The sequence below is a fragment of the Culex pipiens genome, chromosome 1 (assembly GCF_016801865.2).
Source record: "Culex pipiens pallens isolate TS chromosome 1, TS_CPP_V2, whole genome shotgun sequence".
Taxonomy (NCBI): Eukaryota; Metazoa; Arthropoda; class Insecta; order Diptera; family Culicidae; genus Culex; species Culex pipiens.
Window position 1 is genome coordinate 3,869,857 of NC_068937.1, and position 123,486 is coordinate 3,993,342.

The 123,486-nt window shown below is 35.9% G+C and overlaps 9 protein-coding genes across 12 annotated transcripts; 2 read left to right on the top strand and 7 right to left on the bottom strand.

Annotated features, from left to right (window-relative positions):
* The first annotated feature begins 10,886 nt into the window (after positions 1-10,886).
* On the top strand, positions 10,887-82,969 carry LOC120432310 (uncharacterized). 3 transcript variants are annotated; one of them, XM_052706774.1, is made up of 2 exons: positions 10,887-10,909; positions 82,135-82,969. In XM_052706774.1, exon 2 carries the CDS (start codon positions 82,142-82,144, stop codon positions 82,409-82,411), a length of 270 nt encoding a protein of 89 aa, XP_052562734.1. In that variant the 5' UTR covers positions 10,887-10,909; positions 82,135-82,141; the 3' UTR covers positions 82,412-82,969. The 3 variants fall into 3 exon arrangements, with proteins under 3 accessions (XP_052562734.1, XP_039453428.1, XP_052562733.1); XM_039597494.2 differs by lacking the exon at positions 10,887-10,909 and adding an exon at positions 76,736-76,854; XM_052706773.1 differs by lacking the exon at positions 10,887-10,909 and adding an exon at positions 81,672-81,818.
* LOC120432273 (pancreatic triacylglycerol lipase-like) lies at positions 13,855-16,077 on the bottom strand. Its single transcript, XM_039597455.2, has 3 exons — positions 15,569-16,077; positions 15,215-15,480; positions 13,855-15,142 (listed from the first exon to the last, which is right to left on the bottom strand). Exons 1-3 carry the CDS (start codon positions 15,699-15,701, stop codon positions 13,919-13,921), a joined length of 1,623 nt encoding a protein of 540 aa, XP_039453389.1. The 5' UTR covers positions 15,702-16,077; the 3' UTR covers positions 13,855-13,918.
* On the bottom strand, positions 16,163-17,709 carry LOC120432289 (uncharacterized). The gene is made up of 3 exons (XM_039597476.2): positions 17,509-17,709; positions 16,711-17,443; positions 16,163-16,622 (listed from the first exon to the last, which is right to left on the bottom strand). The coding sequence occupies exons 2-3, from the start codon at positions 17,060-17,062 to the stop codon at positions 16,606-16,608; spliced, it is 369 nt and encodes a 122-aa protein (XP_039453410.1). The 5' UTR covers positions 17,063-17,443; positions 17,509-17,709; the 3' UTR covers positions 16,163-16,605.
* On the bottom strand, positions 18,087-20,198 carry LOC120432259 (pancreatic lipase-related protein 2). The gene is made up of 2 exons (XM_039597440.2): positions 19,360-20,198; positions 18,087-19,290 (listed from the first exon to the last, which is right to left on the bottom strand). The coding sequence occupies exons 1-2, from the start codon at positions 19,906-19,908 to the stop codon at positions 18,214-18,216; spliced, it is 1,626 nt and encodes a 541-aa protein (XP_039453374.1). The 5' UTR covers positions 19,909-20,198; the 3' UTR covers positions 18,087-18,213.
* Positions 27,343-65,725, bottom strand: LOC120432241 (glutamate receptor-interacting protein 2). The gene is made up of 9 exons (XM_039597415.2): positions 65,215-65,725; positions 60,079-60,819; positions 43,502-43,627; positions 42,551-42,748; positions 42,292-42,482; positions 41,768-42,233; positions 30,204-31,011; positions 29,158-30,145; positions 27,343-28,027 (listed from the first exon to the last, which is right to left on the bottom strand). The coding sequence occupies exons 2-9, from the start codon at positions 60,383-60,385 to the stop codon at positions 27,920-27,922; spliced, it is 3,192 nt and encodes a 1,063-aa protein (XP_039453349.1). The 5' UTR covers positions 60,386-60,819; positions 65,215-65,725; the 3' UTR covers positions 27,343-27,919.
* On the bottom strand, positions 76,856-82,049 carry LOC120432212 (inhibitor of growth protein 3). Of its 2 annotated transcripts, none has more exons than XM_039597372.2 (4): positions 81,812-82,049; positions 77,670-78,731; positions 77,110-77,429; positions 76,856-77,042 (listed from the first exon to the last, which is right to left on the bottom strand). In XM_039597372.2, exons 1-4 carry the CDS (start codon positions 81,837-81,839, stop codon positions 76,926-76,928), a joined length of 1,527 nt encoding a protein of 508 aa, XP_039453306.1. In that variant the 5' UTR covers positions 81,840-82,049; the 3' UTR covers positions 76,856-76,925. The 2 variants fall into 2 exon arrangements, with proteins under 2 accessions (XP_039453306.1, XP_039453305.1); XM_039597371.2 differs by having other exon boundaries at positions 77,110-77,546; positions 81,812-82,048.
* A 2,077-nt stretch (positions 82,970-85,046) lies between the features above and the next one.
* Positions 85,047-91,774, bottom strand: LOC120432309 (centrosomal protein of 162 kDa). Its single transcript, XM_052709260.1, has 5 exons — positions 90,974-91,774; positions 88,690-89,677; positions 87,715-88,625; positions 87,037-87,210; positions 85,047-86,149 (listed from the first exon to the last, which is right to left on the bottom strand). The coding sequence occupies exons 1-5, from the start codon at positions 91,592-91,594 to the stop codon at positions 85,934-85,936; spliced, it is 2,910 nt and encodes a 969-aa protein (XP_052565220.1). The 5' UTR covers positions 91,595-91,774; the 3' UTR covers positions 85,047-85,933.
* Positions 91,775-96,206: 4,432 nt separating this feature from the next.
* Positions 96,207-108,798, top strand: LOC120432213 (carboxypeptidase B-like). The gene is made up of 3 exons (XM_039597373.2): positions 96,207-96,716; positions 100,980-101,171; positions 107,838-108,798. The coding sequence occupies exons 1-3, from the start codon at positions 96,425-96,427 to the stop codon at positions 108,749-108,751; spliced, it is 1,398 nt and encodes a 465-aa protein (XP_039453307.1). The 5' UTR covers positions 96,207-96,424; the 3' UTR covers positions 108,752-108,798.
* Positions 108,799-118,749: 9,951 nt separating this feature from the next.
* Positions 118,750-120,153, bottom strand: LOC120432301 (nucleoporin Nup43). The gene is made up of 2 exons (XM_039597488.2): positions 119,306-120,153; positions 118,750-119,245 (listed from the first exon to the last, which is right to left on the bottom strand). Exons 1-2 carry the CDS (start codon positions 120,029-120,031, stop codon positions 118,829-118,831), a joined length of 1,143 nt encoding a protein of 380 aa, XP_039453422.1. The 5' UTR covers positions 120,032-120,153; the 3' UTR covers positions 118,750-118,828.
* Positions 120,154-123,486: the final 3,333 nt, after the last annotated feature.

The following is a 123,486-nucleotide window of genomic DNA, read 5'->3' on the forward strand; positions in this document are numbered from 1 at the left end:
CCATTCGAGGTCGAGTTCTACACAGAACGGAATTGTTAATAAAAATGTCACATTTTTCAGCCGCTAATTGGATTGAGCATAACTCGAGGGTTCCAACGGGGTGATGGTGGACATTCCGGTTAGCCCCCTTACCCTCGATCTGCACGATCGTCGCCGATGGAACGGGTTATTACTGGTGATGATCGCGATCGTTTTCGAGAAGGACCAAACGATGATGACAATCGCGTTTGCGCGATTCGATTATGATTCCAAGCAAGAACAAAAAAAAATATGTACAGGAATTTCTGCGGACACCTCTTTTTTTTCTCTCCGTGCAATCAGCGAAGTGATCACGGAATTTCAAACGAATGCACCTTCGGAATCGTCGCAAATTTTTAATTAATTCATTAGGCGAACGGAAATGCACTGTGGGAAATCTTGACAGAAGGAAAGCCATTATGGCAGTTTGACATTTCAGTGTTGCCAGCGCCGCGCTGAAGGCGCTGAAAAATGAGTGCAAACACAAAACGTAACATAATTACGGGCCTAAATTAGTCCCAGCAAACATAACCCCAAAAGGCGCACAGCGCACTTGTCGCTCACGGCTTGCTTCGGTTCGGTCTTCCCGAAATTTCTCGTGGTCCAGTTGAACGAACACGAACCTTCTTCTCGCAACACATGTTGGTTTACCTCCTCCGACGACGAGGGGCACACAAGGTGCAGCCTGATTTTGCATGTCCCGGGCCGGGCCGAAACCGGTATTTAACATTTCAACGCCTTATTTGGTTTCTTTTTCTTGCGTAAATAAATCAAGCAATTATCTTTTCCCGACGAGGTTCTCTCCAGATTCTGTGCTCCGTGTGGTGGCTCCAGAGGATTTGACATGAGAAGGGTGCGCTTGTTGTTGTTGTTTTTTTTTATTGACGCGATCACGAATGTATTATTACCGTTTCATGTTGTGGGGTTTTTATTAGGATTTTCGGGGCCCTAAATTCCCTCCGTGTAAGCTTTCATTCACGCCTTGTGTGCGCCACGCCGGGTTTCTTCGAGGTTAGGATCGCGCTCGCTTGTTTGACTGACCCCCAAAGTGACTAATTGTAGGGTCCGGGTGATGGGTGTTAGCGAGCCAACCCTTTAAACCGATTTCGGTTTGATTTGTGACGGATCACGCTGACTGGGTTTTGCTTTTGTTTTATGGCGAGTTTGACAGGTGGGCGCGTCGCGCGTTTATGGGGCGATTTATTGTTTACCTTTGCGCAAGCGGAAGCTACTTGGATTGGGGTTTCGAGCTTTTTTCTTCGATTTCGACTCAACAACCGGTTCGTGCCCACACGAGAGTCCTGAAATCGCCATAACATCGTCAGCTTTACGGTCCCGGACGTCCCGGTGTGACGTCGTGCCGGTTTCGATGCCCCGGTAAAATTTATATGGGAACAGCCAGCCGGTTCGCGTAATTACTATGTTAATTGTCAATTTATTCCCGGGCATAAAAATTGATTATAAATAACAACTTTCAATAAAACGACCCATCCCCAAAAACAACAAGCCCAAGTTGGCGACGACGACGACGTTGTCATTGCCGTGGCAACCTGTTGCTTTGACAGACCCTCGTGGAACGAGGGGTCCCCCCAAAAAAAACACTGAAACGTTAATTTCAATCAAACCTAATAAATTCAACCCGCAGCAGGGAGGTGGATCGTGACGTGGCCAAGGGTTCCTCGACGGAACGGGGAGGGGGTTCTATGCACCGTGAAGCCTCACACAGCGCCACGAACGACCAAGGTGAAAATAATTTTAGAATGCACCGGGGGCTTGCCTGGACGGAATTTGCATATTTTTTGCATATTAATTTCAGGACATCGTGGTCGAGGTGATGGTCGAGGTGATGGTCGTGGCTTGTGCCGTTCAGTTGGAAATGGTCAGGTTCTGAGTTCGATTCGGTAATTTTATGGCAACGTCATAAACACCGTTTTCGTCTGGGTTTAAACGTCAAACGAAGTTTGCCATAAAATCCCACATTGAAAAATGTCTAGCTGTCAAACCAAAATTTGCTCCTCATGAGAAACTCAACTTCCAAAAAGCCTACTACATGCAAATTTATCCAAAAAAAAAAACTGCATCACGCCACGTTTCTATCGGAAGAGGTTATTTTTTTTGGGCCCCAGGTTTGATTTATGGCGATCGTCTGAGCGTGACTGTTATCATCGCAGGCTGTCGTCAGGTTCGATTAAATGATGGACATTTTTCATTTTTATCCTGCTGGATGACGACGACGACGTTGTTGCAAGTGCAAGATCGTCGTAGTTGTCGAGTTTGAGGATATTTTTTTGATTTATGCGAAGAGTAAATTGAACTTGCGTGGTTTTTGTATGACAGAGAAATTTTCCAAAAAATGGGAAGCGTTAAAAAGGTCAAAACAGGCTGCTATAAACGTTGCTATAAAATTTTTAAATTGAATTTCGTGCGGTTTGAAATTCGTGCTACAAAGTAGATACTTTAAAATCGATAAAAACACGCTCGCGAAGAATTTCAATCGACCAAATTAGTGCAAATATAAAACAAAACACCACAGTAATCGTATGCAAACAGCGTACGACCATTGTTTGTACAAATTACCCGTCCTCACACTCCAAAGCAAACGAGATAATAACCGGCCATCCAGACATATCGTCCAACCGCGGACCTGTGGTTGCATAAATAAATAAATGAATTACTGGCGCACCGTTTTAGGGAGCCCCCCTTGTTCAAAAGAAGAAAAAACAAAGCAACCCAAGAGAAACAGCCAAAATTACGTGCCGTGTGCTGCCTTCGCCTTCTTGGCCGTTGTCATGGCATCCTGCGCGCAGGACGATCTCCATGGTTGCGGCCATTCGCTGTCGTCGCTTCCCGAAGGGGGAAGCGAACTTCTTGCGCGCTCTCTCTCTCTCTCGGGGAAAAATTGATAGGACCACCCCTTTAATGAACCTCTAATTATAGTCCCCGTTCGGCACTCCGAGACTGGCACCCCCGGACTGACGTGTGTGGACTCCGCGTCGTGGGCCTTGGTCAACTGTGGTCGACGCGGAAAAGTACCGTGATTTTCGGCGGGGAAATTTATCGCCTATTGGGGAGTAATTTTCGATTGGATTCCAGGTTTGGCCACGCGGGGTCACTGCGCTGCGTGATGCACCTTTGTTTTTTTAGGTTAGGTTTGGAAAATTTGGTTTTGTTGTCAAAAAATGACGTTTTTGACACTTGACAGAAAAGCGAAAAGTTCTTCGGAATCCTAATCAAATTCTAAGATTGACCACCCCCTCGGTTTGACAGCTAACCGAAGCCATTATAGCGTAGCTGTCAAAGTGCTATAAAACTCGATTCTGACCAAATTCCACCGTCCTAAAGCAACCACCAGCGTTGCGTACCCATAAATCGTGGCCTGCTTGGAGCAGAAAACTATTTGAGAAAAGTAGGCTACCCCGTGAATCTCCAGAATCCCGCGTCCGCAATGATTTATCGGCGGACAAATTCAGGGGCGGATCAGGCCACGCTCGAACCACCTTGCCACAAGTGGGATCTCCTCGACGGCCCTGGGTGATTGTTTTCGCGCAACCGTTTTCCTCCTCCTCCTACTCCTCCTTGTTTTGTAATGAATTTAAGGCGCTGAAAAGAGTCAATATCGATCGTATCATCACCGTCATAATCACTGTTATTTTAGCGCAACGGAACGCGGACGATCCGTGGACCACCGTGGTCGTCGTCGATTCCACACCGGGGAGAGAGAGAGAAGGAAAATATACGACCCTGGAGGCGCGTGATGATAGTTGGGGAAGAGATATTTTTAGGGAACGATTTATGGCACAACGTAATGGGCGCAGGAGGGATTGTGACGGGCGCAAAAGTCGTGGTAGGCAATGACGCGCTTTCGGGTTGATAAGGATGGTGGGAAAACTCGTCGGCGTGACCTCTGGAGGTTGGCCCAGCAAGCCGTTGCGCGAGCTGTCAGTGGTGCCATAATGGAGGGTGCTATAAAAATTATAATTTTCGTTTTGGCATTGCTAAGTCGAAGTCCACACTTTTTGAGAATACAGAGTCGTAATTAGTGTCTAGCATATTTCCATCACGTCCATCACATGAAAGTATTTTCAAAATATGATTCTTAAACAGTTATCAACACTCTTATGAATATTTTTGTTGAGTTTTAGAGTTTCATGAGCATTTTTTTTTTAATGTATTCTTTATTTTTTTATTTTTCTATGATTTTTTGAATTTTTGAAAAGTCGCAAAATTTCTTAAATTTCAAGAATATCTATTTTTTTTTCATATATGTGTTCAATTGCGTTATTTCTATTATTTTTTCTTGATTTTTCCATTTTTTTTTCTTTTTTGTTTTATTGCTCAAATATATTTTTCACTTTCTTGTGCTTTCTGGATTTCGAGAATTTCTTTCATTATTTAAATTAAAAAATTTCATAAGTTTTGGTTTTTATTTAAATTTCTTGAAACTTTGCTTTTAAATTTTTTTTAAAAATTTGCATCATTATTGTATTGTTTAAATTGCGGCAATTTCTTGACATTTTTTTAATAATTTGAATTTTTGTTTTTTAATTTGTTCAATTTCTTTTTTAAAAAAATTACTTGATTTTTGACTTTCTAGTATTTCCTGGATTCTTTTTTTTAATTCATGAAATTTCTTGAATCTCAGCTTTTTTATGATTTTAAAATTTCTCAACATTCTTTTATTGCCTGATTTTCTTCAAATTCTTGAATTTTCTTTTATTATGCAAATTTCTTACATTTCTTAAATTTCTTGAATTTCGTGAATTTCTTGAATTTCTTGAATTTCTTGAATTTCTTAAATTTCTTAAATTTCTTGAATTTCTTAAATTTCTTGAATTTCTTGAATTTCTTGAATTTCTTGAATTTCTTGAATTTCTTGAATTTCTTGAATTTCTTGAATTTCTTGAATTTATTGAATTTTTGAATTTATTGAATTTCTTGGATTTCTAAAATTTCTTGAATTTCTTGAATTTCTTGAATTTCTTGAATTTCTTGAATTTCTTGAATTTCTTGAATTTCTTGAATTTCTTGAATTTCTTGAATTTCTTGAATTTCTTGAATTTCTTGAATTTCTTGAATTTCTTTAATTTCTTGAATTTCTTGAATTTCTTGAATTTCTTGAATTTCTTGAATTTCTTGAATTTTTTGAATTTTTGAATTTATTGAATTTCTTGGATTTCTAAAATTTCTTGATTTTCTTGAATTTCTTGAATTTCTTGAATTTCTTGAATTTCTTGAATTTCTTGAATTTCTTGAATTACTTGAATTTCTTGAATTTCTTGAATTTCTTGAACTTCTTGAATTTCTTGAATTTCTTAAATTTCTTGAATTTCTTAAAATTTCTTGAATTTCTTGAATTTCTGAAATTTCTGAAATTTCTTGAACTTCTTGAATTTCTTGAGCTTTTTGAATTTCTTAAATTTCTTGAACTTTCTGAATTTCTTGAATTTCTGGTTCTGAAATCTTGGATATCTTGAATTTCTTGAATTTCTTAATTATTTTGCATTTCTAAATTTTCCAACAAATCTAAAATTTCTTGAGTTTCAGGGATTTCTTAAATTTTGTGAGTTTTCCGAATTTCACAATTGTTACAGTTTCTTGAATTTATTTTTTAGGGTTCCTAAAGTTTTTATAATTTCTTAAATCCTTCAAATGTTTAGTTTCGTAAATTTCTTGAATTTCTTTATCTTCCTTTTTTCAATAATAATGTTTTCTTCTTTTTTCTTCAAAAATATGAATTTCTAAAATCTCTTGAATTCCTTCCTTCCTTTCTCGAATTTCTCAATTTTCTTTACTTAAAAAACATTAAAATTGCAAAAATGGTTTAACAGTTTTCCCTGTATCTTTTTTTTTTAATATTTCAATCACTCAATTTTTTAAAATTCATATATATCCTTCATTCTTGAATTTTTATCATCTCTGGTTTTTTTATGTTCTCAAATTCCCTACTTTGCGGAGTTTTTATTATTTTTTGAATATTTTTAGATTTTATAAATTTTTTGAACTTGTTGGTTTTATTTTATTTTATGATTATGATGTTTTTTTTTTTTTGAATTTTATGAATTTCTAAAATCTTTTGAGTTTAATTGCATAAATTTCTTGAATCTCTTGAATTTTTTAAATTTATGAATTTCTGAGGTTTCGTAAATTTTTCAAATCTCTTGAGTTTATTGTATATTTTTGAATTGCATATAACATTTGCATTGAATTTATTAAATTTCTATTCTTGAATTTTTAATTCTTGAATTTCTAAAATTTCTCGAGTTAATTAAATTTTCTAATTCCTTGATGTTTTTGGATGTTTTAGATCTCTTGATTTTTTTTTTGTATTTCTTAAATTTTTTATTGTTTTTACTTTTTTGAATTTTCTGTATTTCTTAAGTTCCTCGATTTTTTTCAAATACATAAATTTCTTGAATTAATTTTCTCGAATATCTAATATTTATTAAATTTCTGTAGAAATATTGTTTTGAATTTCTTTAGTTTAGAATTAAGTTTAACTGATTTTTCTTAATTTCATGATTTTTTTGATTTTCTTAATTTTTTTAATTTGTGTAAATTTTTCTAAGTTCTCTTGATTTTTGGTTAATTTTGACTTCTTTCAACTTTCTCTAATTTTTTTCTTCAAATTTCTTTAATTTTTGTAGGTTAAGGTTAGTTGAGTTGAGGTCTACTCAAAAGTCTTTGAGTAATTGGGTCAAGGATTAAACATAAAGAACAAAAACGTGGTCTTCAGAAAATTGCAAAATTTAGTCCAATTTCGAGTTTTGTCCAAAAACCTCAAAGCGGTTGCTCGAGCTGTCACTTATGCCATAATTGTGGATGCTATAAAACATTAACCTAATCTCCAAATGGTATTGACTTTAAATTATAATGCTAAACTAAAAGTTAAGTTTTTTAAATGGTTTATCCAAAGGTCTTTAGAAATTGGTAGATTATTAGTATCTTATTTCTTTAATGTTTATTTCTGCAGTCTTTCAATAAATTTATATCAAATTAATTATACAATTACCTCAATTAATTGCCCCAATTCCTTCGGCAATCGGACCAAGCAAAAAAAAGTGACCTTCCAAAGGCGCACTGCACTTTCGGGAATAAAAAGGCACGCCAGACAGACTGCACCGTTTATCGTTTATTTGCATAATTAATCACCCTATTGCTGGGCGCGTTCTCTGAATGTCTTGGCCGAAACCGGACCAATGCGCCACACCACCACTTTCGGTCGGCCGGAATAAATTGCTGATAAAAAGAGGAGGTGACTTGGCGGTCGCATGTTATCAGCGAATAAACGAATTGCAACGCGGAGAACAACCAAAATGCATTTGTTACGGCTGGAGAAATATATCAACTTGGGGTTTTTTTTTCGGAAAGAGAGAAGAAAAAAATATGTGCCAAATTGGGTAAACTCTAGTCTGGGCTTTGGCCCCGCAAAAGCTTTTACTTAATCGCATTAATTATACTATAAGTAATAAATTTTAGCTGGCAAGTTGCGAGTCTTTTGTTTTGAGTGGCCAGACGGAACCACAATCAGCTGCATTTGGGAGTTGGCTGAACCCGATAGTGCGGTGCAGAATGCACGGTGGGTCAAAAATGGTCAAAATTTCAAGAGAAGAATCTCGAAAAAGTTCATAGAAGCAATGTTGACAGCTAAATTTGCATTTTAAAATATTTCAATATTTTTATAGCAACTGTTCATCTTGCTATAAAAATGTTATTTTTACCTTAATTCGCCCACGGTTTCAAATTAAAGATCCTCGCAAAACCGCAATTGACGCGATAGTGTGCCTGAAATGGTCGTTCCATGTTCGGAACCCAGGTTATCTAAATCACCCGGGAATTATTCATTCGAAAGGATCTCCCCCCAGCTACGGAGCTCACTTAGATAGAGTGAGGAAAATTAATTAATCTTCCTTTCCGTTCCATTTGCCTTAATTCTCCGTCTTTCTGCTTAAGTTTGACCGATCAAGCTGGATGCACTTTTTTGCGCCACTCTCGAGGTTTCGTTCAACTCGCCGCACAGTAGTGCCCTCTGTCGGAACTTCTCTATCGATTAATCATCGCTCGTTAAGGTACCCGCGTTTTTTGTGGATTTTCAAGTTTTGCATTAGGGTAAGGGGTCCTAAATTTGACCCACCAATATTTTCAATCAATTTGTCAAGTTTAAATCACAAGTTTTAAAATTTCGCCGCCATTATGGCACCGAACCAGCAACTGTCAAATTGTGCCATAAAAAGGTCCAACCACCCTACTCCGCGAGAGAGTGACGTCCGTCGAAGCTTTCGGAGGTTCCTTGGGGCGCAGCCCAAAGGTAACGCCTCGCCACGGGTGGCCAATTTTGGGTTCTTTCCCCCTCCGGAAAAAAGAAAACACACCTGTCCTGTCCTCACCCTAAAACTTGATCGCGTCGTCGTCGTCGAAACATATCAATTTGGAAGCAATTAGCATGAGATGGTGGTTTTGCTCTGGGGAAGCGAAATATGGATGATCCCATTTAATTTTAAAGAAAGAGGCGCCACCGGAACAGGTCAAGAATGGTTCACTGTTGACAGGGTGAAAAACGAACTAGTTATAGAGTCATTACCCTAATTGTGATGGGAGCGAAGCGATCGAGCCGTTCGACGCAGGTGTGCTTGAGCTTAATTTTTGAAAAATGATTCACGTGTTGAATGCGATCTGAGTAGGCCAGGTGGGATTTTTAGATTTTTGGATTTTTGGATTTTTAGATTTTTAGATTTTTAGATTTTTTGATTTTTAGATTTTTAGATTTTTAGATTTTTAGATTTTTAGATTTTCAGATTTTTAGATTTTTAGATTTTTAGATTTTTAGATTTTTAGATTTTTAGATTTTTAGATTTTTAGATTTTTAGATTTCTAGATTTTTAGATTTTTAGATTTTTAGATTTTTAGATTTTTAGATTTTAGATTTTTAGATTTTTAGATTTTTAGATTTTTAGATTTTTAGATTTTTAGATTTTTAGATTTTTAGATTTTTAAATTTTTAGATTTTTAGATTTTTAGATTTTTAGATTTTTAGATTTTTAGATTTTCAGATTATTAGATTTTTAGATTTTTAGATTTTTGGATTTTCAGATTTTTAGATTTTCAGATTTTTAGATTTTTAGATTTTTAGATTTTTAGATTTTTAGATTTTTAGATTTTTAGATTTTTAGATTTTTAGATTTTTAGATTTTTAGATTTTTAGATTTTTAGATTTTTAGATTTTTAGATTTTTAGATTTTTAGATTTTTAGATTTTTAGATTTTTAGATTTTTAGATTTTTAGATTTTTAGATTTTTAGATTTTTAGATTTTTAGATTTTTAGATTTTTAGATTTTTAGATTTTTAGATTTTTAGATTTTTAGATTTTTTGATTTTTAGATTTTTAGATTTTTAGATTTTTAGATTTTTAGATTTTTAGATTTTTAGATTTTTTGATTTTTAGATTTTTAGATTTTTTGATTTTTTTGAGGAAATTCTGAATTTTTTTAAATGTTTTGTCAAGTTTTCAAGCACTTTTTTTAGATTTTTAGATTAGCTATGCTTTTCCTATAGCAAAATGCTATACTAGATATCAATGTGTAACTGTTAGTTGACATGCAATCATACAATTTTATTTCACCTTCGTTAACTTTATAGCTTATTTCCTATTCAAAACATTAGTTTTCTCACATTTCATCATATTTTTCGCACAAACAGTTTTAATTTTGTAATCAAATAAAAACACACAAACGCTGCTACAACAAGGTCATGCCGGGCAAAAATGCAAATGCGTATTCTAATTAAAGTTTAAATTACGATTATAAACATGTAAATATCATCAGTTTCGCAAGCATTGCCTGTTGGTAATGTGATGTCTTTGGAGGCATAGTTTGATAAGTTTTGCTGGCTGGCCACAACCAACTGTGCGACTTTCCTCCTACCCTAAGGTAGCTGGCGTTTTGTTGACATTTCTTGGACATTTCAACTTTTTCATACAATATTTCTAAATTATTTTTTTAATTAATAATACATGTTTCAAATTTAAAAAAAAAAGTATAATTAAAAGCCTATAAATAGCTGTCTACCCTATTTTCAACCACTAAAGGCAGTTTTTAAGGTGCAACCACAGCGAGGTAACGTGAGAACCCCCCCCCCCCCCCTCGCCTGAGTGTAGGATAACTTTTTACGACCCGTGACGATGCCTAAAACAAAAACAAGAGTACTTTTCTGCTCCACATGAACACGGCAAACCACGACCCGCGAAGGATCCAAGATTGAAATGACCACACGTTAAAAAAATAAAATTTATATCAAATATAAATATCATGGGGGAAGGGGAGAGAACAGTGAGGGGAATCGCAGCAGCTTCCAGCTGTGAAGGCACCGTGCGTCCAGATCTGGTTTTTGGTGCTTCGACGATTGCAGAAAGATTGGAGCCCCGTGTGATCGGATGGTGATGATTACGACTAGAACAGTTAAACTAGACTAGGGGTTTGGTTTCATCTGGGTTTTTTTTTGTTGTTGTGGAAAAGGGGGCCAAAATAGTTTCACCGTGATTAATAGGACGGCATTCCTGGTGGGGTTGGACTAAACGAGAGTTTGTTTAAGTTATGGTAATCGATGAAAATTAGGCGAATCGTGTTAATTTCACAAATTAGATACACAGAAAGATAATTCTTTGGATCCTATGGTCACATAAGTTGTCATATACAGAACCATGTTTCAACTGGAGAGGATTTTAAAATTTTGAATAGATAGAAAACAAAATAACTTTGTTTTCCTCGCTCAAAAAAAAAAGTTCTTTCAAAACAAACATTACAATTTTGACATTTTTTCACATTACTTTCAGCCCACTGTGGAAATGTTGCACGCGACGCGATACTGTCACAAGGGTGAAATGTTTCACAGAAAAACGGTAAGCTTAATCTATTCGCCACCAGAGTGAGCACGTTGTTGATTGGAACATTTCAAAAAGGGATTCCCTTTCCACAGAAACATTTCAAGCTTGTCTCTTTAGAGTGACTTTGAAAATTGGTTGATGATTTTGTCAATTTTGTCAATTTTGTGAATGTTGTCAATTTTGTCAATTTTGTCAATTTTGTCAATTTTGTCAATTTTGTCAATTTTGTCAATCGAGGCTTTTAAGCGAAGATGGCGTTCGAATGGTGAACGCCCGAAATGTCAAAATCACGCAGTGGTACCAACATTACGGAACAAGTGTGCCATGGCATGACAGCCATATTTTTTTCTAATGTTGGTGCTACTGCGCGATTTTGACATTTCGGGCGTTCACCATTCGAGCGCCATCTTCGCTTAAAAACCTGGATTGTGACAATTTTGACAATTTTGACAATTTTGTCAATTTTGTCAATTTTGTCAATTTTGTCAATTTTGTCAATTTTGTCAATTTTGTCAATTTTGTCAATTTTGTCAATTTTGTCAATTTTGTCAATTTTGTCAATTTTGTCAATTGTGACAATTTTGACAATTTTGACAATTTTGTCAATTTTGTCAATTTTGTCAATTTTGTCAATTTTGTCAATTTTGTCTTTTTTTTTAGTATTTTAGTATTTTAGTAGTATTTTCAATTTTGTCAATTTTGTTAATTTTGTCAATTTGGCAATTTTGTCAATTTTGTCTTTTTTTTAGTATTTTAGTATTTTAGTATTTTAGTATTTTAGTATTTTAGTATTTTAGTATTTTAGTATTTTAGTATTTTAGTATTTTAGTATTTTAGTATTTTAGTATTTTAGTATTTTAGTATTTTAGTATTTTAGTATTTTAGTATTTTAGTATTTTAGTATTTTAGTATTTTAGTATTTTAGTATTTTAGTATTTTAGTATTTTAGTATTTTAGTATTTTAGTATTTTAGTATTTTAGTATTTTAGTATTTTAGTATTTTAGTATTTTAGTATTTTAGTATTTTAGTATTTTAGTATTTTAGTATTTTAGTATTTTAGTATTTTAGTATTTTAGTATTTCAGTATTTTAGTATTTTAGTATTTGAGTATTTTAGTATTTTAGTATTTTAGTATTTTAGTATTTGAGTATTTTAGTATTTTAGTATTTTAGTATTTTAGTATTTTAGTATTTTAGTATTTTAGTATTTTAGTATTTTAGTATTTTAGTATTTTAGTATTTTAGTATTTTAGTATTTTAGTATTTTAGTATTTTAGTATTTTAGTATTTTAGTATTTTAGTATTTTAGTATTTTAGTATTTTAGTATTTTAGTATTTTAGTATTTTAGTATTTTAGTATTTTAGTATTTTAGTATTTTAGTATTTTAGTATTTTAGTATTTTAGTATTTTAGTATTTTAGTATTTTAGTATTTTAGTATTTTAGTATTTTAGTATTTTAGTATTTTAGTATTTTAGTATTTTAGTTTTTCAGTATTTTAGTATTTTAGTATTTTAGTATTTTAGTATTTTAGTATTTTAGTATTTTAGTATTTTAGTATTTTAGTATTTTAGTATTTTAGTATTTTAGTATTTTAGTATTTTAGTATTTTAGTATTTTAGTATTTTAGTATTTTAGTATTTTAGTATTTTAGTATTTTAGTATTTTAGTATTTTAGTATTTTAGTATTTTAGTATTTTAGTATTTTAGTATTTTAGTATTTTAGTATTTTAGTATTTTAGTATTTTAGTATTTTAGTATTTTAGTATTTTAGTATTTTAGTATTTTAGTATTTTAGTATTTTAGTTTTTTTGGTATTTTAGTATTTTAGTATTTTAGTATTTCAGTATTTTAGTATTTTAGTATTTTAGTATTTTAGTATTTTAGTATTTTAGTATTTTAGTATTTTAGTATTTTAGTATTTTAGTATTTTAGTATTTTAGTATTTTAGTATTTTAGTATTTTAGTATTTTAGTATTTTAGTATTTTAGTATTTTAGTATTTTAGTATTTTAGTATTTTAGTATTTTAGTTTTTTTGGTATTTTAGTATTTTAGTATTTTAGTATTTTAGTATTTTAGTATTTTAGTATTTTAGTATTTTAGTATTTTAGTATTTTAGTATTTTAGTATTTTAGTATTTTAGTATTTTAGTATTTTAGTATTTTAGTATTTTAGTATTTTAGTATTTTAGTATTTTAGTTTTTTTGGTATTTTAGTATTTTAGTATTTTAGTATTTCAGTATTTTAGTATTTTAGTATTTTAGTATTTTAGTATTTTAGTATTTTAGTATTTTAGTATTTTAGTATTTTAGTATTTTAGTATTTTAGTATTTTAGTATTTTAGTATTTTAGTATTTTAGTATTTTAGTATTTTAGTATTTTAGTATTTTAGTATTTTAGTATCTTAGTATTTTAGTATTTTAGTATTTTAGTATTTTAGTATTTTAGTATTTTAGTATTTTAGTATTTTAGTATTTTAGTATTTTAGTATTTTAGTATTTTAGTATTTTAGTATTTTAGTATTTTAGTATTTTAGTATTTTAGTATTTTAGTATTTTTTTTTTTTAGTATTTTAGTATTTTAGTATTTTAGTATTTTAGTATTTTAGTATTTTAGTATTTTAGTATTTTAGTATTTTAGTATTTTAGTTTTTTTGGTATTTTAGTATTTTAGTATTTTAGTATTTTAGTATTTTAGTATTTTAGTATTTTAGTATTTTAGTATTTTAGTATTTTAGTATTTTAGTATTTTAGTATTTTAGTATTTTAGTATTTTAGTTTTTTTGGTATTTTAATATTTTAGTATTTTAGTATTTTAGTATTTTAGTATTTTAGTATTTTAGTATTTTAGTATTTTAGTATTTTAGTATTTTAGTATTTAGTTTACTATAATTGTGGGAATTATGAATTTTGTATTTTGTGTACCCTTGTGTTATTTACAAACAAAATCTTTTTATAACATTTAATATTGAATAAAAGTTTATTGTAACAAATTACTTAAAGCAATAACATGTTCATGAATTGTCTAGTTACTGCAATAATCCGCCCGGAACTCGTTGTCTCTGTCGGCCTGCACGGCCGCCTGCTGCAGCGGACAAAACACCTGCCGCGATCGGTGCTCCAGCGTCTGGACCACGATGTAGGCCACGTACACCCTCGGAGCGGCCAACAGTCGCCACGTCAGCGGATTCAACGGGTTCGTCTTGTACTCCCAACTGACGAGCGCCTTCCGCGGCAGTCCCACGTCCTTGCCGGCCATCACGGCCGAGTAGTTCTTGCCGGGCTCGAAGTACAGCGGATCCTTGGAGAACTCCATGCGCTGGGTTCGGTTGCGGACCTCGCCGTAGAACTCTAGGGACATCTTGCCGATTTCGCCGCCGTGCATGAGGCTTTCTTCGCTGTCCGAGAGGACGAGGGTCACCTTGAAGTGGGTCCGACAGAAGGGCACTCCGTCGCCGGTGATCATGTATGCCCGGATCGGTCTGGGTTCGACCATGACGCCGTTCTCGATCAAGCGGCGGTAGCTCTTCCAGGCGTTCGGACCAAAGTCTACGCAGTAGTGTCCGTCGACGTCACACTCGAAGCAATCTCCAGCGAGGAACTTTTCGTACGATTCACAGCCGATCCCTACGAATGGGCAGCGCTGCGCGATCGCGTCGGTGTAGAGTTGGTGACAACGCAGGTGGTTACAGCCGAAGAACTCCTGGAATCCCCAGAAGAAGGAATCGTCGTTCTTCTGGATGAACTTTTCCATGGCGTCACCGCAACCGGCTTGATTGCTACCTCCGTTGGGGTAGAAGTCAACGTGACCGATCGACTGGTACATTCCGAGACCTCCGGGTCGTGGCCAGCGCTGAACCCAGGGCGTTGCGTCGGTGTGGATGATGTCGACGAACTTGGCATCGGAGGTATCGAGCCGGACGATGGGATCGGTGTCGGAGAACATGGGCTCCGCCGGGTCCATCCCGGTGATGCGGCCCAACTTGAGTCCAAAGTCCCGCTGCAGGTAGTACCCGACGTAACCGCACGTGTGCGCTCCGAGGGAATGACCGAGGAGGTGGACCTTATCCAAGTTACGCATCCCGAGCTCTTGGTACAGCATGTGGATGACGTGAGCGCAAATGGCTCCGACCAAGCGGATGTCCGCGACGCACTGGGTGTAGGGAGGGGTGGAGGCCCTTCGCCAGTCGATGATCACCACCGTTGATTTGGGATCGTGCTCCAGGAAGGTGTCCACGAAGCCTTTGATCTGAAATTGTTCGGGATTGTGATTTGTAATTCTCCTACTCGCCACAAGTGGCGCCACCGTCGTAACGCTTACCCATGGTCGATCGCCGGACTCGATGTACCCGTGGGTCACAAAGTAGATCGCTTCGTCAGCCCGAATCCCCAGGTTCTTCACGTCGTCCGGATCGTTGATGTCGATGAACCGCGGGTGCTCCCGCACCGGCTTGTTGAACACTGGGAACCTCACGTCGACCTGGGCCGGCGATCGCGGATGGTACGCCAGCGGTCGCTTCTCGTCCACCCACGGGTACGTCAGCGGGAAGCATCCGTAGACGCCGTAACAGCGGGTGTTTTCCTCAGCTGGTTGAAAGCAACACAAAAACAGAAACACACGATTAGGTCAAGGACTTTGGCTGTAGATTTGTCGTCAGCGATAGCGCGATCGTACTCAACGTTACGTTGCCGGCGCCGTCACTCGAAGACACGTTGTGGATCGCGTTGTACAGGCTGTTGTTCCACTGGTGATTCGCCATCAGGAGCATTGTTTGCAGCAGGAACCCGGTGCTGTTGGAAACCTCCATCGTGTTATCAACTGCAACGCGATCGTCCGACGTGAAACGCACGATCCTTTGTTGATCGCGTCCTCAAGATATGTATCCGGTTTTCAGAAGCACTAATTTCACCACACTTTTCGGTAGCGTCGACCGACCTCAAATTTTGCGAAAGGGGAACATCCGGTTCAACCCAAAATTACAATCTTTCAAGAACGCCCGCTTTAATTGCTCTTGTTAACGGGTCGACGCGCGGTCGGAGACTGTCGGCGCGAGCAAAGTGAGCGATTCGCTCTGCTCCCATCCGTCGTAATGTTATCAATTAAATAATGTTTTGCAAGCGAATCATAATTATTGGTGCTGGAAAGTACCGCGAAGTCGCGGAGTACTCGTGCTTGTGATTTACGAGCACACGAAGCCATACAAAGTCACACAAAACCCCACACAGCAAAAAATGCGATGGTAAAATCGCATCAAAAAGCATGCACATCACCTTTGTGAAAGAAACCACTTAAAATTACATTTATGAATGTAACCTAAAAATCGTGTAATATTACACAAAACCCATTTTGTCGCCTGAGATAGATATCGAATTGGTTATTTTCAATTAGAAATGTCAAATTAAACATAAACAGAACGATTTTTTTTTATTCGATTTATTGCACGACGAATAATATATGTAATAAAAGCATTTCAATCAACTTTTCAATGAGTTTCCGGAATTTCTTCGTAATGAGGTCGTTCTTCACCCTTAAACAAACCTTTAAACTTTCGCCAAACGGCCAGCGTCATATTAATGTTGGCAATTTTTCCAGCAGCATCCACGATGCGATTCCTCCTCGCGGCCAACTTTCGTGTTAAATCGATTGTTCCGCGGCTGGGGAATGTCTAGGTCTGAACTCCGCTGCCAGCTCAAAAACCCGGCGTTGTTCCGTCAAGATCGCATCAATTCTGTGAAGGAAAAGGAAAATTAGATGTCCAGCTGCGGATGAATGGTCCCGATGTGACAAGGTACGTTTCCTCCTAGAGGACAACTTACCTCTCGAATCGATTGATACGTGGCCGAGGTACGAATGATGGCCCGGGACAAGGTGTTTTCCTCTTCGCGCGCAACTTTCTGTTCTGCGCCCGAGGTTCTGGTGACTGTGTGCCCAGGTGTGGACAAGGTGCGATTCCTCTTCGCGGCTAACTTTCATCCGAATGGGTTGTTCCGCTGCCGAGAAATGTCCAAGCCTGATTTCCGCAGCCAGCTCGAACACCCGGAATTCTCGTGAAGATCGAATCGGAAAGTTTGATCTCCAGCTGCGGATGATTGTGACCGGTCCGGTAATGGCAAGGTTCACTTCCTCCTCGAGGTCAACTAAACTCTCGAATTGAATTCCAGCGGCCATGGTACAAATGATCGTGAACGACCCGGGTGCATTTCCTTTTCGCGTCCAATCGGTTGTTCCTCGACCGAGGTGCGGATGATTGTGACCGGTGCGAGATGCGTTTCCTTCTCGATTTTATGTCGACCGATACGCCTTATAACAAGACAATTATGTAGCCGGTTGAATGAGTGGAAACAGATCCGGGAATGACCGCGGGTCTAACAGATGGTGCTGGATTCTACCTGTCAGCTCTCTAATGCCGCACACTTCCCAAAGATGAACTCATCGCTAGATTCGGAATCCGGAATTATTCTTTTTCCGAAACACCACCTCGTTGGATCAGTTCTGGACCGTCGTTATAAAGCCACCAATTACCCGGAGATTTCCGGAAGGTTGCATGGCCTGGAAGGAGTTTTAAAGTTTGAGTTTTTTTCAAACTGGAGAGGCAGAACGGAAAAAACACTCACCTGCACATCCCTTGCGTTTCAGACAGATTTTCATATAAAATTTGTAAAAAAAATCTTCTGCACTTTTTTTTATTAGCGCGATTAGGTAACTGTTTGAAAATTTTGACAGCTAGATTCCAGCTGCTGATGCAAACAACACGCGTATGCGATATTAATTAAAAATGTGTAAAATATTACACATTTTGGGTGTAAAAGGTGATAGGCAACTTTCTGAAGCTCAGTACTACTAAACTGTGTAATATCACAAAAAAATAACTACACGACCCATCTTTACATGCCAGCGTTTTACCACTTTTTTTGCTGTGCACACACGATCATACCGTAAAAAAAACAAGGTCACACGCAAGGTTCTGACTCAACAACACCTCTTCGAGGAGGTTCAACCAGCTTCAACCAGCGATCTCCGCGAGGATCAACTCGCATTGACGTCACGATCGCGCCTTATCACCGCGGACAACAACAACAACAACCCAAGCGCGATCATGACGAAACCAGAACCCTGCTGCGATCTCGTCTGCGAGGCCTCGTGCAAAATGGACTTTGGAAGAGACATTAAATTGATAGCGCGCAACCGCAAGTACACGTTACATTACATTTATTTCTTACAAGCTAGAGTTCTCGAAGCTTTTGCGTTCTCGAACGGATTAGGTTAAGTGAGTACTGATGGGGTTGCATTGATACGGCCTAAGCGCGGACTGAGGATCCTCAATTGAGCACGGTGTCCAGGGGTTGCGGGTAGTACCGGCAGTTGTCCTGGGTGAAAATACTGTCCACGTTGTTCGTGACGGGGATGTTGTAGCTGGGGCAGAGCCGGATCTTGGTTCGGTACTCGAGCGATTGGAGCACGATGTACTCGATGTAGACCCGCGGGGAGGTCAGGATTCGCCAGGTCAGTGGGTTCAGGAAGCTGGTGTTGTACTCCCAGCTGACGGAGAGTTTGCGCGGTTTGCCGACGCTGGTTCCGGCTAGGACGCGGGTGTAGTTCTGGCCCGGTTCGTACAGTTCGGCCTCGTCAGTGAAGGCCATCTGCTCCGACAGGACGCCCTTGCTTCCGTGGACGGCCAGGTGGAACCGGCCGATCTCACCGCCGTGCATCATGCTCTCGTCCGTGTCGGACACCTTGATCGTGACCTTGTAGTGCGTACGGCAGAAGGGTTCCGCTGGTCCGGTTATGAAGAACGCCTGGATCGCCGGACTTCCGATGATCTGCTTGGCCTGACTCAACGCCCGGAAGCTGTCGTGACTTCGGTGACCAAAGTTGAAGCACAGATGACCGTCGCGATCGCAGTCGAAGCACTCCCCGGCCATGAACTTCTCGTAACTCTCGCAGGCGATCGCCGTGAACGGGCACTTGCTCTGGATGCTCTCGATGAAGAAGTCCACCGATCGTACGTGGCTACAGCTGAAGAACTGGTACATGCTCGACACGAACGATCCGTCCTTGCGCTTCCAGAAGCTTTGATCGCAGCCGGGCTGGTTGAACCCACCGTTCGGGTAAAAGTCCAAGTGTCCGATCGGCTCGTACAGCCCGAGTCCGATCTTCGGGACGAACGGCGTCGCATCGCTGTGGACCACATCCACGTACTTGGCGTCGGTCGTGTCCAGCCGCACGATCGGGTTGGTCTCCGTGAAGGCCAACTCCGCGGGGTCCATCCCGGTGATGCGACCCAGCTTCAGGCCAAAGTCCTTCTGCAGGTAGTAGCCGGTGTAGCCGGACAAGTGGGCGCCCAACGAGTGACCGATCATGTGCACGCGATCGAGGTTCTTGAGACCGAGTTCTTCCTAAAAATCGAAAAAAAGAGAAAGTTGTTATCACCGTGACTTGGCACTTTCCCAACTCAGTCCACTCACATAGATCATATGCAACGCATTGGCCGCGATCGCCCCCACCAGCCGGATGTTCGCGCTAGCCTGGTTGTACGGCGGACTGGAGCCGCCACCCCAGTCGATCACGATGCAACTCGCCGTTCCCTCCTCGTCGCGATCCAGCAGCTCGTTGATCATCCGCTCGATCCACTTGGCCTTGCCCGACTGCAGGAAGCCGTGCGTGATCACGTAGATCCGACCCGCCGGGTTGATGCCCACCTCCCCCAGGTAGTCCGGATCGTCCAGGTCGATAAACTTGGGGTGGACGCGCGTCTTCCGGTTGAACACCGGAAACCGCACGTTGATCTTGGACGGCTTCTCCGGGTACAGCGCGATCGGTCGCCGCTCGTCCGTCCAGGGCGGCGTGATCGGGAAGCAGCCGTAAACGCCGTAACAGACCACGTTGTTCGGGTCGGCGCGGTACTCCTCGTTCGCGGCGGCCGGATTCAACGTGACCAGGCTGTCATTTTCCTTGTAACTGGCCAGGTACATCAACGTGGGGAACAGCAGTCCCGTTCCGTTTGAAATGTGCATCTTTTAGTTGTACAATTCACATTTAACGTGCAAACGCGATCTATTTTCGTACTCTGCGTGCGCTAGATTAGTTCCCAAACCGCAGTTTGCACTAATTATTTCAAAAGGTCGCAACTCAAGTCACTGATAACACGCGATCGCGTCGTCTCTTGGCTTCACTTCCTCGTGCTGTGGACGGTGGCCAAATTTTGTTCTTCTTTTTTCCCCTTCTCTTTAAAAGCTTGAACTAAGTCACTTTTTCTTCTTTTAATTTGTAAATTCGGAAGAGGAGGAGGTTGTTCACGCTGCGATCGTTGATGAATGACTGACTGATCGGGGGATGAAAGTGGCCACTTTTTAACGGTGCAGACCGCGTGCGCTAAGAATCTTTTGGGAGAGAGAATAACAATTTACGCTCTCTCTCGAATTATGCTTGATTCATGAACGTGTGCACTGTTTCGATGGAGTCGCGTGGTGTTTGGTCGATGTTGCAGTTCATTTCAGAGGAGGAATGTTGTGATTGTTGTTGCCTCGAGGTTGTAATTCAATGCACGTTTTTTCCCCTAGTTGAAGATTCCTGTTGTTCCTGGAGAGGAAATTTGCTAAGAAAGCCGATTGCGTAGTGTTTTGAAACATTGCAGTTGTTGTTTAATTTATATTGGTGTTTTGTTCCACTTAAATTTCAATTCATCGGATTTTTTTTTTATTATTTTTCAAGGAATTATATTTCAGTAAGGACCGGAACCGGTCACTAGAACACTAATTACGATTATTTTGACATGTCGCTTGACATGTTTAACAACCATAGAAAATACCTTTTTTGGAACTGGAATTTAAGAATAGCCTGTACAGGCCACTGACCATAAGGCCGAAAATTAATGATACATAACGAACGATAACCCATTTTAAAATTCTTTCAAAAATTTACCAAACCAATAAACATCATGTTAAAATTTCAATAAATTTTCAAATAACATAAAAATAAAAAAAATCGCAAAGTTTCATAGCATAAAAAATAAAAAAAATCACAAATACTTTTTTCGAAAATACTAAATTTTTGATAATTTGCAACAACGACCAACAAATCGAAGTTTTGTATGCTTTTTTTCTTTAATTTGAGTTTTTTTTGTATAAATTAAAAGTTGTAATTTATGTTGTATTTTTTCGAAAATATCCAATGGGTACCAAAAGAAGCGGAATTTTGTATGTTTTTTCACTTTTAGGCCGTTACAAATATTTTTTTAAAGTTTATGTCGCCCCCTTCCCTTCAAAATCGGTTCGAAAAATCAGGGGGCAATTGATCGGATCTTTTTAAAAAAATTCTAAGGAATCAGTTTTTCAGTAAAAACCGGAACCGGTCACTAGAACACGAATTACCATTTTTTTACATATCATTGACATGTTTGACAACCATAGAAAATAACTTTTTTTGGTACCAGAATTCCAGATTAGCCGGTACAGACCACTGACCAGAAGTCTGAAAAATAATGAACCCAAATTCTTTCTAAAATTTACCAAACCAATCAATATCATGTTAAATTTTCAATGAATTTTCAAAGAATATTAAAATAAAAAAATCGCTAAGTTTCATATTAAGAATATAAAAATAAAAATATCAATCGAATCGAAATTTTGTATGCTTTTTCTCTTTAATTTAAGTTTTTTTTATAAATTACAACTTTTTTACAAAATACTGTATGTTTTCGAAAATATTCAATGGGTATTAAAAAAAAGCGGAATTTGTATGTTTCTTTTTTCACTTTTATTAGAGTTTTTGTTTAAAAAAAAAACTATTTTAGTTACAAAAGATTGTATTTTTCGAAAATACTAAAAAAAATATAATTTGGAATATGGGTATCAAACGAATTGAAATTTTGTGTGCTTTATCACTTCGATTTGATTTTTTTTTCCTTAAATACATTTTTTTCGAAAATACAAAAATTTTCAAAATTTGCAATATCTACAAAAGATAAGAAATTTTGTTTGCCTTCTCTTTTATTTGAGTTTATTTTTTGGGAAATACATTTTTTTACAAAAAAAAACATTATTTTTTCTAAAATATCCAATTCAAAAAAATGCAATATGGGTACACTAAAACCCCCGATTACGCTCAGGCGTTACGCTTTTAGTTAGGTTGATTTCTCGAAAACAGTGTAATGTTTCTACAATCTTTTGAAATCAATTTGTAAATCTGCACAAGACGTATAAATTGCTTTAAAAAAATTTCAAAAATGTTGCGTCGTTTCAGAGAAATCGATGAAATACAAAGCGTAACGCCTGAGCGTAATCGGGGGTTTTAGTGTACCAAAAGGAGCGTGATTTTATATACTTTTTCACTTTTATTAGAGCTTTTGGTCGTAAAATACTTTTTGTTTTTAAAAATACCGTATTTTTCTAAAATACTAAAAACTTTATAATTTGCTAATATGACAAACGAATCTAAATGTTGTATGCTTTTTTCACTTTTATTTGAGTTTTTTTTTTGTAAAATACTAAAGTTTTAGCATAACACAGTATTTTTTAAAAACATCCAATTTAAAAAAATGCATTATGGACACCAAAAAAAGCGGAATGCTTTTTCACTTTTGTTAGAGTTTATTTTTGCAAAAAAAAACTATTTTTTTACAAAATACCATTTTTTTTTTTGAAAATACTAAAATATTCATAATTTGCAATATGGGTATCAAAGAAACGATATTTTCTACGCTTTCTCACTTTTATTTGATTTGTTATTTGTAAAATACTAAAGTTTTAACGGAATACTCTATTTTTCTAAAATACTTAAATTTTCATAATTTGCAATATGAATACCACACGAAGCGAAATTTTGTATGCTTTTCCACTTGTATTTGTGATGTTGTTTTTATAAAATACTTATTTTTTTTAAAAAAAACTGTATTTTTTTTCGAAAATATCCAATTCAAAAAAAAATATTGTACCAAACGTTGTTGAATTTTCACTTTTATTGAGTTTTTTTTGTAAAATACTATTTTTTTCAAAATCCTTATCAAATGAAGCCAAATTTTGTATGCTTTTTCACCTTTATTTGAATTGTATTAATGAAATACTATTTTTTCACAAAATACTGTATAAAAATCTACTCATTTTTTCATGATTTGCAATAATTCGAGTATTTTTGAGAAAAACGGTATTTATGAAAAACTATAAAAATACGGTATTTTGTTAAAAGATTATTGCCGATAGAATTATCGACCATTATCACTATCGTTAGACGCTAATATCATCGACGATAACTCTATCGAATAACCTTCGGGTAATTCTCCGCCAACTCACACAGCAGTTGCCCCGACTCCTCTTCGATTTGCGTGAAACTTAGTCCTAAGGGGTAACTTTTGTCCCTGGTCACGAATCCGAGGTCCGTTTTTTGATATCTCGTTACGGAGGGGCGGTACGACCCCTTCCATTTTTGAACATGCGAAAAAAGAGGTGTTTTTCAATAATTTGCAGCCTGAAACAGTGATGAGATAGAAATTTGGTGTCAAAGGGACTTTTATGTAAAATTTGACGCCCGATTTGATGGCTTACTTAGAATTCCGAAAAAAAGTATTTTGCATCGAAAAAAACGTATTTTTCATCGAAAAAACACTAAAAAAGTTTTAAAAATTCTCCCATTTTCCATTACTTGACTTTAAATTTTTTTGGAACATGTCATTTTATTGGAAATTTAATGTACTTTTCGAATCTACATTGACCCAGAAGGGTCAAGGGTCACTTTGCAGGGTTAATTTTTAGAGTGTAACAATGTTCTACAAAGTTGTAGAGCAGACAATTAACGATACGAGTTATCGCGATTTTACGAAAAAAAGTCCCCTCCGTCACGAGATATCAAAAAACGGACCTCGGGTTCGTGACCAAGGACAAAAGTTACCGTTTAGGACAGAGTTTTACGCAAATCGAAGAGGGGTCGGGGCAACTTTTCTCGATTTCGTGTGAGTTGGTAGAGAATTACCCCTTGATATTTTCTTTCAATGCAGGACACTCATTTTACCCTTTCAGACCGGAAAAATAAGTTAATATTGAAAAAATCATTCTTATTCTTACGAAAATTATAGGCTAGTTTTGGAAATGTTGTTTTCTGGATCTCATCAGGCATGAAAGGGATAAAGCATTTTAACATGTTGCTTGATATTTGCGACCGTTTTAAAAAAAGAACCAAAACCAAATGCTCAATTTTTGTTTTTTTTTTCGAACTAGGGAAAAATAATGAAACCAACCTATCGCCGTTATCGGAATGGTCAGTTTTCGATTTTTCCTTTCTTAAAATTTTGGGTTTTGGGTATAAATTTTTAGTAGCAAATTGTTAAGATTGAGAAATTGCTTATTTTTTTTAAATAAAATATACTGTCAGTTGTTATGTGAAAAACTATTCTAGAAAAAGAACAAATTTGCTTGTTATCAACAATCCTTCTATTTTTGTCTTCACTTCTCTCATTGCGAAGGAGCATCCAAAGATCACCTCCACAATCCGCGTAATCTGTTTACTCCAGTTTGTTACGTCGTCGTCGTCACCCGGCCGGTTGCATCCGTTTCAGCGACGACCAGGATCTCCGCCTTCGACGCCGCGGACAAAGTTCATGTTGCTGTTGTTTCAGCGCGTAATTGTGTTTTGCAGCGATTTAATGGGCGCCCCCTTCTCGCCGCGGGGTCAATGCGAGAGATTTGTTGGCACGTTTTTCCATACAAGTTATAGGTACTGCCTTTGCATTGAAACAATTTCTTCTTTTTGAACTTTGGTACCAAGTAGCCGCAAGTGAGCGAGCAGCAACAAAAAAGTGTATTAGTTTATTATTAGCTTTCATTTCCAGGGGCAAACCGAACACACCTCCAAATGACGTCAATCGTCCTCATCGCTTTGCGGGCTGGAGAGGAGAATCGGGTTGATAATCGCGATGTGTGGAATTGTTATTGGTCTTTGCACTGAAGAAGAGAGTTCAAATTAACCTTGAACTCTTTAAGGCGGTATTAGAATACGAGAAGCTAAACAAAAAATTCTAAAATCGACAAAATTGAGAAAAATGACAAAAATGACAAAAATGACAGTGTCAAAATTGTCAAAAATGACAAAGTGTCAAAATTGTCAAAAATGACAAAGTTTCAAAATTGTCAAAATTGTCAAAATTGTCAAAATTGTCAAAATTGTCAAAATTGTCAAAATTGTCAAAATTGTCAAAATTGTCAAAATTGTCAAAATTGTCAAAATTGTCAAAATTGTCAAAATTGTCAAAATTGTCAAAATTGTCAAAATTGTCAAAATTGTCAAAATTGTCAAAATTGTCAAAATTGTCAAAATTGTCAAAATTGTCAAAATTGTCAAAATTGTCAAAATTGTCAAAATTGTCAAAATTGTCAAAATTGTCAAAATTGACAAAATTGTCAAAATTGTCAAGATTGTCAAAATTGTCAAAATTGACAAAATTGTCAAAATTGTCAAGATTGTCAAAATTGTCAAAATTGACAAAATTGACAAAATTGACAAAATTGACAAAATTGACAAAATTGACAAAATTGACAAAATTGACAAAATTGACAAAATTGACAAAATTGACAAAAATGACAAAAATGACAAAGTGTCAAAATTGTCAAAAATGACAAAGTGTCAAAATTGTCAAAATTGTCAAAATTTTTAAAATTGTCAAAATTGTCAAAATTGTCAAAATTGTCAAAATTGTCAAAATTGTCAAAATTGTCAAAATTGTCAAAATTGTCAAAATTGTCAAAATTGTCAAAATTGTCAAAATTGTCAAAATTGTCAAAATTGTCAAAATTGTCAAAATTGTCAAAATTGTCAAAATTGTCAAAATTGTCAAAATTGTCAAAATTGTCAAAATTGTCAAAATTGTCAAAATTGTCAAAATTGTCAAAATTGTCAAAATTGTCAAAATTGTCAAAATTGTCAAAATTGTCAAAATTGTCAAAATTGTCAAAATTGTCAAAATTGTCAAAATTGTCAAAATTGTCAAAATTGTCAAAATTGTCAAAATTGTCAAAATTGTCAAGATTGTCAAAATTGTCAAAATTGACAAAATTGTCAAAATTGTCAAAATTGTCAAAATTGTCAAAATTGTCAAAATTGTCAAAATTGTCAAAATTGTCAAAATTGACAAAATTGTCAAAATTGTCAAAATTGTCAAAATTGTCAAAATTGACAAAATTGTCAAAATTGTCAAAATTGTCAAAATTGTCAAAATTGACAAAATTGACAAAATTGACAAAATTGACAAAATTGACAAAATTGACAAAATTGTCAAAATTGACAAAATTGACAAAATTGACAAAATTGACAAAAATGACAAAAATGACAAAGTGTCAAAATTGTCAAAAATGACAAAGTGTCAAAATTGTCAAAATTGTCAAAATTTTTAAAATTGTCAAAATTGTCAAAATTGTCAAAATTGTCAAAATTGTCAAAATTGTCAAAATTGTCAAAATTGTCAAAATTGTCAAAATTGTCAAAATTGTCAAAATTGTCAAAATTGTCAAAATTGTCAAAATTGTCAAAATTGTCAAAATTGTCAAAATTGTCAAAATTGTCAAAATTGTCAAAATTGTCAAAATTGTCAAAATTGTCAAAATTGTCAAAATTGTCAAAATTGACAAAATTGTCAAAATTGTCAAGATTGTCAAAATTGTCAAAATTGACAAAATTGTCAAAATTGTCAAGATTGTCAAAATTGTCAAAATTGACAAAATTGACAAAATTGACAAAATTGACAAAATTGACAAAATTGACAAAATTGTCAAAATTGACAAAATTGACAAAATTGACAAAATTGACAAAAATGACAAAAATGACAAAGTGTCAAAATTGTCAAAAATGACAAAGTGTCAAAATTGTCAAAATTGTCAAAATTTTTAAAATTGTCAAAATTGTCAAAATTGTCAAAATTGTCAAAATTGTCAAAATTGTCAAAATTGTCAAAATTGTCAAAATTGTCAAAATTGTCAAAATTGTCAAAATTGTCAAAATTGTCAAAATTGTCAAAATTGTCAAAATTGTCAAAATTGTCAAAATTGTCAAAATTGTCAAAATTGTCAAAATTGTCAAAATTGTCAAAATTGTCAAAATTGTCAAAATTGTCAAAATTGTCAAAATTGTCAAAATTGTCAAAATTGTCAAAATTGTCAAAATTGTCAAAATTGTCAAAATTGTCAAAATTGTCAAAATTGTCAAAATTGTCAAAATTGTCAAAATTGTCAAAATTGTCAAAATTGACAAAATTGACAAAATTGACAAAATTGACAAAATTGACAAAATTGACAAAATTGACAAAATTGACAAAATTGACAAAATTGACAAAATTGACAAAACTGACAAAATCGACAAAATCGACAAAATTGTGTCAAAATTATCTAATTGTCAAAAATTTCAAAAATTTCAAAAGTTGCAAAATACAAAATTGCAAAAATAATCAGGGTGAAAAATTAATAAGTCAGTTTAGTTTTTTTGCTTAACTCTTATATATTTGTGTGTATTTTCTAAACTGTAAATGGCAATCCTTATTTGCTACAATATGGCGTGACAAAACGTGGATTCGAAATTCTTTGGTTTGCTTTTCTCGGAAGGAAACTTTGGCTAACTTTATTCTTCTGCTTCTTCTTATTGTCCTAGCAGTTTTCAGTAATGTATTTGGTGTATAGAGAGTATAATAGTAATAATATTGTAAAAGTTTGGTATAAGATGTGTGATTTCGCTTTTTCGCTTTCTTTGGCGTTAACATGAATAAGAGTGAGAGATAGTCTAAACTTTAACGATACGATATGAGTAATAAATACGCGCGCGGAGAGTTGTGTGATTCAAAATGTGGTAAAAGTGTGGAAAATTTCAAATTTAGAAAAGGTTAGAAAGTGGTTACAACGACAAAAGGCAATAGGGCGAGCTCGTCAGCTTGGCTTCGATTGGTTTTCTTTCCGTTTCGGTCGGATTTGGACGATCTTCCGCTGGAAATGGCACTTTTAACTTGGTGTGTCTGGTCCCCCCGAGAGTGTAGTAGTACTCCGGCCGGGGCGAGGATCATTTCGACAGGGGCCGCTGGATGACGAGGTCAATCTTGTCGCCGGCTGCCGCAATCAGCGGAACCGTGAGGCAGCAATCAAAGTCCTGGGTCTTGATACCGTTGACCTGGAATAAAGGAGAAAAGGAAAGGAGAAATGGTAATTTTTATCATTTTTATCATTTTTATTAATTTCTGTAACTTCTGTCTTTTTTTTTGTCTTTTTTGTCTTTTTTTGTCTTTTTTGTCTTTTTTGTCTCTTTTGTCTTTTTTGTCTTTTTTGTCTTTTTTGTCTTTTTTGTCTTTTTTGTCTTTTTTTTGTCTTTTTTGTCTTTTTTGTCTTGTTTGTCTTTTTTGTCTTTTTTGTCTTTTTTGTCTTTTTTGTCTTTTTTGTCTTTTTTGTCTTTTTTGTCTTTTTTGTCTTTTTTGTCTTTTTTGTCTTTTTTGTCTTTTGTCAATCACGGAGAAAAGTTGAGTCGGGTTTAGCCCAAGGCCAACTGCGCAAAAGATTGAGTCGGGTTTAGCCCAAGGCCAATCACGGAGAAAAGTTGAGTCGGGTTTAGCCCAAGGCCAACTGCGCAATAGATTGAGTCGAGTTTCAGCTCAAGGTCAATCACGGAGAAAAGTTGAGTCGGGTTTAGCCCAAGGCCAACTGCGCAAAAGATTGAGTCGGGCTTAGCCCAAGGCCAATCACGGAGAAAATTTGAAACGGGTTTAGCCCAAGGCCAACATCGCTAAAAAGTTCATAATAAGGAAAATATTTTGACAATTTTGACAATTTTGACAATTTTGTCAATTTTGTCAATTTGGTCAATTATGTCAATTTTGTCAATTTTGTCAATTTTGTCAATTTTGTCAATTTTGTCAATTTTGTCAATTTTGTCAATTTTGTCAATTTTGTCAATTTTGTCAATTTTGTCAATTTTGTCAATTTTGTCAATTTTGTCAATTTTGTCAATTTTGTCAATTTTGTCAATATTGTCAATTTTGTCAATTTTGTCAATTTTGTCAATTTTGTCAATTTTGTCAATTTTGTCAATTTTGTCAATTTTGTCAATTTTGTCAATTTTGACAATTTTGTCAATTTTGACAATTTTGACAATTTTGACAATTTTGACAATTTTGACAATTTTGACAATTTTGACAATTTTGACAATTTTGACAATTTTGACAATTTTGACAATTTTGACAATTTTGACAATTTTGACAAGTTTTACAATTTTATTTTTTTTCAATTTTGATTTTTTGTCCAACCCACCTGCACGATCCGATCGAACGGCCTCAGCATCCCGACCATGTCCGCCGGTCCCCCCGTCCGGATCCGGTTGATGTACACGCCCCGCTCGTACAGCCCGTCCGACACCGAGAAGCCGTAGTCGTCGTACACGCGATCCTTGAACAGCGTCACGTGCAACGTCCGGCACGGCGCCCCCGGCGAACTCTGGCCGCTCTGGTTCGAGTTGGTCGAGTGGGCGTCCGTGATGGACGGACTTCGGGGTCGGTTCCGCTGCACCTTGGCGTACACGGCTTGCGGCTGGGGTTGTTCGCTGCCGGGTCGCGCTGAAGAGGAGATGCACTCCGTTCGGGAGATTTGCAGGTCGACGACGTTCTCGAACTTGTGCAGGAGCTTGGTGGCCGTGGTGAGTGGGACTCCGCAGATGTTTTCGCCGTTGATGGCGAGGAGGCAGTCGCCGACTTTTAGTTGGCCGTTGGTGTGGGCGATGCCGCCCTCGGTGAGCGCGCTGATCTTGATGGGTTTCTGCAGGTCGTCGCTTCCGGCGAGGGTGATTCCGAGGGGGCCGCCGTTCGGTTCGAGGCGGACGTTGAAGATGATTTGCTGGATTTGGGGTTGGTCGGGGTTGGTTGGATCTTGTGAGACTCCTCCTCCGCCGGCTACGCCGCCGGAGTTTCCGCTGGGAAGGCCGACGTAGTTGGTGCTGTTGATGTTCATCGATGCCATCTTGTAGTGGACGATGTCGTCGAAGCGGTCCTCGCCGAGGTCGCCGGTGGCATCTCCGGAGAGCAGTTGTGCCGGTGGATGGGGAAGGTTCTCGGTGCTGGAGGAAGTTTGATGGTGCATGGCTTTGAGCGTTCCGGTGCTCTGGGTCATGGGGTTTGGACCGGGCAGGATGTCGTACGCATTTGGGCGATTCCAAACGGGTCGTCGCAGGTTCTGCTGCATGTGATCCTCGATCTGGAAGTAATCCACGTTGTTGTTGGACTTCAGCGACGGTGATTCGTTGTATCTGGAAGAAGAGTTGGCTCTTAATATCTGAGTCTTCTAGAAATCGAAGAACATCTCACCTGTTGCCGTAGATGTAGGCGTTGTCCTCAGTACTCCCATAGAGCATGTTCGTCTTCTGCTGTGCGTCAAACAAAAAGTCCGGCAACGAGTTCCGCTTCACGGTCAACGTTATGAACTCGTTCTTGCTCTCCTTCAACAGCAGATCCAGATTGTAGTGCTGCACCGGATGATTGTCCACCGCCAACAAAACGTCCCCGGCCCTCAACGACCCCGTCCGATGTGCGGCACTGCCCGGCTTAACCTCCGAGATCACAAACGACCCATGGTTATTCCCATTAACCGTAATCCCCAGCCCACACCGGTTCTGCCGAACCAGCTTGATGTTGAACACCCCGCTCGACGGAATCACGCTGTCCGCCATGTCAAACTCCAGCTCCAACTCCACCCAATTCGTCGCCTGCGGCTGATTGTGATAATGGTTCGCGGCCGTTTTCACCCCAAAATCCCCCAACAACTGCCGGATCGTGTTCGCGTCCAAGTTGTACATCTTATTGACGCCCAAAATCCGGTCCCCCTTCTGCAGACACCCGGACCGCTCCGCCACCGAATCCGGCACCACCTGCGCGATAATGAACCCCCGCCCGCAGGGCGTCTTCGGCCCCAAACAGATCCCGGAACCCTGCGAGCAGTCCAGAACCAGCTGGATCGTTTCCGCTTTGCAGAGACCCACGTTTGGATGCAAGCCACCATTTTCGGCAGGTTGCGGAAGCGAACTCTTTCGCACCAGGCGACGGTTCTTGGCCGCGGACAGGTTCTTCCGCGAGTCGACCGTGTTGAAGCCGTACTTAGGTGAGGAGCAGGAGATTCCTGAAAAAAAAAGAAGAAGCGGAAAAGAAGTCATAAAGCTTGACGAATCATCGACTTGTCGCTCAACGGGAAGATGGGCCCTTTCATCTCTGTCTTGGGACGGGGAGATCGTTCGTCAGTTTTGTAAGGTGTAGGGTGAGGATTCTTAAAATAGACAACGTCTCGTGTCACGGCTTTATGAGCTGAGCACTCTTGGCGTGGTTGCCGTGAAGAATTACCTTGGCTGCGGAAAACGCACACCGGTGTAAAAGAGGGAAGATCTGAGGTTTTAATTAAAGGTTTGTTTAGGTGTTTTGATTTCTCAATTTTCAAAACTCATATCGGTATAGCAAATCTTGATCAGAAAGAATTTGGTCTTATTCCCTTTTTCGAATTTAATTCAGATTATTCGTAATACGGTCCAGACTCGATTTTATGAAGTTTTCGACAAAATAACACTTCACAACCCTTGTCGTTATTTAGTTCGCTAAGTTCAAAAATAGGTATGACTCCAAGTGAATCCAAGATGGCGGTCAATATGGTGGTGGTAAAAATTTATTTAATATTGAAAATATCAATTTGGTAATGCAGCAAGCAATCATTTAAACAAATTAGACTAATTTGAACCAAAATATATTACCAAACAAATATTTCAATTATCAGCCTTTCAATACCAAATATGAGCTAAGAGACATTAGCCCAATCATATTGCTCATAACTTAACAGTTTATTTATTTCAGTGTAGTTGGATGGATAGTAAATCAGCTCACCTAAATAAACAAACTAATTAAATTGAAATGTTTTTAAAAGCAATTGTATGGGAAATTGGACGAGCTTTTTGTTAAAAAAAATTCCAGACTGAAACATCCAGTCTCTCATAAAGAAATATCCAAAAATCACAAAAAAATATTTCGAGATTTAGTTGTATCTTTAAGGTCCAAAGGATTGGTCTTGAGACAATAGTAAATATGGAGACTTTTATGTAAAATTGAGTGGAGAGTCGATTCCCGCACTATTTTATTTTTTTGAAAATTTTAATAAATGATTTTCGATTTTTTTTAAAAGCGTCCTGCTTTTTTTGCAACGACAAAAAATCCCACAATTTTCTTTTTTTTGAATTTGGTGAAAAATTAGTTTTTCTCAGTGTCATCTAACTAGCTCTCATTTTTCAACTTACGATATCTGAGAATTAATGTCGTCCCGCCCGTGTGGATCAATCGGACCGCGCACTGGACTCACAATCCAGAGGTCGCCGGTTCGAATCCCGCGGCGGGCGCTCCAAAATTCTTTGTGTAAATATGGGTATTCGGCGCCGTCGCTCCGTGCCATACTTTCATACACTTAGGAGCCCAGGGCGGCGAAGTCCTTGTAGATAAAAGGAAGACACTAGTGGTTGGTACTAGCAATGGTGGCCGACAGCTATAATGTCAACTTCGTTTTCGTTTATATCTGAGAATTTATTGTTATTGGTAGTTGTAGGAAATTTTCACAGCTTTTCAAAAATATGTTTTTTTTTCCTTTGTGAAGTATTTTTGAATTGACAAAAACCTAAATATTTCACCTTTATATGCTTATAAATTCAAAATGGTGGAAGAATGAGCACCGCTCAAGCAGCAACCCGAACGAGACAAGGTGCTCTTTCTCGTTCTCTTGTTTTCGTCTCTCTCTCTCTTCTTGTGTTTGCTGCGTGGTGACAGAAGTCATTTGAACGTGATCTTTGCATAGATGATCGGAATCTCGATAGAATGTCAAGCGCATTTAAATGCATTTTAGCCTAGGTCAGTTGTTTTGCAATGATTAGGCTGGTACAAATAATTTTAAAAGTTTTTGTCCCCCCCCCCTTCAAAATTGGCCCGAAAAATCAGGGGGCAAAAAAAATATTTTTACTATAAACTTCAAAATTGTTAGCACATCAGTGCAGCCAACGACAAAGAGTCCCTAAGACGATTTATATCAGTGTTGATTTTTGACAGTACACACATTACACACATTACACACACTAATGTACATAGCCTAATAAAATCATTCGAAAGTAGTTTTCTCCGACGACGGACGTGTTTCTTTATTTCGTCCGACTGCGCATATACCTCCAACAGGTTATGGGCCTGTGCTAGATAGAGATCGGGGAACAAAAAGAAATTTTAACGCCATTTTAAAATTTCACCGCGTGTCGCGAATTCGCAAGAGCAAGTTTGATCGCGAAAGTTCGAATCTTTTTTCGTTTGAAATGGAGTCTAATCGATTTGGTCTTCAAAAGTTGAACAATGACAATTTTTCCAGTTGGAAGTTCAAGGTTGAACTTCTTCTCGTTCGAGAGGACATGTGGGGATGTGTCGATCCCGGTACGAAGCCGAATGCGGTGGACGAGGCCAGCTGGAAAGCATTGGATGCGAAGTGCCGGGCTACCATCGGCCTATTGCTCGAGGACAACCAGCTCGGGTTGATTCGAGGAGCCGCTACTTCGAAGGACACGTGGGCGGCGCTGAAAGATCATCACCATAAAGCGACTCTAACCTCAAAAGTGTCGCTGCTGAAGCAGATCTGTGAAAAGCGGTTCGCGGATGGTGAGAACATGGCGGAGCACCTTTTCGTGATGGAGGAATTGTTCGAGAGGCTCACAAACGCGGGTCAGCCACTGGTGGAAAATCTCCAGGTCGCGATGATCTTGAGAAGCCTGCCGAGGAGTTTTGACACGCTGACTACGGCTCTGGAGAGCCGTACTGATGCCGATCTTACTATGGAACTTGTGAAAAGGAAGTTGCTGGACGAAGCTACTAAGCAGACGGGACTTGCCGGAAACGATTCGGCGCTGAGGGTCGGTGCTCTCGGTGGCAGTAGCAACATGAAGCCGTTGGTCTGTTATCGGTGCAAAATGGAGGGCCACAAGCAGTTCGAGTGTCCGCAGCGCGGTAGCCACGCGGACGGCGAAACAATGGCGTGGAGAACAAAGGAAGACGCCATTTCGTTCGCTTTTGTTGCCGATGACTGCAAGAACGCTGACGTCACCAAGCCGTGGGTCGTGGACTCGGGCGCTACAAAGCACACAGTTGCAGATCGAAGCTTTTTTAGCGAACTGAGAAGTAGTGATGTGAAGAGCGTTCAACTGGCCGACGGAAAATTTGTGAAAGTGGAAGGCCAAGGGTGTGGCACGATTGTTTGCTGTGACGAAAATGGACTAACAACCGAAATGAACATAAGTGTCGCGCTCTACACCCCTGGTCTTGCCATGAATTTGTTGTCAGTGTCGGCGTTAGTGCAGAAGAACGCCAAGGTTGTTTTTGATGCTGTTGGCTGCCGGATTCTACGAGGAAGAGCGACGGTCGCGACAGCAGTTCTGAAGCGGGGGTTGTACCAACTGAAGCAACGAGAAGAGACCGTGTTCGCGGCATGCGGGCGTTTTTACTCGCGGGATGCTGCCAAGAAGAAAGTGGCCGTTGCTCGGGACGTGCGTTTTGTCGAATGTGCGTCAGCTGAGGTCGGCCATCATGAAGGTGATGCGGAGCCAGTCGAGGTAACCAGCCAGGAGGAGGTAGTGGTTTTCAATTCGGTACTGCACAATCAAGTACCGAGACCTGATGAACCAGCGCTGGAACAGGACAGAGCACCGGAAGCAGAGCCCGAGTGTTCAAAAGATGGCGACGGACCAGCTGAGCATGACGCGGAAGAAGAGGACGCATCCTTCCGTTCCGCACAGTTCGATGAAGGTCGATTCGGTGATCTCGTCGACGTGACCGTTACGCAGCCACAATCGCACCAAGCAGCAGTGATGAAGGAGGAGGTTTTGCCGGAAGAAACCCAGAGTTGGACACCCGGTGGTAAGTGGAAGTACGATTGCGACGATGCGAAGCTCTTGAAGGGACCGCCGGATTCTGGTGTTGTGAAACAAAAGGAGGAGGCCGTAAAACCGACGAACATGTTGTGCCGTTCGTTGGTGCCCGGTTTGTTGTACATCACGGTCGATACCCGGCCGGACTTCTGCATCGGGACAGCGTTACTGTACAAGAACGAGTTGAACCCCATCGATCACGACAGGATGAAGGCTAAACGCACAAACAGGAACTTCCGTCTGAACCTCGGTGACGGAGATGGAGTACTCAAGCGCTATCTCGAGGCGAGCTGGATCAGTAGCGAAGGTGAACATAAAACGAACACTAAGAAGAGCAGCAAAATTGGCGATGAAATAGTGAGCTGGACTGAAACCGAGAAAAGCTGTGTTGCCGTTTCATCACCCGTGGAGTTCTTCGCTGGATTTCAAGTACTGCTGTTGCCGAAGGAACTTCCCGACAATCGTGCATCTGCTATCCTGGGAAGCTGGAGCGGCATCGTGGTTTTCGCGATGTGATGAAGACTTTCTTTGCGTTGAGGAGGAGTGTTAGCACATCAGTGCAGCCAACGACAAAGAGTCCCTAAGACGATTTATATCAGTGTTGATTTTTGACAGTACACACATTACACACATTACACACACTAATGTACATAGCCTAATAAAATCATTCGAAAGTAGTTTTCTCCGACGACGGACGTGTTTCTTTATTTCGTCCGACTGCGCATATACCTCCAACAAAAATTTCAATGAAAATTCAAGTGCAACCAGCTGAAATCAAATTCAAATATATTCTCCTGCGTTTAAAAGCATTTTTAGCATGTTTGGGTTTATTAAAAAATCTTAAGATTTTTTGAAAATTTTCGATGCAAAATCTTTTTCTTTCGATACAATTTTTGTTTTTGTCAGATCTTAGATTTTTTGAAAACTAATGATTGCAAAACAACTGAACTAGTGTAAAATGCATTTTAAAACGCTTTTTTCATTTAAATGTGAAGACTATGGCTTGTTATTTGAATTTTTATATTTTTTTATTTTTTGCCCCCCCTTGACCTCGGCCAGGGCCGAGGGACAAAAACTTTTTTTAATATTTGCACCGGCCTTAATTAGTTTTTCAGATGAACAAAATAATTAAGTCATATTTTACGTTGTTGCTAATTTCAATAATTTATTCTATTTATTCTGAAGCATAGATGGATTTCAGTGTTTTCGAACAAACAACAAATTCAACAGTTCGAGGAATAAAATAATGAATCCATGCGCCACTTACTTAATCCTAGAACCAAAAATAGCCAAACCCAAGTCATCATCCTTCATGTCAAAGATCTTCCTCGCCACAGACTAAACAAATTATAGAGTCCAAGTGGACCGCGTAGCGGCGCGAACCCTGAATGAAATTCGCTCATGTGTGATTCATCAACGGTGTACGGGACGTGGTCCTATTTCCCTTCCCCCCCAGGTTCCCCTATACTTCCTTCCTGTTTCTGTTTCACGTTTTTTCCCTCCGTGCTCCTTCTTGTCTTGAGATCGTATTTATTACTTACGTCGCGAAATATGACTTAAATCACGGTTGGCTAAGCATTTTCTATATTTCAACCTCCTCCTCGCTCATCTTCGTCTTCTTTCTCTAAATTTGCCTCCAGATCTAATTCAAAACACATTTCGACGAAGAGAAGACGACGATGCTGATGCTGCTGGAAGGCAGCAGCAAGGCAATTCGTCATGTGTGACACATTTCGTCGGTCCTGTCACGATTGTCACGATCGTCGTTTTTTTCTACTTTCTAGATTTGTGACGCACATTTCGTCATTTTGGAAAGCCAAGGTGATGCAGAGTAAGGTAGAAATAATTTTTAAAATTTTCTCAACCAATTTCTAACCTATTTCAACCCTCTTGGCTTCGTTTCAATCAGCGCAATTTTTTCAGTGCTCATTTTCTCAAAACTAAAAAGCGCTTGAAACATGATCCACTTAAAAAAAACTCCTAGGACTGGAAGAGCCAGGGGTAAGACGACGACGACGACGACGACGATCAGTGAAATTAGGGGAGACATATCCAGCACGCGTCCAAATTAATTAGTTCTAAAATACGTCATCCGGCCGGGCTGGGCTTGTTGCTTGTTGGAGTAGAAGTGCACTGCAATGCGAGGAGGTCGTTTTGAGATTTTTTTCGCAATTAATTAGTTGCATAATGTCGAAAAATTGTATTTTTCATCGATTTCGTCCTCGAAAATAGTCGTTAAATTGCATAATATGGTGTTTCAGTCTGGTAAACTTTTTTTTAAATTGCCAAAACACAGATTTGACACAAACTATTTCGATTACAAAAGGTAATGCAGGGTTTAATGTGTCCAAATTATTTTAGTACACAGTTTCGTCAATTTTCGTGATTGCGATCCACTTTTTTGACACGAAAACTGTCGAACCCGAAATCAAAACAAGATTTTTTGAGAATATTAGGTATGGCGGAGTTTTTAGTTGTCAAAATATTGAAAATATGACCATTTTTTGTGGAATTTCAGAATTTTTTTTCCTGTGGTTTTTTTTTTTAATTATAATGCAACTCTTTTTTATACACTTTTGCATACTAAACAACCCTACAGAGTAGACATCCACTAAAGTTTTCCTGGAAAATGGTAAAATTCCTATTTTCGTTCTAATTATTTTCAACAGCTAAAAACCCCGCCATACCTTATATCATCAAAAGACGTTGAATTTGACCTCTGTTTTGACAGCATTTGTGTCGAAAAAAATGGTCGTAATCTGGGATGGGATAAACAAAGAGAAAAAAACCTATTGTCAAACTAAACCACTTTCAACATGGCCGCTTCTGTCAACCTTAACCAGTCCTTTCTTATGAGGAGAAAATGAGAAGTATTGTAATTTGAGTTGAAAAAAAAATAAAACAATTTTAAATCAATTTCACAAATAATTGTAAATAGCATTGACCGATTCTTAGCGAAGCTACACCAAAATGTCACTTTTTTCAATTTTCAATGTGATTTTTTATATGAAAAAAATCATTTTAATTATGATCTAATAATTGCAATGTGCTTTAAATGCGTTTTCTTATCTGAAATGCCAAAAATATTGACCAAATAAGGTCTGCAAGTCATTGAATGGGAGAGGAGTTTTTTCATAAATCTGCTCCTTTCGTTGTCCCGTCACGAAAAGAAATGGCTGGCAAAAACTCAAATCTCAACCAAATCTTTCAGTTCAAGGAGCAAAAGATTCGTTTTTCAATTTGTGATAATGTGTAGAAGAGCAAACGTTTTAAAAAATCAATCCGGCAAAACTGTGTCGATTTTTTTTGTGTGCCTTTTAAAATTCCAGTTTTACGATGTCTTCCCGTCACGCTACATTTTCATTTCAGGAGAAGCACAGGTATAATATTGTTCATTATGCATGTCATTTCTATGTTGGAAAATCAATTATCTTTTCAAATATGTAATAACATTGGGGAGTTTCTTCTTTAATTGTGCCACTACAGCCAAAACGTTGAAAAAAACTTGGGAATTTTTTGAAAAGGAGCCGAAGAATCGGTCATTAATAGATTGATTAAAATATTTTCAATTAAAAGGCATTTATTTCTATCGTACACCGAATGTCGACTTATTAACATTTTCATTTTAAAAAACAATAGATTTCATGAACTGACGATTCTTTTATCCATTTAAAACTATTGTTATTTTTTTTTTTCGCGTTACATAGAAATTTCATCTAGATTGAACAGTATTAAACCTGTGCGTCCCGTTAAATCAAAATGTTGCGTGAAGAAACAACATCGTAGAACTGGATTTAAAAAGATTTATTAAGTTTTTGTGCATAACGGGACAACGACAGGAGCAGATTTATAGATAAAAAAAACTTCCCCTCCCATTTAATGACTTGCAGGCTTTTTAGAATTTGTTTTAGATTGAAGTAAGAAAACGCATTTAAATCATATTGCATTTTTCAAATCCAAATTAAAATTAAATATCTTTAATATAAAAAAACACATTAAAAATTGAAGAAGTGAACATTTTTTGTCTCGTCGTGATCGTATCGTATCATTTACCTCGAGCGTGACCTCGATTCATCTTTGATTTACCAACCATTTCTAGTGATTTGTATCCGGCAGCTCCTTATAAACGGATCCACCGTAAAACGATGGAACATAAACTCAGGATTCTCCACTCACGTCTAACCGCAAATTTTAACAGCCAAATTTAAAAAAAAAATCTGCGAGGAAAAACTAAACAACATTTCAACCAAAGAAAAAGTCATCCGCATGCTTGAGCAGTGAGTTGAAAAACATCATCAAGAAAATTTGAATTGTCAAGCTATCGGAATCACAGATTGCTTGATATTTGTATTCGAACACGAATTTTCTTGCAAAAAACCAGCAGAAGAATACAAACGTAAACATTCAAGAAAAAGACTCTATCCAGCCGTCCCGTCCCAGGTCGTAATCACGGAAATTGTTGAGCTTGGAAATTGTTGATTATTACGATTATTACGAAACGCAAAAAAATGATTTTAGTGCTCCCTTCCACTCCCTTTCGTTACAAAATTTCCATACAAATTTTAAATTTTTTGTACTTTTTTTTTGTAAAATACTTACATTTTCACCAAACACCGTGTTTTTTTTTAAGTACTCAAATAATTAAATTTTCTCATTTTACCTAAGCAAGAGTTTTTGTTCATTTTTGCCTTATTTTTTAGTAAAACTTTCATAAAATACTCTAACTTTTTCGAAAATACTCAAATTTTCACTTCGCAATATGAGTGTCGAACGAAGCGAAATTTTGAATGCATTTTCACCTTATTGGGGTTTCTTTGTAAAATACTAAAATGTAAAAAGATACAGTTTTTTTTTTGGCGAAAATACTCACATTGTCCTGATACGCAATATGAGCATTAAACGAAGCAATAATTTGAACGCATTTTCAATTTCAAGTGTGTTTTTTTGGTGAAATACTATAATTTTCACAAAATACCGTATTTGAAAAAAATACTCAAAATTTTATTTTTATTAATTTGAACGCATTTTCAATATCAAGTACTTTATTTCTTGTAAAAATACTAAAATTTTCACAAATTACCGTATTTGAAAAAAAAAACTTATTTTTTATAATTCGCAATATTGGTAGCGTCATAGTGTGAATGTGCTTACAAAATTTCACTTCGGTTAAACCATATTGCTAATTATTAAAACATTATTATTTTTGAAAAATATATATTTATTAGCACAACATCCGAGTTTTTTTTGTAAATTCCTAAATTTTTCACAAAATACCGTATTTTTTCGAAAATACTCAAATTTTCATTTATGGCTTTTCACTTTACTAGAGTTTTTTTTGTAAAATTCAAATTTTAACAAAATAATTGGTAAAGTGAAAATGCATATAAAATGTCGCTTCTTTTGATACCACCCATATTGCAGAATATGAAAATTTATGTATTTTCGAAAAAATACGTTTTTTTCCGGAAATTTATGTATATAACAAAAAAAATCCAATAAAGTGATTATGTATTTTTGAAGAAAAAAAAATCGTTTTTTAATTTAAATATTTTACAAAAAAATACTCCAATAATGCATAAAAAATCTGATCCCTCCAATAACAAATATTTCTTAATTAAATCATGATGAATAACTTTTTTAAAGAACTAAAACTACTTACTTTTGACATTTTCAAACGTTGCGCTGATTTTTAAATTTCAAAATAACTTTTTTCAATAAGAGCAGAAATTTTTTTTTTGTTTTTAAACCTTTTTCAGCAACCAAAGGCTGTATGAACAAGGTTTAACAATGCAAAAAGTTGCAAATTTTCTAAGCTCTACGAAATTTCAAAAAAGTTATCTAAAAATGGATAGAACTTGAAAACAATGGACTTAATCAAAATATAACTGAAGTACATTATGATTGCAAACTTAATTTTTCATTCAAAATTAAGTGCTTTTTTATTTTTTTAAAGCACCATTCAAAATAAATCACAATTTAGGTAGTAAAACAGGTTTTGTTCATTCAAAAAAATATTAAATCTGTGTTTAAACTTTTTTTTGGTGCAGTCCTCATCCATACCTACAACTTTGCCGAAGACACCAAAACGATCAAAACATTCCTTCTAAAGATACAGATTTTTTAATTTTCGCATGCCATTTTTTTTCTCTATTTCGAAGGTTATTTTTGCATTGTTTTTCCTTCTGTATCCAATTCATTCTCCTTAGTACCAGTAAACTCTCTCCCTATTTTGAACAAATCAGCTGTTGAAAAGTAGTCCATATCTCAGCTCAGGATAACAACTGCACCAATGTAATTGTAAAAGCAACCTTATAAAATGAAATGAAATGAAACGCATGCCATTTTTGTATGAGACAGCTACCAAATTTGGAAAATGATTAAGATGAATTGGTGACTAAAAAAAAGTTCCAGGACGATTAAAAAACTACAAAACATAAAATTAAGCAAAGTCATTTTTGTTAGCAAGATCGGATTTGCTAATTCAAATTAGAGAATTCGCTATGAATAGAGAAAGTGTAGGGCTCAATGTCGAGTCGAGTGTAGAGCGAATTGTAGTTCAGGATGAAGAGCCAAATATCAAGTCGATTTAAGTTTAACGTCAAAAAAAAATATATTGTCGAGATGGTTGTAGAGTTTAGTGTAGAGAAAGTGAAGAGCCCGATATAGAGCTCAACATCGAGTCAAATGTAGAGCTAATTTAGGTCTGGATGTAGAGCTCATTGTCGAGCCGATTATTTAGTTGAGTCCAGAGCCAATTGTTTTTTCTGTGTAGAGAAAGTGTAGAGTTAGATGTAGAGCCCAACATCGAGGCAAATGTAGAGCCAATTACCAATCAAAATGTAGTCGATTGTAGAGTCGATCATGATGCTATTTTGTTGAGTGTAGAGTAAAGTCGATCAAAGTGCGTGTAGAGTTTTACAATAAACTGAGTGTAGAAAAATGAGAACCAACCTCTTCGCCGCACCAGCGTGTGCGCCGGCAGAATCTGCAGCTGCGTATACCCCTTGGTGCACGTCTCGTCCAGCAGGGCGGTGACCTCCTCCGGCGAGTACGCACTGTTCTCCACGATCGTTTCGTCCACCGACAGGATCTGATCGCCGATGGACAGCGCGCCGCACCGGTCCGCTATGCTCGCCGGAAGAATGCTGGCAATGTAGATGCCGGCCGGCTGCACCTCGTCGACCAGCTTGTGGTGGTAGATGTCGCCGCCGTTGATGGCGCTCGAGTAGTTGCTCAGGATGAGGCCCAACTTTTCGTTCATCGGCCGCTCGATCTCCAGCAGCAGCGGGCCCATGCTGAACTCGACGCTCTGCATTACCGACACGTCGTACTCGATCGTCAGGTTCGTGAAGCCGGACATGTGACCGGTTTTGAGGATGTGCTGCGCTTCCGAGAGGGTCTTGGCGACCAGGGAGATCTGGAAGAGTCAATATTTATCAAATTTTGAGATGGTTTTGCAAATCTGAGAAACCTACATTATCGACTCGCAGCACGCGATCGCCGGGCTTGATCTGACCGGTTTTGAACACCGGACCGTGCATTCGGACGTTGGTCACGACCAGCGGGTACTCGCCTCCACCCCGCAACGTCAACCCCAGGCAGCCGTTTTCCCGTTCAACCGTGATCTGGGCGAGCTTTGTCGTGACGCACAAGCTGTTCTGGGAAACTGTAAACAAAACCGAACTGTCAAAACTGTCGCCATAATGGTGGACGCTATAAAGAAATCGGCCTTACTGTACTCCGGGAAGGTGTACTCGATCTCCATGACGGCGGGTCCGTCTCCGTGGGCAAGAATGCTAAACAGGTGCTGGTTCGTGAGTCCTACGGTGGAGATGCCGTCAATCTGGTGGATACGGTCGCCCGGGGCCAGGAAATCCGCCGCCGGTCCGTTGATGGACTCCACCACCGGTGGATACGACAGGTCGTTACGTTCTGCGGTGAAAAAGCGGGATTTGCATTTAATCTTGCTATAAATCAGACTTTATGGCATCTGACAGTTCTACTTTATCGACTATTTTGACGTTTACAAACGTTGCGCGTTTTTATGGCACTAATTAACTCCTTTCTTGGGCGTCAACAAAACGAAGACTTATGGTATTTTTTTACGAGTCTGGGTAATCCGTAAACGACGCATCTCTTAGATAACCCCTAGCCAAACGTAAGAACCTACTTGTGACAGTTCGCGGTTTGTAGGAGCCCGGGAAGAATAAAAACTGCACACAAACCCCGTTTTAATTGGATTAATCCGATTTTCGTCTCTTTTATTGCGCCAAAAAGGAGGAGTACGCGCGGCTCTTAATTCAAATTAATAGCGTCGTTAAAATAAATAAAATAACACTGAAGAGGAGAGGAGCAGCAAAAAAGTGGCTCGCACAGACAGAGTCGGACACGCATGTGTAAACCCGCCCGCCCGACAAAAGTCCGCTCAGGGGTTCATTCATCACCCAGTGAGATTGTTGCGAGCGCGCGGAGGTGTTTCAAAACTCTCAAAATTTATGTTCGCCTGCACACGTGTGCGACGTCAAAAAAATCGGCGCCATTTTTTCAAAAGAGTTGCCCACTTAAAGTTTTAGTGCCATAAAAGTGTTGAGAAATTGGGATTTCAAGGTTCAATCTAGTTACCATGCGCCATTATGGCGCGCGTTTGACAGCTCAAGGGCGCGTGCCATAAAAATGGCTACTCACCTGCCAGAACGATGCCCAGCGACTGGCCCTGGTCGCGGCTGATCGAGATGGTCGCGTAGGTGGTCCCGCGGTCCGCCGCCAGCCCGGAGTCCTCCGACTGGGCCGGACTCATGGCCCGGTCGATTGCTGTAAAGAAAAGAGAGAGAGGGAAAAATTGGTTACAAGACCACCTCATTAGTGTTCGAATCCGTTCCAAAACACTCAACGGGAAATGTTGTGGAAAAAAATTTGGGGTAAACGGTCACAATTTACACGAATTTTTAAACCCTTAAAATCATCCAAGTAGGTGGTAGCAATTCACCCGCAGATGGCTTTGCTTTTTTTTTAAACAGCTGCATCCCAGCAGGCAGAGGATTAGCTGTCATGGCGACGCGCGTGTCAACCGGCACGTTCCGTCAATCCAGTCCAGGCGTCGTCACGCGCAGCTGGAAAATGGTGGAAAAACGAACGTGTCGGAATGTTGATTGGAAAGCTGCCGCCGTCGCCGTAAAATGTTGTGTTTTACACGATAAATTTCGGGTGCCATAAAAAGCAAACGTATCGGTTCCAGTTTGTTTTGAACGGTCGCCATAATGGGGGCCACCTGTCAAATTTGCAAACAAGCTGTCAATCATACCACAGACAAGCAGAGATTCGCGTGGCACCTTAACGGTGAAGAACAAAACATAATGTTTTCGGGTGATGTTGGAAATGAAAACAACATCATCGACAGCCCCGCAGCGAAAACAAAAGAGCAAGAAGAAGCTACGCGAGCTGTCAGACTCAATTTGTTTTCGAATATTTCTCTCCGTGTTGGGATGGACGACACACAACACTTTCCCTGGTCGAAAGGAAAACACTTTACATAGTTGGAAAAGCAAAGTAGGCGACGCGCGACGTGAGGTCTCTGCAAATGTGTGTGCGCGTTTTTGTTTTGTTTTGGTTGTTGTAAATTCCTGACGTTTGCTACTGGGAGCGCGCGATCAAAGGAGGCGCCATGCGCCGCTAATGGTTGAAAAAACATGAAATCGGAGTAGATAAATGGGCTAATTTGGGAATTTGCTGTTTTTGCTACGATTTTGAACGGGTTTGTATCTTCAGTTAAAGTAATTCGAACAATAGAAATCAAGCAAAACGTTATAAAAGGGCGAAGGACGCTACGTAAACAAACAATTCTTCCTGCATGCTTCCGAATGTCAACATGAACTGACTTGAGCAAGATTGTACAGTGAAATACGTTAAAATTTGTCACTGTACCGATCCACAAAGTAAACAAACATTGTTCTCGCGATGCACTTTTGTTGACAGTCAACTCAATTAAGGGCACACTTGTTAAGGGGAAGTTAACATCTCAGCGCAACCGTAAACATTTGACGTTTCAATTGAGCCGTGAATATTTACACTAGCTTTGTTTGTTTTTCTATTAGTAGAGTTCCAGAACAGTCTCCAGGCAAGAATAAACATCTTTATGGACTATTCTTCGTCATAATCCCTGTCCCTTCCAATTGTGAACCGAGCTTAATAGTGTCATTAACCCCAACATAACCTCGAATTTCCCGAAAATATGATTCCATCTGCAGGCACGACGCATTTTCCGACGCATCACTCGAGATATCTCTAATCTCATAAACCTCTCCAAGAGTCGATCTGAAGCCTGAAGCGTGTTGACGTACGTTTCAATAGCACGAGCATGAATTTTCATTTCCATAATTAGAATTTTCCCCTCCCTCCGCATCGCAGCTCGGAAAACTTGCCGATTTTCCTCGTTTTTTTGTTTTAATCTTTATTTATCTCCGTTTTTCCAGTGCTTCCTCCTCCGACCGAAGACTCGGTTCTGGAACATAAAACTCGTGTGGAAAACCGCCTCTCAGATCTAACCTCACACACAAACACAAGCATTAAAACGGAAAACAAATAAAAAAAAAGTTGTCGTCCGGAAAAACGCAGTAGCCGGGGAGAAGAAACATTTGTCTCCCATTAAATCACTTAACGGTGGAGGGCCGCAATAAAAGAGGAAAATATTACTCATCCTTCGCCCGTCTCCGACGGGGTGGCAACTATTGTAAAGCCAAAAAAAAAGAAAAGAACGCTTGTCTGTGGTGTGTAAACAAAACGCACCGAGCAGCCTGTGACAGTGGTGCTCAAAAATCAATTGTTTACGCTGAGATCAACGCAGCATTGTAGCAGCGTCGCTGCCTCGGCAATCGGAGCGCTTGCGCTCGAAACTTGTCGCTGACAAGCATTTTTTTAATTTCACAGCTTTACCACCCCTGACAAAAACGAAAAAAAATCTATCAAGTGTGCACTGAAAAGCATAAGCAAGACTGTGGAAATGAAAATAATAACAACATTAGAGACAATAACCCTGTCAGCTGCAGTCGGAGCTCATCGGAGACGGATGGCAGTGACAAAGCCGGGCAATAAACGGGTGGATTGCCAGTTGAGATCTGGTGCTGGCAATATAATTTGTTTTTTGTTTTGGTTGGAGCACTCCTTTTAAGTTAAAAATGCCTTTTTTGCATAAAGAGCAAATTCAAACAAAAATTCTTAAAATTCTTGAAATTCTTAAAATTCTTAAAATTCTTAAAATTCTTAAAATTCTTAAAATTCTTAAAATTCTTAAAATTCTTAAAATTCTTAAAATTCTTAAAATTCTTAAAATTCTTAAAATTCTTAAAATTCTTAAAATTCTTAAAATTCTTAAAATTCTTAAAATTCTTAAAATTCTTAAAATTCTTAAAATTCTTAAAATTCTCAAAAATTCTTAAAATTCTTAAAATTCTTAAAATTCTTAAAATTCTTAAAATTCTTAAAATTCTTAAAATTCTTAAAATTCTTAAAGTTCTTAAAATTCTTAAAAAAAATTAATCTTTTGTTTGGCGATTTTCGAGCACGTGGTTGCATGCTTTTGACAGCTGTCAGACGTTCGAATCAGCAAATTTTAGAGTATGAATTTTCTAGAACCATTCTTCGCAAGTTAGGCACTGCGCCTACTCCGTTTTGTTTCGTTTAACAGACCTTGACAGCGAAACGCTTCCGTTTCAACTTTGACAATCGAAGCGGTTGTTTATTTTGAAAATTTGCTACACTCCGCCACACAGCCTACTGTGTGCAATTTCGCCAGCAGAAACAAAATATCAAATTTCCTTTCATTCTCGCACTCGAAAACTCGCTGCCAGATGCCAGACTTTTCCCGCAGTGAATCTTGTTCAAGGCTGTCGGAGAACTAAATAATTTATAACTCATCACCGATTTGTTTTGGTTGGTTTTTTGTTTGTTGAGGAGTTTTCCATTTGGGTTTGAGCATAAATTTTAGTGACGCATGTGCTCGGCCGAAATGACGTATATTCTGTCTAATTAGCACGTTTTCTCCAACGCGCGAGGGGCGTGTCAAATGTCAAACGACAGTGTTGCCAGCACAATAAATAATAATTGTTTATCGAGCCAATTAAGAAGACTCCACTTGGCACTTGAGAAGCGCTAAATCGAACTACAATCATCAAAACTGCACTGTCATCGATCCTGATGGATCGAAAACATAGCTTTCCATGTAAAATTACGTGGTTTTTCAAGCAACAGCTGACACGTTTCATAGCGTCTCGCGATGTAAACAGTAGTACTCTCGCGATGCGTCACGTTAATTGACTGCACACGCACTTACTTGTTGTGCTGTTGACGGGAGCTGTTTGGACATCAATCATTTGCGCGCACTGTGTTTTTGTTTTTGTTCTCACTCCTGTTTTGTTACGTCAAGCGCGTAAAATTCGCACTTTTTAAATTAACTCGAGATTTGTGCGATATTATTCCGAGAAAAGTGCCTTTTCTAAGAAATTTTCGCGTTCAAACGGCGTCGCGCCCAGCTTGCCATGCACTTTTCCAATTAATTTTCCCGCCTACTTCGGACGGCACAAAATAAAAACAAACCCGCGCGAAACGTCATCCTGCGCGTCCGCGCAGCGTTAAGGGATAAGTCACGCTCGTTGCGTTTAGTGAGCGTGTAATTTAAGGCGAAAGGAGCTCGCGCGCGGGGTTTTTGAAAACTAAAATTACCGCATCTTGGTTGCAGCGTGAGGGTTTTTTTTTCTCTCTCGGACGAGTCGTGTCACTCACATTTGAGGTGGGGCACACTGACTTTTGGTGAGTTGCCCGCGGGTTAGTACCGTGTGACGAGTAAAGGTGGCGCGTCGATGATTTCCATCAACAAAGAACAGTAGGTTATGGTGCAACAATCTTTAAATTCTTTAAAATATTAAAATTGTTAAAAAAAAATCATTACTCATGCATTTTTTAAACTCTTAATTTAAATAAAAAAAAACTTTTTAATTTTTCTTAAAATCATTAAAATTTTAAAATTCTTAAAAGTTCAAAAAAAATCTTAAAATTTTCAAATTTATTATTTTTTGAAATTCATAAATATCTTTTTTTTTAATTCTTAATTTCTTTAAAATTAATAAATGTTTTAAAATTCATAAATTTCTTAAAATTCATTGATTTCTTAAAATTCATAAATTTCTTATAATTCATAAATTTCTTAAAATTCATAAATTTCTTAAAAAATCATAAATTTCTTAAAATTCAAAAATTTCTTATAATTCTTATTTTTTTTCAATTTATATATTTTTGAAAGCTCTATTTTTTTAAAATTATTATAATTAAAAAAAATAAATTCAATAATGACTTTACATTCTCAAAATTCTTTTAAAAATTAAAATCCTCAAAATTCGTAAATTTAATACAATTTATAAATGTCTTGAAATTATTGAAATTCATAAATTCTTAAAATTCTTAACATTCATAAATTTCTTAAATTTTCTATTTTCTAAAATTATTATAATTTTTGAATTTTTAAATTCATTAATTTCTTAACATTCTCAAAATTCTTAAGAATTTTTAAATTCTCAAAATTCATAAATTTTTTAAAATTCTTAAAATTCATAAATGTCTTAAAATTATTTAAATTCATTAATTCTTAAAATTCTTAATATTCCTAAAATTAAATTTTTTAAACTCTTAATTTAAATTTAAAAAAACTTTTTAAATTTATTAAAATCATTAAAAAAAATAAAATTCTTAAAATTAAAAAAAAATCTTAAAATTTTCAAAATTATATTTTTTTTAAATTCTTCAAATTTTTTAAGTTCATAAATTTTTTAAATTTTTAAAAAAAATTAATTTCTTCAAAATTAAAAAATGTTTTAAAATTCATAAATTTCTTAAAATTCATAAATTTCTTAAAATTCATAAATTTCTTAAAATTTATTGATTTCTTAAAATTTATAAACTGCTTAAAATTCATAAATTTCTTAAAATTCATAAATTTCTTAAAATTTATAAAATTCCTAAAATTCATAAATTTCTTAAAATTTATATTTTTTTTAAATTCATAAATTTCTTAAAATTCATAAATTTCTTAAGATTCATAAATTTCTTATGATTCATAAATTTCTTAAAATTCATAAATTTCTTAAAAATCTTAAATTTTTTTCAATTAATGATTTTTTAAAAGTTCAAAAAACATGTTTTTGTCAATTCAATCGGAATTCTGAAACGGAATTCAATTCGAATCGTTTACGGATTCCGTTTCAAACGCAACAACCGGTATATTTTTTTCAAAACTCTTAAGATGGTATTTTAAAAATGAGTCGAGTTCAAAATTGTTAAAAAATTGCAAATATTAAAGTTATTGAAAGACAATTGAGCTTAAGTCGGATTCGGAAGCGTCAAAACCCAAAGTAGGAGTCGAACTTCAGAACCGCTCACTATTCGTGACCCCTCGGTCCTCGGCCAAGTAAACAAACCGCCTTGGCCCCTTCGGCGACTGTCACGTCCGTCGCGTCGTGAGTGTGAAGCGAATTATGTCACATTACGGGCGGCTAATAAACCCCCAGAGCCCAAGAGAATCAAAGAGCAAGTGAGACATAAATCTGTTCACACTTTAATCTAATTAAAACTATTATTCTGCGTGGCAGCAGCAGACTGGCGGCGGCAGCACTTTGAGAGCTTGGAATTGGTCACAGTCGTAAGGGGCCGCCAAATGGCGGCGGCGGCCGCTAGTTGACAGCAATAACAACAACAAAGTTGGCTATGACGGAGCGCGCAACGGGCGCGCGCTCAGGAAATTGGATGCAACTTCTTTAGAAAACTAATTTCCCCAATTAATGGAATCGTTTTATTGCGTGTGACACTTCTTTTTAAGATCCAAGCAGGCCGAGATTCAGGTCGTCTGATCTAGCCGTGCGTGCGAGGTTTTTTGAAATCGGAGCCATCTTGGATCGGCAGCATCCGTCATCATATTCTGACAGAGAGCATGTTGCAAGAACCATCAACTCAGAACGACACTGCTGCTAGGATGCATCGCTCGACGGCGACGAGTAGCGCGAAACAATTTACTGGCAACGGTTGAGATGCCGCAAATGGGCTGTGCATCAAAGACCGGCAGGATTTCGGCTGCCAAACGCGCGCGCCGCTTACTTTGTTCTATTTGATACGGCCGCGGTCGACGTCGGCGTCGCCGACTTGGACCACCACGGTGGGTTCGCTCCGGTCTGGAGCCACCACCGCACCGCAGCTGTCAAAATCTAATTCGAGAAAAGTAGCGGTAGGCGTTGCCATAATGGCCGCCATAAAAGTTTGACAGCTGCTGATGCATTGTTTACGACGCGTGTTCACGTCAAAAACGGCAATCCACCACTTTCTACGATGAATAATTACCAGAGGTTCAGTAAGTCTCGTTGCGCGCTCGAAAGGGTTTATCTCTGATCCGAGAATTAGTGTTTTTATCGCGTGGGCAATTAGTTACGCGGAATGCAGCGCGGTGACAGCAGTGCTGCCAGCTTTTCCCGATTTGGCCGTTGAGTCACTCTCGTTCGCCGTAACAAACGCCTGATTCATCGACACCTTCGGGAAAGCAGCATCCATTAGTGGTGTGAGTAATCCAAGTTGGCCCTGCTGGGAAACGCATTAAAATCAAAGATGGCACCCGTGGAGTACGCCTGCTGCTGTGCCGGACTGAAAATCTTGATTGTGAGCACACTTTTCGGCGCGACAAAGCAGGCCATTGTTGTAATACGCTGCTTGACAGTTTGAGTTTTTCGAGCGTCTGCTTTATAGCAGAGACGTCGTCGTCGCCATTATGGCTGAGCCTTTGCCAGTGGTTACTGTGTTTACTTCCCTATCTTTTGGAATCAATTGAAGGAAGGGGAGGTTAAAGGGTTGCCAAAACGACCGGCGGGGAAAAAGCGGCGCCTACTATGTCTTCTGGTGGCGACCGAAGAGAAGCGCCAATGCGTACATGGAAATTTGCCAAATATGGAAAGTATAAAATGCGAGGCCACGATGGGATTTCCGTCCGTATGTTCTATCTGGTTTCCCTCTATCTGGGAAGAATAAATTGTGGCAGCAAGTTCGGTGGCCTCACGTCAGCTGACAGTTGATAAAGTTGTGTTTATTGTCGTGAGACTCCTTCGGAGGGGCGTGTTACATTTGGAGAAAGAAATTAAATTGCTCGATTTTATTGCAATCAGATGAAGAACTATGGGGAAGAAAGTTTTATTTACAGTGCAATTACTGACTGAGATGGGTTTGTTGATTGATATACGACTGTCAACATATCTCATGTTTTTGTTTTGTTTTCATCTAAAACGAAAACCGTAGCCTCACCTCTAACATTGCTCCTTTGATCTGTCAAACAAAGCGAACAACGATGAAGGTAAGCACCTGTCAAATGCAGAACCAAAGCCCGTTTCCAAGCAACTAAATCTCTGTTTCAAAATCCCAGAACGCATTAAACCAAAATGACAGTTCAACGGAATGCTGGAGCTCCCCGTTTCCCAAATCAAAGCAACCGAAGCCATTAATTCAAAAACCCTTTAGGGCGGACCATAAATCAATGCCTACTTATGTCAAACCAAAGATTATAAAGCACGCAAAGAAAAACAATCGTCCAAAAGTGGAAAACAAATCCCTGTGAAAGATACCGGAATTGAGACGTGAAAAAATTCCAGAACGGAAATCTCCAAACGAAGAAAAAAAAGAGTTGTGCCGCTGCATAATGACATGAGGAAAAACAAAAAAAGGGAGGAGGGGGGGGGAGCCCTCATTAGCGTAGGAAAAACTTAACGTCACGAACCGAAAGAACCGGTTCTTGAGACGATTGTCGTAAAAATGGCGGCGGTGGCGGCGTTGTGTGAGTATGATTTATGGTAATTTGGGGCGAATTTTCTCGGAAGCGCAATGTGGCGGAAGAATGCAGGTCAGGAATGTCGGGATCGGAATGACGCGCCATTATAGATAAGTGCAATTACCGCGGGTGATTTTCCGAATAAATTGGGGCTATTAAAGCGTCGGTTTGAATTTTTGCCGGTTGTAAATTGGTTCGTGATTTATGGCGCGATTGTAAAACCATTAGGCGAAGGTCGCCTTCGGCGACCATTATGGCGGTTGCTATAAAAGCAATCACGCAAACGTCAAACGACAAGGACTGCTTTGACCCCACTCTCGACGGCTGAATGGGTTCGCTTGTGAATGAAGTCAATCGTAAAAAATAAAAGCAGAAGCGCACCCACATCAATTGCCACCGAACCGACGGGTAATCCCGCTTCAAGTGCTGCTGCTTCCAACGCACATAAAGATAAAATTTGTAAGATAAGTGAAAATTTGTTACAACAGACGCGACGAGGGGGCGCGCGTTCGCGCGTTCAAATAAATAATTCAATTAAACCAGGCAGATCCATTCCCTCCTCTCCCCTCTGAACTGGCTTAAGTAAAGTGAGTTCTCGATATTGATCAGAAAGTAAACGGAGAACAAACAAAAAACAAACGAACGCGCCATAATGGCGCTGCTATAAAAACGGAGACGGACTGTCACTTTGCAGACACTGAAACAAAAATGCACGCACGTTTTTTTTGTCAATTTTGTCAATTTGTTATTTTTGTCAATTTTGTCAATTTTGTCAATTTTGTCAATTTTGTCAATTTTGTCAATTTTGTCAATTTTGTCAATTTTGTCAATTTTGTCAATTTTGTCAATTTTGTCAATTTTGTTAAATTTGTCAATTTTGTCAATTTTGTCAATTTTGTCAATTTTGTCAATTTTGCCATTTTTGTCATTTTTGTCATTTTTGTCATTTTTGTCATTTTTGTCATTTTTGTCATTTTTGTCATTTTTGTCATTTTTGTCATTTTTGTCATTTTTGTCATTTTTGTCATTTTTGTCATTTTTGTCATTTTTGTCATTTTTGTCATTTTTGTCATTTTTGTCATTTTTGTCATTTTTGTCATTTTTGTCATTTTTGTCATTTTTGTCATTTTTGTCATTTTTGTCATTTTTGTCATTTTTGTCATTTTTGTCATTTTTGTCATTTTTGTCATTTTTGTCATTTTTGTCATTTTTGTCATTTTTGTCATTTTTGTCATTTTTGTCATTTTTGTCATTTTTGTCATTTTTGTCATTTTTGTCATTTTTGTCATTTTTGTCATTTTTGTCATTTTTGTCATTTTTGTCATTTTTGTCATTTTTGTCATTTTTGTCATTTTTGTCATTTTTGTCATTTTTGTCATTTTTGTCATTTTTGTCATTTTTGTCATTTTTGTCATTTTTGTCATTTTGTCATTTTTGTCATTTTTGTCATTTTTGTTATTTTTGTCATTTTTGTCATTTTTGTCATTTTTGTCATTTTTGTCATTTTTGTCATTTTTGTCATTTTTGTCATTTTTGTCATTTTTGTCATTTTTGTCATTTTTGTCATTTTTGTCATTTTTGTCATTTTTGTCATTTTTGTCATTTTTGTCATTTTTGTCATTTTTGTGTTTTTACATTCAAGTTTTCATAAATAATTTTAACGACTTAATGAAAATTATTCACGATTTCACGATCCAATGAGTGTTATTTATTATTTCATGAATATTATTCATGATTTAATTAGTACGATTTCATGAATATTATTTATGACATCATGAATATTATTCGTGATATCATAAATATCATTCATCATTTTATGAATATTATTAGCGATTTTATGAATAATATTCACAATGTAATGAATAATATTCACGATTTCATGAATATTATTCACGATTTTATAAATATTTTTCACGATTTAATGAGTATTATTCACAATTTAATGAGTATTATTCACAATTTCACGAATATTATTCATAATTTCATGAATATTATTCACAATTTCATGAATATTATTCACAATTACATGAATATTATTCACAATTTCATGAATATTATCCACAATTTCATGAATATTATTCACGATTTCATGAATATTATTGGAGATATCATGAATATGATTCGTGATTTTCATAAATATTATTCACAGGAATATCATTCACGATTTCATAAATATTATTCACGATTTATTGAGTATTATTCACAATTTCATGAATATTATTCAAAATTTGATGAATATTATTCACGATTTTATGATTATTATTCACGATTTCATGAATATTATTCGTGATATCATTCATGATTCATGACTTTCATGAATATTATTTCCATGAATATGATTCACGATTTCATGAATATGTTTCACGATTAAATTAGTGTTATTCATGGCGATTACATGACTATTATTCATGATTTAATGAGTATTATTCACGATTTCATGAATCCTATTCATGATTCAATGAGTAATATTCACGACTTCATGAATATAATTCATGATTTCATGAATTTTATTCACGATTTTATGAATGATTTCATGATTTTCATGAATATTATTCATTATTTCATAAATTGTGGTTTAAAATCGCGATTTCTGCGTTTTATGGTACAATATTCACGATTTCCAAAATTCTCTTTCTCCGTGTTTAATGTTCACGCCTGAACAACGATTGATCACGGCAATTGCAACTATTTCGTGGCGCGTGGGAGGAAGACAAATTGAGAGTTTTTTTCTAACCATCTGGCTGGTACCTTCGAAAAGTCAAACTTCAAAATGTCGCACATTTGCTCTTACGAGAAGGAATCCTTTGGCCTCATTAGCAAATAGCGCTCGCGCTCACGGTGAAAACTATTTTCCGCCGACAAATTGGCGCGAAACGCTTGCATACAATTTGTCACTCGGGGTCCCAAACTAACCCCTTGGCCGGTGGATTCGCTAATTAACGTCACTTTTGGCGTGAGTAATGTCACAGACTCTGGCAAAACGTCTTCATTTGTCGGGTTGATGGGTTCCCAGTTTCTTCTTCCTTCTCTAACCTATCAGATGAGTGTGTCTGGGGTGGCCTCGAAGGCTTGTGTTCTGATGATGGAAAATAAGCGATAAATTTAATCGAATTAAATCGAGACCGACGGCAGCAGTAAATGAACAGCTGACGAGGAAACTTCACACTTGCCTCTTAAATGTGCACCATTCATGCGATGTGGTTCAAGAAAGAGAGAGAGAGAGAGCAAGTCTCGTTACTTTATAGATTATCGCCATAAGTTACGGGAAGTGCAGTGGCCCTCGATTCGATACAGTGTGGCAATCTGGAGGGTAGAGTGGGAAATTGTCGGTGGAAATTTGACGAAACTTTGGAAATCGGAAAATTGGCAACCCTGCTTAACTTTGAGCTGTCAAAAACAGTGTTGCTAGGTTAACTTCTTCAATATTAAGATTTTTGAAAATACAAAAAAGTTGATTTGGCAACTCTGACAGAAATCTGTCAAAAAACTGCAGTGTTGCCAGTACTATCACTAATTTCAAAACTGTTTCAAAATCAACTTTCAATCAACGATCCGCGAAAGCGCGCCTTAACGACATGACAATGGGCTGGGTAAGCTAATTCAATTACTTCTCAGAGTGCGTTATGACTTCCCTAATGTTTCCGCGCACCTCAACCCAAGAATTCTTCATTTTCCGGTTCGATGAGCATTCGTGTGACGTTTGGAGATTTGGAGCGCCCGAAAAATCCGCTCAACCGTGGAAAAATCGCGGAGTGGATGACCTTAACAAAATGTAAAAAAAAAACCTCAGTCACTTACTTCTCTGAGTGCTCGTCGTACACAAATTAGCCTGGCTTTGTTGGAAATTGTGGCGTCATCGTGAAGGAAGCTTTTATTGCACCGTTGGGCGTGAGTATTACAAGCTGAGAAAGGGGCAGGGAGAGTCATTTTTCCCCGGTTTGAAAAAATGTCGTGTAACTGTTTGTCCATTTTTATGACGAAAATATGCTCCGTCATGCGCTGGGAAAAAAGGGTGTGAGAGCTTTTAGTAGGGTGCGAAAATGCAAAATTTGCCACAGTTTTAGCAAAAGAGGAGGGACTGAGATTTTCATCCAGACTATAAAGTTACTAGAAAGTTTTTTGGCAACCCTGTCTAGAGAACGTGAGAAATGAGAGAAAACGATAGTAATTTGGAGGAAAGAGAGTTACTCCTTTGCTCAATATCTGAATATAGGTGATATTTTTTTAATTTTCGTTTTGCAAAACTAACATGAAAATTACACAAACAAAAACATGTCATTTGAGCATTTTTTTCCTTTTTTTTTATTTTGCACTGAAAACAAAAATAATGCAGTTAAAAAATGCTCTTGAATTGCAACATTTTTTTTAATATGGAGCAATTCCAGCTCAAATCAGGAATTTTTCTGATACTTTTGTACCCGACCCTCTCCAATTTCAATGAAACTTTTTAGACATGTTATCCCAGGCCTATATAAGCCATTTTTGTGTATATGGAGCCAATAGTACTCGAAAATAACATTTGAGAAGGGCGTAAGGTATTTGAATATTGTTGTATTTTGCAATTTAAAAATTACTGTATCTCGAAGCCATTGCGTCGTATCCAAAAGTGGTCAAAGACAAACTTGAAGGAAATTGGACGGGCTTTCTGAAAAAAATACACTGAAACAAAAATACACGCCACTTCTATGAGATTTTTTGATTTTCAGGTCTAAAACTTAAATTTAAAGGTGTTGTCACGATTTTTTTTCGTTCAAAATTTTTGAGGAAATAGCCTTAGATGTCACCAAAAGACTGACGAAAAATGCAGGATGGTATGTCTCTCCTAAAAAAATACAAAAATCATTTACTAAAACTGTTTTTTTGAAAAGTGGTCTAAACGTCAATATTTTTGAAAACCGGCAGTGGGAATCGATTCTTCAGACAATTTTACATAAAAGTCTCTATATTGACCATTGTCCTATGTCCAATCATTGGGAAGATACAGCGGTTTTAAAAATAAAAATGATGAAAAAATGGGTTTTTGGTGGTTTTTGGCAATTTCTATACGACAGACTTGGTTTTTCAGTCTCGTTAATATTTTTACCGGAAAGCTCGTCCAATTTCCCATAAGTTTGCCTTCGACAGCATTTCAATAGGATGTAAGGGTTTGCAGTTATAAGCTTAATTACATTGTTAATAACTGAAAAGAGAATATTTTTTTCAGTGTGGTAGAAACCTGGATAGTAAATTAGCTTACGTAAATATCAAAACGAGTCAAATCAAAAAGCTGTCAAAGGCAAACTTATGGGAAATTGGACGAGCTTTCCGGTAAAAATATTAACGAGACTGAAAAACCAAGTCTGTCATATAGAAATTGCCAAAAACCACCAAAAACCCATTTTTTCATCATTTTTATTTTTAAAACCGCTGTATCTTCCCAAGGATTGGACATAGGACAATGGTCAATATAGAGACTTTTATGTAAAATTGTCTGGAGAATCGATTCCCACTGCCGGTTTTCAAAAATATTGACGTTTAGACCACTTTTCAAAAAAACAATTTTAGTAAATGATTTTTGTATTTTTTTAGGAGAGACATACCATCCTGCATTTTTCGTCAGTCTTTTGGTGACATCTTAGGCTATTTCCTCAAAAATTTTGAACGAAAAAAAATCGTGACAACACCTTTAAATTTAAGTTTTAGACCTAAAAATCAAAAAATCTCATAGAAGTGGCGTGTATTTTTGTTTCAGTGTATTTTTTTCAGAAAGCCCGTCCAATTTCCTTCAAGTTTGTCTTTGACCACTTTTTGATACGACGCAATTGCTTCGAGATACAGTAAATTTTAAATTGCAAAATACAAAAATATTTAAATACTTTACGCCCTTCTCAAATGTTATTTTCGAGTACTATTGGCTCCATATACACAAAAATGGCTTATATAGGCCTAGGATAACATGTCTAAAAAGTTTCATTGAAATCGGAGAGGGTCGGGTACAAAAGTACCAGAAAAATTCCTGATTTGAGCTGGAATTGCTCTATGCTGATGAAAAGAGTTTTAGCATGCCCAACATTAAAAGTTATGCGCGACATTTTAAACTCATTTCGCTTACTTTTCTTATTCACTGCTTGTAATTTTTTTTTTTAACTTAACAGATATCTCATCAAATTACACTATTTATTTATAATATTTTGTATTTCTGTCTTTTAGATTTTTTAGGAATTTAAATTTTAGTATTTTTCATTTTCTTTATTTTATTTTTTTGTGTATTTTAACATTCGCTTTTGAACATTGTTTTTAGAGCTGCTGGTTGCTAAGATACAGCTTCTTTAAGCTTTTTTTTTTGGAAAATGAGTTTGCCTCAGTGTTATCTAATTTTCTCAAATTTTTCAACTCGCGACATCTCGGAAATATCGGGTGAATTTCCAATGTTAAAAATTGAAATGTTGTAAAATTATCTGTAAAAAAAAGATGTTGAAATTTTTAATCTAGAATAACAATTGATAATGTCAAAACAAGTGTTTTAAGGTCTTTTAAAATGTTACTCTTGATCTAAAATTACGCAATTATTTTTAAAGAAATTCCACCTTCATTTCACAAAAGTTGCATTGTTTTACATTGAAAATTGAACCAATATTTCAGAGCAATCGCGAGTTGAAAAATAATGACTAATTAGATGACACTGAGAAAAAACTAATTTTGCACAAAATTTAAACTTCAAAAGGCCGTTAAAGGACCATCCATAAACCACGTGGACACTTTAGGGGGGGAGGGGGGTATGGCGATTGTCCACAACCCATACAAAAAAGTTTGTTGTCCACGAGGGGGGGGGGGGGGGGTAACAGACTCCCAAAAAACTGTCCACGTGGTTTATGGATGGTCCCTAAAAGGGAAAATATTCTCCACAATTCAATAATATTTTTAGCACAGGTGATTTTCCTTCTTAAAAAAAATAAATTGCAAATCTGATTTTATATCTTAAAAATTATTATTGAAGGTTTTGTTTGAGAATATTTTTAATTTATTTCCAGAAAAAATATTTTTTTTCAAAAATTTATAAATCCGGTACATTCTGGTTACCGAAGTTTCGATTATCCGAGAGTTTCAGATAATCGAATCATTACCAAAAAAATATATTTTTTTTAATTTTACTTTTAACCTCAAATTCGAGTTATGCGACCCCATTTTAGTCAAATTTGCCTTTTAGATAAAAAAAAAATGCATTTTTTCTATATTTCAGCCCGGCTACTTTGGCCGCCATCCATCCACCCACAATTCTAAATCATTTTAAAGTAGTTTATGGGTCATACTTGAGCTCGACAATCAAAAATTGGACAACGAAAAAAACAATTTCGTGATTCGTTTATCCGAAGTGAAATTTTTCCAAGGCCTTCGGATAATCGAGTCTGGACTGTACCAAATTTTGCACCATTCTAAACTCTAGCGCAAGAGATGCTCGTTAAGTCCTTGATAAATCGTCAAACCTTTTGTTTTCAAAAAATATTTCAGTCGGAAATAAATTACTTCGGATAATCGAAGTTTTTGTTATCTTATTTTTAGTCGTGGAGCTCAAATATGACCCCAAAAATGCTCTAAATTGATCTTAGAATTTGTAAGCCAAAATGGCGCCTAATATGAATTATGGAAAAATGAATTCATCTTACAAGCAACGTTGAAATTTGAATAATATTATTTTCAAAACGAAATTTTGCATGGATTTTCGCAGTGTTAGTTTTTTTTTTAGAAAAAAAAATAAAATTATTTCAAAATAATGGTTTTTTAACTATTTTTTTTTTCATTTTTAAACATCATGATTGGGTATCAAATCAAATAAAAATTCTGAACATTTCACACCAAAAATTCTAAACTTCTGAAATTAAATTTGAAATATTGCGTCTTGCACCCAACTATCAAATTATGAAAATTTAAGTACAGTCCAGACTCGATTATTCAAAGTCCTCAGGAATTTTTTTTGTTTGTCTTGTTTTTAATCCTTCAGCTCAAATATGACTCCAAAAAGCTACAAAAGGTTTTTTTGGAAATTGTAAATTCAAGATGGCGGCCAAAATGATGGTTATGAGATTATGAGAAAGTGTAATTTTATAATTAGGCAATCAACCATTCGAAATTTACTAAAATATAGTCGCAAAACAAGAATTTGATGTAAAAAAAGAAATAAAAAAAAAACTTTGAATAATCGAACTTTGGATATTCGTCACTCCGGATAATCGAGTCTGGACTGTACAACAAAAAATGTATTTGTTTTGTTTTCCAAATTGATCGGAAAGAATGTATAAATAAAAGTTTCACATGTTAATTTGGCTTGAAGTTTTAAAAATCCATTTAATCACCTAATTCCAAGTTATTTCCATGAACTCCTCAAAATTCCAAGCAAACCATCTTCCAATCTGTGACCCAATCCCGCGCACCAAAAACTCACCCGACATCATGCTCCCGGTCGCTCCCGGCGGTGCTGCCGATTGCTGCTGCAGCCCTGCTCCGGCCGACGGCGTCCCCGCGGCCGTTGTCACCGCGCCACCATTATTCGCCACCGCCGACGGGTTGATGAACGACGTCTCGACGCTATTATCCTCGAAGCTGTTGTTGCTGCTGCTGCTGTGGCCATTGAAGTTGCAGTTTTTGGACAGTGTGCCACCTCCCTTGCCACCACCACCACCACCACTTCCGGGTACACAGCTGCTTCCACTTCCACCGGAAGAAGATTTCTTCGATTTCCAAAGCTTCATGACTGCTGGCTGCTTTTTTTCCTCCTTCGTTTAGTTTTGTTGTTGTTTTTGCTGGCCTGCTGCGACGCCAAGAAAAATGACTTTTCACAGGTTTTTTATTTTTTGTTATTGTTGTGCAACGTGGCGCCGTCACGCTGTCGCCACTGTGTTACACCAGCGGAATCAATCTGTCAACTTGTTACAACTCAGCACGCGCAAATTTGCGAATAAAACGACCGACAGCTCGCGAGCGAGCGCGCTCCCGAGCACACCTCTCAGCACCACAAATCACTTTTGTTATTGTTTTGACGCGACGCCACCTACACGCTATTGCTGCGCCTTGCGCTCAAGCTGTCAGAAAAGTCGCGCGCGCCTCCTTCGATGCCGCCATGTTGCCAGCCGCCATTACTGTGCGTGCGTAAACCGCGCGACCGCTGAATGAAAAAGCGCGATTTCTGCGAAAGAAACAAAAAAAAACAACAGTAAATAAATTGACCACTGACCGAAACACTTGTACCCTCGCAAGTTCGTCCCATTCAGTGTTTAGAGAGCCGGAAAAGTAAAATAAATAAATATTCACAACAAACTGATTTTTTTTTCTTTCGCTTCGCCCTGCCCAAAAACACCCATAATTTTCCACAAGCGCCGAAAATCTATTTTTAAGACCCTTCGCGGCTTCAATCTTCGAGAAAATCTCGTTTTTTTCCGTCACATCACACTTCTTCCCACTATCGCGCGCCGTTGAAGTTCAGAAACTTTGCTGCTCTTCTTCTTTTTTAAAATTCGGTCGCATGCGATTTCATAACACATCTTGGACGTTCGTTGTAGTCTTGTTATTCTTTTTTATTTGGACATTAATTAACTCCCCGATTGGCCATTTTCGCGGCCATCCGCCGCCGCCTACTGCTCCTCCTCCTTCTTCAGTGTGAGTTTTTCATTCAAGCGAAACATTGTATAGTTTGGACCGCGCGAGAAGGAAAAACTGTCATCTTCTTCTTGGACTTTTTTCCCCCAAGGCAAGAGGAAATGGACACGATTCGGACGCCGGAGCCGGGATTGATGTTTCCGTTTTGTTCGGAGGAAGAAGGCAAAAAAAGTGCGTAATTAAGCCTCGGAGATGGATAGCAAATAGATTTCTTCTAGGTGCTTTCTGTTGTTGGAAACAGTCGGAAATAGATTTTTTTTTTCGGTGGTTCTGGATGACCAGGCGATTCCATCAAAATCGCTAAGTAGGCTACAAGCTACCATGTGTCTCCATGGCAACTTAAAATTTATTCATATTACAATAAAACGAAAATAATGTGCTATTTGTGAACAAGAAAATGTTATTTCCAAGAAGGCGGTCAATATGGCGATTTTGAAGTATAAAAAATATATTATTGTAGAGTAACAAGCAATTGGTCTCTCGAATTTGACTGATATGGTATACGCAGCAGACATGCATCGGCACTAAAAGCTCTTCTGAGCGGCACTCAGCTTGTTCTAGATGGCATTTGTGTTTGAAGTAATGTTACGCTTGCTACCCGTTGCAAACGACTTCTTTTTAATATGAAAAATGTGAAGAAAACATTGGTTTATTGAAAAAAAAATACGATTTTCGTTTAGTTATATTTTCATGTGTCTTTCTTATCCAAAAACTCAATTTAATAATCACTCCAGGTCATCGGGAGCTTTAAAGATTAACGTAATTCGTGTAATATGCCCAACAAGTTCTTATGAAAGAGGAGTTGAAGCGGATGCATGTCTGGGTCGCAGTACCTCATTTTAGTCAAATTGAGTGGTTGGTTGCCTGTTTTATTACCAAATATAACTTCTGAATATTCGTCAGAGCCATTTTGGCCGCCATCTTGGGTTTAAAATGTTTAAATTAAATTACAGCATATTAAGGATGAAATTTAAGCTCAACTACCCAAGACATTATCCCCTTCGGATAATCGAGTTTAGTATGGATTTGAAGCATTTTTTTTTAATTAGGTTTTTGATGTTTCAGAATTTGAATGTTAAAAACTTTAGAAAATACCTTTTTTTAAAACGATTTTTTTTAAATTCTAGCTAGAGACTTCCAAAATTAAAAAGAAAATTAGGATGATAAGAATATAAATAATTTATAATCTAAAAATTTCTAAATTTAATTATTTTCAGAAATTTTAATTGGTTTTGTTTATTTTAATTTATTTTGTTTTTTTTTTTATTTTAATTTTCCTTAATGTTCTATGAAGAATGTTTGAATCAAAAAAATTAAAAGCTTTAATATTTCAGAACGCTTTTTTTTATTTTGAAGATTTCACCATTTTTTATAATTGAAAGAATTCAAATAAATTAGAAAATATGAAGAATTATAGAGCCTTAGAATTTCAGTTTAATTAAATCTAAGAAGTTCTTTTAATTTAGATTATTGTATTTTAAAAAAAATCAGCTTTCAAGAGTTATGAATTTTAAAAAAGTACTTTATGAGCAGTGAGAATTTTTAAATAGAAATCTTGAATTAATAAAATTGGTTTTGAAACTTTGTAACTCATCAACTTTTAGAATTCAAAGATGTTTTCGAATATTATTTTGGTTTTTAATGATTTTAGAAATAAAAAAAATCAAAATTAAATATTATTACCTTACAGTTTTTAAAACCTCAAAACGTTGATTTTTTTAATTAAATTTTCCATTTTTTAATTTTTATAGGTTTTGGATTTTGAGGTTTGAAGATTTTAGAATTAAAAAAAATCATGGATTGGCCAATGCAAATGTTATTTCAAGTTTGTGTCTCTCACTCTATTGTAAAATTTTGAAATTTTATGTAAAAAAAAACCTGGAAACTTCTTGCAATAGGACCTTTATAACGCTTAGTTATACATTATTAATCCAAAATGCTAGTTACTTCTTTTTTTCAAATATTGATTTTTAGAACTACAAGTCGGAAAAAGACCTAACACAATAGAAAAAAAATATTTTTATAACTATTTGTTGATTTTTTGCGAATTTGTGACCGTAGCATAACTTTAATCATGTATAAAGCAGTTTGTGATACTTTTTGCTTAAATTAAGGCTTGAAATTTAGGGTTATACGCGCGCCACTAAGTAACTTTTTAACTATTTTTTGAAAAAAGATCATGATACCAAACATGTTCCAAGGATTAAGATAGACAATCAATATTTGAACAAAATTAAAGTTTTTGTATTCTCCCAGGCGATTTAGTGTCAAAAAAGGAAGTCGCTTACTTTTTAAAAAGGTCCTATGTACATAGGAAACCCATGGCGCATTGGTTGTTTTGAAAAAGTAATATAGAAGTTGGTACACGATTTTTTTTCAATAATTTTCAATCCACCCTTCCATTTTGGATAAAGTCTTGAAGACTGTAAAAAGAATAATTCGAGCAAAACAATGTAGATGGACCAAAGCCGAAGTGTAAACAAACAGTCTGTCCTGCCTACGTCTGTGGCTGTTAACATTAGAAACGAGCAGGACAGACTGTCTGCCTGTGTGGATCAATCGGACCGCGCACTGGACTCACAATCCAGAGGTCGCCGGTTCGAATCCCGGGGCGGACGCAAAAAATTCTAAGTGTAAATATAGGTATTCGGTGCCCTCTCCCCGTGCCCATACCTTCACACTTAGGAGACCCGGGAGGCGGAGTCTTGTCGCAAAAAGAACGATACACGCCTGTGGATCCGTTGACGAAACCGCAAGGTTTAAGAGGGCCACATTATAAGGTGTTACGTCGATTCCGTTTTTAGGACAGACTCTTTGTGTACACTTCGGCTTTGGCCCATTTGCAATGTTTCGCTTGATTTTTTTTTGGAAGAACACCCGTAACGTTAAGTATACTTAGACAACTTTTTTTTAAATATAAAAGATTTAAGATTTGACAACCCTATCAAAAGTTATAAGCACTTACGTGGTATTTTTAATGTTTTTTTAGCCGCATCTAAGATATTTTGATGAAAATTATGCCCGGTTACATCAAGAGACTCATCGTTGATTAGGTAATAGAAAGATCTGCCCGATGAGGCAAAAAGATGTAAAATCTAACAACCCTATCAAAAGTTGTGAGCACTTAAGCAGTAATGCATTTTTTTTAAAGCTAGATCTCAAATTCTCAGATAAAAAATGATGGTTGAACCCCCATCATGTGACCTGTCGTTGAATGGGTTTTCGGAAGACTTTGTTACTCTTCTGGGTCCTCCAAAGTGTTCTGAAATACAGATATTGGAGTCTATCTTCGTAACAACAAAATTCTACCGAGTTTTCGATCATGGTTCATATTTAGTGATGTCCCTCGGACCCCTTTGGCAATACTTTGAGCTCTTTGCACCACTTTTAGAATATTCTGTGATACATCTCAAAAGTGATCCAAAGAGTTCGAAGTGTAGATAAAGGGTTGCGAAGACATCACTGAAGATAAATTACCTTTTAAATTATATGCAACTTTGCCATAGCCACAAATTCGTTCGAAAAATGTATTCTCAATATACAGTGAAACCGCTTTTTACGCGGTGTGTTACGTTTTTCTAATTTGTAGATTCCTCTGGAACTACACAAAGCAATTTGTAGGCTTTGTTCAGATCTATAAAACACTTTCTGAAGTTCGCAAAAAATGTGTATGGTTTAAGAGAAATCTTCGAAACAAAAAGCATAACGCCACCTCGTAAAAAGAGGTTTCCCTGTACCGATTTAGCATTTTGGTATGGAAGATTACCTTTAAATACAAGCTTCGAAATGAATTACATTGTTAGCCTTTATTTAATTGCCATAAATATTTATCGTTCGTAAAAATCAACTCAATTCAATAAATTTGATCAAACTACCTCCGATTTGTATGAAAGTCTTTTAAAAGTTAACTTATTTGCCATCTTACCCGGTCCTTCCCAACTAAGCAACCCGTCGTGACACTCCGTGTCACATTCACCGACCAGCAAATCACACACAAACACCCAAACCCTCGTGGTGTATTTTCCTTCTAAAATGCTGTGATGCTTCTGATTGATTCACTGTCTCACGATCACGACAATTTCCCAACAATTCACATTTAATGGCCAGTTTCGCAAAACATTCACTTTTTTTTCTTCACCGCTTGGTTCCCTCGAAATCTCCCGCGAACCTTCAGGCAAAACGATAAGCAATAACCGTTTAAATTCCACTTGCATAAAAAGAAATTACGGATTTTCGCTTTTTTCCGCAAAAGAAAATCCGATCGTAGAGTGCTCTGCTTTTCCTCTTCCTTCAACACACGGCGCGAAATCACACAAACACTCACGAAACGTCGCACGCACGCACGATCACAAACACCGCACCAGACTACCGCACGACCGACGACGACCGACGCCAACTGCGATCAGCTCCGTTCGAGTGCCGAAAATTGTCTGTCGCGACCAGTGTTACCACATGCTCGTCTGTATCAGAGGGTCCAAAAATCTGTCTTATCTGCACCAAGCATGGCGAATATCTGTACCATTATCTGTACGGTATTTTTTTTTGTAAAAAACTTTTTTTTAACATGCATTTTGAACAATCTTATGACAACACTAAATGCTGATATGCAGCTCGGAAGGAACGCAAAACTCCATATAAAAACACCCAAGAAACGGCCAAGGAAAGACGTTCCTTCGCGCGATGTTTGTTTGCAAAATGTTCTAGTGAAAAAACTTAAATATTCAGAATTTGTTTATTTTATTGCAACTGAAAGTTATAAATGTATTTATAATTTTGTAATCGATATTATAATATTGAAAATTCCGAATTGCCTTATGATGCCGAATCTCAAAAAGCAGAATCTTGAAATTAAAAGGAAGGATTTTGTATTTTGCTTGAAAAGAAGTAAACCAAAGGGAAAATCCATAAACACACAGTTTTAAAAATTTCAATATTAAAAATAAAAAAATCTAAGATTAAAAAAATAAAAAGAAATAAGTATACAAAAAAAATTAAAAATAACAAATTCAAAGCTTAAAAATTCTTAAAATTAAAAATTAATAAAATTAAAATAATATAATTTAATAATTCATATATTCAAAATCCTTCAAATAATAAAATAAAATCTAAATAAAATCTAGAATTTAAAATCATACCCAGATTGAAAATTTAAAAAGATCAAAGAATTTAGGAAATTAAGAATTTAAGAATTTCAGAATTTAAGAATTTAAGAATTTAAGAATTTAACAATTTAAGAATTTAAGAATTTAAGAATTTAAGAATTTAAGAATTTAAGAATTTAAGAATTTAAGAATTTAAGAATTTAAGAATTTAAGAATTTAAGAATTTAAGAATTTAAGAATTTAAGAATTTAAGAATTTAAGAATTTAAGAATTTAAGAATTTAAGAATTTAAGAATTTAAGAATTTAAGAATTTAAGAATTTAAGAATTTAAGAATTTAAGAATTTAAGAATTTAAGAATTTAAGAATTTAAGAATTTAAGAATTTAAGAATTTAAAAATTTAAGAATTTAAGAATTTAAGAATTTAAGAATTTAAGAATTTAAGAATTTAAGAATTTAAGAATTTAAGAATTTAAGAATTTAAGAATTTAAGAATTTAAGAATTTAAGAATTTAAGAATTTAAGAATTTAAGAATTTAAGAATTTAAGAATTTAAGAATTTAAGAATTTAAGAATTTAAGAATTTAAGAATTTAAGAATTTAAGAATTTAAGAATTTAAGAATTTAAGAATTTAAGAATTTAAGAATTTAAGAATTTAAGAATTTAAGAATTTAAGAATTTAAGAATTTAAGAATTTAAGAATTTAAGAGTTTAAGAATTTAAGAATTTAAGAATTTAAGAATTTAAGAATTTAAGAATTTAAGAATTTAAGAATTTAAGAATTTAAGAATTTAAGAATTTAAGGATTTAAGAATTTAAGAATTTAAGAATTTAAAAATTTAAGAATTTAAGAATTTAAGAATTTAAGAATTTAAGAATTTAAGAATTTAAGAATTTAAGAATTTAAGAATTTATGAATTTAAGAATTTAAGAATTTAAGAATTTAAGAATTTAAGAATTTAAGAATTTAAGAATTTAAGAATTTAAGAATTTAAGAATTTAAGAATTTAAGAATTTAAGAATTTAAGAATTTAAGAATTTCAGAATTTCAGAATTTCAGAATTAAGGAATTTAAGAAGTTAGGAATTTCAGAATTTCAGAATTTCAGAATTTAGGAATTTAATAATTTAAGTTAGGGGACCATCCATAAACCACGTGGACACTTTAGGGGGGGGGGGGGTATGGGGATTGTCCACGATCCATACAAAAATGTTTTTTTTTGTATGGACAATTGTCCACGAAGGGGGGGGGGGGATAACAGATTCCCAAAAAAGTGTCCACGTGGTTTATGGATGGTCCCTAGACTGTAATCCATATTCATACAGACTGCAGTCCCGATTGACCCAGTTGACGGTACAAAACATAATTTATAGAAAACATTCAATAAAATTTACTTTGACCAGATTCCATTTATTAAAAAGTTTAATGTGACATAATGGCGTTACCTTTCAAGAAACAAATAATAATGTTTTGAAAAACGAGGATTATTTTTTTTAATATTCAGGCAACTACAAGGCGTTAATATAATTTAAAAATATATTCAAATTAATAAAAAAAAAATACAATAAACTTTATGACTCATTATTTTCTGTATGATTCAGTACAACTTTTATTGAATTTTTGAAGTATTTTATAACTTTATTAGAACGAAATGCTATAAATTATTTTTATTAGGTCCTTGTCAGTACAGAAACCTGGTTAGCAATGAGTCTGCTATTGTAAATGCAGTTTTCTTAAACCTAAGAAAAACCTAAAACTACAGAGGATCTTGTGTGTAAATGTTAGTGGGAGGGAGCCAATTACCCGCGGCGTACTGAGGGTTAGTATTATGAGAGACTCCTAGTTCAAAATATTAATAAATAAATAATATGACCGGCTCCGTGGCTTAATGGTTACGGATTCTGCCTCATAAGCAGAAGGTTCAGGGATCAAATCCCGGCCGGTACCTTTGAAATTTGGAATCAGGAATTTGAACTTTAAATATGAACAAAAACGAAAATGAATCAGGTGGGATTCGAACTCGCACCTCTGGATTGGTGGTCTGGGACGCTAAGCAGTCGGCCATCAGAAGGTTTACACTCTAGCAGTGAATTTATACGTAGTGTTGAAACATGTTATCTTCTCATATTAAATGCGCGTTGATCCCTGATTTGCCTGACGGGATTGGAAGTCTAAATATAGATCGAGTTTCCTTCAGATGCTTGCTTCTATGTTTAGGCGGGGCCGAACAATGCCCAGCGATCTCGGAATTGGACCGCAAGGAGCTCTGTCATTCTGAAACGGGTCGCTGAAAGCAGCGCGAGAGCTATCACCACCTAATACCCGGGACTGAGATAAGTTGTATCAGCATTCGGCATATACAAAGCCTGATACAAACTATACTTTCCCATAATATCGCTACCGGTTAGCGGGTATTGGATTGGATCACACACTCACACACACACTCCTAGTTCAAAATATTCTAGCATAAATGGATCTAAGATCGTTAAAAAATATAAGCATGATCCATTTCTAAACGTTTCAAAAGTTAAACTAGATTTATTCAATGAAAAGTTCTTAAATGTTGAGATAGTTGCAATAACTTAACTATTCAATAATATCATTTTGAGTAAGAATCTGTTTTATCTGAAAATCTGTACAAATCAGTACGGTGACCCAAATATCTGTCATCTGTACGTACAGATTCTGTACTCAGATCTTTGCTGAAAATCTGTACCATGACAGATAAATCTGTACATGTGGCAACGCTGGTCGCGACGAGGGAGTTTGAGCCTGTGCGCGCTCTCGGCGATTTTCCGCGGCTGCTTATTGGAAAATCGCTTTGGATATGCAGTGAGAGAGAGAGAGCGAGAGCGAACGAAAGAGAGATAGAGAGGAGGAGGAAAATGAGAGCATTTTTTGGCAAGCATTCCGATACACACAGAGACGGAGAGTCTGTCTGGCTGGCTGGCTGGCTGGCTAACTATCAAAGTAAGCGTTTTGTCTGTTCTTGGTGTGCGGAAAAAACACTCGTGGTGTGCTGCGATGGGGAAACGTGGAAAATGGGAAAACTTGGTGTGTTTCCGATAGGGGTGCCTATGAGTGAAGGGATGCTCATTTTTGATTTATTTATTTATTTTTTGCCAAACATGTCATGCCAAACAAAAGTAGTTTCTTTTTTAAATTTTAGATTTTTTTTATCTCAATTTATCAATATAAACTATCAAAAAATTAGTCTACAATCTTTATCTCTCCTTCTCCCTCCCCTTCTGGGAGAGTGGCGAGAAAAACTAATAATAATAACACAACAGCAAAAAATACAGAGTAGGCTGGGTGGTGGTTGGGTGGAAAAATGAAAAACGTAAAAGGAACGGCTGTTCGAAATAGTAAATAGTGGTGGAGCTCTCCACAGGGTACGGTGTGGTCGAAAATGAATTTTAAAGAAAAAAAACTTATGTTTTAATTAATTGAACATTTTTTAGTTATTAAAAACAATTATGACAATATTTTGAAATGTTTTTAAATTGGTAATATTTTCTTCCTCAATCAATAGAAAAAACATATCCTTGGTAAAAGAAAGGGTAGGGGAAATTCTCGTATGTTTGGCAGGTTAAGCACTCGCTCCTAACTCCATCCAATTTACTGATTTTCACTATTTAAACAACTAATTTTGCAAAACTTTTGATAGAAACTTGCTTGCTCACTTCTTATTGAGCTATCTATCACTCGATTTCAGTTGAAAACGCTTTTAATTAGCTTTAATTGAATGTCAAAGTTCTGACCTGCCAACATTAGAGGCACGCTGGAATTAGATGCTGTTCCCCTAAGTCTCTATAAATTTCAAGTTTTTATAAAAAAATGCTCTAAAAATAAAAGTTAAAAAGAGTTCATTTTGGTAAATCTCTATGAATTTCACAGTCTAAAAAGTTACCCTTCTTTATAGAATTTTTAGTTTTGAAAAAGATATATTTTTTATGATTTCAAATTTCAAACATGGCAAAAACTAAAAACTAAAAACTAAAAACTAAAAACTAAAAACTAAAAACTAAAAACTAAAAACTAAAAACTAAAAACTAAAAACTAAAAACTAAAAACTAAAAACTAAAAACTAAAAACTAAAAACTAAAAACTAAAAACTAAAAACTAAAAACTAAAAACTAATAATTATAATTAATTTAAAAAATATAATTATATTCCATTTAAATCAGGAAAACTTCTGTAAAAAATTGAATTAAATTTTCAAGACATATTTTTAAAAATTTCAACAACTTTTTATATTTAAAAAAATCTTAGCAATTTCACAAAAGAAGATATGTTAAAAATCAGACTTTTTGTCTTAAAACTATTAGAATAACTACTCATGTTTGATAGAAAACTTAAAAAAAATGTGAGAAAAAACGAGACAAAATTCAGTTTCTTTTTTAACATTTTCACCACGAAAAAAATATTTATTTGCACTAGAGGTGGGCAAAAAAAGAGCGAGCCGCTTAAAGAGCCGGTTTACTGAAAAGAGCAACTGAATCGTGGCTCACACAAAAAGAACCGCGTTTTTTTTAAACTTCGGTCTTTTGAAAGAACCGGCTGAGGATGGCATGATTTTTGTTATAAATATAATTTATTTAATTTCCAAAAAAATAGTATCAAATTTATTTTAGAGAATTGAAAATTCAATTTCAAATATTTTAATGCTTATTAAAATTATTCCCAAAATTAAACGATTTTTTGTACATAAAGTATTACCGGAATACAAATTTGAGCATTTCAAATTGCCTAATGTGTAAAATATTACCAAAAATCTACTGAATAGTTTAGAGATTTTGGAAAAAAATAAATAAATCCTTTTGTCCGATTAAACTTTAGCGTTTATAGAACAAAATATCAGCATAAGTTCAATTCTTGCAGAAGTAAAAGCAATTTTAATATAAATAGCAATTTTTCCAACATCCTAGATTTAAGTTTGGATGCCATTCAATTACTCGAATGTTTAGGTTCGAGTAGAAATCTTGACATAGAGACCACCAAGACCTATGGTTTTTCAAGGGCATCTTCTCGTTTTCAGTTTTAAATTTTTTATCAAATAATTTGTAAAAGTCCAATGTGAAATAACTTCACACGATTCTTTAAAAAAAAAAACCGTTTTATCTAAATTTTTAAAAAGAGCGAAAGATCCGTTCAAAAGAGCATCTCTTTTTTATGAGCGAACGAAAATGGACGGCTCTTAAAAAGAGCGGTTTGGCCCACCTCTAATTTGCACTGTTTTAGTTTTTGTTATTCAATAAAAAAATGTTTTATGATTTTTTAAACCTTTTAGCGCACCGTTGCTCTCCTCAAAAATTGCAGTTTAAGACCGAAAAAAACAAGAAAAGAAGACACCAACGCCGCACCAACTGTCACGATACTATATTATGAAGCCATCCAGTTTATACGGACTTGCTTTTTAGTTTGGACATTATTGCTTCTACTGCTGTAGAGACAGTGCTTTTAGCTAGGGTAATTGTTGCTATGTTGGAAAAAAAAATAATTTCATAAAATTTCTTTTAGATTTTTTTTGTTAAAAAAATAAAATGAAATTTCATAAAAATTATTACAAAAATTTCAAACGATCAAAAAAAACATGCCAACCACTTAGTCTCCTCCTCAACCCCTTCCAAAAACAAACAATGCAAACCTCTGAGTCTTAGTTGGCACCCAGAGAGGAGTCGAACCGATCCAGTAGTCGCTGAGGAAAAAGAAATAAACGCACTTTTTTGAGTCACCACACCACAGCCCATTGTTTTGGACGATTTCAGTCACGCGCGCACGGGAAGAAAATGAGGAAAATCCAATCACGGCTTGCTGCGACTCCTCACCGTGTCAAGCACGGTGAGTGATGGTGAGGAAATTTCTGGGGGGTCGGTTGTGAACTACGTAGTTGGTTCAAATTTTGTAACTTTTCTCTATTTGTTACTATTTTTATTTATATTTGTAGAAAATTTATGAAAAAATACGTAATTTTTGTTTGTTTTCCGATTCTTCTCATTCTGTACGATATTCCTAATGGAGTGGCTAAACAATTCAAACTCAAAGACGGTAAGATAGGGTGCATTCAGACAGAAATGATGGGCACGTGTGTGTTCCCACTGAATGCTAATGGTTTCGAATAAATCAAAGTTCCGTCACAAAGAAAAGTTTAACTTTTACTAACCTTCGTCAACATGTTATATTATGCCGCACTCTCAAACACTCCACTATCGTTTTGCTTCGTTGACCTACATCAAGGAGCAAGTGCAATCATATCGCATATAAGAGGGGAGGAAAACTTGGCGCCTTTATGCTAAAAGCATATGTTTGTCCATTTCTTGTAGTGGGTCTGTGAACTTGTTTTACTTCCTGCTTTCCCAACTAGAACACTTCTTTTTCGCTTTTTTTTTTTACTTGTCTGATTTTTGTTATATCATCCTTTTATTATTTGCTTCCTATTTAACCCTTTCAGGCCTGAATTATCAAAAAAATATTTTTTTAGTTAATGATGGGAAAATGATTTTTAAGACCATGCGAAAATTATAGGCTAGTTTTGGAAATTTTGATATTTGGGTCATATATGACCCATCAGGCTCGAAAGGGAAATGGAACTGTTTTGCATTTTTCTTCTCTTTTTAGTTTAGAAGTCGACATGTTTTTGTCCAAATTGGTTATGGTGATTTGTGGTTGTGGCCAAAATTATCTTCAAATGTAATGGAGAGTTTGCTTGATGAACCGTATTCACTGGGTCTTCGTATGATTTACATTTTGTGACATTTATCAATGAAACATATCTTATGAAAACTTTCATCAATGGGGGCGAATCAGGATTAAATACAGAATAAGAATAGTAGTTTTTAAAGCATTTAATGCTTTTAAATCCGGAATTGCTCAGAATTTGCTGGAACAATCCAAAAATTGTCCTGATTCGCCCCGTGTAATGAATATAAAGCCAAACATACAATATAATAACCCTACCGCACCGCACTACTCAGTTTTCAATAATTAAAAAATTAAAAAAAAACTTTTTTTTCAATAATTCATTCATTGAAAATTTTTAAAGATTCACAAATTCAAAAATTAAGAGATATAATGATTTGAAAATTCTGAAATTCAAATTACAAGTATTCATAAATTCATTATAATTAAAAAATTAAAAAAAAGAATTCTAAAACCTTAAAATTAAAAATTTCAGGCTTCTAACACATAAAAAATATGATTTAAAAATAATTAAATAAACTTAAAAATCTAAATAAATTAGGGTTTGTTAAATAATAAATTTAAAAATTCCCTAATTCAAAATTTCGGCTATCCAAAAATTAAAAAATCTAAATAATCTAAATTTTAAAATTCAAAAATCGAGGGATTCCGCCAAAATTTTACTCCGGGTAATCGATACGATATTTTTTTCAAAATGTGGTTTTTTAAATAAATCTAAAATTTAATTAAATTCAACAAAAACACAAATCTTCAAAAAAATAAAATTAATGCTCGGAAATTAGATAATGTAGAAATTTTGAAGAATTGGAAAATTTTAAATTCAAAAATCTTTGAACGATTGCTCTTAATTCAGCCATTAAAAAAAATTAGGGATTCAAAAATTCGAAATTTATAGAAACACAATCATTTGAAAATTTTGAAATTCAAAATCCAAATATTCATTAAATCATTAATTAAAAAAAAGAGAAATCCTAAAACCTTAAAAATTTAACAAACATATAAAAAAAGTTTAAAAATTCTCAAATTCAAAAAATTTAAAAATATTTTTTTAATCTGAAAATTATATAACTCAAAATTTAAAAAAAAAATCAAAAATCTATGATCATCGCCAAAAGTTTACTCCAGATAATCGGCATGATTTTTTATCAAAATTTGAATCATTAACCTAAAATATGATTCCAACAATTCTATAAAGTTATCTGATTTTCTGTAATTGAGGAAATTATGATTTTAAAAATTCTCAATCTTCATTTTATCAATTTTGTTTCTTTTTTGATTTATTATTTTATTTTGTGAATCTGAGATTTCAAAAAATTAAGAATTAAGTATAAATGTAATAATTAAAAATTTTGTAAAAAAAATTAATGTGGAATTCAAGATTGATAATTTAAAAAGTTTATTTTATAATTCGATTTCTGAATTCTTTATTTTTTATGCTTGTTTGTTTGTTCAAGAATTTTTCAATTTAAGTTCAATTTTTATTTTTTCCTTTTGCTTTGCTGATAGTTTTATTTTTAGTATAGTAAAAATTTAAAACAGATTCTAATTTTAGAATTTTTTTGGATTCATATGTTCAAAAGTACAAAAGATATAAAAAAAACATAAACAAAATCAAAAACTTCAAGATTCAAGAATTGGAAAAAAAATAATTTAAAACGTCTGAAAATTAGAAATTCACAAAAACATTCAATCCAAAATTTAATAATCCTTAGTTTTTCGACACAGTCATATCAAAATTTAAGGATTCGAAATTTCAAAAATCGAAATAAATTTTCAATAAACAAATAAAATGTGATAGCTAATTCTAAAACTAATGAACTCAAAAATACAAATATTCATAAAATCATTGATCTAAACTAAAAATTCAAATTTCTGGAGTCCTAAAATAATTAGATATCCAAACTAAAAAAAAATGGAAATAATAAATTAAAACATAGTAAACTTAAAAGTTGTTTAATTCAAAATTTAGGCAATTGTTAAATTTTAAAAATCCAAAAAAATTAATTAAAAAAACTAAAAATTTTAAATGTATATTTGAAAATTTAAAAATCTAGGGATTCTTGCCAAATTTTACTTTGGATAGTTGACACGATATTTTTTTTTTGCAAAATTTGAGTCTTTAACCTAAAATGTGATTCCAAAAATTCTCCAAGGTTATCTGATTTTCTGTAGTTAAAAATCCTTTTTTTTCAATTTCTCATTTTTATTTTTTATTTTGTGAACTTCAAAAATTTTAAGAATTTAAGATTGTAAGCTTGTATTAATGCAATAAATTTAAAATTGTTGCAGAATTTTTGGATGATTTCATGATTCAGAATGGGAAAAGTATTTTTTTTAATATTATTTTCAAATTCTTAAATTTTTATATTTAACGGTTTAAGAATTTTTCAATTCGAGTTTGATTTTTTGATTCATTTTGAAACATTTCACCTAAAACAAGAAAACTTTTGAACTAAACTGAAACATTGAGAAAGTTCAGACTACCCTAGCTGACACTCTTGAGTTATCTATCACAATAGGCCATAGAAAACCAAGGATTTTACTTGAGCATCGATAAGGCAAAGGTTCTGTAATCCGTTTTGTGGTAACACAATTCTCCGAACTAGCAAGCCTACGGGCTGCGTCAAAGTAAACATTTTTGAAAGTTACCCTAGACACATTTAACGTCTTAGGGTAACCACACATCTGTAAAACGCTTAACTATTTTAAATCTGCTCGATTTAACAAACGATTAGACTGATAAGGGTATTAAAGGGAGCGTGCTTTTATTACGTAACTCAAAAATCGGATTTTTTGACCACCTCCCCTCCCCCCCCCTCGTTACAAAATTTCCATACAAATTTAAAAGAAAATTGTATGAAGGTTGGGTTGGGTGGCAAATCCATTCACATTTTGCATTTAAATTACCCCCCGTCGAAAAATATATTTTATTTTATTTTTTATTTGTAACTTAAGATCAAGTTGGTCTTTTTGGATGCTGCCGGTGTCATTCGACGGTAAATTGTTAGAAAAAAACTCAAAATATGGTTCCACTGGCCGGTTTCTATAACCGGTTTCGGAGGAAATCCGGAATATTATTGCACACTCTTGACTTATCTATCACAATAGGCCATGGAGAAGCCGAAATCAACAAGGAAAGCAACCAGGATTTTACTTGTGCATCGATATGCCAAGGCTTCTGCAATCCGTTTTGTGATAACACTAATCTCCTAACTAGCAAGCCTTAGGGCTACGGCAAAGTAAAGATTTTTGGAAGTTACCCAGACCCCTTTTACGTCATAGGGTAACTATATACTTTTGAAAAAACGTTTAATAATTTAGATAACTTGTACTGAAAGAGTTCTGATCAGGTCGTTACCATACTTAGAAGAGGGTTTGAATTTAAAGTTTCTTTAGGAAAGGTCCACTAAATAATAAAATTTCTCGAATAGCATTGCTTCCATGATACAGCGCCACGTGCACTTTGTGCATATCTCATCCGATTTCTTAAGTTGACACCACGTGCTCATCACACGGTTGGGTTGCAAATCCATTCACTTCTCCAAGCCAGAAAAAAAAAACTAAGCAAGCGTAAAATTCATATCCTGCCCTTAGCAAAGCAAACTCAAACTCGCTTTTGCACTTAATTTATGCTGTTTCACTTCTTCCTCACTCATTAGTGAACTAATTAATTTCGGAACTAGCGGAAACCGGAAGCCGGATGGAATTTCGGAAGAATGCAAAACATTTTTCTTTTTCCATTGAATAAACTGCGACAGAGAAGGTAATTTTTATTGAGATTTTCAATTTTCAAGTTTGTTTATTTCATTCATGTAAGTTTTATGTTATTTCCGCCTAATTCTTCCGCGAGGCACGCCTCTTCATCGAGCTGCTACACTGCGGACAGTACCACTTGCCCTTCGGCGAGGACGTAATGTTGACGCACGGATAGTGGAACCACTCGAAGGGGCACTTAAAAAGAAAAGAGAATTTCATTAGTTAAGTTGACCACATGACCACAAACCCCGGTTCAACCTACATCCTCATTATCACACGCGACCATGTCCCCGTACGAGACCTGATTGCAGATGCAGTACCGCGGCTCGTTCGGATCGTACGTCCACTCGCCCTCCGGCGTCTGCTCCACGACCATGCCGTTCTCGTTCAACACCACACCGCCGGACGGTCCGTGCGGTTGTGTCCGTCCGTGGCCGGCGGGACCGCTTGGTCCAACCCCACTGGGACCCGGGGGATTCGATGAAGATCCGGCGATGGCCGCTGCTGCTGCCGCCGCAGCCGAAGAAGCTACGCTGGAGCCACCCGCCAGGACGCCCGGAATCGTGGTCGGTTCGAGCAGGTCTAGAGCAGAGGCGGAAGAGGAAGAAGAAGAGGAAACGGTGGCCAGGTTAAGCTGCTGCTGCTGCTGCTGTTGTTGTTGCTTCTGGTGGTGATGTGCTTGTAACAGTGTTGTGGTTGCTGGTGTGACGTGACGTGACGGGAACCGGGTTCGTGTTAGCGTGTTACGGGGCAGGAGTGAAAAGAAAAGGAAATGAGTGTGAGTGAGTTCGTCTGGTAGTTGTTTCATGCAAAAGTTCTAACCTGCCGCCCCCACCGAAGTGTTGGCCGTCAGCTTCTTCTTGTGCTGGCGGCGCTGTTGATTCGAGAACGCGTTGCTGGTCTCCCGCTCGACCGCCACCAGGGCGTTGTGCGTGGCACCGGCCAGTTCACGATTGATGAGCAACTCGTGGGGCCCGGCTCCGGCAGCCGCCGCTCCGTGAATCGCCTCGTAGCTGGCCTTCAAGCTCGCCGTACGACGTCCCTGCTGCATCTGCTGCGTCTGGGCGATGGCCTGGCTGGCCGCGGCCGCAATTGCATTCCCAGCGTTAAACTGCTGAATGTTGTACGTCACCGGCGCCGTGTTCGGCGTGGAAGACGACGCCGACGCCGGCCCAACCGAAACCGACGAAGAACCCGTCCCAGTCAGCATGTGGTACGCTCCAGCCGCACCCCCGCCCACCACATTCGGCGTAGTCGGACGAACCGCCGCCGCAGCCGCACCAATCGCTGCGGCCACCGCAACCGCCTGCCTCTTCTCCGGCGGAGGACCACCCATCGAGTTCGAGGACGAGTTCGACGGCCCATCCCGACGCTTCTCCGGCTTCATCTTGTACCGACTGTCCGACACCCGCCCAGACCCCGATTGACCACCCCCACCTCCCCCTCCAACCCCACTAATCCCCCCCATCAACGTGTCAAAGTACCGATTCTCCTTCTGGTTCAACCCCCCGTTACTCGTCGAACTGTCCAGCTCCAGCGACCGCTTCTCCAGTATCTCCGTAATCCCGTTGTGGTCCGCCTCCAGCTCGCACTTGAACTTGTACAGCTCGCTGTCCAGCCGGCGCAAGTACCGATCAACCAGGTCGTACATCTGCCCCGCCAGCTGCACCTTCTCGTCCGAGTCCTCCAGCACGCGGTAGTAATCCTTCCGGATGCCGTAAAACTCCGAGTCGGCCGACGGGCCCTGCAGCTCGCCGCGCCGGCACTGCTGGAACAGGGTGCGCACGCGCTTGTCCAGCGAGTCCATGTTGTTCTGCACCGAGAGGTCCATCTCGCGCATCTCGGTGAAGCGATCGCGCAGCTCCTGCGGCAGGTGCTCGATCACTGGAAAGGATTGTAAAATTATGAAAAAAAAATTAAAAACTCTATAGCACTAAAATTTTTAATAGTATGAATTCTGAAAATTTGAATTTCAAAATTCAGGAATTCTTTAATTCATAAATTGATTAATTCTTAAATTAAAAAAAAGATCTGAAATATTCAAATTATAAAATTCTAAATAGGAGAATTTAAAAATTCGAAGTTTCTTAAAAATTTAATGTAAAAATGTTGTACTCTAGATTTCTAAAACTATAAAAAAAATCTATAATTCAATAATGTTATCTAAATATATCTAAAACTCTAAAATTAAAAAAAAGGTTCACAACTATAAAAAAATAATCCTGAAATTCCGTTTCTAAGCTAAAATTCTAAATCCTGAAATAAAAAAAAATATCCTGATATTTTTGCAATTGAAAATTTTAGAGTTCAGAATTCCTGAATTCCTTAAATCCGTAATTTCTAAAATTTGTATGTTCTAAAAATCTGAAGTCCCAAAAATCTAAATGCTATTATTTCGTAAAATTACAAAAAAAAAATATAAAATTACAAAAATTTAAATCACAAACAAAAAATTCCTGAAAATTCTAAAGTTCTCAAACCATTAGATTGTAGAGTTCTTGTATTCATATATTCTAAAATTCCAAACTCTAAAATTCAGAATCTGAAAAATTCTAGAATACATTAAAAATTCTATAATTCTAAAATTATAAATCTCTCAAAATTCTGAAATTATAAAATTTTGACATTCAAAATTAAAACATTACAACAATTCTCAAATTTTAAAATTCTAAATGATAATGTGCTAAATTTCTGAAATTTTGATTTGTCAAATTTTGAAATTATAAACTTTAACAACAAAAATTCTAAAACGTTAAATCTGTAAAATTCTAATATTCCATATGTTTATTTTCTAGAATTTTACTAATTTAAAAAAATATTAAAATCTTAATTCTTAAATATTGAATATCTAAAATTCCAAGAATTCTAAAATTCTCAGAATTTCGGAATATTAGAAAATTCTTAAATTCGTGAATTTAGTTCGGAAATTTTAAAATTTAAAAACTCTATAATTTGATAAAATCTCAAATTTTAAATTTAAAGATTGAAAAGAATGGAAAACTCATAAAAATTAAAATAAATCTCATGTTCGTTATAAAAACTCTAAAATTTTAATGTTTTTGGAAGTCTTAAATAATATAACTTCAAAATCAAATATGATTTTTTTTAATCTTAAAAAATCTATAAATCCTAATTCCAAAAATTCTAAAATTAAACAAATTTTAATGTCAAAATTGTAAAATTAGAAAATTCTTTAACTCTAAAATTCTAAATTCCTAAATGTTAAAATTATAAAATTCGAAACCCCTTGAATTGCTCAATTCTAAAATATCAAAATTTCTAATACTCGGAAGTTTTAAAATTAGAAAATCTGGAATTTTTAAATTTTAAAATTCTGAATAAATGTTCTGAATTTGAATTTTCACAAAATCTAAAATTTTAAAGTTAAAAAAATATTAAATCCTTAAATGCCAAATTTCTTAAATTTTCAAATAAAAACTTATGGAAAAAATAATCTCAATTTGAGATATATCTATTTTTTTTTCTTTTTTTATTATTTAAAAATTTTAAAATTCTGAATTTGAACTTTCACAAGATCTTAAATTTTCAAATTAAAAAATTAGTAAAATCTTCAAATGCTAAATTACTAAGATTTTCAAATTATAAAATGCAAAAACTATAAAAACTTATTACTCAAAAGGTTTCAAAATTCTAAAAATCTAAAAATTTTAAATTGTAAGACTCAAGAATTTAAAAATTCTATAATTTTATGTGTCAAAAATTTTAGAATCCTCAAATTGAACAGGTTTTAAAAGAATAGAAAAAATCGAAAATAAAAAAATACAAAAGTTCTAAAATTCCTTAGTTGTTAAATTCTAATATCTTAAAATTCCAAAATTTTAATTCTAAGTTCTAAATTTTGGAAATTGTAAAGTTCTTAGATTCCTCAATTGTTATGTTCTTGAATCCTAAAATTCTAGATCGACAAAATTCTGAATTTAAAATTCTTAATTTTTGATATTCTAAAATGTAGTTATTCTAAAATGTTGCAATTGAAACCAATTTACAATTTATTTAAACAATTTAAAAAATCAAAATGTTCCGAAAGTTATGAAACATCTATTTTTTTAAAAAAAACCTTTATTGTTAAGTTCTTAAATTCTCACATTCTCATGTTCTAAAATTATAAAATCTGAAAGTTATAAAATTTACACATTTTGAATTCAAGATTTCAAAAATGTTTAGTTATAAAAAATTGTTGAATTATAAAATTCAGAAATTCTAAAATTTTACCATTGTTAAACTTAAAATTTCCGAAGAAACTCTTATTTTAAAGTTTTATGATTCTAAATTTAAAACCTAGAATTTGGTAGTTCTCGAATTCATTTTTTTTTTTGATTAAATTTTACAATTACAATTTTTAAAAACTAAAAAAACATTAAATTTTAAGGATTTTTCAATTTTTCGGGATAGATATTTTTATTTTATTATTTTTGTTAATGGTTTAGTTTTACGAATTCTACAAACTTGAAAGATTCTTAAATTATATAAATTTTAATAACATAACAAATTTCGTAAACTTCAAAAACTTCAACAAAAGTTTGTAAACATTTTGTAAACGTTTAGGATTTCTACCGATTTGTCAACTGTCACATATTTCAAGATTTTTACAATTATTTAAAGAATTTTTGCAAATTTATAATCATGCATCACACCCTTAATAATCGTCTAATTGGATGAAAATCAGACCGAATCAGTCAAACATAGGTACAAAAATTTCCTCTTCAAAAACAAAAATCCATTTCCAAACATGCGATCATTGAACGGATCACGTGCCATCAAAATTCAAAATTTCAAATCTTCCCGCCACATTCGCAACGAACGCACTCCACCACTCCAGCGAGGGAGGAGCACGTTCACCGCCGCAACTTCGTCCATCTTGCCCTGTTCATCTGTCAACAAAACAAGCCAACCAGCAGCAGCAGCCCCCAGGAGGAATCGCTTCCGACGCCAGTCATACTCACTTTCCAGGTAATCCTCCAGGTACAGCATCGCGGGGCGTTGCTGGGGAACGTTCCGCGGGTGGACACGACCGGCCGGAAGGTTAAATTCCGGTGAAAATGGGCGAAAAACTGTAACTTTTCACACTGCGCGAGTTTGTTTTGGCGTCGGTTTGACGTTTTCTTCTGCGCGTGGTGGAAAAAGTAGGCTGCGAACGTGGCCTACTTTTGTGGTGTGGTGAATTTGTGCAAGAGGGTGGTGTCTTGGCTAAGCGTGAATGCGCGCGCGCACTTTTTTCACCACTTTCACGTGATTTTTGCAAATTAGGTAATTTTGAAATTTTCAGATTAATCATGCGACGTCGCGAGATTCGCAACTTCACCATCAAGCTGAGCGATCTGAAGGAGTACGAGCAGGCCAAACAGGAACGGCTGGCGGCCAAGGCCAGCGAGGATCGCTCGACGGGGAGTGACGGTGCCGGAGGAGGTGGCGACGACAGTGCCGGCGATGTGGATCCGCTAAAGTCGCCGGAAGTGACGGTGACGCCGCTGCCGAAGGTGGGCGGTGCCAAGACGAAGCAGGAGATCCGGGCCCGGATAGGGTACCAGCTGGAGTTGCCGTAAAATAAAATTGTATAATTTAAGTTACAAAGTCTGAAGAATTTTCTTATTTATTTTCACAACACTCAAGAAAAACAACGCCCAGTTTTGGTTTCACTTTATTTATTGAATACTTTGGTAAGTTGTCCTCTCCCAAGACTATTATTTCTAAATAATTGCTGCTGCATTTGGTTTGTCGGGGAAAAAGTCACTTTCCCAAACAAGTAAATGCCATCTCATATAAAATTGATTCTCGCACACAGTCCATCGTCGTCGTAAAAGTAGTTTTCTCGAAAAAGAATTTCAACAAAGTTGAACAAAACTTCTAGTCTATTCTGTTGAATCTGTATTTTTTAGTACGGAGGATCGAAGGATTGCGAAAGAAGAGAAGTGAATTGTATTTAGCAAAAAATGCTATTCTACGCACTATATTGTCACGTTTTTTTTGTTGTCTATTTTTGCTCTGTCGTACTAATTCGATTTATTAACTTTTTTGTTGTTGTTAAAACTATATGCTAAAGTATGGAACGGCTGCAAACGGAACGGAACGGCTTTGTTTTTGCTGATTACTAGCGCTAAACTGCTTAAAATATGTACTTAAAGTCTAACACAGATTAGAACGGAATGGTTGCAAGCTAGGTTGTGGGAAAATGGACAAAACTAACACACAGTGCTGGACACCATGCTTTTTTTTTCTCCTAATATTTTTCAACAACCTGATTATTGCAAGCGATTTAAATTTTGGATAAACGAACACAAAAATAATAATAACTTTGAAAGTATTCATAATTCTTAAATATAAAATTCTTGTATCTTAATCATTTTTTGATTTTCGTAGTTTGGAAATTAGTTTTTCGTTCTTATTTTTTTAAAAAGAAAAAACTTTTTTTTTAATTTACAAAATTCAACAAATTTGAAAAACTGGCAACATTTTAATCATTCATCTAAATTTAGATTTTTTAAACTTTTTTTCAAATTCTAAATTGTACATTTGCTAAAGATTTTAGTTTTTAAATCTGATAATTAAAAAAATATACATTTAACGAATTTGTTTGAAACATTACAAAAATGACAAATTTGAGCAATTTTTCAGATTTTACCATATATTAACATTTTACAAAAATTTTAAACTAAAGGTAAATAAAAAATATCAAGAATTTTATAAATTAAAAATAAATTTAAACTACAAATTTCAAAAATTATACATACAACTTCTCAAATTTTAAAAATTCAAATATTAAATTTTTTACAGTTTTTGACAATGTTCTTAAATAAAAGAATTTAACCAATTTGACTAATTGTGCAAACTTTAAGAATTTTACAAGCTTTAAGAACTTTACAAATTTAAAGAATTTTACCATTTTTAAGAATTGTACAAATTTTAAGAATTTTACATACTTTAGGAATTTTTTTTAAGAATTTTGATTTTTTTTTAATTTAAATAATTTGAAAATTTTTAAGAACATAACAATTTATAAGAATTGAACAAATTTCAAGAATTTAACAAATTTTGAAAATAAAACTAATTTTAAAAATAAAACGGAAAAAATGATTTCACGAAAATTAAAAATTTTACAATTCAAAACTATTTTTACAGATTTCAAGAATTTTACAGATTTGATCAATAAATTTGAGCAAAAACAAATTTTACAAATATTCCAAAAGTGACAAATTTGAGCATTTTTTTTTACACTCAACCCCCGGTGGTTGGTCACTTTTTCGTTTGACACTTTTTAGTTTGTACCCCGTTGGTTTGACAAAGTCAAACTAAAAAGTGACGAACTTGCACTTTTTACACGGCGCTCACTAACACTATCAAAACAAACGTTTGGTAGTGTGTGTGAACTCCGTGTAAAAGGGGTGTCAAACTAAAAAGTGACCCCGTTCGTTTGACAACAGTTGGTGTCAAACCATCGGGGTTTGAATGTATTTGATTTTTTTTTAAATATTCTACCTTTAACAAATTTTATAAATTTTATTCCGAAATTACCGAATTACCAAATTTTACAAATTTTTAAATTTTATAAACTATATTATCATATCAAATTTTTAGAATTTAAGAAATTAACTAATTGCAAATAACTAATATTACAAATTTGGAAAATTTAAACTGAATTACAAAATTGTTGTAAACTTAAATATAAAAATTCGTACAGTTTTTCATTTTTTGCATAAAATTAAAAAAAAAATCATTTGTGTAGATTTTTGTTTTTTTTTTTTCAAATTTAAAATGAACAAAAAATTAAAACTATTTAAAATAAAAATAAAATAAAATAAATTAAAAGAATTTAGAATTTTACTAATAACAAAATTTGTACAATTTTCTTCTCCAAATCCTCCATTTCAACAATTTGTTATGTCTGGTTTTGGGGTCGTTGAGCTCAAATATGACCCCAAAAATGCTTTAAAGTGATTTGTAAATTTTAAATTCAAGATGGCGGTCAAAAAGCGATAAGAAATACTGAAAAAATGCATTTGGTGATGTAACAGGCAATCAACCATTCAACACTGACAAATATGGGGTCACAGAACTCGAATTTGATGTTAAAAGTGAGAAAAAAATATACGATTAAAAATTGGTTCGATGATTCGATTATCTGAAGTTTCCAAGAAAACTCGCTTGCAACAATCAGGTTGGAACTCTTTTTTTTTTCCTTTCATAATTATTTCCAGAGCGCTTTCCCTTACCTTGGGACACACACTCCGGCTGTACACCTAGTCACACCTATACTTATAGTTCTAGTCACTTTACGCGTCGTCAAAGCGAAAAGGCGGAGAATTTGATTCTCAAAACGTTTTCGCGCACCTATCTTAACACATTTTTTCTTTATTTTCTCGCAATTTCGGTACACACACACGCAGTCTCTTTTGTTAAATCACTGTGTTTTAAATGAAAATAATTTTTGATTTAAATTTGTAAGTTAACGCCATCTATCTTTTTCCATCAGCAATTCAACATTTCTATGCAAGTTTGTAAAATTGCATGCAATAAGTCGCAATGATGCCCTCGAAAGATAGATGGCGCATAGAAAAAATTGTAAAATAAACTTTTCCGAACGCTTTGGGTCAACAATAACGGTAAAAACGATTGAGATCTGTTGAGTTCTAGTACTTTTTCTTAAAAACGTGTTTAATTCTATCGTTTTTCCCGTCCCCAATAATTGCTATATTTTTTTTAACATTCTACAGGTTGATTTGCTGTCGGTTGTCTACTTTTCAAGGTAGGGAACAATCTAAAAACTAATCTTGTTTGAGATCTAAGGGGAGAGGGAGAGAGCATCGTTACGTGGAATATCAAGATTTGTTAGGAACCCAACAAGTACGTGGTTTTGTTTCTTTTTTGAAAAGTCGAGTCCGGATTACCAAACTTCACCAACTTTAGTCTGCTCTAAATTCTAGTTGTAACTCTATACTTTATTAATTGTTCCTCTCCGCATCAAATAGTCTTTTACAGAGAGAATGATAAAAACAAATAAAAGTTCAAAACACGAATAGATATAGAAAAACGAGGGAGAGATTTTCTTCTTTTCTAAAAAAATCTGAAATTTACAAATTTCCTCCCACGGTGGCATTCTGATGATGCTGGTGGATGCTGGCCAGATTGTGGGGATCTTCGTCCATGCCGCCGCCGCCGCCGGAAGACGACGTGGAGGCCAGCTGCCGGATGTGGACCCCGTTCAGTTTGCCACCCTTGCTGAGCGCTTCGACGAGCATGTGGAGGCGCTGTTCCCGTTCGGTGTGGCGTCGCTCGAGCGAGGTGACCTTTTCGGAGGTTTCGGATAGTTTTGGACCGTTTTTTGAACGGGGAGAGATGAGCTTGAGTTAGGATGATGGATGTTGTGAAAAACTAGCCACTAAACTGCATGCCGATGTGGTTAAATTTAGAGAATAAAAATTCAAATTGTTTCATTTATTTATTTATTTTTGTTCTCTAAATTTTAGTTTTCTTCATTAATTCAGAGCGCGAGGAAAGACAGAGAGCAAGAGAGCAACGCTCTCTTGAGAAAATGAGAGTCAAACAAAGGAGAGAGTCGCTCTCTTGCTCACTGTCTTGACCCAAGCAAGAACTACTCTACACTTATCTAGAAAACTCATCAAAATCAAAACCAGCAGAAAAACATACGCCAACCAAACCGACTGACACAGTAAACAGTAAACCAAGCGAAAAGCACCTCTCTCTCTCGCTCTCTCCCTCCCTCTACTACTGCTACGTGAGCATCGCCGAGTGACCACTTCCGGTGCCATTTTTGCCGTTCGGTCGACTTCTTTTGGGACTTCCGCTAAGCCAATGGTGGAACCGGGTTCCACCGGATGCCGACCGGACCGTTCCGAGACTGCGCGCAATGACCTTCTTGAACGTTTGTTTACGCTGGATTAAAGAACGTGTTTTTTTGGTGGGGAAAAATTTAGTGAAAAAATCGGAATCCGGAACATCCGACGGTGAGGCAAAACGAAGAAAAAAAATCAAATGCGTGATTCGGTGTGAGAAAAAGTAAACAAAGCTCGAGTGAGTGTCAAAAATCGTGTTAATTAAAAAACGTAAACAAACTAAAACGTCAAACAAAACATAACCTCCGAAAATTTCACTTGGACCGCGACGTGGTCGATTCGGACGCACTTGTCACCTTGCTCCCCCCGCCCTGGCTTACCTTGGCCTTGAGCGCGTAGTAGTCCACGTTGTGGTTCGGCCGTCGCTTCTCCTTGGTTTGGTGTTGCTGCTGCTGGAGGTGGTCCTCCCGGTCGGCCAACCGCTGCTGCATGATCCGGACCGTTTCGTGGCACGCGGCCAGCTCGCGCTCGTGGGCCGCCTGCAGCGTTTTGAGCTGTGTGTGTTTTGGAAATTACGATTATGACTTTTTCAGGCAACACTAAGGGAGCGTTCTTTTATTACGTAACGCAGTAGGGGGGGGGGGAGGGGGGTCGGAGGCCGTGTTACGCTCCATACAATTTTTTTAAAATTTGTATGGAAATTTTGTTACGAGGGGGGGGGAGGGGGTCTAAAAGTCCGATTTTTCGCGTTACGTAATAAAAGAACGCTCCCTAATACTATGACAAGTTGCGACGAAGCAACCTTTTTGATGTAACAACATTGGTTTTGACAGATTCGTCGAAAGAGCTGTCAAAATCCACGTGTTTTTGCAGAAAGTTGTCGAAATTACTTTTTTCAGTGTTTTTGCTGGTGCCAATCAGGCAGCGATCAAAGAAACCTTGTCAAACATCAGGGCTTTTTCATCGTTTCAATTTTGACACTCGCACCAATCAAAATCAGTTCTAATTCAACTAATTTGAAGGTTCTAAAACGACAGTTTTGAAGAAACAATACTCACATCTTGCAGCCGCTTGTCATGCAACGTTTTGTAGTCCGCCTCCAGCAGCCTGATCTTCAGGTTGGCATCCTTGAGGGCACTCCCGCCGCCGCCGCCATCCCCACCATCAGCAAACTGGGCCGGATCGTACGCTTTCCCGCTCTTCGCGGCCGGCTTTCCACCCTCCGGCTTCAAGTACGAATCGCGCTCCTTTTGCAACTTCCGGATCGTGCGCTTGCAGTCCTCGACCTCGCGCGTCAACCGCTGCACCGCCTTCTCCTTGATGGCCAGATCGACCCGCATGCCCCGGATCGTGGCCAACAGGTGGGCGTCCTCGCGGCTCTGGATCTGCGAGTCGGACAGCGAGTTGGGCAGCTGCTTGGACGAGCTGGCCGCCGCAGCGCTGGCGGACGCGGCCCGCTTCGGCTGCTGTTGACCCGCTCCTCCGGCACGTCCCGTGCCCGCCGTCAGCTTGCTATCGGTTTGCACTGAAATGGACCGTGTTTTAGTACCGGAACTGTGGCTGCTGCCTGCGGGAGAGCACTCCCGCTCGGGCAGCTCTTCAGTTTGCGTGAAGCAACTGCTGGTGGCCACGTGGGCCTGCGCGGCGGCGGAAGCAGCGGTCAGCGAGGTGGCCGCGTGGCTCGTAATGCTCGACAGCTCCTCCATCTGGCGGATGATCTTCTCGTTGAGCTTGGAGTTGATCTCCTGCAGGCTGAGCACCTGCATCTCCAGGTCGGCAATGTGCGTCTCGTACTTGGCCTGCACGCTGTTGAAGCGGGCTTGCACGTTCGCGAGAATACCTTGCGCTTTCGCGTCCTGCTCCTTGGCGTCGGCCTCGAGCTGGGCGATCCGCTGCTCCAGAAGACGCCGGGTTTGCGACGAGGACGACTCCTGCTGCTGGGCACTGTTGGTGGTGTTCTTGCTGGCCACTACAAAACAAAAAAAAAATCAACATCAGTCTCAACCTTCCGTCAAAACACCCACAAGACTCACCAATCAGCGCCGACACCGAGTCCGGGTGCTTCCGCATCAGGATCCGCTCCATCTCGCGGCACTGCCGCTGCAGGTCCTGTATCGTGCGGGTGTCCTTCTCGTTCAGCTCCTGGTAGCGCTTCCGGTCGCGCCGCGACTCCTCCAGCTCCGACTGCAGTATCTTCTGCAGCTCCAGCGCCGCGTCCCGATCGCTCCGTGCCGACTGCAACTCCGCCCGCAACACGTTGGCACACTCGGTCAGATGCTGCACGTCCAGCTTCAGGCGGTCGCTCTCGTCCTGGATCGAACCGTGCGTCTCCCGGAGCGCCCGGTGAACCTGCGACAGCGTGTCGTACTGAATCTTCAGACTCTCGTACCGCTCCTCGGTGTCCTTGAGCTTCTCCTGCAGCTCCGTAATGCTGAGCTCGAGCTCGCGCTCCTTCGCCCAGCTGTCGTTCAAGGGCCCCGAGTGCGTTGGCGAGGGGGCCGTCGACTTGTCGCAGAACTTCCTCGCGGGACTCTTGACTCGGCGCGGCGAAGCCGCCGCCGGTTCGTTCAACGTCAGGTTGTAGATCTGCTCCAGATCGCGAATCCTCGACTGATTCTCCTTGTTATCCTCGGTAGCCTTCCGCGGGGGTTGGCCGGAGGAACCCTTGCTCAGACTGTTGCGTTTCTTCGGGGTCGTCGTCGCCTTGGAGGGCGGCGCCTTGACGCCATTCGGGGCAACGCCCGAGCTCGGTCGTTTCGTGCGCATTTCTTCGCTGCTCGCCGGAACGACCGGTGGAAGGGTGTACGTTTGGTCGCAGTCGGGTCGGAGATCCGGTTGGCCGTCGTCGAGCTCGTCGTTGGGGTGGCTGCTGATGACGAAACTTCTGCGCCGGGACTGGTCCCGTACCGGAGAGGGAGCGGTCGTCTCTTCCTCTAGCGTGCGGTCGTCGTCGTCGTCATCCTCGTCGTCTTCGTCGTTGACCTCGTAGGTGGCGGTCCGAGCGGGACTCGGCTTGTGGTGCTGGAAATAGTTTCAAAGGGGGGAATTTTATACGATATTGTTAGTTTGTGTGAGGCACTAGCGAGAAGATGAGAAAATAAAAAAAAAGAAGTTCACTAAATAAAAATTGGCGAAAAATATCCATTTCCATCACTCTAAGCGGAGGTGCCTGAACGATGCTCGATAATCCGGAATGTTTCTTGAAATTTACTAAAACCAAGTACACCAACCAGTAGAGCCACTTTTTGTGAACATTTCTGTTTAATCCGACTTTTACCAAAAGTTATTCCTATTTGTTTTACAAGCATTTTACAAAAATATTTTCAAAGTCTATTCCCGTCTGACGAGAATGCCCTGTTGCCCACGCATCTTTCTATTATCGGCCTTTATTTCTTTATTTGCCTTCGCTTCACGCTCGGTTTCCGTCAGCCTTCGACGAGAATATGAAAAACGTCAAGTGATTCAGGGAGTCTGTTTTTTTTTGACGGCGCTTGCTAATTAATTGCATGTTTCGGGACTATTTTTCGCGTGAAAAGCTAAAGCACGTGCAATCAAAGTGATGAGAAATGATGCCGAAAAATTGAAATTTTAATCAAAAGTGCATTAAATTTGATCTTGTTGGCCAGTAAATGCAAAACTGGAAATTTGGCTTATTGAACCTTTTCAGAAAAAAAAACTCCAGATAGGTTAAGGTTAATGTTAACATTCTATAGGTTGCCTTCCCTCAGGTGTTCTGTTAAGGTCCAGCTTGTGATGATACACTACCTTCCCTTCACTAAGCAATCGAATCCAGAATTGAAAAGACCACCAGTTGTGTTAGTCGTAGCCGGGATTTCAACACCGATCTACCGCTTACGAGGCGGAAGCGTTACCACTGGGCTACGTGGCTCGGTCAAATTATGACAGGTATTCTTACAAAAGCCTTCCTTGTATCTACCGGATTTAATCTTAAATTATTTTGTAGCATAGTTTTAGAGTAATTTATCACACTTTTTACCAATAATTTGAACAAAAACTGTGTATGATGGGTAAGAGGTGGGCAATCGAAGGAAACAAATGATTCTGACTTCATTTGCATTCGTTAAATCCTGATAAACGGAAACGATAGGATTTTTAAGTGATATTATAGCATAAAAGGCAACAAATATTTCAGAACAGGACATACATTTTTATTCAGTAGAACATGTGCCTTTTTACAATGATGAAAAAGGATATCAATTATTTCAGTTGGGTGCCTTCCAACAACTCAATCACAACCCCATTAGCTAACTCAAAGTTCTTCAGCGTAAGTTTCTTCCAGTCTTCAGTTTGAATCACCCCGACGTTCCTTCCGATAAAGTTGATCGCAGCTCGCTTTAACTTATCCGCTCGGCACAAGTCGGCAAGAACGAGTGTATTCACGGCAGTTTCCTTCGATATTTGACCACAAAGTGCGGCCTCGCAGCGAGTCTTCAGCGTCTCCAAGTCGTACTTGTCGGCTGCCTGTAGCAGATCAAAGGCCATCGTCGCCATGTCCGAATCCGCCACCGAATCGGTGTAGATGAAGCGCAGCAATTGTTCAAACACTTTGGGCTCAATGTCGGTGATTGTTACCTTGTTCTGGGTGGATTCGATCATCTCGTGGTTCAGCATTGCTCGGAACACTGAGCTACGGTTTGCCAGGACTGCCTTGTGTGCCAAGAATTCTTTTCCATTTACTGCGAGGACAACGTCGCTAAATTCTTTATCATCCAGTAAGATCGGGCCCAGCTCAAACAAGTTAGAATCCCTTCCAGCTGGCAAGCTAACATCTGCACATTTAAAATCTTCTATGATTGTTAGTTCTAGGTTAAATGTGAATGAATCATCTTCTTCATCTCTTTTCATATTGACACAATCGTAGTATGTGTCTTTTATAGTTTTTCCTTCTTTAGCTGTTTTTGTAATTTTTTTTATCATTGATTACGGTCTCCACTTTTGCAATAAAGTTATATGAATTGCCGGAAACAAAGCGTAGGTACACATTAAATACTGATTTTGAGTTGTGTTTAAGGATCAGTTCCCAGAACCATTTTATCTTTTTATCATCACCTGATGAATATTCAGATGATCTCAAGTTCACCATACAAGGATGTAGATTTTGTACAGTCCACGTGTGTTCATAGGTTGTAACTTTTGTGTCAGTGCAACAGGAGTACGGCTGCGCTTGGACTCTCCGTTTGACCGAACTGCTTGCTTCTTCCATGATTCTAAACATTTTTAAATAAAAATCAGCATTCAAAACAATTGATAAATAACGAAAAACTTACAGCGATGACACGAGCCCACTTTCTTCAAATCGAAACACAATGCGATAATGGCAGCAAGATTCCTACAAATACGACGAAAGCAAAGGGATATAGGGGAATGCAACCAACTTTCGACAATATATTAGAAAACTTCCGATTTGTAATATAAACACAGTAGATATTTAATGTTAAGGTTATTGCAAACTTTGCACCAAATTATCCACCCTTGCAAATAATATCCGCACACCAAATATTTGCACACTTGAAATCCTACCCCTTCTCAAATACAAACTAATTTAATTCATTATTCAACAGTTATGCAAAAAAAACGGTAACGCTCCCTTAGTGAAACATTTTCAAAGCTCAGCAAGTTTGTTTTGTATACTCAAACGACCACTCGAAACCACTCGTACATCCGTCCGTCTGTTAACGTATACAGATGCTGGTTTTCCTATTTAGTTAGCATAAGAGAGCACAGAGGCAGCGTAATGTTGACGGTATGTGTAGTAAGCCTTTGACAACTGCAAGATATGCATTTTTTGTTATACAGCCGTTCTACGAAGAATTGTCCCTCATTCACCCAGTTAGCAGATGATAAATTATGTTTACAATTTTCTTGATGAACAACAGCTAAAATGATTATTCCGTGAAAAATAAGGATGTAAAAGAAATCCAATGTCTTTTAATGCAATCATTTGTAAAAAAGCGATGGCTCATTTTTACTCTGAAGATAACTAGAAAATCCTTAAACTGTAATCCAGGGTGACCAAAATTTCTGGATCAATTCTAGCATTCCTAGATGCCAAACACATACCATATTTGGTTTAGATTTTTTTTATCGAATGGCACTTCCTTTGTATTTTTTGATTTGGATAAAATTTTGTCCATGTCATTTTGCGTCATGAGTTTCTCCATACAAGCCTCCATACAATTTAGGGGGCCGGTCAAACAAAATGGGTATGCAAATGAATGAAATTCTATATCTTGAGAAGGGCTATTCTGATCGATTTGGTGTCTTTGGCCAAGTTGTAGGTTATGATTAGGGCTTTTCAGAAGGAAACAAAACAGATACAGTTCTGACTCGATTATCCGAAGGCCTTGGCAAAATATCACTTCGGATAATCAAAACATCAGATAATCAAATCACAAAAAAAAAATTTCGCTGTCTTATTTTAGATTGTCGAGCTTAAGTCCTAAACTACTCTAAAGTGAATTAGAGTTTTTAAATCCAAGATGGCGGCCAAAATGACAAAGATGAAATATTAGAAAAAATGCATTTTCAATTTAATGGAGTACCCGCCGTCGAGCAGTTTTTGACAGTTCGATCCATAAGAAATACATTGTAGAAAAAAGCAAAAACTGCTCGACGGCGGGTGCTCCATTGGCAATCAACCATTCAAAGTTGACTAAAATGGCGTTGCAGTAATTAATTTAAAAAAAAAAAAAAACATTTTTTTGATTCGATTATTCGCAGTCCCATACAACCCTTCGGATAATCGAAACTTCGGAAAAACGAGGCTTCGGATAACCAAGTCTGGACTGCACAGGGAAGAAAAAAAAAATATTTTTTATGACTTAGGCCGTTGCAAATATTTTTCAAAGTTTATGTCGCCCCCTTCATAATTGGTCCGAAAAATCAGAGGGCAAAAAAAATTTTTTTTAACTTCCAAATTTTAATAAAAATAAAAGTTAAATCAACTGAAAAAATCTAAAACGCATTTTTCTGCAATGATAATCATATTTAGCATGTTTGGGTTGGATTAAAAATATTTTTAATTTTTATGGAATTTCAATGCAAAAAAAAAAACAAAAAAATATCGTCAATTCTTAGGTATTTTGGAAACCAATGATAAAAAAAAAACAACAGGACAGGTGTATAATGCATTTTTAAACACATTTTTCATACAAATGTTAAAACCATGGGTCGTATATAAAATTTTCAACTTTTATGTTAATCACCCTGCTGAAGGCAAAAAAAAGAAAATTTAAAAAAAAACCCTAGGTGAATTTTGAACCAAATCGGTAAAGGTTAAGGCTGGTTTTCATATTTTAAAATTCATTTTTTTTAATTAATTAGGGAAAGGTGGGGCAAGACGACCATATGGGGCAAGAGGAACAATCGCCCGTACGGCCGTAATTTGTACAATTTTGATTATTTCCAGTATGAGAAATTGTTGCTAGCAATGCAATTAGCTGATTCTACTACCACATAACCGCTAAATCAACGTAAACGCCACGGGGCATAAGATTTAATGAAGTTTTTTTTCAAAACCTTTGTTTTCTTTATTTTGGAAAGTACAAAATAAGGCTTAGGGTTCGTTTTAAGGCTCATTTTATCAAATGTTATTTTTCCTAGATCAGTAGTGTCCTTACCAATGGCTTGAACCTATTATAATGTATGATTTAACTTTGGTTATTTTTGTTGAGAGCTTTTAAAAAATCTTTTTCAGGTGGGGCAAGTGTTTGGATTATTAGTATTGAAAAAATACGAATTGCTGCAACAACATATTTTATTGGGAAATAAATACATAAAAGTACTTAAAAACTGATAAACAGTTGTTTAAAAAATTGTCCAAGCAAAATATAGTGATAATATGAAAATTTACTATTTATCATCTGAGTAATGTTTTTTCGTAAAAACGATCAAATTTATAGTAAAATATTATTATTCAATCTAAAAATGAAAGAAACGTTCCAAATACATTCTAATCTGATGTATCTAAGTGATAACAGTTCAATTGTTAGCAAATTAACATGTTGTCTCATGCATTGTTCGTCTTGCCCCACTAGCTGAGTAGAACGTACGGAAAATCAAAAATTTAAAAATCATTTTTTACATTAAAAAACAGGATTTTTAAAAAACTTGTTCTATCAAAGTCTTAGTCAAGACCTGGAATAAGATGATTATAAAAAAATCCGACAGATTTTTTAACGTTTTTAATAAGTTATAGAGCATTTCCTTAGCTTGTTACACTTGTCCTCCTACTCCAAATGCCGGAACTGGTAAATTTCAAGCTCAATCATACATTTGTACTTTTAATGATTACTTTGTTGTGGAATTATCAATTTGAATGCCGCAATACATTGTGGTTCAGATCGCAAAATTAAGTGGAAAATTGATGAAGTTTGGTCAAGTTTTAACATGTTAACCCAAGTAACATTTTTTGTTGCGGATCCTTAAATGCAACTATTTCGTAACACCCAATATGTGCTATCACAACATAGTTAGAACACTCGTGGTGCCCTAAAAAGCGCACGAAAATTTTGTGTTGGCAACATTTAGCCGCTTGTTTCAACTTTGTTACGACGAAGTTCCAGAAACAATTTGTTTGTCTAAATATGTCGGTAAAGTAGTTTGTTGTGTTGTCATGATGTTGCCGTTATGTTGTCGTTTAATTTGTGCGAAACAAAAAAAAACCTTTTTAGACAAGAAAAAAAAACTAATTTGCCCCTGTCGGGATTCTGTACTGGTACCTTCAGATCTTCACACCTTGCCTCTACCACTGAGCCACGGATGAATTGATGAAAGGGTAAATGGTTGGGCTGAACTGTATCTAAGGATTTTTGATTTCAATATTATTCTTAGCACACAAATCGGGCTAAGTCACATGTTGCAACAATGGAACCAATAAGTTTTCAATATGTTTCGATTACAAAACGAAATGGATTGTTGCAAAATTGTTTTCAATTCGGAAGGTTTGCAACATTGCAACGTATTGTTGCTAAAAGGTCATTTTTATGTTTCTACAGCATAACAAAACAAAAACTGGACTTAGTCAAATTTATCATGTTGCCAAATGCTACTTGGGAAGTCTTGAGAATATTGTGGCAAATAGGAAGGGGCCACTTTAGACTTGGTTGAAAACAAGGGTGGTTCACGATTAAAGTGTTAATAAAATCAAACTTTGCAGAAATATTCTTGCTTTCTTCTAAAAAGTTGTTGGCAATTTTGTTCAAGGCATCAACATTTTATCTCGCTCAAAAATTATCCAACTGTATGTTTTTCTATGTAATGTTATTGACAAATTGCCACAGGATGTGGGTGTTCAACCTGTTAGAACCTTACTGGTTAATGTAGGTCAAGAAAAAAGATACCAGACCAGACTACCAATAAGTATACCGTCATCATCGTCTCCATTCTCATTATCAATATTTAAGCATTTCTCTTCGCATCTCAAGAACCGTTTTCGAAGAACAAAAAAAAACAAACTTGTATTCATATGCAAATGTGATATTGTGCCATCTCCCCTTCCTTCATCAGGTAGTCTGACCAAGTGTTCTTCTTGCGCGGCAGCAAGTTCTGAATTTACAAGTACCTATACTCTCTCCTTAATGAAGAACGAGGTGTGGTCGTCGTGATCAAGCGTGAAGAACGGGACCGTTGAACTCGTTGAACCGGCCGGCCAACCAACCGGGAGCTGGTTCACAAAAAAACGTTATAAAAGCCAGCCGGGACCGGCCGCCGGTGGTCAGTTTCGATCGCGGTTTCAATGGTGAAAAAATGAAGATCTTTAAGATTGCAGCACCGATTCTGGTGCCTCTAGTGCTCGTGCTAAACGTTGTGAGTGGACTATCGATCGTGGAAAAGGATGGATCGGATGCTCTGGTGGTAGATCCGGAGGTTCCGGAACAGATTGCAGCGGTAGAAGTAGAAGAGCAGGGTGGTTCCGCAAGGCAAGAGGCGGCCAAAGAAGAACCGGTGCCGGTCAAGTACGATGGAGCTCAGCTGTGGCGAGTGGATTACGACGATCAGGATAAGCGCAATGCGGTGGCGGAGTTGCAGGATAAGTTTGGTGTGTGATGGGGGAATAGCATGTAATTCTATCGAACCGCTAATTTTGGCAGATCAGAACTTTGACCTTCGATTAAAACTTTGCTATTTTTTTGCTAAATAACTTGTTAGGCTAGAAAAAATCTGCAAATTGGTTGCAAATACAATCAAATCCTTCACCTAAAAATAGGAACGATTCTAGTGACTAACTAAGCAATACCAGTCATGAGAAAGATAAGTTTATCCGAAGTTTAATGGAAGACCTTTCGATAATCCAGTTTGAACAATATTTAATTTTTATCATTACAACCGGAAAATCAGAGAGATAAACGATTGTTATTTATTATTATTTGCAAATTCGGACCCGTTTAAACATATTTTAAATATTCGTGAGATTTCGTACCGCAAAATTATTTTTTTCACGAAAAAATATGTGGGGGAAATATACAAATTTTAAGCCTAATAAGCGGTCGTGTTTGAATGATGCTGGATAATCTGGAGTGTTCCTTGAAATTTACTAAAACCAAGTACACCAACGAGTAGAGCAACTTTTTGTGAACATTTCTGTTTATTTTCACTTTTAATAATAGTTATGCTATTCCTATTACAAGCATTTTAAAAAAATATTTCCAAAATGCATTCTAATCAGTCGAGTGCATTGGGCCACGCCCATTTTCCTATTTTCAGCTTAGTTCTTTTTTTCTTCCAGCGCTCTTTTGGGTCTGCTTAGTGCTGCCAAAATTGATGAAATTTTAAGCGAACACTCACGAAAAGTAGCATTTATAGAGAAAATTCCCTGGCATCACTGGCTCACTCCAACAGGCGCTGCACCAGCATGTTGGTGGTGTTGGTGGCCACCCTTTGTTTTTTATTAGCCTTCGCTTCTCGCTCGGTTTTCTTCAGCCTTCGATTGGAATGGATGGTCAAAATTCAAACGTCAAAAGACTTGGCGCGTTTGTTTTTTCTATGGCGCTTGCTAATTATTTACATTTTTCGGGATTATTCTTCAATTGAGTGCCTTAATAATGATCAAAAGAACATGTTGCCGGTAGTTGGAAGCAATTTCATATCTTAAGCGCCGTGAAAAAGTAAGCGAAAGTGAAAAGTTAATTTTGGCGATATTCATTAAGCGTTTGAGGGATTCTCGTGTGTGTCACTGTGTGTGCCAACAAAATGATGAGAAATGGTCTCGCAAAATAGAAATTATGATCAAAAGTGCATTAAATTTTATATTTTTGTCCAGTAAATGGCAAACATTTGCGTGCTTACTTGAGGCGGTGCTGTTGCTGGTAAGTTTATAGCCTAAATAGTATTTTTGCATCAAACTCTTCATATGACGAAGATAGGTGTTTGATTAGAAAGGGTATATTTCCACTATTTGGCTAAAATTTAGATTTTTTGAAAACAAATCAAATTTTTGAAATCCCTCAAAAATAAATCTCGATTCTAACATTTCTAGAAGATTTAAAAATATTTAAATCTTTTAAATTCTGTAAATTAAAATTAAAAGAATTACAAAAAAGCAGTTTACAGAAATTTTTAGTTCAAGCGAAATAAACATAATTTTTCATAGAATTTATAAATAATGTTGAAAAATTCTATTTTTTATAAATATTAAGGATTTTGTTACATCTTTTAAAATCCGAGAAATTATATTTTTTTTATTCTTAGAATTTTCAAAATTCCTATAATTCCTAAAATTAGCAAAAAAAAAATCAAAAAATTTATACTTTTTAAAATGTTCAAATTCATAATAAAAAAATGAAATTCCTAAATTTGTCAATACTCTGAAAATTTAAATGATTTAAATTTATAAAACTCATAATTTTTTTTGCAATCTTAAAATTAAAAAAAAATCTAAAAATTATAAAATTAAAAAAAATAAAATTCTTAAAATTTTTAATTTCATATTTTTTTTCAAAACCTAAAAAAATCTTAAAGGTTCTCATTTTTAAACATGTAAGAGAAAAATTTGAAATTCTTAAAATTTCTTGAAATTTAAATTTCCCAGAATTCCATTTAATTTTTTAAACATTATTTAAATTATTTGAAAAAATATGATTATTTCGTTAGAACTAAACATTTCTAGAAAAAATATTTGTAAAAATCTCAACTTTTAAAACATTATTTAAATTATTTTGAAAACATGATTGTATTGCAACGGAATTGGTGAACAACAATTATCACACATACATGACGAAATCCAGTCTGCAACCCGCTAAGATCACCATCTCAATGCGAATACGAATAAAAAAGTAAAAGTAATTATGTCACAGACATAACCGGAATGGCGTAGACTACGTAAAGTTTTGATATGTGAACAGAGTTTTCCATTTCTTAATTTTGATGAATTAGCTAGACGCTTGAAATACATTAACGGAATAAGATCGTGAATGCGATCGGTAAATTAAATCGGACCGTGTACGTACCGGTTGTTGAAACGGAATTTATATACGATTCAAATTGACTTTTACTAGAAAGAGATGGCAAATCTAATGCGAAACAAACCGCAGCTACCATGTAAACATACTATGAATGTGTTGATAAATCTTTGACTAGACAACATCGAATGGAGGAAGGAAAGAGAAGAACGAAAAACGATTTTTTCGCGAACCGAATGAATGTTTGGTAGCAGAATGAGGGGGAGGGAGAGGGGTTGGGGGCGAGAACAGCCTCAGAAAGCTGTGCAGTCCGTCGTCCCCGAAAACCAAAATTTCGTTCCTGAAATTTAAACTGTTATTATTCATTGCGCTGCCTCGCCCCGGGTGGGACGAGGGACGGGGAGTGAGGCAACTCCGAGGAGTTGGGAAGTTTAACAACTAGAATTTGGAAGTTTCACAACCACGGCTTGACCCACGAGAGGCAACTTTTCGGCGAGAAGGCAACAGGCGCGCGCCTCATCTTGTTGCTGCCTCGTCCCGGGTGGGACGATCCAAACGGTCCGGCCATCGAGAGGCAACTGGCTGACGGTGACGACGAGAAGGCGATGCGCACTTCTTTTGCAGTTCTGGTCCCTCTCTCTCCTGCTGCTGCTGCTCTGAGCTGAGCTTTCCTGCTGCTGCTGCCGGTCCGACGTCTGAGACGTGAATGATAGAATGGGCTGAGCGCGCGTTCTTATACATGATTTCGGTCCGCTACTTCCCCTCCTTTTTCGCGACCGACACCCGGTCGCGTTGCTCGGGTGATTTTCCCCTCAAAATAGGTACTTGACATTCCCGTCCGTGAGTGGGAAGCGCTCATTTTACTTGCAAAATCTCTGCATTTTGAAAACATTTTAAAACATTCAATTGTTTCAATAGTTAAACTATTTTGCCAACAATGAAAGTTTTAGAGCAAATTGCTGAATAATTTTCGAATCGAATGGAACATAAATCGTGTCGATTCGATTAGAGGGAAGGAAGATATAAGCGTTTGACGGATGACGCAGTTATCCAGGGCCTTCGGCCCGGGTTTTTTGGAATGGCACCCCAGTACCTTCGACAAAGACGTAGTCTACGTCAAAATCAAGTAATTTTAATTTCCTATTACATACTTGCTTCTGCTTTGACCATAGCCATAAACATGGCATACAAAACTTTCGATAAAAATTGTTGTAGCTTTTATTTGCCATTTCACTACAAAAACTGTGTTTTTAAAATAAAATTTCCCACAGTGGAATACCAACTTAAGGTTTCACTGCAATCAAGGTAATAGTACATTTTAGAAGGTGAAAGGAGGTACTTTATGCTGTAAGTAAAATGTAATTACAAAAGCAGAATCGGTCATAACCAGGTCCCAGTACCGAAAATGACCTAATAAAAATAATTTTATGAAAAAAAGGTGAAAGGACTTTTCAGAGAAAATGTATTGTACTGCAAAAATTGTGTAAATTTACATTTTATTCTATGTAACGTTGCTTTTTTACAACATAAAATTTGTGATTTGACAAGTTAGCAAATAAATTATCCAGTAATGCAATACCATCTTTAGCATGTATTCTTTAACTTTAACACCTAAACTCCCAAGCTCGAGAAAAAGGGGGAATTTGTATGGATATTCCCCCTTTGTCTCGAGCTTGAGAGTTTAGGTGTTAAAGAACGTGAAGTATTGCCATGTTTATTTTTAATGACAATAAATATTTGAAAAACTGTTTTGATTTTCACTATTTTTATCAACTAACCTTCTAGATACCGGTGATCAAACTTTTTTTTCTCAAGTTTCACTTATTGCTGGTCTTATCTGCCACACTCTCATCAATTATTCACTAAACTTGTTTTTCTTCCTTTCTCCAATGACACTCAACCAGAGGCCTCCATGTGGAACTACAACGTCAACAGTTCGGTGGACGTGTTCCTGCCGGAACCCCAACTGACCAAAGCGCGCCAGTTCCTGTCGGCGGCCAGCGTCCCCTTCGAGGTGGTGATCGACGACATGCAGCGCGCAATCGACGAGGAAAATCCGTCCAAGGACCAGCTGGACCTGTGGGAGAATCGCGACGGTAAGATCCGCGGAACGAACGCACCGTAAGTCCTTTCACCCGCGGAGGCACTGACTGACTGACGGAACCCCACTCGGGTTTTCAAGTCAGGTTGCCGGTTGTCACGGGCTTGTTTTGACACCCCGTTACCCCTCTTTTAAGTTGCGTTTTCGTGTGCGTTTTTCCACCAACTGGAAGGTGTTTGACAAAGGAGCCACTTCTCCTTGGTTTGCACTTGAGCGATTGGGGGAAGGAGTGTGTCCAATTATGCATTTTCACGCATCTCCCTTCACGTTTGAATTGGCGGCTTTGATTGAGTTCTTTGTTGAAAGGAATCGTTTATAAATCCGTCACACTTGCGCGGCTGGAAATGTTGTGGAGCAGTTTGCGCGATTTGCGAGTCACATTTCGTTGAGTTGCGTTCAAAACTTGCACGCAAGTTAGGCTAAGCGTTGTGCTGCCATCTGTTGACAAATTATTAAACTGTAGTTTTGTAATACAGTCATGAAAATTGATGAACTGTTATTCCAAGTTATTAACTTCGATTAATTACAGATTTCATTGGGGATCATCCATATTTTAAATGAATTTTATAATTTTAACTAATGTACTTAAGGCCATTGCAATTTTTCAATCAAATTTTTGACTGTTCGAAAATAAAAAAAAAGGTGCAACAAAAATACTTCTTTTTATTTTTATTAAAAATTGGTTGTGCTTGTAAACTATTTCAAATAAATTGTACAACATTTATTTTTTGTATTTTTAATCAAATTGGACTTTTACAAAATTAGAATTTTGGGAACAAAGATCGGAAAAAATATGTTTTCATAAATTCGTTGATATTTTGCATTTTTTGGTGGTAGCATCACAGTAATCTATTGTGTATAATTACTTGTGATACTGTTGACTTGGAATTTAACTTCAGCTGTAAACAATTGAGAGTACATTGTATGACGTTTACTTACGCATTTTTGATCACAAAAATGCTTTGATTTACATAGAAAAAGACGTAAAAATTGAAAAAAATCATAAATTTATTGATATTTTGAAAATTTTAGACAGTTGCAAAACTGTAATAATAGATAAAAGCATTTTCTAAATTTTACTTAAAAATCTATCAATTTTAAGATTATTTTTTTTTTGAAATTAAATATGTCTTTATTGAACATTCTTATAATAATTACATTTCTTTTACATGATAAGTGGTATGGCCTAATGCTCTTCATCTTTGTTGTATTTTTTGTTTTATTATTAACTGATCACATTTATTTATTTGCTTCAAATTGTTTTACATTATTGCATTGAATTGAATACATTTGGGTAAAAAAGAAAAAAAAAACACTTTAACAACTAATCCTAACTTAAAACTAAAAAAAAAAATAAATTCATTGAAATATTCAAAATCACTAGAACGAGTAAACTACGAACTGTATTTTAAGATGAATGCTCCAAGCGTTCTTACTTGTTCTTGGCGAGTTTTGCAACCACGCAGTGTTGTTGTCATCTCGATGAAAATGTTCAAAAGTTCTTGTGGTGAAAACAGGTCACTACTGCCTTCATCCGTTGATGCTGGTTGGTTTTCCCTCGGTTGCTGACTGAAGCCTGGAGGTGTTGTATTCTCTGCAACTTTTTGCCGCTGATTCAACGGCAATGGCTGCAGATTTGGAACCACTCGAACAGATCCTGCTCCTGGTGACGCCAAAGCAGGAAAATCCACGTCCGTGTATGCTGGTGGTGTTTTGCGACGATTTGGTTGGTGCCTCGTCGTCGCTTGCTGCCGAATTTTTACAAACTCAGCACGTTTTGGGCAGCTCCGATTCTTGGTCGAATGGTCGCCGCCGCAATTGAAGCATTTAGCTTCGATGTTCTCGTTGATTGTTTCGCAAGCTTGAGTTTTGTGCTCACCTCCGGAGGTTGCACAACGACTCTTGATGAAACAGTTCCTTCCACCATGCCCAAACTGCAAGCAATTTGAACATTGTGTCACGTCACGGTGCACTGGGCGATAACGTTCCCAAGTCACGATGATGTTGAAAATTGCCCGAACTGCTTTCAGCTCAGACGGCGTTGTCGATCCTTTCTCGAGATGAACCAGGTACAGTTGATCACGATACTTGATGTCCTTGTTGTGTCTCGTCATCTTGAAGACTTCGATCACGTTCAACTTAAGAGTTTTGAGCTCTTCTTTCAGCACACTCACATCCATGTCGTACAGGCCTCGGAGGACCTGTTTCATGGGGCGTTTACCTGGATCGTCATGGCTGTAGTATTCAATCTTTGTGTTGTTCAGGAAATCCCGAACGTAGTTGTAATCCTTTCTGGTAGGTAGCAGAATTTTGAGTCCATCAGCACACAAGCGAATGGAAGCTCGTAAAGCACCAGATTTGATAAACCCGGTCAGCCACTTTCGCACCGAATCCGATGACGATGTTTTCACAAAAATGGGTGGCAACTTTTCCCGTCGTTCAAATTCTTCCTTCTCGCTCACGTCCACAGGGAGGGTAGCGAACTGGTTTCCAGACAACTTTTGAGCGTCCTTGCTCAAACTGCCTGGCTTTGCAGGTAGCGCTTCGGCATTCTTTAGCTTCTTCAAATCTGCCGATCCTGCTGGTGAGGACCGCCTCTTTTTCTTGCCGTGAGGCATTTTTGCACTTTTTAAGCACTTTTCAGGAGCTAATATCCAGGAGTACCTCACTGATTGGTGTTCCACAAGGGAATCAATTTTAAGATTATATATTTTAAAACCAAGAAAAATACACTAAACAACTAATTTGAATTCGAAGAACTATTTTTTTTTTTGCCTTTCTTACTAAAGAAAGGTATAGGTTTTACTTTTCAATTCTAGAATTCGATATTTTGAATATTTAATTTTTAATATTTTAAAACTTTCTTCTTTCTTTTTATTCTTAATTTAAAGAATTTGAAAATATAAATTTATGAATCATTCTAAAAATTTGAATAATAAAAAAAAATCAGCAATTTCAACAATTTGAAGAACTTTATTTTTTATGAATTTTAAGAATTCGGTCAGTATAAATAATAAGAATGTTACTGAAACCTGCAAGCAGGCCTGCAAAATGTTTCCAACCCAGCGTACACATGAAGCAAACCAAAATGTCAGTTCACTGCTAGCATCTGACTGTAAGCCTACTGTGTCCGTTCAACCACTGCCGTCTGACTCGTGCCGGTCGGCTGCTGGAGAATGAGAGACGTGAAAAAATGAGCTACAGTCACTCAATTCGTGTCGTATGACTGACTCGTAAAATCCTATCTAAACACTATTTTGACTATTTTTAAACAATTGAATGGTTCTAGACTGTGCAAAACACTTAAAACAACCATAACTTATATTCAAAATTACATTTCCACGCATAAATACCAACTTTTTGTGTAAAAACTTGTTTCTTTATGTGTGTGCGTGCAACGTCGAATGAGCGTTGGTCGACTACTGCCTCGCATTGCAGCTGCTCAGTGAGCTAGGGCACTCACGACTGAGTCGGGTTTGTTTATGTCATGGTTTTGCGGTTCTGTGAATGGATCTGAAAAAATCGTGTATGCGTCGCCGATTTTCGCGTCAGGACCCCTGACATTTTCAGCTCTGCCTGCAAGGACATAAAAATAAAAAAAATGATCCTCAAATTGAAAATTTTAAAATAGGAATAATAAATCAAGATTTTAAAGGATTCAATTTCGATTTTTTTTAATTTCATTAAACTCTTCTAATTCTAAAAATTAAATTGAATGGATTTCCAAAATTTTTAAATAAAAAAATAGAATTTAAAAAATATGAACTATTTTTTCAAATTAAGAATTTGAAAATCTTTAAACATTTTAAAAATTTAAAGACAGTTCGAATGTTCAAAAACATTAAAAAGTGAAGGATTTTTAAAAATTGAAAAAAATCATGAATTTTAAAAATATCAAGAATTATTTTTTTTATTTGTAGAATTTGTTAAAAAATAAAATAATTCTGAGAATTTTAAAAGTATTATTTATTAATACTTGAATTTTTTTAAAAATTCAACAATCTCATAAATTTTAGAATTTTAAAAATAATTGAATTTAAAAAAAAGAAAAAAAAAACAGCAGCATTTTAAAATTTTGAATAATTGAAAACAATAAAAATTATAAACAAAAAAAAGAAGTTAAAACAAAAAAAGAAAAAAAAGCAGCAGCATTTTAAAACTTTGAATAATTGAAAAAAATAAAAATTATAAACAATAAAAAAAATTAAGAAGTTTAAACATTTAAAGAATCTTAAAAAAATAAAAAAAAAATAAAAAATACAGAAAATTTAAGAAATTGAAAATATTAGAATTACATGATTTTAAAATTGAAGAATAAGCAAAATTTTAAGAATTTAAGAAATTTAAAAAAAATCAAGAAAAAAGGCAACTAAATCAAATTAAAAAAAGCAGCAGCATTTTAAAACTTTGAATAATTGAAAAAAATAAAAATTATAAACAAAAACAAAATAAAGAAGTTAAAAAAAGCAGCATTTTAAAACTTTGAATAATTGAAAAAAATAAAAATTATAAACAATAAAAAAATTAAGAAGTTTAAACATTAAAAGAATCTTAAAAAAATAAAAAATACAGAAAATTGAAGAATTTGAAAATATTAGAATTACATGATTTTAAAATTGAAGAATTTGCATAATTTTAAGAATTTTAGAAATTTAAATAATTTCAAGAATTATGGCAACGAAATCAATTTTACAAATTTTATAAGTTAAAAAAAGAATAAAAAGCTTCAGAATTTTAAAAAAGATAAGAATTTAAAAAAAATAAGAATAAAACCAATAAAAAAAATTTAGCGTTTTAAGAATATAAATTATAATATTTCAAAATATAAGAATTTTAAGATTTGTAAAATTGAATGATTTCAATAATTTTAAGAAATTCTGATTTTCAAGAATTTAAGGAATTCAAAACATTTTTAGAATTTTAAGAATTTTAGAACTTTGAAAATTTTCAAATAATTCAAAAAACTTCATGAACTTTTAAAACAGGTAATACATTAATTTTTTAGCTTTTATTTCTATAAACTTTTATTTATGATTTTTTTTGGAAGTTAAAGATTTTTAAGGAATTTTAAGAGTTAAACTGAATAACGAACAAGCATTTTTAAATTTTCACATAATCATCAATCCAACTCAAAAGTAATTCTTTTCACAGCTTGAGCCAAGCACCTGTGCATATCAAATTAAAAGGTGGTGCTTTTCACAAAGCAGCAACGGATTGAATAAAATTCCTCAAATTAAAGTAAAGCAAGTGGGTAAATTTTCGCCCAACAATGGAATGCAGCAAAGAGTGAAAAGACGAAACCTTTTCCTCCGCACCTTATAGAAAATTTGACTCATGACTTTACAAATCGGAAAGCGTGTTTCCTCCCCATGGAAGTAACCCCTAGCTCACCAATCGTCCTCCCGACAGAAATTTAACGCAAGTTGCATTCAAAACTTGCACGCAAGTTGAATTCGGCGTCGTGCTGCCATCTAGTGACAATTTTTGAAAATCACTTCGCATTTTTTAGGCGCTTTTCGTCAAACCAAGGGTTATTTCCGGCCAACTATCGTCATTTTTGGAGCTCGCTCTATAAATTTCCACATCCTTTTGCAGGGGTTGGGTGAACACTCTGGCGCAGCCGATTTCTGCTCGCATGTGTGTGTGTGAAAATGATTGATTGATTGAACGTTCTGCCTGGTGGCTTGTCGCGCGGGGAGCCAGGAGAGGGGGAGTGGTGTTGATACAGCACACACATGTGGAACAAATTTATGATGTGCACAACAAACAGACATACAGACATTGGCGGAGGGGGGTGGGATTCCATTGTGTTGCCCTTGGCAATGGATTTGGACACATGTCCAACGTCGACATTGATTAGCTTCAAGAATTGTTAAATTTGTATTTATTTTTTTATTTTTTCATGTGACTCAGTCATATTTAGTTGAAAAAATCCAATTGCAATTCAATTTCTGAACAACAACAAAAAAGACTGGCGTGAAACGCACATAAATCAAATCAAAAACGAATTAGCAGCAATAATTTATGAAGTTCACTCCCACGAAACTCGAAACCCCAACGCTTCCGAAAAGGTAATTTCCGGCGAGACTAAACGTTCGTTTATCGCTTATGAAGCAGCAGCTCTTACCTCGGCCAACCACCGTTCCATCCTTGATTTAATGCAACCTCCTGCTCCCGGGAGGTATTATAATAATCGCGTGTTGAATCCCTTTTCACCCCAAACTTTCGAGGGGAGAAATAAATATAAACACTTTCCAACTTTTTTTTCGAATTCGAACCCCTCTCGATCCACCTAATTAAAGCAATTATCCGGAGCTCCTGCAATAAACAACTTCAATTCCACGCACAAAAGAAAGCAATTTTACGACTTGAGGTGTAATTGCCGCGCGAGCTCCACGACGTGTAACCAACATCACCTTAAGCGCGAAAAAAAACTTGCTCGTTTTGTTTTATCAATACTCATTTAAGTACCCGCCACAACCCCTCCTCACCAACAAATACAACACAATTGCAATTAGTCACACCCCTCAAACGTTGTACGCGATTACATTTCGATTTCAAGCTCCTGCGTTCAGAATTCGTTCGTTGCATGCAACAACTTGCACGCAAGTTGAACCCCCAATACTACCGCCATCTATTGAGCAAATTTTGACTTTCCCAGGCCATCGCATGACGTGGACGGCCTACCACCGGCTCGCGGACATCCACGAGTGGATGGACTACCTAGCGGACACGTACCCCCAGCTGTGCAGCACCCGTAGCATCGGCAAGTCGCACCAGGGCCGGGACCTCAAGGTGCTCCGCATCTCCAACGGGAACCCGGCGAACGCGGCCATCTGGATGGACGGCGGAATTCACGCCCGCGAGTGGATCAGCCCGGCGACGGTGACCTATCTGGTGAACGCGCTCGTCGAGGAGTGGGACGACCAGCCGGAACACATGCGCAACGTGGACTGGTACGTGCTGCCGGTGCACAACCCGGACGGGTACGAGTACACCCAGCAGTACGACCGGCTGTGGCGCAAGAACCGCCGAAGCGCCCTGTACGGACCGTGCTCCGGGGTGGATCTGAACCGCAACTACGGCTACAAGTGGGGCGGCCAAGGTTCCTCCAAGCAACCCTGCTCGGACATCTACGCCGGGTCCGGACCATTCTCAGAACCGGAAACCAAGGCCGTGTACAACTTCATGCAGAGTTCGGCCGCCAACTGGAAGGGCTTCCTCACGTTCCACAGCTACGGCCAGTACATCCTGTACCCGTGGGGTTACGACCGGGTCGTCCCCCCCGATCACGAAGACCTGAAGCGAGTCGGAGACGAAGCCGCCCAGCGGATGCGCCAGTCCGGCGGACAATCGTACACGGTCGGCCCATCGGGGAATACCCTCTACCCGGCGTCCGGCGGTTCGGACGATTGGGCCCGCGGCGAGATGAACATCAAGTACGCGTACACGGTCGAGCTGCGGGACAGTGGCCGCAACGGGTTCGTCCTGCCGGCCAGCGAGATCATCCCGACCGGGAAGGAGTCGGCGCTGTTTATCGACACGATCGCGAGTGCCGTTGCGAAGCTCAAGTAGGGGGATTTTGTTGGTTTTTCAGTCGAATAAAGAGATCTTCGCTACAATTGTATTTTTTGTATTGTCTGTCATTATTGTTCAAAATGTATCAACTCAAATTGCATTTATCAATTGACGAAAAAATTATGGTTTTGCAATGCTTTATTAGAGGATCTAATTAATTGTTGTTGATGTGTCCACTTTTTTTTAGAGGATAAGGGAAATTCTCCACGGTATCCTCAAGTGAATTTCGCTTGAAAAAAAGTCAAATTTCAAGCCTGATTTTTAAATTTGAAATTTCATGACTGTAATTGTCATTGTCATTGTAGATAGTTACAGTTATGCTACTATCTATAGTTTGCAAAACATCAATGAATTTATGAAAACAAAATGCCTAAGCTTTTACGTTATTTACCGATCTGCGATCGATTATAAAATTCAACTTTACAATACAAATTTTAAAAATCCAAAATTCACGGTTGTGTGGATAGCATTTTGCTTGCCAATTCAAAGGACAAGGGATCAAACCACGCCGTGGGATGGAACCTGGATCATTTGCTTACAATGCCTTTAAGAACATTTTAAGTTGTTCCTTAATTCTTAAAATTTCTTTAGATTTTTTTAATTCCTTATTTTTGTTTAATTCTTGAAATTCTTTAAATTCATTAAATTCATGAAATTCTTAAACTACTTTAAATTATTTAAATTCTTTAAATATTTAAATTCTCTATTTTTTTAACTTCTTTAAATTCTTAAAATTTCTAAAATTCTTAAAATTCATTCTTAAAATTCCTCAAATTCTTATAATTCTTAAATTTTTTTAATTTTTTGATATTCTTAAAATTCTTAAAATACTTAAAATTCTTAAAATTCTTAAAATTCTTAAAATTCTTAAAATTCTTAAAATTCTTAAAATTCTTAAAATTCTTAAAATTCTTAAAATTCTTAAAATTCTTAAAATTCTTAAAATTTTTAAAATTCTTAAAATTTTTAAAAATTTTGAAAATTTTAAAGTTCTTAAAATTCTAAAAATTCTATAAATTCTAAAAATTTTAAAAATTCTAAAAATTCTAAAAATTCTAAAAATTCTAAAAATTCTAAAAATTCTAAAAATTCTAAAAATTCTAAAAATTCTAAAAATTCTAAAAATTCTAAAAATTCTAAAAATTCTAAAAATTCTAAAAATTCTAAAAATTCTAAAAATTCTAAAAATTCTAAAAATTCTAAAAATTCTAAAAATTCTAAAAATTCTAAAAATTCTAAAAATTCTAAAAATTCTAAAAATTCTAAAAATTCTAAAAATTCTAAAAATTCTAAAAATTCTAAAAATTCTTAAAATTCTTAAAATTCTTAAAATTCTTAAAATTCTTAAAATTCTTAAAATTCTTAAAATTCTTAAAATTCTTAAAATTCTTAAAATTCTTAAAATTCTTAAAATTCTTAAAATTCTTAAAATTCTTAAAATTCTTAAAATTCTTAAAATTCTTAAAATTCTTAAAATTCTTAAAATTCTTAAAATTCTTAAAATTTTTAAAATTCTAAAAATTCTATAAATTCTAAAAATTCTAAAAATTCTTAAAATCCTGAAAATTCTGAGAATTCTTAAAATTCTTAAAATTCTTAAAATTCTTAAAATTCTTAAAATTCTTAAAATTCTTAAAATTCTTAAAAATCTTAAAATTCCTAAAATTCTTAAAATTCTTAAAATTCTTAAAATTCTAAAAATTCTAAAAATTATAAAAATTCTAAAAATTCTAAAAATTCTAAAAATTCTAAAAATTCTAAAAATTCTAAAAATTCTAAAAATTCTAAAAATTCTAAAAATTCTAAAAATTCTAAAAATTCTAAAAATTCTAAAAATTCTAAAAATTCTAAAAATTCTAAAAATTCTAAAAATTCTAAAAATTCTAAAAATTCTAAAAATTCTAAAAATTCTAAAAATTCTAAAAATTCTAAAAATTCTAAAAATTCTAAAAATTCTAAAAATTCTAAAAATTCTAAAAATTCTTAAAATTCTTAAAATTCTTAAAATTCTTAAAATTCTTAAAATTCTTAAAATTCTTAAAATTCTTAAAATTCTTAAAATTCTTAAAATTCTTAAAATTCTTAAAATTCTTAAAATTCTTAAAATTCTTAAAATTCTTAAAATTCTTAAAATTCTTAAAATTCTTAAAATTCTTAAAATTCTTAAAATTCTTGAAATTCTTAAAATTCTTAAAATTTTTAAAATTCTTAAAATTCTAAAAATTCTATAAATTCTAAAAATTCTAAAAATTCTTAAAATCCTGAAAATTCTGAGAATTCTTAAAATTCTTAAAATTCTTAAAATTCTTAAAATTCTTAAAATTCTTAAAATTCTTAAAATTCTTAAAAATCTTAAAATTCTTAAAATTCTTAAAATTCTTAAAATTCTTAAAATTCTTAAAATTCTTAAAATTCTTAAAATTCTTAAAATTCTTAAAATTCTTAAAATTCTTAAAATTCTTAAAATTCTTAAAATTCTTAAAATTCTTAAAATTCTTAAAATTCTTAAAATTCTTAAAATTTTTAAAATTCTTAAAATTCTTAAAATTCTTAAAATTCTTAAAATTCTTAAAACTCTTAAAATTCTTAAAATTTTTAAAATTCTTAAAATTCTTAAAATTCTTAAAATTCTTAAAATTCTTAAAATTCTTAAAATTCTTAAAATTCTTAAAATTCTTAAAATTCTTAAAATTCTTAAAATTCTTAAAATTCTTAAAATTCTTAAAATTCTTAAAATTCTTAAAATTCTTAAAATTCTTAAAATTCTTAAAATTCTTAAAATTCTTAAAATTTTTAAAATTCTTAAAATTCTTAAAATTCTTAAAATTCTTAAAAATTTTAAAATTCTTAAAATTCCTAAAATTCTTAAAATTCTAAAAAAAATTAAAATTCTTAAAATTCTTAAAATTCTTAAAATTCTTAAAATTTTTAAAATTCTTAAAATTCTTAAAATTCTTAAAATTCTTAAAATTCTTAAAATTCTTAAAATTCTTAAAATTCTTAAAATTCTTAAAATTCTTAAAATTCTTAAAATTCTTAAAATTCTTAAAATTCCTAAAATTCTTAAAAAAAAATTAAATTCTTAAAATTCTTAAAAATCTTTAAATTCTTAAAAATCTTTAAATTCTTTAAATTCTTTAAATTCTTAAAATTCTTAAAAATCTTAAAATTCTTAAAAATCTTAAAATTCTTGAAATTCTTAAAATTCTTAAAATTCTTAAAATTCTTAAAATTCTTAAAATTCTTAAATTCTTAAAATTCTTAAAAATCTTTAAATTCTTTAAATTCTAAAAAATCATAAAATTCTGAAAATTCTTAAAATTCTTAAAATTCATAAAATTCTTAAAATTCTTTTAAAAATTTAAAATCTTAAAATTCTAAAAAAAAATCAATTCTTAAAATTCTTATTTTTTTTAAATTCTTAAAATTCTTTAAATTTTTTGAATTCTTTAAATTCTTTGACTTATTTTTTTTTAAATTCTATAGATTCTTCAAATTCTAATTTTTTTTTTTTGAAATTACTGAGCGGCGATAGGGGTATCGATTTTGAACATTCGGAAAAGACGTGTTTTTCAATAATTTGCAGCCTGAAATGGTGATGATATGGAAATTTGGTGTCAAAGTGACTTTTATGTAAAATTGGATTTCGTATTGAACAGGGACTAATTTTTACCCCTAAGAACAACGTTTCACGCTAATCGAAGAGGGATCGGCGATTTTTTTCCGATTTCGAGTGAGTTGACAGAGCCAAATTCTTTATTTTTTAATCCTGTAAATTTAATAAAGTCTTTAAAAGTTTTTTTTTTAATTTTCTGAGTTCTCTATTTTTTATTCTTTGAATTCTGTTATTTAATTTTATTTTTTTAAATTTTCCATGTTCTCAAGTTTTTTAATTCTTTCAATTCATAGTTTTTTTTTATTGCTTGGATTCTTGAAATTCTATAAATGTATTGAAAAAAAATCTCATAATTTTTTATAGTTTTTTAAGATTTTTAATTTTTAAATAAAATTAAATTGCCTAAAATTAAAAAAATAATATTTTCCCCTATTTTACGAATCCTCTAAATTGAATGTTTTAAAAATTTACATGTTTTTAATTTTCAAGAATTTTTAAATTCATAAATTTCTTTAAAGTTCATAAATAATCTTATAAATCTGAAAACAATTAAATAAAAAACTTCAAAACATTCTTTTAAAAAATCTCAAGTTCTGTAAATTCTCCAGATATTTGTAATCAGTTTCCGTTATATACAACCACATAATACTCAATTTTTATTAAATCCGTTCTCAAGACGAACAATTTGGATGACTTGGGAAGAAGAAGTTTTCATACAATTTGGAGGCCTTTTGTTTCGCATTTTTGTCGTGAATTGTGTGTGTGTGTGTCGATTGCGGGCGGTGGGGCAACGCGGTTGCTTGACTGGTTCGATCATTTTTTTAAGTGTCCCTTTTTCTCGCAATGATAATACCAGTCCTTTCTTTATCATCGTTGATCGGAAGGCACGCCGCCAGTTGAGTTTGTCGTAGTAATTGTTTTTTTTTTTCAAAATAACAGAGTGTTGATTGTGTTTCCTGCTTGCAGTCGATTGCAGGCGGCGAGGCCACGCACTTGCCTTACAGAATTATTCGTGTCTTGAGCGTTTTTGTTGAGTAATTGGTGTTTTGTTTTTTTTTTGTGCTCTGTAATCTTAATTAATTATTTTGTGATTTTAAAAGCCTTTCCTATATCATCGTTGATCGGAAGGCACGGCGTCGCGTAAATTGCGTATAAATTGTTCGAATAAGGTGTTAAATTTTCACGGTGAAAAAGCCATTTCTATCGTTGGTTAAAAGACACGTTGACATTTTGGATCGTCGAGTGAATAGTGGTGCAAAATTTTCATTTATTAGATATTGAAATAACTGTGTGTGAGTGCTTTCGATTTGATTGTTCAAGGCTTGGTTCAAGTAGAAATAATTAGGGTTAGATTACACGCCAAGCACTTTTCTTGTCAATAATCATAATTGCGGTACATTAGAAAACACCCGAAAATGTATTACAAAAATTAGAGCAGCCAGCCCTACTGCGTTGTGTTTACCGTAGAGAAGATTCTGAGAACGGATCACATTTCAAAGAATCTACAGTGAAGGCAGGATGCGTGTACATACCGAACCAAACGCTCCGATTCATTAGACGGCAAAACAATGTTTTCACTTCAAGTATTTACTTAGAATGGGTATTTTTTTTTTAATATGTTTCGGAGGCATTAGTCAATGACCAATGATAAACCAAATAAATTTAAATACAAAATGTGTGTTTTCAAATCCAAATCTCCCTATTTAGACTGTAATCCCGATTTGCCTAACACAATTCTTAAACCGCTTTTTTTTTTTTCTGATTAAGCATATAATTTAATGTTAAAAATTTGTGATGCGATATTTGATATTAGTTTGAATTGAAGACATATTTAAACATAATTTACAACTTAGTAGCACTCCCGACACGCGAACGATAACCACGTTTGCAACAATGTTCCAAAATCAATACTGCATTATTCATTTTTACGGCATAAAACGTACCGCGAGCAACAACAACAAAAAACAGAAAGAAAGGTCCATCCCACTCACCTTGGCCAACGCCAGCCGGCTCTCCTCCTCCCGCCGGGCAATCGCTTCCAGCTCCTCCAGCATGCCGTTCTCCTTCATCTCCATCGGCGTCGATTCGCAGGAAATGTCCCGCAGATCCACACACCACGGTTCCCGGTGTACCACCACTCCTCCCCCTCCTCCCCCACCAAACAGGGGTTGCTTGCGCATCAGGCGTTCCGCCTCCCGCAGAATCTCGTCTACGGTGCGGTCATCCGCCGGATTCGTTCCGTCCAACCCAGCCAGCCGGCTCACCTGCTCCAGGATGCTGTCCACATCGTGGTCTTGCTGTTGTTGTTGCTGCTGGCGGCCACACCCAGCGGCGACGCCCCCGTTGGAACCGGAAGTCGCGAGCAGGCAACTTTGCTCGTTCCGGAGAAACTCCAGAAAGGACGATTCGCTCGTTATGTCATCCAGCTGCTGCTGCTGGGCCTCGAGCAACTTTTCCATTTCCCCCTCTTGCACTTCCCGGAAGTGTGAATCACATTAAAATTAGCGAGCTGTTTGTTTTTCTTGTCACGGGCACGAAAAAAGGACACGACGCGCGGATCGAACGACGGACCGAAAACTGAAACAATCACGCAATTTCTGCGGTTCTTATCTTTCTTCTTGGCAGCCAGGGGGGGCCAGGTCGTCAAATTTTCACTCTTCTGTTTTCTTTCGTATTTTTCCACTCTGACAGGATCGGGAAAGTGGCTTGGGTCGAAAAAGAGCAGCAAGCCAAGGATAACGCGATTTGTGCGTGGGTGGGTGGGGAGGGAGGAAGTGTTTTTGTGGTGGGTCGAGCGGGTCGCCAGGGTAAACATCCCAGACGGAAAAGGGGGGCGCCTGGCGGGCGTTTTGTCTTGGGCGCTGCACTTAGCTGCGCAAGACGTCTGGCAGATTTTCCCCCCGACTGGCCCAAGAATGTTGCCAGAATTCTGGCGAATATGCAACAAACCGGTCGTGCACGGTTCAACCGATTGAACCGATTGGTTTTTGTGCCAGACAGCTGTGAGTTATCCCGCCAGATTTTCGCCAGATTCGTCGGGCGTCACGCAAAACCTGGCTAAAAGAAATGTGCCAAGTGTGTCTGAACTGCACGACAAACGTCCGCCTGCGCCAGACACTCAAATTTTCCAGATTTTTTTCCGACCGGGATAGAGATATCCACGGTTTCTGACACGCACACTATGATGCTGTGTTTATACTACTTTTACACAGACATAGGCAAATCGAGTAGATCAATCGTCTGTAAAAACCAGCTGTTTACCACGTGCTCGTGGTAGAACAAAGGACACAGCTGATTTTGACAGACGAATCATTCTACTCGATTTGCCTATGTCTGCGTGTAAATTTTTTTACAAACTAACACACTTTCGCGCGTGGACATCTCTAATAGAGGGAGGGGGGTACGTTCACCGAGTGGGTTTTGTTTTGAATGAAACGGAAAAGCGTAGAACAGTTTGGGGAATGTGGGCTAAAATGAAGAACAAATTTGGTGATTAGTTGGTTTAAGCTGTGCAATATCTTTCTTGTTTTCATAAACGAATATTTATCAAAATTTGATTGATTTGATTGGATTATTTAATAGTTTGAATAAATTTAACAAAATTTATAAGTCCAATGCAAATTTATGTTTAGTTTTGTCCCTTCCCACATTTCGAAATATTCCAAAAATATTTTATTTTATTTAAATTATTGAATAATATGCACTTCGGTTTGGTGGTGCGCGGATAATATTATTTTTTTATAATAAGGAGTATAAAAAGTTTTCCAAAGAACAAAAGTTGCTTAAAATGACCTCCTGAGCAAGGAAAAAAATCGGACAGTACAGGGTTAAGCATACAAACTGAGTTTTTTTTTTAATTAGAATTGAAAAAAATCAAGAATATTAACAATAGGGTCCTCAAGCCCTAAGTAAATTTTTAAGAACAACGTAAGAAACGCGAAAAAACCCTTCTGATCCAAGCTTCTGATCATTTTTTTTTTCATTTTTATCAAAAAAATAAATAAATTGGCAAGACAACATTTTTTAATGGATCAACTTTGGTCCCCTTTGAAGGAGCTGTCAATTAGGACCATTTCTGTCAAGATGGCCGCGAAGTTAATTTTTTTTTAAATTGATATAAAACACCATTTACAATCCTTTGCGGTCATACAAAGGGTCATTGTTTTCAGAAAAGTAAGCTTTATCGTTGTGAACAATAATATAACAAATTTTAAGAATTTGTTGAGTTAAAAAAATAAAAGAATATAAAAAATTAAGAATAACTGAATTTATTTTTTTATATTTTAAAAATATTTTCCTTTGTGCTGTCAGTTGACGTTATTTTTTTTTAAATATTTTTTAATATTTATGTTTGAAGAATTTTTGTAATTATTAAACATTAAAGAATTCCAAAAATGCTTAGATTTTTTTTAAATAATTATAAGAATTTGAATGTATTTAAGCATTCTAACATATTTAAGCAAGATAAAGAATTCAAAGATTTTTTTGTTATTTTAAAAATTCAATATTTTGTCTTGAATATAAGAAATTTTAAAAAGATTTAAGATTTCAAGAATTCAAGATTTTTTTAGAGTACTAAAATATTTAAGAATTTTATAAATTTCAAGAATATTTAATAATGATAATACATTATTTAAGGAACATTACTTACATAATTTAAAGCATTATAAAAAGACGAGTTCAAGAATTGACGAGTTCAAAAAAACCTCGAAGAAATTAAAAGTGAACAGTTTGAAGAATTTCTGTAATTTTGAAAATTCTAAAACATTGAAGAGTTTAAAAATGTTGATGTTTTTCTTAAAACAGATATTTGTTATTACTTTTAGAATCTAACATTTTATCATATATTTTAGGAATTATTAAAATATTTGAGAATTCAAGTATTTAGGACTTTTTTAGAGTACTAAAATATTTGGAAAATTTATAAACTTTAAAAGTATTTAAAAAGTAATTATAATACTTTATTTTAGGAACATTACATACAAAATTTAAAACATTACATTATTGAAAAAAAAAACAAGAATTTATTTCATTCACTATTAATTTGAAGAATTTCTGTAATTTTAAAAATTCCAGATCAAGTTTCAGAAATGTTGACAATTTATCTTAAAAATAAAAAAAAAATATTAGAATTCTATTTTTCTTAAATTTTTAGGAATTACAAAAAGATTTAAGAATTCAAGAATTAAAAAAAAATCAGAGTACTAAAATATTAAAAAAAAAGTTTCAAGAATGTACATTATTTAAGGATCATTACAAACAAAATTTAAAGCATTAAAAAATACGAGTTTTGTGAATTTGAAAAAATCAAAAAACTATAAATAATTTAAAAGTAAAAAATAATTCGAAAAATGAGAATTTTGAACGATTTCTGTAATTTTAAAAATTCTAAAACATTTAAAAGTTTCAAAAATGTTGAGAATTAAGAACACGAAAAAATTTAAGCATTCTAAAATATTTGAGAAAAAACAAGAACTCTTGATATTAAGGATTTAATATTTTAGGAATAAGTCAAATACCAATTTTAAGAACCTTAAGAATTTTATTAGTTTTAGTAAATTGAAGGATTGTATAAAAAAAATGAAAATGCCAAGAATTCACGAATTTTATTTGAATACTACGAATTATTTGTAATGATATCATGAATTTTAAAATTATGGTAATTTAATCTGAATAAAAAAATACGATGAGGCTGAAGAATAACATTATCTATAATTGTCAGTAATTTAATCCCGAGTGCCCAAGTTTAATTGATTCTTAGAAGGTTTATTAAGAACTTTGATTATTTTTTTTTTATAAATTTCAAGAGTTTTACGAATTTTGAGATTTTTTTTTAGAATTTTAAGAATAATTATTGATAGAATTAAAAAGATAAGTAATAATTAATTTTAAGAATTGAGATAATTATAAAAATAATAGAGTGTTAGGAATTTTAAGTTTTATTTATTTTTAAATTTTCAAGGATTTTAGGGAAAAAACATATTATGTTTATTTTGAAGAACTTATTTTTTTTTTAAATTCAGAGAATTTGAAATATTTTAAGAACCGTCATTAGGGGTGACATTGGGTTTGGGGGGTGAGATGGGTCATACAAATTTCAGCATTTTTGTATGACTTAATCTCATCCCAGACCCAATTTCACCCCTGATGACGGAATATCAGGAATATTATTAATCTCAATAAAATAAAGAATTTTAAAAAGTTAAAAACCTAAAATTTAAAGAATTTAAATAACATTAAAATCTGAAGAATTAAAAGATTTTAAAAATTTTATGATTTTTGAGATTTTTAAACAGTAAACTTGATTTGCCATTAACTTTTATCAAAAAATCTAAATCAAATAATTGCAATTTCTTTGCCACAATTGAAAAACGGATCATAATTTCAGAAAACTTTATTGTGCATGTGAAAAAAGACGTTTGAAAGCGTAATAAACAATTTCAAGGAACCCTCTCGTTTTAAACAACATTCTCCACCAAGTAGATGGCCTCGTTGTCCCCGCCGCAAATGACCTTGGACCGGCACGAATCGAACGAGTTGATGGCCTTCCGGATTCCGCTCAGCAGCGACGTGACGGCAATTTTGCTCTTGGCCCGCTCCCCGTTCAGCCACGGATTGTTCGTATCCGATGCGGCGGCCATCACCGAACTCGTGTCGTGCATGAATCCGGTCGCGGAGGCCGCACTCGGAAGCGTGTTCTGGTTCCACTGCCACAACTCGCCCCCTTCCGAGGCGGAAAAGAGTCGCGAGGGTTGCGTCCGGTGGAAGGCCAACTCCGTGATGGCGTGCTCGTGCGCTTTCAGGTAGGACGCTGGGAACTGGGGCTGACGCAGGTCCCACACCGTGATGGAGCCCTCCTCGCTGCCGGCCAGAATCTACGGAGGGAAAAACAGTTAGTTTCGAATTTCTTTTAATTTAAAAAAAATGATTCTCACGATATGCCGCTGCGTCGGATGATACGCCAGGCACGTGACACTGTTGGACCGCTTCTCGTCCTCGCAGGACACCGCAAAGCTCCCGGTCGGCTTCTGGCTCTCGGCACGAATGTCGAAGCACTTGATGATGCCCAGCCGGTTCCCCGTGAGCACCTCCTTCGGGTTCAAAAACGCCACACAGCTAATCGTGCAACTGTCCGCACCGGAAATGCTCCGCAGCACCTTCTGCCCCACCGTCGACAGCACGTTCAACCGACCGTCCTCCCCAACCGTGGCCACGTCCGTGTCGTGCACGGAAAGCGCCGTACAGGGCGCCCCGTTCAGCGTGCTAAACGTATCGAACCGGTGCAGATTCTCAAACCGGAAACGCTCCTGCAGCTGGTCCTCGTCCCGCTCCCTATCCAACGCAATCAAACTGACGAATCCCTCCGTATTAGACACCACACAGTGCCCCTCCCCCACAAACTCCAACCCGCTAATGTCCCCCGTGAAGCAGATCTCCGCCGTGCAGCGCGGCACAAACTCGTTCTCGTCCTCCTCGTCCAGCCCCCCTCCGTAATCGTTCCGCACCAGCTTCCACAGCTTCACGTTGTTCACGTCCAGGTCCCAGCTGGTCGTGATGAAGTTGCTCGACTCGTCGTACTGTTCCGGAATCCACCGGATGCGGGAAACCTTCTCCGAGATGAACGTGCTGTTCACCCGGGTCGCGGTGCCTTCCGTGAGCATTATTGTTCCGCACTATCGATCCGAAAAACGCGCTGGCCTAATTTTACCTTGGCTTTTTTTTTGCTTTGCTTGGCGGATTTTTGGGGTGGTGGACACACGCGAAACGGCGGAACGCGAAGATGCAAAACAAACTGACGACTCGCGGCCGCGGCAGAGCGAAATGCGCGCTGTCAAAATTGAGATTGAAAATAAAACAAAAACTGTTATACGGGGTAAGTTCGCAGGTTGAAATAAAGTTTTGGAGTTCGATAACAGCAATCAGGAACCTTACAAATGTAAAGAAGGAGAATCCATTCCGAAGTTATTTTTTAAAAGGTCCACCTAATTTTTATTTTATTGCTTTTTGGGTGTTTTTGTTTTCTTTTGTTCCTGATGGAAAATTATGAAAAATTAAAAATAAAAAAAAATAAAATCAGAGTGAGAATGCTGAAATTTATGCAGCAGCACTTACTGTAATCAGTTATGTTTGATTTTGTGAATTAAAGAATACCAAGAATTTTAATTTCAAAAAAGTTTCAACAATTTAAACTTTTTTAAAATTTTAAGAATTTTAGACTTTTTATTTAAATCAAAAAAACTAATGAGTTTAAATATTTTGAAAAATTATAAGAATATTTAAAAAAAAACTAGGAATTTAATAATTTAATAAAGACAGATTTTAATACTTTATTTTGCTTAATTTGTATTATGTTTAGTTTGAATATTTTTAGAGATTTGAGAATTTTTAGATTTTTAAGAATAAAAAAAAAAATCACCAAATTCTATATTTTTAAGAATTATAAATAAGAGAAGTAACCAATAAAACTACAAATTATTTTTTTGAATGAATTCTAAGGGTTTTAAGAATTTTAGTAATTTTGTTAATATTAAATGTATTTTAAGAATTTAAGGAATTTGAACAAGTTATACAAAGTTGCGAATTTTAATAGTTTATTATTTTAAATTTAAAAAGAAATAATTTCAAGATTTTTTTTATTATTGAAGTCATTTGAGAATATTTAAAAAATGAAAATAATTTGAAGAATTTACAAATTTTGAAAATTCTATGAATGTAAAATAGGTAAGAATCTTAGGAATATTTGAAATTCATTTTTTTTTTCAAATCCAATTATTAAGATTGTTTAAGAATTCATTTTCATGCTAATGTATCTTAAGAATTCAAAAATTTTATGAAAGTTATAAATTTTGTGAAGTTTTTCAATTTCATAAATTTTAAAAATTTTGGGAATTTCAAACTAGATTTATCAGATGGACTTTTTTGTAGCATCGGTAGAGTTAAAGGTAAGCAGTTGGACTCACAATCCAAAGGTCGCCGGTTCGAATTCCGTGGTGGATAGGAATTTTGGTTTGGATTACCTCGCCGTTTCAAGCCTTCAAACTCCTAGTTTCGAATAGGAATTTCACAAAGGAGAACGAGCATTTGTTTTAAAGAGAAGCTAGGTAGACATTGAATTTTTTTTAAAAAATGTGAATTTTGTGGATAAGAAATTCGAAGATTTTTTTAAAATTCAATTTCAAGCATTTCAGTTTTTCTTTCAATTTAGAAAAAATATGAATTCCTAATGAATTATATTGAGCTTCTTATTTAAATTTTAAGAATTTTATGAACTTTAAGAATTTAATAAATTTGATAAATTTCATGAATTATTATATTATTTAAATTGAAAAATAGGAATGCAATGAATTTTAAAATCATTTAGATTTTTAAGACAAAAAATATTCATTCATATTGCATGTTTCATCGAGAATAAGCAGGACAGGGTGCTTTTTAAGAATATTTATGAATTTGTTAAAAATTGAAATTTGGATAATGTACATTCCAGATTCGATTATCCCAAGGTTTGTATGGGACTTCGGATAATCGAACATTGAACCAACAAGATTTTGTTTCTCATTTTAGTCAAATTTGAATGGTGTATTGCCTGTAAAATTGAAAAATGCATTTTTTCAATATTTCATCATCGCCATTTTGGCCGCTATCTTGGATTTAAAAATTCTAAATCACTTAAGAGTAGTTTAAGGGTCATACTAAAACTAAATTATCAAAAATAAGATAACGAAAAAAAAAATATATATATTTTTTTTTTTTTCGTTATTCGATTATCCGAAGTTTAATTTTGCCAAGGCCTTCGGATAATTGACCGAGCCACGTAGCCCAGTGGTAACGCTTCCGCCTCGTAAGCGGTAGATCGGGGTTCAAATCCCGGCTCGGACCAACACAACTGGTGATCTTTTCCCTTCTGGAATTGATTGCTTAGTAAAGGGAAGGTAGTGTATCGTCACAAACTGGACCTTATCACGACACCTTAGGGAGGCGACCTATGGAATGTTAACATTAACCCGAGGGGCAGGACACAGTTAATCAATCATCTTTACACTAATTGATTAGCGCTGGTTTTCGTCAACTAGCTAATCGATTAGCGCTGATTTGATATTCCATTCCCATCTCATATCAAGATATCTTGTCGTTGAGAAATGTCATTTTGACAGCTTGAAAATGTGACTTCGATTTGATCCGCAGGAAAGCACTAAATTCTCGGGATAATCTGTTGTGCGGTTTCATCCGGTGCAGGCAGGTTCCGGGCACAGCCGGAGAATGGATTTCGGCGTGGTCTCAACCAGCAGCAAACTCACATTGGAGGCCTTTTTATTCCGGCCAAGTTGGTGCTGCACCCGAGAAGAAATCAAGGACAAAAAGCTGTCGGCGAAAGTTTTGAAGATTTTGGCCAATAGAAAGCAGGAGGAGCGCGGAAAAATGCAGCAGGCCCGCCAGATGCAGAAACTAGACGATGCGATCGATAAACAGAACTTGGGCATGACGTTGTAGGGACCAGGACCCCGGCTCCGAAATGGACACCTTTTTCGGCAACGGGATACCGTCGAAGCCATTACTTACCACATCCAGGACATATTCGGCTACGGTCAGAGCCGTTTCCGGAACGAGAACTTATACGATCACGAGATATAGTCCATCTTTGGCAATGCATTTGCAAGAAGATCGGCCTGCTTGAAGGCCGACAGGCGACTTTAAGAGGGGAAGTGGCAGAAGGCGCTGCGAATATAAAAACTGTGTGAATGGGTGCAGTAAGGGGGAAGGTTTTATTATGGGGTTTCTTTTTTTATTCTTTTGGATTTAATTTTGTAGGAGTTTTCTTCCATCGGTTTTCTAACCAATTGCTGCAACTCTTGTTTGGCTAAGCCACCGATGTCGGTTCGTCCAGCGTCATGCCCTCGACCATGTCACTCTTTAACAGCCGCTTCTTCTCGTTCTCATCATCCCCAATGGCGAGTTTCAAGTTGTACTGCTGTTGTTCTTTTCCGGTGACAACCGACTTTTTGCCCTCCCCTCGGATGCTGGCGCCCGTACTACAACCGGCGTTGTCTTCATCACTGCCTCGAGATCGCTAATCATCAGCTGGGTCGCACTCGGTCTTCTGCGACCTGCTTGCTGATTG

What these genes read in the sequence shown, in the direction of transcription:
- LOC120432241 (XM_039597415.2), bottom strand. Translation starts at nt 60,385, where the DNA reads ATGAAGCTTTGGAAATCGAAGAAATCTTCTTCCGGTGGAAGTGGAAGC. An exon ending in CACGCTGGTGCGGCGAAGAG is followed by an intron (nt 31,012 to 41,767) that starts GTTGGTTCTCAT and finishes TTTTTTTTTCAG; the next exon opens with GAATCTCCTGCTCCTCACCT. An exon ending in GCCTACATCTACGGCAACAG is followed by an intron (nt 30,146 to 30,203) that starts GTGAGATGTTCT and finishes CTCTTCTTCCAG; the next exon opens with ATACAACGAATCACCGTCGC.
- LOC120432213 (XM_039597373.2), top strand. Translation starts at nt 96,425, where the DNA reads ATGAAGATCTTTAAGATTGCAGCACCGATTCTGGTGCCTCTAGTGCTC. An exon ending in GGAGTTGCAGGATAAGTTTG is followed by an intron (nt 96,717 to 100,979) that starts GTGTGTGATGGG and finishes ACACTCAACCAG; the next exon opens with AGGCCTCCATGTGGAACTAC. An exon ending in CCTGTGGGAGAATCGCGACG is followed by an intron (nt 101,172 to 107,837) that starts GTAAGATCCGCG and finishes TGACTTTCCCAG; the next exon opens with GCCATCGCATGACGTGGACG.
- LOC120432301 (XM_039597488.2), bottom strand. Translation starts at nt 120,031, where the DNA reads ATGCTCACGGAAGGCACCGCGACCCGGGTGAACAGCACGTTCATCTCG. An exon ending in ATCCGACGCAGCGGCATATC is followed by an intron (nt 119,246 to 119,305) that starts GTGAGAATCATT and finishes TTCCCTCCGTAG; the next exon opens with ATTCTGGCCGGCAGCGAGGA.
- LOC120432289 (XM_039597476.2), bottom strand. Translation starts at nt 17,062, where the DNA reads ATGGCCGCTGGAATTCAATTCGAGAGTTTAGTTGACCTCGAGGAGGAA.
- LOC120432259 (XM_039597440.2), bottom strand. Translation starts at nt 19,908, where the DNA reads ATGCACATTTCAAACGGAACGGGACTGCTGTTCCCCACGTTGATGTAC. An exon ending in ATGCGTTGCATATGATCTAT is followed by an intron (nt 19,291 to 19,359) that starts GTGAGTGGACTG and finishes TTCGATTTTTAG; the next exon opens with GAAGAACTCGGTCTCAAGAA.
- LOC120432273 (XM_039597455.2), bottom strand. Translation starts at nt 15,701, where the DNA reads ATGGAGGTTTCCAACAGCACCGGGTTCCTGCTGCAAACAATGCTCCTG. An exon ending in CGCCGGCAACGTAACGTTGA is followed by an intron (nt 15,481 to 15,568) that starts GTACGATCGCGC and finishes GCTTTCAACCAG; the next exon opens with CTGAGGAAAACACCCGCTGT. An exon ending in AGTCCGGCGATCGACCATGG is followed by an intron (nt 15,143 to 15,214) that starts GTAAGCGTTACG and finishes GAACAATTTCAG; the next exon opens with ATCAAAGGCTTCGTGGACAC.
- LOC120432309 (XM_052709260.1), bottom strand. Translation starts at nt 91,594, where the DNA reads ATGATAAAAAAAATTACAAAAACAGCTAAAGAAGGAAAAACTATAAAA. An exon ending in TTATCGGAAGGAACGTCGGG is followed by an intron (nt 89,678 to 90,973) that starts GTGATTCAAACT and finishes AACTATTTCCAG; the next exon opens with CACCACAAGCCGAGTCCCGC. An exon ending in ACTACGCGCTCAAGGCCAAG is followed by an intron (nt 86,150 to 87,036) that starts GTAAGCCAGGGC and finishes ACCTCCGAAAAG; the next exon opens with GTCACCTCGCTCGAGCGACG.
- LOC120432212 (XM_039597371.2), bottom strand. Translation starts at nt 81,839, where the DNA reads ATGCTGTACCTGGAGGATTACCTGGAAA. An exon ending in CACTTCGGTGGGGGCGGCAG is followed by an intron (nt 77,547 to 77,669) that starts GTTAGAACTTTT and finishes ACGTCACACCAG; the next exon opens with CAACCACAACACTGTTACAA. An exon ending in TCGCGTGTGATAATGAGGAT is followed by an intron (nt 77,043 to 77,109) that starts GTAGGTTGAACC and finishes TTTCTTTTTAAG; the next exon opens with TGCCCCTTCGAGTGGTTCCA.
- LOC120432310 (XM_039597494.2), top strand. Translation starts at nt 76,808, where the DNA reads ATGCAAAACATTTTTCTTTTTCCATTGAATAAACTGCGACAGAGAAG. An exon ending in AATAAACTGCGACAGAGAAG is followed by an intron (nt 76,855 to 82,134) that starts GTAATTTTTATT and finishes TGAAATTTTCAG; the next exon opens with ATTAATCATGCGACGTCGCG.